The 140,181-nt window shown below is 42.7% G+C and overlaps 1 long non-coding RNA gene across 2 annotated transcripts; it reads left to right on the top strand.

The window, feature by feature from the left end:
- Positions 1-45,336: 45,336 nt before the first annotated feature.
- LOC144366334 (uncharacterized) lies at positions 45,337-137,883 on the top strand. 2 transcript variants are annotated; one of them, XR_013425367.1, is made up of 5 exons: positions 45,337-45,828; positions 125,430-125,583; positions 134,258-134,395; positions 135,141-135,288; positions 135,689-137,883. It is a non-coding gene; the product is annotated as an uncharacterized LOC144366334 (long non-coding RNA). The 2 variants fall into 2 exon arrangements; XR_013425368.1 differs by lacking the exon at positions 134,258-134,395 and having other exon boundaries at positions 45,339-45,828.
- The last annotated feature ends 2,298 nt before the right edge of the window (positions 137,884-140,181 follow it).

The following is a 140,181-nucleotide window of genomic DNA, read 5'->3' as shown; positions in this document are numbered from 1 at the left end:
GTGAGCCTGTTGGCGCTGTTGCCTCTTTGAACCTTTAAGAGGGTCAAGATTCAAAGGTGGGAGTGGAGGGTGATGGTTGGCCTGCTTCTGCCCCTACTGGGTCACAAACAAGGACATTCTTCTGTTTGTGGGTCCTTGCGGCAATCTCCTCTGAACGTTCCTCCACCAGATGTTCCTGCATCTCGCCTCCTGCCCACACAGAGATTATATTCTACTTCTTTTGGGTGGGGAGACCACATTTTTAAATTTTTAAATGGAAGCTCTCCCGAAAATAGAATCCCATTTGGTCTGCAGCGTGGACGTCACGGCTCTACCTGTGTATTCCCCAGCCGCCTCCTGATCAACGTGTGTAACCGTTTCCTTTTGCGGGATGAAAGGAAGAACACGAATTCTGGGAAGCTCAGTTTTTGTCTTTCTTGACTGCTGATCTTTTCTTGCATTCTTGAGTGTTCCGCTCAGGATGGATTAAATTATCTAAATTCAGCAATCGGTAGCTGCATCTGTAAATATTTTGATTTGCACATTTGTTACACATTGGAGGATAGGATAGACTTAACTTCTAAATAGGATGTTACAGTTTCTCAAGCAAATCCATGCCTAAATCATTCCCGTGCTGTGTGTGCACATCCCATTCTACAGCTGCTGGTCAGTCCTGCACTTTCCTACAACTTAGATTTAGTATTAAGCGCCCAAGATTTGATGTAAGGAAATACTGCCGTGCCCCTCCCGACTCACACAGTAACTGGTTGAGATTATCAGCTTCTTTTCCCACCTGCCTTTCTTCCTTTTTTCTTTCTTTCTTTCTTTTTTTTTTTTTTTGAACTCAGGGGCACTCAACCCCTGAGCCACATCCCCAGCCCTGTTTTGTATTTTATTTAGAGACAGGGTCTCACTGAGTTGCTTAGCGCCTCTCTTTTGCAGAGGTTGGCTTTGCATTCTCTATCCTCCTGCCTCAGCCTCCCGAGCCTCTGGGATCACAGCATGTGCCAGGGCGCCTGGCCCTCCAGCTGCCTTTCTTATTCCCTTTTTCTTTATTTATTTTAGAGATATTTATTCATCCCCACATGGTCATGTACTAGGTTAGTGCCAGCAATGCAATGGATATGGGCAGATAAACCTGAAAGGTGGGAACATGAGGTTAAGGGGATAATTCTATAAACGGGGGCCCTGTGCTGACCACCACGTGCTTTCACTTTTTAAAAGCAATTTACCTGCAGTCCTGTGGGACTCTCTGGAAGCTTCCCTGGCATCCCCCCCCCATCCTAGTAAAACTGGAGGGCAGGAGTGTTCTCTCTAAAAGAACTCTTTTTCCCCTTTCCTATCCCTTCTAATAAACTCATGCCGATTCTTCTGAGCAACATGTCTGGAATCTTGCTGACACAATTGCAAAGATCACAAAGACCAAAGAAGATCGTTGGTCTTCTGACTTAAGGGGCCAGGGAGAATAAATTGATGTTGATTGCAAAGATCAGAGTTTGAAGGGGAAGGTCTTTTCACTGCCTCAGTTTCCCAGAAAGCCCCAGCCCTATAACACAGTGATCAGCAAAACATGTATGGCTCATGTCCGAATGGGGCTTAGAAGCCAAAAAGTCAAGCAGGACATTAATAACAGCCCCAATGTGTCTAAGTACACCCAGACATAAGTGTGTGTTAGGGCATACAGCAGGGGTGTGGAACACCTCTTCCTGGCCAAAAATCCTCCCTGAAGCTACTCTGTGAAGGAGGCAGGAACAGCTGGTGCACAGTCCTGAGGAGGCAGGGAGCACAGGATAGTAGGAGCTCTCCGAGAGTCCTGGCGGGCAGGGAGTGAGTGAGAGGCGACCAGTGTGAGGGCGGGACGTGAGTCGCTAGGACCCAAGTCCACAGGCCTTATAGGCCCAATCAGGGATCTCGATCTCAATCCAAAAACCAAAGGGGAGACCTTGAAGACTTTTACATCAAAAAGATAGGGTCAGATGTTGAAGTGTTTTTTAAATTTTATTTTTGTTTTTGTTTTTAAATCTTATGGATGCAGAAATTAGAATGCGGAGGCAATTCTGGGTTGAGTGGGGAACAGGGGCCTGTTGGGGTAGAAATGGAGATGAGGGAGTAGTGTGTGTGTCTAACTTCCTCCTTGGTCTCAGAGCATGGGCCAGACGGTGGGACACTCACACTGGAGGACCCTGACTCAAAATTAAAAATAAAATAGGCTGGAAATGTGGCTCAGTGGTTAACCACCCCTGGGTTTAATCCCTGGTACCTCCCGTGTATATATAAACACTATGCCTAATTAGGATGATAACTTTAAGATGCTTATTAAATTTAGCAATCCGAAGGTCACTGGTGACCTTGATAGTTCAGTTCATGATTCGGAAGGAATCAGATTGGAGTGGGTCAGGGCATTTATTGGAAGTGAGAAAACAGATAGTTTTATTGTTGTTGTTGTTTTATTGGAAAACATGATACCAAACATACAAAGTAACCTGAAAAAATAAGTCTATAAAGGATATATATAATATTGTCATTATAAATTACCCTATTCAATAATGAGATCAATCAGTTTAGTTTTAAAATATTCATTAAAACACCTACTATGTGCCACGTGTTCTTTTAAGTGCTTGGGATACATCACAATAAAACAATAAAAGACACAGATTTTCTGATCTCTCTGAATCTCCATTCTAGGACTTATGAGAGCAACGGCCGAGGAAGACAATAAGCTGAATGAACTTTAGATGGAATAAAAGGTGGTGAACTCTGAGACAGGAAAGGAAAACTAGAGCAGAAATAAGAAAATTGGGAGAGCTGGGGTCAGGGGTTGGGATTTCTAATGGGATAATCAAAGTAGACCTCATGGCAAAGATTTGAAGGTGGTAAGGGAACTCGTTGCAAGGAATTTCAGGCAGGGGAAACAAGTGGATAAAGGGGAAGATGTGAGAGCAACCACTGTGTTGGGTGAGAGAGTGAGGAGAGACCTCGTGGTCAGAGCTGCCAATCGCAGCAGCCCTGTGGTCATTGGCAAGACTCTGGCTTCTACCGGTGGGAAACGGGAGGCTCGGGCAGTGTTTAGGAGTGATGTGATCTGACATGTGCTTTGAAAGGGTCAGAGTGCACAGCAGGAGAACCCACGTTAATACTATTGTATTGCACTGTACACTGGAAATCCGCTAGGAGAGTAGATTGATTTTAAGTGCACTTTCCATAGGAAAAACCCTATGGAAGATGCCGGGTATGTTCAATTGCTATGTGTAGTGACAATTCCACCATGGATCTGTACAGCAGAATATCATGCTGCACACCTTGAACTTTTATGCATATATACAACGACCACTTTTTCTGCTATGTGAAGAGTAGGGCAGAAGTAGTAGACTCGCGTGCATCGAGCTGGTGGGAGGTGGTTTGGCCGGGTCTGGAGGGACACACCTCACTTGTTATTTCAATAACGATTCAAATTGGTGATTCTAACATTCCTCCTCCATGAATTATTGATTGTGATTTTTCTATAGAGAAGAACTTTTTCTCATCAGCTATTTTTAATCCTGAAAAAGTTAGTACAGGTAAAACAGAACAGTCTGTATTCTTTTCCTTTATTGGTTAATTCTCTAGAACAATACATCAATACCTAAGTAACTATCAAAGGTATTTAACCAATGAGTTATGCAGGGTTCGTTTTTTGTATTATTTTGTTTTACTGGGGGAACATATTATTATAAACTAATGGATTTTTATATACTTGATATATTTCAATCAATTTTAGGCATTTTTAAAAAATTCAAGTTGTCTCATCTTTTTCCAGTGGGTGGGTCCTTTTTAAGTTGATGTCTGTCTTTGTATTTTATTTCTTGTTTTTTTGTTTTGGCACTGGGGATTGAACCCAGGGGGTGCTTAGACACTGAGTTCCATCCCCAGCCCATTTTTTCTTTCTATTTTGAGAGAGGGTCTCCCTGAGTCACCCAGGGCCTTGCTAATTTGTTAAGGCTGGCTTTGAACTTGCGATCCTTCTCTCTCAGCCTCCCGAGCTGCTGGGATTACCATGGTGTGCCCCTGCACCCTGCGATGTCCATGTTGTTTTGACATAATCCCAGTAGTATGATCTTTGGTTGTTTCTTTTCTTTCTGCCTCCATTTGCATATTTCTTCCCACTTTTCTAAGGAGGCTTGCCGGGGACAGTGGCACATGCCTGTAATCCCAGCGACTGGGGAGGCTGAGACAGGAGGATGGCAGCCTCAGCAATTTAGAGAGGTCCTAAACCACTTAGTGAGACCTGGTCTCAAAATAAGAAATAAAAGGAGCTGGGGGTGGAGCTCAGTGGTAAAGTGCTCCTGAGTTCAACCCCCAGTGTACGTATGTATGTGTGTGTGTATATGTAGATGATTTCTAAGGAGGTCTGATTCCTTTTGGTGGCAAAAGATGGAGACTACAATTCACAGATGGTGAGTACGGTGGTTAGAGATTGTGGAGCTTTCCAACTTGTTTTCTAGACTGCACCTGCCCCTCACGGATCATCAGAGGTAGCCTTGCCAGGTGAATCTTCCCAAAGTGCAGGTGGTAAGTGCTGGACCACGGTTAAGAAACTTCCAGTGAACTTTTGCTGTCAGCAGGATACGAGCCTGTCCTGTCAGCCTGGGAGCGAAGGTGTCCCATGCCTGGCCCTGTTCTCGCTCTCTCTGCAGCTTCACGGGAACACTCGGACACAACCCCGCAGACCTGGCTCCAGGAGAAGTTCATGTCCACCCACCTCCGTGTCGTTGTTGGGGTGGATCCAGGGGCTCAGGCCAGAGCGTGAGCAGTGGGTCACGCAGGCACCAGGGTGGGTCCCGTGTGTGCCCTTTGCTTGGCGGATGACTCAAGCACACATGTCCCCATGGCTGCAGGCTCCCAGGGTACAAAAAGGAGATGATGACGCCAACCTCACGGGGTCCTTGGGAGGATTAAGGGAGAAGACCAGAACACTGAAAGGCAGTAAATAATGCTTCCTGGCCCTTCCCCGGATCACTTACCCCCAGTTATATCATCAGATGGTTCAGAATCTAAAAATGCCCAGTTCTTCCTAAAGTACTGCGGCTATTTTTACCTGTCCTTTCTCGAAAGGTTACAGCCCTGTCCTGTTGTCGGGGAGAGGGCAGCCCTGAGTCACATCCTCCCTCCCTGGGCTGGTCCTTCTGTGCTGAGCTGGACGGGGGCCAGGCTGCTCCCGGGAGCTGTCCACGCCACTGGGGCTTGTGTTCATTGACATTCACGAGGGTTTTCGTGAAACCGCCGGCTTTGCGGGAGACTGGGCTGACCTCCCACTTCCTGAATTGATCGTGCGTCTGACTTCCCTGACATCCACCCTCTTCCTGAAATTGATCATCGTCCCTCTGAAGCCAGCGACCATTAGCAGGTGGTAGATGTTAGAACTCGGGGCCAATGTCTTTGGGGCTTCAAGTGAGATTCTTTTCTTTTCCTTCTTGAAAAGACACGAAGGAGGAGGGTATGGCTGGGATCCAGAACCCTGAGTGTATCTCATCATGACCACAAGAGCGTCAAAATACGGGGGCCAGTGACCATATTGGTGGTCTGGGGTGGGGTTTGGGCATTGGTCATTTTATAAATCCCCTGGGTTGTTCCAATGTGCAATGAAAGGTGAGGACTGATCTGAGATCAATGCTCAGGTAATTGTACTTTCTCTGTTCCCAAGCAGGGAAATAAAAGTAAAGCTGGCCATTCTTTGTCTTCTAGGACTGTCCTGTGTATGGTGGGTGCCAGTGACTGAGAGACGGGAGCACTTGCCAATCCCTGAAGGCACATGGGCCATGCCAAGGGGGTCCAGGCCTAGAGCTCGCTGTGTCTCCATGAATACGCCACAGTGAAGCTCACCACGGGTACATCCACGAGAAATTAATTTAAATAAATAAATAAAGTGAACTATGGACAAATGGCAGGAAGATCAATAGAGAGAAGGGAACAGGGAATGGGAAGGAGAGACACTGGGGTCTTAATTAGAATGAGATATCTTCCATGCCTCTGTGATCATATCAAAATGGATTCAACTGTCAGGCAGAACTGAAAAGAACCAGCAAAATTAAAATTGAAATTAAAAAAAGGAAAGGAAAACCTTATTGAAGGGTCTTTCAGCAAATTGGCAACTTGGTCAGGTTTGCATGGTAGGAAATACCTCCTGGGAGCGTCGGAACAGAGCAGGATGAGTGTGGAAGGCCAGCAAACTGTGGCGATCCCAGCGTGAATGATGAGACCTCGAAATCAGGCAGGAGTCGTGGTGAATGGCTGGGACTTGGGGACCAAGAAAGTGGGGACCATGGGTGCTGGTTCAGGACGCAGGACCTGTCTGTGCCAAGCCCAGTTGATCCGAGGACCCTTGGTTTGTTGGAGCTTTTCTCTGCAGGACTCACCATGTTACCTCTTAATCATAATAATGATTTATATTTGTTACCCTCTTGCTGTGGGCCAGGCATGTGGCTAAGAAAGTCACATTTTATCACCAAGAAAACTGAAACTCGGAGAAGTTGAGTGACTTGTCCAAGGCCACACAGCTAGCAGGCAGTGGAGCTGGAAACGTGTTCCGCTTCCTTCCCATTATGTTCCAGAGCTCCACCCCTGGCTAAGGCCATCTCCTCTCTGAGCCTCAGAACCCGCTGCACCCATGGGTTACCCCTGATTTCCATCCTGACCAGTCCTGGATAAGGCCATCTCCTCTCTGAGCCTCAGAACACGCTGCACCCATGGGTTACCCCTGATTTCCATCCTGACCAGTTCTGGACAACCTGACTTTGGAATCTCGGGGTCCACATACTAGGAGGCCCAGCTTTTGGTTACATTGGCTAGACTGACCAACCTGTTGAAAGAGTTCTGATTTCTATCCTCAGAACTAAAAACATCCTCTAGCCCCTTAAGTTTTCCACGTGCCAAAAATGTGAAGTTTCATTATTTCACCACCTTTTTTTTCCCCCAGAAAAATTTAGATAATAGCATTGGTAATGAGCCTAAACTTCACAGGAGTCAGCAGTCCCTACATTAGATTTTGAGTTCAAGTTCCCAGTACACAGAGAAATCGAGAAGGCGGGGAGCTCACGCTTCAATAAATTCCGTGTCGACATTGTTGGAAATACTGCCTGGAATGAAGCCCACACTAATCAGAAGTAACTTCTTAAGTGGGATCTGTCAGTTTCCAACAGCCACCATTTACTTAATGAACATTACATATTTTGTGGGCATGACTGACAGCGATTAGGCATTGGATGGCAAGCTATGTTGAGTAATTTACATAGATTATCACTCATTGTGAGATCCCCTTATCCAGAAGAGGAAACCGAGGCTCACAGAGGTTAGGAAATATGCCCAGCGTCCCAAGTTGACATGCCATAGAAACTGAACTTGAAACTAGACCTGACTCACCCAAAATTATCATGCTCATAATTATTACCTATATGGTTAGGACTTTGAGTAGAAAAAAAAATTATAGACCAATTTGTATATTGTGTGAGGCAATGCAAGAGTTTTCAGAGGTGAAATAAATAGATTTGAGACATATAACCTAGTTGGTGGATTAATCCACTGATGTAGACTAACTGGGTGGAAACTGTAGGCAGGTAAGGTGTGGCCAGAGGAAGCAGGTAACTGTGGGCATGCTCTGGGGTTTATAGTTTGTCCCTGGTGAGTGAAGCTCACTCTCTGCTTCCTAGTTGCCCAGTCCTGAGCTGCTTTCCTCCCACCACACCCTGCTGCCCTGATGTTCTGCCTCATCTCGTTCCAAGAACTGTGGAGTTGACCAACCGTGGACTGAACCTCAGAAACCATGAGCCAAAATAAACTTTTCCTCCTCTAAATTGTTCTTCACGGTGATAAAAAACTGACTACTGTATATATTAACGCTCACCGTTTTACACATCGCATTTCCTACAGAGAGCATTGTAGTAGTTGTATCTAATTCTGTCCTTTCTAAAATGACGGTGCTGGAGTATTTCAAGTAGATTTGCAGTTGGCAATGGTTTCTAAGCAAAGGGGCCATGGTTAGAGAGTTGCTTCTTCTAAGATCTCTGAGCACTGGCCATGCCTCTAATTGCCGTGTGGTGCAAAGGGACACAACTCTCTGGGAACCTTGTGATCTACCAAGGGTTCACTCAGCCTTCCATCAGGGTGGGACCTGGGTAGATGTCCTCACCCAAACTTGGTTTCCTGCTCTGAAAAACGAGGGTGTCTTACAGCTTTGAGCTTCTGCGGTTCGCCCCGGCCAGTTGCTGGTGACGTTTTAGTGATTTTCTAAAGGACCTCTGGCTCTATGATTTTATAGATTTATTAGTGAATATATTATCTTTTTTTTAAAATATGGAATCCCACCCATGCTTTCAAGAACTTATGTTTTCCGACCTCGGCCATTAATTAGCATCAAGCTCTTATTAATAAAAGTGAAGAAATTGTCATTCCATCAGAAGTTTCTTAAAAAAAATAAATCCGAGAATGAGAACTCAGGCATTTATGACCGGCCTCTGGAGAGTAGGAAATCTGGACGAAGGGCTCCTCTGGTGACCTGGAAAAGCCAGATGACTTGCATTCCCATTCCCTACTGGACTGCCACCACCTGACTCCCATTCACCAGATGGCTCTTCCAGGGCCACCTGCTGCCAACGGTGGTCCCCTGATGAGGTTGACTATATCTTTAAACTGGGGAGTTCCAATGTCATTGACAGTTTGAAAGATTTTTTTTTTTTTTGGTGATTCTTTTAGGAAAACGAAGAATTATTTGGTGATATGGAAAAACTCCTCCACCCATCATGGGGAAGAGAATTCTCAAAAATTATTTGAATTCAGCAGCTCCAAGATCTTGGTAACAGAAATGGAAGCGCCTCACTAGACTGAGTGCCCTTTGTGGAGTACCAGTCACTGGTACCTACGGCTCAGTGAATGAAAGAGTAAAGGAAGCAGTGATTAAATTCCAGGATCCAAAAGGGCCTGAAAGCAAATTTCTTAGCTTTTACTTTATAAAAAACACTGAAGATTCTTGGGTGCTCTCCATCTGTCACGATCTCATTTATGTTACAAACATATTCTATACATTTTTCTCCTACTGAAGAGGGTGGGATGAGAAACATTGCTTATGGCTATTGATGTTTTCCAGTAGGAGTTATGATCAGAGAATTTGGTTTTCTTTGGTGTGAAATGGTATGTAAACAAAGGCAGGAAACCACAAAGGGGTAAAATAAGCCCAAACATTTTCCCTCTGTCATTTACATGAAAATAAGATATTTTTTCCAGGTTTTAGCAGAAAGAACAGACTTGTAAAAACTTCAATGTGATATTCTGTTGGGTTTCACTGAAATAATAGTAGATATTTTTAAAATATATACTATTCAAGTAAAATAATCTCTTAATTATGAATACGACTCTTCATTTAGATCAACAAATAATTTCACGTGCCTCTTAGTTAACAAGGGCATGTTCTGAGAAATGACAACTTTCTTGTTGTATGAGCATCATGAATGCACTGTCAAACATAGACGGTCTCGCTCAGTCCCCCAACATGGCCTCTTGATGCAATCAAGAGACGCAGTAACCATAACATGAATGAGTCTGCTGCCAGGGTCACGTGTGTACTGTTTTATAGTAAACATTCTTTGTAAGTAGAAGACATGTACTCTACAATAATGATTTAAATGTATAGTGCAGCAAGTTTATAAACCAGGAACATAGTCATTTATTGTCATCATCAAGTATTATGGACTGCATGAAATAAGAGGCCCAGAATAGCCAAAGCATCCTCAGCAAGAAAAGTCAAGCAGAAGGCATCACAATACCAGACCTTAAATCATACTACAGAGCTATAGTAACAAGAATGGTGTGGTACTGGCACCAAAACAGACATGAAGACCAATGACACAGAGTAGAAGATACAGAGACAAACCCACACAAATACAAAGGCTCCATAAAGATATATTGGAATAAAAACAGCCTCTTCAACAAAGAGTGCTAGGAAAACTGGAAATCCATATGCAGCAAAATGAAGTTAAACCCCTATCTCTCACCATGCACAAAACTCAACTCAAAATGGATCAAGGGTCTAGGCATTAGACCAGAGACCTCGTGCTTACTGGAAGAAAAGGTAAGCCCAACTCTCGATCATGTCGGCTTAGGAATAGAATTCCTCAACCAGGCTCCTTAAATGCAAGAAGGAAATTAAAAAATCAATAAATGGGATGGCATCAAACCAAAGCTTCTTCACAGCAAAGGAAACCGAATATGAAAAGAGAGAGACTACAGAAAGGGAGGTTCTCTTTGCCACCTCCACCTCAGCTAGATCATTAATCTCCAGGATATATAAAGAACTCAGAAAACTTGGACTCAATCAATAAATGGGCAAAAGAACTGAACAGAAGAAGAAATATGAGTGGTCAACAAATACATGAAAAAATGTTCAACATCTCTAGTGATTAAAACTACACCGAGATTCCTTCTCACTCTAGTTCAGAATGGCAATTATCAAGAATACAAGGAACAATAAATGTTGGCAAGGATGTGGGGGGAAAGGTACACCTATACATTGCTGGTGGGACTGCAAATTGGTGCAACCACTCTGGAAAGCAGTATGGAGATTCCTTAGAAAATGGAACCACCATTTGACCCAGTTATCCTGCTCCTTGGTATATATTGGACCTACAATCAGCATTCCATAATGATGTGGCCACATCAATGTTCATAGCAGCTCAACTTACAGTAGCTAAGCTATGGAACCAACTTGGGTTCCCTTCAATAGCTGAATGGTTCGTTTATAGCAGCATCAACACAAACACATTGCTATGTGTTTTGCTATGACCTTGTGAAGGACACAGTAGCTCTAGGGGATAGGGATTTTTCAGCTCCATTATAAGCTTATGAAAGCCACCATTATCTATCTGGTCCATCATTGATGGAGATGTCATTAGGTGTCATGTGACTACATAAAAATGGATCTGGTAAATCTAAGCAAATTCTAGAGTTAACATAATTATCTGGATTTTTTTTTAAAACAGTCATTCTCTGTCTTACAGTACTTCGTGTCTCTCTCTGGGGTGGACAGGATGAGTACATTTTCATGAGCATTGATGTCAGGCAGAGATGGTATGGTAATGGTGGTGGTTGGAAGCTGAAGTGTGAGAAGAAGGTGTGATGGATTTTCTGCACTGGGTCAACCCAGCATGCCTCCTGACCCCTTCTCCATTCTATTCTGCATTGCTGGAGAAAAGTCTCCAATTTTTACCCACGGAGGATATGGCGTCAGGGTTTCCCCAATGAAAGCCCGAAGAAAAGGACCCTGTCAAACAGCTGAGATAATGTGCCGTGGCTTTTCAGGGCTCCTCCCACCACCAAAAAATACTGTGCATTGTGAGCAGCAACTGGGTTTGTTGGTAGCAGCTGCCCTGGGCTTTGGGATGCCCACCTGAGGGTCTCCTGCTTTGGTGCTCCAAGGCTGGGCTCTGGGTGGTGGTTTCTTTTTGGTTCCTGATCTTCTAGATGTTATGAAAACAGACTTCCTGACCTTGATTTCACCAGTCCTGCTCAACCACCGTGTCCTTCCTTGGGTCAAATCTGTTTCTGCTGGGAATCCTCAGGGTCTCCTTTTCCCTCTCAGCGAAACTTGAGCATTAGAGCCCCTTCACCCACATCACCTGGGCCCGGGGTGCTTGCCATCTTGGAATGGAGAGGTGGAGAGTAGTCCAGCTTCTGAGAGTAAACCCATCTCCCCCTGGGCAGCCCCAAAATATGGCACCCAAAGGAATGTGGAGGAGAGCCAAAATGGGGCTGTGGTGGAGCTAGCACAGCTCGTCATGGTATGAGAAATGTACTTCCTTGGCCTTTGAATTGGAGGTCAGGTATGTAACCTGATTTGTCCAAAGGAATGTCAGCAAGTGTTGATGCAAGAATAGGCTTAAAATGTGCTTCCATGGTTGGGATCCTTCTCTGTGCGTCTCTTATCACCCTGGGAAGAAAAGCCCATTTCTCTCCAGTCTGGGCCTTAGAATGAGGCACATGGAACAGTGATCCATAGGCATATGGTCACCATTTTCCACTGAGATTTGGGGGGGTTGTTTGTTACACAGTGAATCATGACAATAACTACCTGATACAGTTGGCATATATCGTATAATAGATATGGTTCTTTGTGAAATAAAGACTTTTCAAGTGTAGCTTTAACCATGTTTTCTTCCCCTCAATCAATGCATGTATTTTAACCTCAGATTGATGTGTAGGATGAGATTGCATCCTGCCTTCAAGGACACTTTGTTCAGTCTTGTTTCATAAATAGAAGTTTGTACCAATTCATCAAAATTGGCTATCATCCTAGCTGATTTCTATATCATTTAGGGAATTAATGAGAGGTCTAGAATTTATTTGGAAAAAAAAGTCTACAGTTACAAGAAGAGCATAGAAATTCTTTCTTCTTCTTCACAGCATCTGAAACCTGCAATTTTAGATAATTTCATAATTGTTTTCGTTTTCCATTTTGCATCCCAGCAAAATTTACACATCCGAGACATGTCCTCAAGAACGAACATACTGAAAATAAAGTCACGAGCAAACTGAGAAATACACACCCATCATTCATTTGGCACCATCTCCAAAGATTTCACACTTCAGTACTAAGCAAAATTAGTATAATTCGCTGCTTAAATTGCTTATGAACATGGCAAGACAGTACAAGAGAAAGGGAATCCTCGCTTCCTACAGGATAGCTTGTCATAACAAGGCAAGTCTCCTGAGGTCTGGCAGATGGGATGGTACTGACAGGTGTCAAACCTACTGACCCAGCACCATGGCATCTTTGCAAGAAGGCTGACCTTTCTGACCCCTGCAACTCTTTTTGCCCATAAGTGCCCAGACTCTAGAAGGGGCAGTTATATATATACTTTTTTTTAGACAGGGGTACCAGGGATTGAATTCAGGGGCACTCGACCCCTGAGCCACATCCGCAGCCCTATTTTGTATTTCATTTAGAAACAGGGTCTCACTGAGTTGCTTAGCCCCTCACTGTTGCTGAGGCTGACTTGGAACTCAGGATCCTCCTGCCTCATTCAGCCTCCTGAGCCGCTGGGATTACAGGTGTGCACCACCTCACCCAGCGAGGGGCAGTAATAATTCAGTAATCAAATTTCTTCACTGGCTTTTTGCTACCAAGTTGAATGTCAATGGTCAGTTATCCCAGAAGTTGGTTTTTTCTTTTTTGAGATAAAACTCTCTTCTTTCCATGGGCATAGAAATTAGGGTAGATCGTGGTTGCCATGGTTACATACTCCTTCCTTGATCTTAGATGGTGCCTCCTGGTGCTCCAAACCCTTAAACTGAGTGAGTGGGTTGAATTTTCCCAGCCAATTTCTCAGTGACTGGGTCCAGGGAGGAACAAAAGTCACCTCTAACATGGCTCCCACACGTGGTGTTATGTCACCTGGCCTCACTTGGCCCACCTTGTCACACTACCCCCCATTTTTTCTTCTGGTCTTACATGGGTGCAATATAAGATGGCAAAATACACAAGACAACCTGGGTCTGAGTTCCTGCCTCAACTTTGATTGATTGAATGTCTTAGTCCATCTTGGGTTACTCTAACAAAATGCCTGAGACTAAATACTTAATGAAAAAAAAATTAAAGAGGTTTATTTAGCTCTCAGTTCTGGAAGTCCCAAAACACGGTTCTGGCATGGGCTTCTAGTGAAGGGCTCATGGCAGAAGCATCATGTAGCAGGAACCCTGGAAGAAAGGGTCATGTGGTGAGAAAGAAAACAAGAGGACAGGTCAAGACAGAAGAATTCAATTTGTAACCACCTGCTCCCCTGATAAACAATTCAGTCCCTGAAGAGTGAGCACTCACCTCCCGGGGGAAAAGCATTAATCCACTTAAAGGCTCATCTCCTAACCACAGCTACACTGGCAACCAAATTTCCAGCCCATGAACCTGTGGGAGACAAATCACATTCATACTGCAGCATGAACAGGTTACTTAACTAATTTAGGCTTAATGATCTCATATATAAAAATGGAGACAACAATAGCACCTGCTCTATAATGTTATTGTGAAAATTAAGTCAGAGAATCCAATAGGGGCCCTAGCACAGCTCCTGGTCCATGCTATGTCCCCCAGCATCTGCCAGCCACTATAACATAAATGATAAGTGCTCTTGTGAAGGGAAGATACCCTGGTCACTCTCGTCCTAGGTACGGGAAGCAGAGTGACCACAAAGCAGATCTCCTTGCCCACGGTCTCACCCTTCCATCAACCCTCAGAAGCTCCAGAAGGACAGCCGAGTATTGGAATCCACGGTGCCCAACATCCTGACGGTCCTCCCCCGGGTTCTGGGTCCTTCCGTCAGGTCTGTCAGATCCCTCTGTGGGTGGACGGAGTGCAGCCGCATGACACCTGCTGGAAGGTGACTCTGGAGGAAGGGACGGTGAGGCAGCACGCCCAGCTCACGGGGGGTGGGGGCTGCTGCTGACATCTCAGGTCTGCTAAAGCTGCCCCGGGGTTCCCCCAGGCTGCTGGGTTTCGTAGCTTGACACACACATCTGTCATCGGGTACATGCCATTTGGGGCCACAGTGACAGGCAGGGCCGTGTCACTCATGAGTCACGTGGTGACACTGCCTCTGGAAAGGCCCCACGTGGTGAAGCATGAGCATGCCAGGCCACTCGTTTCTGTGGTGTGCCCTGTGCCCGCCCTGCTCCTGTCAGTGGGCTCTGGAGGAGGCACAGGTATCCATCACTCTCCAGAACGCACTGTTAGGAGAACCCGCAGTTCCTCTGACTGTGCGCTGAAAGGACTCCAGGTGCTGGGGTGCACAGACTCCCTGACTCGGGGAGACTGGCTCCTGGCTTCCTCACCCTGATCTTCACTTTGTCAAACACCTGTCAGTAGTGTTCACTGATTCCTTCCTCCCGCACAGCAGGGCTAGGTATGGTCATCCCTTGGCATCTGCAAGGGATTGGTTCTGGGACCCCCACCCACAGGTGCCCAAATCCACAGATGCTCAAGCCCCTCATACACGAAGGCACAGTATACGCACATGACCTACATGCATGCCCCTACGCACTTTGAACCACCTCTAGACGGCTTACAATACCTAACGCATTGTAATGTGATGCCCATAGTTGTGTTTTGAGGGAATAATGTCAAGGAAAAATGTCTAATGCAGAATTTTTTTCCCCCAGTATTTCCCACCTGTGGTTGGTGGACTTCAGTGATACAAAACCCACAGAAACAAAGGACTGGAGACATTGTGATGAAAGCGAAGGCACACAGCCCTGCCCTGTAGGAGCCGAGAGATCTGTCCTGTCCTGGGAACCATCAGGGGGGACTGGCCACAGTGGTGGATGGGAAGCCTCATGGAGCCACAGTGTGTGGGGGGGAGCAAGGAAGCGCCTGACTGGGGTGGGGGTCACGGAAGAGCGTCCAGGAAAATTCCCCAGGTAGAGAAAATAATGAGCAGGGAGAGGTAACAGAGGATGTTTCTCTCTTTTATTTTTTGAAACATTTATTCTTTAGTTGTAGTTGGACACAATACCTTTATTTTTATTTTTATGTTATGCTGAGGATTGAACCTAGGGCCTTCCATGGGCTAGTCGAGCGCTGTACCACTGAGGCACAACCCCAGCCCCTAGAAGGATGTTTCGACCTCAGAGAACAAAGAAAGGCAGGGATGGGAGAAGCCAGAGAGAGTCCAGGACCCAGTAGATTCTCCAGCGAGCCTGGAATAGAGGGTGTGAAAAGGATATTGAAAAGGCTTCAAGGACCTGCACATTGAAGGACTTTAGATTCTTGGAATAATGCATTGAGGGAAACTTGCGGAATTACTCCCTTATGTAGTATCCTGAAGGTGTACTTGTAAAATTAGTTGCCCCAACTTCATGTGGTATCAGGAGAAAAGGACAAGGAAAAAAATGGGGGGGAGGGAGGTATCCCTGCATTTAAGATCAACGTTTTTGATGCCTTAGAAGAAGGTCAAAGGTCAATTCGCCTAGAAATGGTCTTATTCTGATTAAAAGTTCAACTGCTTACTTTTGTGGAAGGAAAAATTGAAGTCAGAGAGGGAGGAAGCGTCTTGCCCCAGTTGACAGAGAAGCTCAGACCTGAACCCATTTCCAATGGAATCCAACGCACTCATTTGTAAAATGTTCGATACAGTCGTACACGAGTTTAGGGAGTCTCTGAGATTCCTCAAGAAGTTAGGTGAGGGCATGAAGTTGTCAAGTGGCCAACGACAAGGTCATGACCTGAACGGAGAACCTCACACCTTTAGCCCAGGTCTCATCCCATCAATGACACAAGCCATTACTCCCTATCGCAGCAGCTCCCATGCCCCTTGGGAGTGGTTGGTTGGTAGCACCATCTTGGTTTACCACGGAGCCCAGTTGTGCCAGAGGAGTGGGACAGGTTTCCAAGAAACCAAAGAAAGAGCTGGGATGTGAGAGATGTGGTTGATTGAGAAAAGTCCACAGGGAAATTCTAGTAATGACGGGCTGGACAGGTGCCTCACCAGAAAGTCCAGTGGCCATGGTGGACAGGTGTACCTCTGATCGACACCTGGCTCACTGGGTCCCAGGGTGTGACCAGCACCCCAGGGAACTTGGTGCACATACAAGAAAGCAGCTTTCTACACATAGCACCAACTTGCTTTAATTCCCAGCCTACGTGAAAGAAAGCCAGTGTCCGTGATAATATTTACCTAGACTCCCTCTCCTTGTCCCCTCAGCTTGGCTAGGTCCTTGAGAATAGAGAGGGACACTTCCGGAACATGGAACATGTGTTTTACTGCCCTCCTTTCTGCCAGGACGACACACGTCATTACCTAGACATTTGGGTGGGGAAGATGGTCCTTCCAGACTTGCTGTCTCAGGCTAACAGGACACTTCCTGAAGCACTCGCTAGGGATATGGGCCTGAGAACTATGATCACAAAGGACTCTTCCCAGCCTTCTCCCCAGGGGTCAGTGCTTTCCCGTTCACCAAGCATCTTCTGTGCTAGCCCATGGGCAGGGACCCCCTGGGAGCAGACCTCCTCCTCTGAATAGTCAGACTGACTTGGAGCCACCTTCTGCACCCCAAGCTCCCCACCTGGGGCCCGAGCTGAGACATCTTGTCCTGGGCGGGTTGGCTGTCCCCTTGGGTCACTAGGCCTTCTCACCGTGTGCCCTCAGTTACACAGGGGAGCATCTGCTTTACGGTGTCCCTAAGTGTCGTGGGAAGACCTCGTGGCCAGTGCTGAGGCGTCTCTCTTGGGCCATCTCCACAGACCCGTCAGGTGAAGGTCACCAGAAACCAGTGCTGCCCAAACCCAAAGGCCAAGACATCACAGACGAGAAGGAAGAGAGGACGGGCAAGATGGAGGCAAGCAAGGGTGAGGGGGTGAGAGGGGTGAGGGGGTGAGAGAGGTGTGTGCCCAGGGGCGCCAAGTAGCAGCCTCCCCCGCAGGAGAAAAGGGTCAGCTCAGGGGTCCCCCAGCCTGTCTTCGGCCAACACCTACCTGCAGTCCATCATGCCACGGCAGTGTGTCCCCCGACAGGCCAACTGACCTGGGAGTGCTGTCCCTGCCACCATCTCACAGACACAAGTCCTGTCATGGAGGGGAAAGAGGAGCTCAAAAGCCAAATCTCCTAAATGCTAAACCTGAGTGAATCGGGCTGGTGGTCCACATCCACCAACTGCTCCATGCAGTGAGTGGCCCCGTGGGTCTCTTCCCTTTCCTATGGGTGCCTCTGGACGCCTTGCCCCCATCTCTACAAAATGTGTGACTCATTTCATTGGATCCCTTCAAAGGGGAAGCAACTTCCAGAATTGTTCATCATCATCATCATCATTATTATTATTATTATTATTATTGATCATTATTATTTGGTACTGGGGATTGAACTCAAGGGCGCTCCACTATCAGCCCTTTTTAAAAAAATTTCATTTAGAGACAGGGTCTTACTGACTTGCTTAGGGGCTCGTGAAGTTGCTGAGGCTGACTTTGAACTCTCCATCCTCCTGTCTCAGCCTTCCAAACTCTGGGATTACAGGCATGTGCCACTGAGTCCGGCTATGTCCTTTAATATTAGCCTTAAATTTAGAAAACAACATTTTGCAACAGGGTCTAGTTATGTCTTCCAGGCTGGTCCTGCCCATTTTTTTCCTGATGTTAACATCTTATTACCATGGCATATTGATAACTATTAACTAAACGCAAGCTCTATTGCAATCCCCTAGCTCTTTTTCTTAAACAGAAGTCTTTGTTTTCTGTTCCAGGGTCTTAACCAGGATCCACATGGCATTAGGCAGAACGGGGCCCATGTGCTGGTAGAGAAAACAACAGGAAGTAAACAAGGCCATTTCTAAGTGTTTAGAATTCAGAATAATAATTCCAAAGGACCAGACCACATCTCCCCTCTGTTTTGTGTCTATACACATGGCTTAAATGATTAATTTAGCAAACAAAAATTTCTTAAAGATTTGAAGTTTTTTTTTTCAAAGAATTTGCAATATATATGTATTTTTTACTCCTGGTCCCCCTTAACCCAGAAATAGCAGTAATTAAACTAGAGGATGCAAAAAGATTTGCCCTCAGGGCCAGAATTCCTAGTGTTTGGAGTTCCATAGAAGCCCAGGGAAGCTGAGAGCAGGCTTCATGAGCACGTGGTGGAACATCCTGTCATTGAACCAATATGAGAAATGTGGGCTCCTTGAAACGGACACTGACATTGTGGGACTGAAGATAAACTAGATTTCCAGTTAAGAACTGAAATCTGTACTTCTGCAAAGTGTTGCCCAGCAGTTTTGTGACACCTCGTCTATTTTCTGTTGCTATAACAAAATATGTGAAGCTGAGTTCATTATAAAGAAAAAAGGTTTATTCAGCTTTCTGGAGGTAGGAAATTCAAGATGGGCTAACTGCATCCAGCCTGGACCTCATGCTATGTCATACCTGGTAAGGGGCTCACGTGGCAGGAGCACATGTGAGACAGGAGAACAGGCATGTGTGAGAGAGGCCAAAACACCAGGGACAGATTTGCTCTATAACAATCCACCTTCATGGTACCTCACTCCCAAGAGATTTATTCTAGTCTCTGGAGAAAGACATTAATCCATTCCATTCAGGGGCAGTGGAGGCCCCTGACACCCAACCTCTTATGAGGGTACCAGCACCTGTCAAACCATTATATAGCCAAAGCAGCCCACCTATTCAGGAAGAGGTTCGAGAAAGGGGTGGCCTTCAGGGAAGGTCCACAGTCCACAGTGTGACAGAGGGGCAGGGCACCTGCCTGACTGCTGGCTTGGAGTTGGCAGAGTTGAGAACCACATTTCACTTCCATGAACGCTGCATATCTGCTCACCCGACCCGGGTTTGCTGTGAAGATACTCGCTTCTTCGTGCCTCCACAGAGGACAGGTTTTTAAGGGTGATGATAGTGACCGTTCCCATCCTGCTGCTCAAGTATCGCGCATTTGGACACATAGCTTAAAATATTAACAAGTGGCCAGGATGAATAAAAACTTAGAAGTGCATGAAATTTAAAATAACCACTTTGGGGAGACTTTGTTTTGTTGGCTGTGAGAAGGGAAGAGACATCCAGGCAGACCAGAGAAGGGCTCCCACAGATGTCCTTAGACGCCCCCAATCTGGACTTGTCTCTGTGTGTTCCTTGGGGAGGCCCCTCTCTCTGTTTTGTTTCTGATTTCTGTTTCTGATTCACAGATTATTTTTCAGAGGAGAAAAAAGAAAAAATCAAGAAGACATCCTTAAGGAATTTTAACACCATTTGATCTTTTTGTTTTTCATAAGAAAATATGTGAAACGATTTCAAGCTAAAAAGTATCTTTGTAAATAGAGAGCACATTGTGATATTTAGCTACCATCTTTAGAACATTGTCTTTCTTCACTTAATAAGTAAACTTCTCTCCTTCCCTCTTTCATTGAGTTGCACAATTATTTCGTAAATAAACTACAAAATGATGCGTGTGATGTTTGTTTTTAGGCTGAGAGTGTACTCACATACTGTGGAGCTTATGCATTAAGGGATTAAGGTAGGCAAAATGGGTTTATTTATATGATTTTATTGTTTGTTTCCAAATGAGAAGGAAAGAGAAAGGGTTTCAGATTATCACTGATAAGTTCTTACAAATAATGTGTTGCAGGACACAAAATAGACATCTCTATAGATAAAGATGGTGTTTACAGGCTTATCTGCTAATACATTGTACAAAAACAACTGTTTTTCACCAACAACTGGTTTGGGAAATGTGACTTAAAACGTTGGCTGCATGGCATAGACCAAATTCCATTTAGACACTTAAGAAGCAGTGACAGAGGCAGATATGCTCCTTAAACAGGTCAAGTTGAAAGCAGTCATGGCCACCCATCAGAAGTGACGTGGCATATGTATCAGGATGGACTGAACAGGAGAAATAGAAAAGCAGGGGTCTTATAGATAAACCACCAAATTAAAAATTAGCAGGACAGATGCGCCCCGTTGGCAACGTTAATCTGCAGTGGGGCTCCCTCTCACCTGGGGGACTCAGGGACCCCCTTGGTAACCAGCAGCAGGGGTTTATTGATTTTATAATTAGCAATTCTCTCCTGTTCAGCATGGAAGCCCCGTCAGAACCCAGGAAGTGAAAACCCACACTGGATGAGAACTTCACTGCACGTTTCCTGCTTCCTGCATGTGCTTCTCAACGTGTTCTGAAGGATTTTGATCAGGTTGAGTTCAGTGTTAGAGCCTGTGTAGATTCTCCTGGAGCCACTCTGCGGATGGAAGACCATTTTTTTTGTTCTGCATCAGTTTGTTGTGTTTCTTCTTTACTTTCTTTTGTTGTTTTCATTTTTATTGGTTGTTTTCAGATATACAGGACAGTACAGTGTGTTTGGACATATTATACATACATAACGTATAACTTATGCTAATTAGGATTTCATTCTCGTAGTTGTACATCATGTGGAGCTTCTCATGTTTTATTTTCTCATTTACTTACTAGTTCATTTTAATTATAGAGGATAATGGTTTTCATTGTGGAATATCCATATATGCAAATAATATATATTGATTTTTTTAGCTCCCGCATAACCCTTCTTTCTTATGCTTTCGGAATAATCAGTTGTATGAATCAATGAAAAATATTTTATGAAGATTATAAACAAGTGAAATTGTACGACGATCAAAATTTAAGGGAAACTTGTGGATTATCCCAACTGTAAACTCAGTGCTGAAGTCTTGCGTAGGCTCCTCTGGATCTTGATTCCTCGCACAGGTTCACTTGAGGTGGATCCAAGTTCTTGCAGGGCTCTATCAACTATTTATTTATTGAATGAGGAACACATTTGACAAACTCAGACACTGAGACGCTGAAGGCAAACTACAGAAGGCCACATGCTTAGCACACACAAGGCCCTGGTTCAATCACATCTCACATACACACACACCCCCACACACTCACACATTGTAAAAACTTTTCTTCTCACACTATTGCCCAGTTTCTTTCCCCACAGATAACTGTTACAATTGGCTGGTGTTGTGCCAGAGAGAAATTAGTATATTATGAACATGTTAACATATATAACGTAAATTTTATTTATTTCATTTCATACATTTTGAAGAATAAGACAGATATACTAGTACAAAAAGAGATGCTTCATTTTCCTTAATGTCTAAAATCTGTTTGGATAGATGTACCTTTATTTATATAAGTTCTTCCTCTAGATAGACATTTAGGTTGTTTCCAATCTCTTATTGTTAAACAAGCAATATTTTAATGATGAATAACTCTGTACATTGGTCATTTATCACTTTTTCAAGTATATACGTTAGATAAATTCCTGGTTGCCGCAGTCCAGCTACAGCAAAATAACCGGGGGGTGACGAGCAACTTGTGTACATTGATATAGCAGGAGTGGGAGCCGTTTATTGCAGGACACGAGGGGTATATATACATTCCACACAGCTTATCTTAATTAACATAAACTAGATACAGCAGTCAACCAATCAGGAATCTCCACACTTAATGGCTTGCTGGTGCCACCTCACAAACCACTCCCTCTGGCAAAATGCCAGGCGCCATCCTGACTTGTTTACAGACTCTAATACCTGGTGTTGTCAATAAAAATCATATGATCATCTCAATAGAAAAAGCATTTGACAAAATTTAACATCTTTTCATAATAAAAACACTCAACTACTTTAGAAGAAAACTATCTTAATATTTTAAAAGTCATATAAAAAAACCCCACAGCATTTTTAATGTTCACATTTTAAATGACTAGATAAGTACCTACATAATATTCTTAATGTTATACTTTTTTCTTTCTTTTTTTTTTTTTTTGGTGCTGTGGATTGAACCCAGGGCCTTATGCATGTGAGGCAAGCACTCTACCAACTGAGCTATATCCCCAGCCCTCACAATTTTTATTCATAGTACTGAAAATACTGGAAGCCCTAGCTAGAACTAGGAGACAAGAATAATAAATAAATAAAGGCACTTAAGGCACTTGAATCAGAAAGTAAGAGGTAAAATGTTCTCAGTTTATAGAAGACATTTCTCTCTCTCTCTCTCTCTCTCTCTCTCTCTCTCTCTCTCTCTCTCTCTCTCTCTCCTTTCATTCAAACATTAGAGTTGTACATAATAGTTGGGTTCATTTTGACATAATCATACATGCATGGAATTTAATTAACTCCATTTCTGTCCCTAGTACCCCCTTTTCCTTACCCTCCTTCCTCCCCCCAACATTATCTTATACATAGAAAATTCTAAGGATTCCATAAAAAACTAAAACTAATAAATGAATTTGTAAAGTTGTAGGATAGAAAATCAACATGCAAATATCAGTTGCACTTCTATATACTAACCACAACTATCTGAAAATAAGTTAAAAAGATGGTCACTTTTACAATGAAAAATAAATAAAATACTTAGGAATAAACTTAACCCAGGGGGTGACAGATCTATACATTGAAAGTCATAAAACACAAATAAAATAAATTATAGAAAATACATATAAATGGAAAGACATCCTATGTTCATGAACTATAAACAGTAATATTAAAATGTCATACTATTCAAAAAATTTTACAGATTTCAAACAATACCTATCAAAATTCCAAAGGCATTTTTCACAGAGATAGAACAAAAATTCTAAAATTTTTTTGGAAAACAAAAACCCTAATAGCCCAAGAAATTTAGGAAAAGAACAGGGCTGAAGGCATCACACTCTTGATTTCAAACTATATTACAAAGCTTAGTAATCAAAACAACATGGCATCGCATAAAAAACAGACACATAGACCAATGAAACCGAATAGAGAGACCAGAAATGGTCCTACGTGTCTATGGTTAGCGAATATTTAACAAAGATGCTAAGAATTTGCAATGGAGAAAGCCAAGGCTTTCTTCAATAAGTGGTATTGAGAAAGCTGAACATCCATACATAAAGGAGTATAATTAGACACTTGTCTTGTACTATATAAAAAATATCCTGAGAAAAAGGCTAATAAGATCTGAGACCACAAAACTCCCAGAAAACAGGAGAAAAACTTCATGACTTTGGGGTGGACAATGTTTTCTGGGATATAATATCAAAAGTACAGGCAAAAATAAACAAATGGGATTCCATCAAGCTAAACAGATCATGCACAGTGAAGGAAACAACCAACAACATGAAAAGACAAACTTAGAGAATGAGTGAAAATGCTCACGAACCATAATACCTGACAAGGGGCTGATATAAAATATATATATATATATATATATATATATATATATATATAAGTCACGCAACTGAATGGCAAAGTGCACACACATACACACACACACACACACACACATGAACAAAAACAACCTGATTAAGAAGGGACAAAGGACCTGAATAGATCATTTTCCCAAGGAAGACATACGAGTGTCCACCAGGTGTATTCAGCATTATTTATCAAAACCACATTGAGATGCCACCTCACATCTGTTATGTTGGCTGATATTAAAAAGACAAGAGGTAACCAACACTAATGAGGGTGTGGAAAAAGAAAGCCCATGTTCACCAGTGGTAAGAATGTACACGGTACCACCATGACAAAGAACAGTGTGGAAGTGAAACTACTATGGCTCCAGCAATCCCACTTCTGTGGATACACCCAGAGGAAATGAAGTCAGAACGTTGAAGAGATGACTTCTGTGTCACTATTCTCACTAAGGATTTCTTTGGATATTCTGGGTCTCTTATTTTTCCAAATAAATTTCATAACTGCTTTTTCTATTCCTATGAAGATCATCATCAGAACCTTAACAGGAAATGCACTAAATCTGTATAATGCTTATGATAATATGGCCTTTTTGACAATATTAATTCTGCCTATCCAAGTGCATGGGAGACCTTTCCATCTTCTAAAGTCTTCTTCAATTTCTTTCTTTATTGTTCTGTATTTTTCATTGTAGAGGTCTTTCATCTGTTTTGGTAGATTGATTCCCAAGTTCTTGTTTCTGTTTTTTTTGTGGTTTTTTTTTTTGAGGCTACTGTGAATGAGATAGTTTTCCTAATTTCTCTTTCAGCTGATTCATCATTGGTGTATAGAAATACATTGATTTATGGGTGTTACTTTTATAGCCTGCTACTTTGCTGAGTTCACTTATGAGTTCTAGAAGCTATCTGGTGTAATTTTTTTTGAGGCATCACAATGCCAAACCTTAAGCTATACTACAGAGCTACAGTTAAAGAAACAGCATAGGCATGGTATTGGCATCAAAACAGAAATGAAGACCAATGGGACAGAGTAGAAGACACAGAGACAAACCCACACAAATACAGTTATCTCATGTTAGACAAAGGCGACATAAGTACACATTGGAGAAAAGATAACCTTCAACAAATGGTGCTAGGAAAACAGGAAATCCATATGCAGAAAAATGAAATTAAACCCCTATCTCACACCCTGCATAAAACTCAAAATGGACCAAGGACTTAGGCACTAGAAGAGAGACCCTTGTGCCTACTAGCAGAAAATGTAGGCCCAAATCTCCATCATGTGGTCTTAGGAACCGACTTCCTCAACAAGACCCCAAAAGTGCAAGAAGAAAAATCAAGAATCAATAAATGGGGGCTGGGGTTGAGGTTCAGTGTTGGAGTGCTTGCTTCACACAGATGAGGCCCTGGGTTCCATCCTCAGCACCACATCAAAATAAGTAAATAAAATAAAGCTATTGTGTCCATCTTAAAAAAAAATCAGTAAATGGGATGGTATCAAACTAAAAAGCTTCTTCACAGCAAAGGAAACAATCAAGAATGTGAGAGAGAGCATACAGAAAGGAAGAAAATCTTTGCTATCTTCACTTCAGAGAAGGCATTGATCTCCAGGATACTTAAAGAACTCAAAAAACTTAGCACACACACAAAAACAAAGAGCCCAATGAATAAATGGGCAAAGGAACTGAACAGACACTTCACAGAAGAAGAAATAGGAATGGTCAACAAATATATGAAAAAAATGTTCAGCATCGCTAGAGATTAGAGAAACGCAAATTAAAACTACACTGAGATTCCATCTCACTCCAGTCAGAATGACAATTATTAAGAATACAAGTAACAATAAAAGTTGGCAAGGAGGTTGCCAATATTCTACATTCCTGGTGGGACTGAAAAATGGTGCAACCACTCTGGAAAGCAGCATGGAGATTCCTCAGAAAACTTGGAATACAACCACCATTTGACCCAGTTATCCCACTTCTCAGCATATACTCAAAGGACTTAAAAATCAGTGGACTATAGAGATGGGGCCACATCAATGTTCACAGCAGGTTATTTCACAATAGCTAAGCTATGGAACCACCTAGGTACCCTTCAATAGATGAATGGATAAAGAAAATGTGGTATATATACACAATGGAATATTACTCAGCCATGAAGAGAAATGAAATTACGGCATTTGCCAGTAAATGGATGGAACTGGAAAATGTCATGCTAAGTGAAATAAGGCAATCTCAAAAAAAAAAAACCCAAAGGCCAAACATTTATCTTTGATGTGAAGATGTTAATACAATAAGGTGGGGGTGCCGAGAATAGAAGTTCATTGGATTAGACAAAGGGGATGAAGGGAAGGGGAAGGGAATGGGACTAGGAAAGATGGTAGAATGAATCAGACATAACTTCCCTATGTTCATGTATGAATACACAACCAGTGAAACTCCACATCATGGACAACCACAAGATGGGATCCTAAGTAGAATTAGTTATATTCCATGTATGTGTCCTATGTCAAAATACACTCTATTGTCATGTATGTCTAAAAAGGACAACAGTAAATTTGAGCTCCAAATTCTCTGTAGCATTATTCCCAATAGCAAAGATAGGGAACAACTTAAGTGTCCATGGGCAGATGAATGGATAAACACGCACACACACACACATTTATATGTATACAGTGGAATATTAATTACCATTCACTCACAAAAAAGAAGATTCTGCCATTAGTTGTGTATGTGTGTGTTTAAATTTTTTTTAACTTCAAATTCTGACATTTATACCTGGAATGAACCCAGAGGACATTGTGCTAAGTGAAATAAGCCAGAAACAAGAAGACCAAAGATTGCCTGACCTCCCTTCTACCTGGGATCTTAAAAATAGAACTCACAAAAACAGAGGCTGGAGGGAATAGAAAGATAAAGGTCAAGTGGCACAAATTTCAAGGTTTAAGATTAACAAGTTCTGGGGATCCAATGTAAGAACCTGGGTGGTAAAGGGAGTATTATTTGATGGTGGTAATCATTACCTAATACATACATATATCAAATTATCTTATTATAGGTCTTGAATATATAACATCTATGTCAATTAAATGTTTTAAATTTTTCTTTGATTTTAAAAAGAGTTCAGGAAGAGCTGAAATCAAATTCCATGCATGTATAAATTTGTCACAATGAATCCAACTACTATGTATAATAATAATGCCCCAATTATAAAAAAAATTCATGCATTTGGTTTTGATAAACATTCCTAAATTGCCCTCATTGAGAGAATGTATAAATGTGGACTCCAACCCACAATGCACGGTTCAATTTCAAAAGAAAGTTGCATTTAAATAATTTCATTTGTTTTATTCTCTAACAAAGTAAAGGAAACAGATGCCATCACTCCTTTGGGTTTCTAAACCCCATTGAGACAGCTCCGCTGACTGTGCAGCACAGGTCCGCCAAGCCATCCCCAGGGCTGCCACTTACTAGAGGTGAGACCTTGGGCACACCGCTTAATCTTTCTGTGCCTCCGTTTCATCTGGGAATCAATACGTTAGGAGGTTCTTGTTTTAGTCAGATATTTTTTTTTTTTTTTGCTGCTGTGACTGAAAGGACCCAACCAGCACCATTGTAGAGGAGGAAAGGTTTATTTGGTGGCTCACAGTTTCAGAGGTCTCCATCCATAGACAGCAGGCTCCATTCCTTCAGGATGGAGGAGAGGCAGGACATCCTGGCAGAGAGTGTGGCACAGGGAAGCAGCTCACATGATGATCAGGAAGCAGAGAGAGACTCCACTCTCCCAAAGCCACGCCCTAATTCCCACCTCCTCCGGCCACACCCCACCACTTCAGTTACGAGTCAGTTAATCCCTGTCGGGGGATTAATTCACTGATTGGGTTCAGACTCTCACAACCCAATCGTTTCTCCTCTGAACCTTCCTGCATTGCCTCACACATGAGCTTTTTGGGGACATCTCACATCTCAACCGTTACAGTTCTCATTCCCCTTGGCTTCAGTAGACTTCAGTCCGTGGGAGCTTATGTGACACTTAGGTGTCAGACCTAGGCTGGCAGCCAGGAGCCAGGGTCACACAAGTAGGGGTCAAGCATGGCAGATGACCAAGTTCAGGGGGGACCAAGAATAACAAATAACTGCAGCTAACATGCATGATGCATCCTCTGAGCCAGGAACACTAATCCAAGTTCTTCCTGTGGGTTAACTCATTTAATCCTCCCAACAACGTTAAGTGGTGGTCACAATGATTCCTTCCACAGATAAGGAAACTGAGGCTTAAAAAGGATGCTCAAATGGTGAGTGGCAGATCTGACCGCAGAGTCTGCCACTCTGAGAAAACCAAAGGGAACAAAAGATAAAGACCAAATGTTCTGTGTCTGGGAAACCTATTGGGCATCTGTGTCTTGGAAACCCATCTCGGGCTGTCGGCAGCTAGAAGGTAGGTACCCTTGGAAGGATGAAGAAACAAGCGGGTTGGCAGATAGCTGGGTTTGAATCTACTGTTCCTTCCAGGTGTGCACGAACCTGATCGTCCGCCTGCAGGTGAGGGCAGAACCCGGCCTCCTGGTCGGACAGAATTCTAATTATGCATGAAACAAACCACCAGAAAATCTCATTTTCACCCGCCAGTACTTGGTATCTCATTTCACCCGCCAGTACTTGGGCGACAGAGAGCCAGGCATTATTCTTTCTGCCTGGGATCTTAGGTGTTACTTAGGTGGCCACCCTCTGTTGGGCTGCCTGGACACCCTGTCCAGTGCTCACTGGTGCCCTGCAGACTAGAGAGACTGTTAGAACCAGGACCACTCTACTCCAGACCTTGGGAAAGAATGCTTGATAATGGACAAACAACCCCAAATTCTCATTCTTAGTAATTTAAACCAGGAAGGCCTTAAAAATGTGGGCTGGAAAGAAATGAGTAACTAAATTATTCTAGAATTATTTTTGTAACACAACCGGAATAAGTGTCTTACTAATGACCGAATGGTTGTTATAATAGTCTAGTTTACGCAGGAAACAAAATTTACCAGCAAACATCTTTTTAGCACAACTTACTCCTTAACCCCACTCTTTAAAAAAATGTATATATATTTGTTTTTTTTATATATATATTTGGTTTTATTTTAATCCACAGCTCCAGCAGAGTTTTTAAAATATTTGACTAAAATCATAGATGTCCCCAGCTGGGAGGGCAGCTCACTGTTGGAAAGACCCTGTCATCTGCCCTCATAGGGTTTGGATCTGCAATGTCCCCCCAGAGGCCCATCTGTCCAAGGCTTGGTGCCCAGCCCACGGTGCTGTTCAGAGGTGTTGCAGGAAGTTAGGTAACTGGGGACCCTTGAGGGGGACATTGGGGCCACAGCCATTTCTTTTCCGCTGTCTTTGCTTCCCTGCTGCCATGAGGTAAACAGCTCCCACCCCCTGCCCTCCCTGCCGTGATGCGCTGCTCATAACCGGCCCCACAGCGCAGGACCAACCAACTGTAGACAGAAAACTCCAAATCTGGGAACCAAAATAAACCTTTTCCTCCTGTTATGTTGATTATCTCGGGCTAATTTGTCATCATCATAGAAAGTGAATAACAAAGGTTCTCTGATGGGGGGAAGCCATCGAAATCAAGGGAGCGATAAGGGAGACAGCCCGGGGTGGACTCTACCAAGGAAATGCATGGTCTATGTTTCCCCTCCAGGAAACTCCCATAAATCCACACCGTACACCACAGGCACCCATCAGCACTGGATACACTAAAGCATCTCTGTCGTTGAGAAAAGGGAACTAGAATGAGATTCCAGGTTGGAATTTAATGGGGATGAAGTTCTGGTAACAACATTTGGTTAGGTGGTTGTGGAACGGACCCACTTTGCCGATATGGAGTAGGAAAGCAAACGTAAGAGGATCCCTTCCTGTTTTCACTCTTCCAGATTGAGACTGCTTCCTAAACCCACCATGGGTGTGAGAACCATGACCACAGAATGAGAAATGGGTGTGTCGTGAGAGTGGCGGCCTTGAGAAAGTGTGGCTCTTTTGTGGGTCAGAAAGTAGCTCCCCAGGGGACGAAGCATAGAGGGCATTGTTAGGGCAGAGGTGATGAGACATGTGGTCAAGGCAAGCAGGGTCCATAAGGGACCTTGCAAACCATGATGAGGAAGCTGGATATTACCTAGAAAATGGGAATCACGGAAGGGCTTTAAAGCTGGGTCGTGGGGAAAGCATGAGACTTGGAATTGGAAGGAGGCAGAATAGAAGCCATTGCACTAATCTAAGCAAGAGCTGATAATGAACTGTCCCAGCAGGACTCACAATGAAAGTGACGAGCAATAGAAAAGTGTTGGACATACATAAGAAGTAGAAAGAATAGGATATGTAGTGAATGGTTGGTAGGTAGAGGTACAGATGAAGACAAAGAATTGTTAGGGTCTGTAAACAAGTCAGGATGGCGCCTGGCATTTTGCCAGAGGGAGTGGTTTGTGAAGTAACGCCAGCAAGCCATTAAGTGTGGAGATTCCTTATTGGTTGACTGCTGTATCTAGTTTATGTTAATTAAGATAAACTGTGTGGAATGTATATATACCCCTCCTGTCCTACAATAAACGGCTCCCACTCCTGCTGTATCAATCTACACAAGTCGCTCGTCACCCCCCAGTTATTTTGCTGCAGCTGGACTGCGGCAAAGAATTAAGGAAAAAAGGCTAGCCAGTTTCTACTTTTTCTCATCTTTTTGATGTTGCAGGTAGACATTCAGTAGCCTATTTGAAAATAGACCAATTATTAATTTAGACCCTTTGAATATTATTTGTTTCTCCCAAGTCTTTAAAATATCTACTACCTACAGGCCTGAGTGGAATACTCAAGTGGAATGCCCACCCAAGCAAACCAGTTGTAGGGTCCCATTCAAGGGCCACAAACCCTAATTCATAATGAGAAGGGTTGTATCAATGAGCTATTGCTAGAAAAAGCTGAGTTAAAAAAAAAGCTTTCTGTATTAGTCAGCTTGGCATTACTATAATGAAATACTGGAGGCAGCGAACTTATAAATAGAAAAGGTTTACTCACACTTTGGGAGGTTCGAAGCCCAAAGTCAGGTGACCCCATTGGTTTGCACTCAGGTAAAGACAGTACATGGTGGCCAATCATGGCAGGAACACATGTAGGAACAAAATGCTCAAATCTTGAACTGGAGCAGAGAGTGAGAGAAGCTGTGGCCTCATAATCCCCTTCAAGGGCATGTTTCCAATGACCTAAGGACCTGTCACTCGGCCTTATATCTTAAAGGTCCAGAGGGCCTCCCACTACTGCCACTTTGGGGACAAGGCATGAACCTTAGGAGGAGTCAACACACAAATCATACCACTCCCAAAAGTCAGTTTCTTAAAAGAACATTCACTTATTCTCCATGACCTAGGAGCTGTTGGGAAGGTCATGAGTTGCTAGAATCTACCAGGCTTGGATTATGGATCTGCCTCGGTTTGGTTGGGTGGCTCTACCCCAGGTGTGTTCGTTCAGGGCGGACGAGGTAGTAGTTACTTACAGTAAGTACACCTCATAGAAATGATAGAACCAGGGAACAAGCCCAGCCATACAGGGATCCTCAAGCCTTTGACCACATTACATCATTACCAATGTACGGGCTAAAGCAGATCCCAGGACCAAGCCTAAAGTCAAGGGGCAGGGGAGTGAATTCTGTCTGTGAAGGTGCATACGTGAATATCCATGGACAATTATCTTATCCATGATGACCACGTGTTTTCTTCCCCCAGGTGATTCTACCAGGTATGTTACTATGGATTGTGGAGCTAGAGAGAGGGAATAAATGGAATTTCCAAAGCATGATTGCTGTGAAATGAAGCAATATTCAAACTCCATTGAGTGTGCAGAGAAATGCCCATCCCACTAAAATTCCCCATCGCTGTTTGAGTTAAAGGTTGCAAGGCTTTCCCTAAAAGGGCTCATTATTTCCGTCTAGATGTTATATCCAAAGTTTCCATAGCTGTTACCAGGTGAGCAATGGTACCTGATTTATGATAATGTGAACCAATGGTTAAGCATGCAAATCACAGAAAGATCAGACATAAAACATAGAATTCAGTCATTCATGAATTTTCTACCAGAGTGTAACTTCTGATTCAGATAACAGCATAAATATTTAACTTCTTGCTATGTAGAAGTGATTCTGTATTCAGCTTCAACTGTTATTAATCACTGTTTAATGTAACTCTGGCTTTAACTTCCAGACTCGAGGTTGGAAACCTTCCAGGAAGTATTCATGAGTCTCAGTGTTTGGACCCAACACCAAGGCTCTCCATAAATTTTCTTACCAATGCCCTTGCCGGTGACTTGCATTGACAATTTGATTTTGTCTTCGGTACGAATGAGACCATTCCCTTCTTCCATCACCTCTGCAAAGGCTTCTGCTTCAGTGCAGCGTGCCAATCTGAGAGTCACCCTCAGGTCGTTCTTAAAAGATTTCAGGTGTGTTGTCAACCTTTCAAAGGAGGTGAGATTTTAAATCAAAATCTGACTTTCTGGCTTTTCTTGAAATATCAGATCTCTCTGTTCCAGATCTGCGTTGGTAGATTGGGACACCTGGTTGGAGCCCAGTAGTGCTGCCCCCTGCAGGCAGGGCACAGACTCGCCCGTGCAGGCCTGGGCCTTCATTCACTCAGCTGGCTTGGCTTGGGAGGCCCCCGGAGCATTCCGTCTCGTACCGCCTTTGCATGAGGGATGGCCTCTCTGTAACCCAGGTCGTTTTTCTTTGCACACAGCTTCCTCTCTGCAAAGAGAAGTGGAATTGATCTGTCTCTCCCCTCCACATCTCCTGCGGCTCATCCCATCTATCCTCACAGGTGGGAACACTGCTCTCTGTCAGCATAAAACTCTGTGCTGGCTGCTTATCAGCCGGGGGAAAAAAATAAAAAATGAAAAACCACCTCCCTGGTCATCATCCCACCATCTAGCCACTTACCCTTCTCTGTGGCTTCTAGATCTCAGTTCGTTTCAAGTTAGACACTCAAGTCTCTGAAGAATATTCTCTATCCTCACGTCCCCGATTTATATTAAACGATTTCTTCAAGTGGCCTGTTTTGTATAGGAGACATTTGAAAATCCACAATTTAAAAAAAAAAAATTTCGATTTTTAAAAATGACACAATTATCTTCATGCCCACTTCACAAGTCATTCCCCCGCCCCGACCCCTCTGAAGAAATCTTAGGGTTCCAAAGGAAGTCCGATCCTCCTCTTGCGACCCTTTTGAGGTTTCTTCCATCTGTAACCACTTTTAAGTCTTTGGTTAATTAATTTCCTCAAATGTTCCAACTCTCTTCCCAAGGATTTCATGGTGGATTCAAGAACAATGATATCAAATTGTGAAACATGATATATTAAGAAAGATGTAATGTTTTGAAAGACCAACAATAAAAAAATTAAGAGTTAAAAAAAAAAAATAAAATAAAATAAAAAAAAAAAAAAAAAAAAGAACAATGATAAATAGAGGAACAGCACAACCCAGCCACTAACTAGGTTCTCTCTTCATCACACAAAGTGAAAGACCAAATCAATATGATTTTAAGAAAAAAATAAAACAGAGAGCAAAAAAAAGGTTAGTACTTTGTCTTGATTGGAGTGGAGGCAGTCATTTTTATTCTGTGAAAGAATGTCTATGCGTCAGTGGCCTCCGCTTGTCCATCCCCACATCATCTAAGGCAGCGCCCTGAGCACCCCGCAGGCAGCTCCGCCAACCCATGAATCATACTGCATGGAAGCCCCCAGACTCCTCCGAGGCAGGGGCACCCGTTCAGGGGAGTAGACTTCATCTAGCTGTTTAGACACATCCCGTGCTCCTCGAGAACCTATTTTTGGCTCTCGGCTTCATTATGAATGTCAGGACATGATACAGTTATGGTTAAAAAGGCACCTTCATTATAAGTCCCTCTTCCTAGACACTTGCAGTTTTTTTGAATAAATTACCCTTTGGGGATGAAATTTCTCTTTTGCATGAAATGAAGGTAAATTAATATGGAAAGCTTGACAAAATCCAGGCTGTCTTTTCTCTCGGCTGCAATGCCAACAGGAAGGCGCTGAGTGGCGGCTGACGTCAGATTCTCAGAGGCACTCATCGACCAAGTCCAGATGGGACCCCCGGGTCGGGTGGTCTCAGTATTTGTCGTCTCATGGTCAGTGGGAAAGGCTCTGAAGGAGGAGAGAGTGTCTCTCTCTGCTGTTGTGGCATACAGAGTCCCTGTCCTCTGCCAGGAGTCCTAAGGTGGCTGTCTACAGGGCAAGAGCGGGGAATGCTGTATTTTCACAGAGAGCAAGGGACACCCAGGGGTGAAGGGTTATCGAGTGATGGTACAGAGGGAGAAAATCTGGGTTCAAGCCCCAAGTCCTCCAGGAGGACAGAGAAACCTGTCAGAGTCGAATTCATAGAGAACGAAACCCAGACAGGTGAGGTACTGACCAGTGGGAGGGTTAGCTGGGGTGTCTTTGGGCCACTGCCTCAGCTTGTGCGTGGGTATAAAGTTAGAGGAGCTTTCCAAAAGGATCCCCTGCAACGGGGACAGTGTAAAAACCCTGGAGCAACGATTTCAGAGACCAGTTTCCTTTGTTAACTGGAAATGTGAATGCCTGGACATTAAGATCATTGGCAGGACCGGTGCGTCTTGTTCTGTCTGTCCCAAGAGTCCAAACTCTCAGAGGGACCTTCTCTGTCATTGCCTAGTTATGCAACTGCCCCTTCTTTTCTTGGTTTTGGATGGCAATTTCTGAATTCTCTACCAAACAGGATTCCAACAATTAGTAGCTGCTGCACATCAACCATGCTGAGTACTTTGAATTAAGTAAGATTTTTTTTTTTTTTTGGTGCAAACTTGAATGTCTGAAAATCCTGGGCTGCGTTGAGTCCTCCCCGCTGAGTGGGTGTAGAGAGAGTTTGCCGTGGCTTTCCCATCACATCACCCCAGCAGCTCCTTACTGCCAAAAGAGAAAGATTCCTCCCTTCCCCTAGAGGCTCCTATTTCTTCTACATTCCGTCTCCTGCCTTCCTTGCGCTGTGTGGGTGAACAGTAAGTGCCTTTGACACATTTGAACAGACCTGTGTTACGAAGGAATCTCCAAGGCTTTTAAAAACTACCCAGTGAATAAGTTGAAGTTGTCTTTCTCACCCTGATAGAGATTTCCCAACTTTTTAATAAGGTATCAAGTAGAAAATGGGGCATAGCTGGGGTCACCCCACTGGTAATAAACTTATTGCTGAGCCTGTGCATGTCAGCATGCCGCAGTCCGGCTGCAGCAAAATAACGGGGAGGGGGGGATTAATGAGCAACTTGTGTATGTTGATACAGCAGGAGTGGGAGCCCTTTATTGTAGGACAACAGAGGTATTTATACATTCCACACAGCTTATCTTAATTAACATAAACTAGATACAGCAGTCAACCAATAAGGAATCTCCACACTTAATGGCTCGCTGGCCTTACTTCACAAACCACTCCCTCTGGCAAAATGCCAGGCGCCACCATGACTTGTTTACAGACCTTAACATTTCCCCCTTTTGTTTAGTGGTTTTTACACAAACACCATAAATAATCTCCTACAAGCAGAAGGGGAGGATACAAAATGACACAATACCAAGCCAATTGATGGCTCCATGCAAGAAGCCCTGAAGTCTTGTCCGGTTTTCAGCAACACTGGAAATTCTTCCACCCTCGTCCTCACCGGCACTGGGACAAAGGCAGGAACTCCGGCAATGATGCTAAAGAAAATCCTGTAGTATTCCAGCAGGTGCTAAGAAAACAACCTTCTGAACAATTTAGTACATTATCTCAAGGTTTTTTACATTTGAAATAGGTCTTAATGGCACTCATTACTCATTAGCTTCCAGGTGTGGGAGAACCATTGTAGTTACTGGCCTTGGAAATGATCAAACTTCAGGGACGCTGGCCATCTTCTGCCTGCAGCGTCCTGTCCCGGACACCCCAGATGGCCCTGGGGAGAGTCTGGGGATTGTTCCAGACTCAAACTGCCACTGGGCACAGGGAGCTAGAGCCCGAGACTGTGCCTCTGGGTCAGGTTTGGATTTGGGCTCTCAAAGTGGCGTCATGCTCCCCGGGCGGGGGGCAGGGAAGAGCCGGCTGCCGCCGCTTGGAAAGTCCTTGCTGTGCCATGACCGGCTCGCACACGTGGCAGCAGCCACCGCGCCAATTCACGCACCCTCCAGTAACGAAAAGTATTTAGTTTTTTTTTTTTTAGGTATACTCATTTTATTTATTTATTTTTAATTAATTAATTTATTTATTTTTATTGGTTGTTCACAACATTACAAAGCTCTTGACATATCATATTTCATACATTAGATTGAAGTGGGTTATGAACTCCCCGAAAAGTATTTAGTAATAGCCTTTTGCTGCAACTTTTTTCCTGATAATCCTTCCTCCTCTGAACTTTCTTTCTGACTAGAGTTCCTGGGCTTCCATCAACACATGCCCTATCTATTCTTGGTTCCACTGGGGTGCCTCCTTCCCTTAGTAATTTACTTCTCACCCCTTCCATATTTTCGTCACAAAGACAATACAATACACTGAGACAAAACAAGACACAAACATACTGCATCAATCTTCTCCATTTTCTTGAAAAGGCCATATTTCCTCTCATCCTATCTAGGGACGAGCAGATTTGCTCCCGTCCTATCTAGGGACGAGCAGATTTTTTTTTCATCACTTACCCCCAAGTGTCCCGGGGCTCCCAGTACGGGCCACCATCTGCCGCAGTCCAGCTGCAGCAAAATAACCAGGGGGTGACGAGCAACTTGTGTACATTGATACAGCAGGAGTGGGAGCCGTTTATTGTAGGACAGGAGGGGTATATATACATTCCACACCGCTTATCTTAATTAGCATAAACTAGATACAGCAGTCAACCAGTAAGGAATCTCCACACTTAATGGCTCGCTGGCGTTACTTCACAAACCACTCCCTCTGGCAAAATGCCAGGTGCCATCCTGACTTGTTTACAGACCTTAACATCAGCATCCATCAGTCATTTCTATCAACCAATCCATGGAGGTGGGTAGGACATGGACAGGAAGAGGAAGGATTTAAACAGGACTAGATCATGGTGCTGGCCTGGAGCTCACACTGGGCTTGAGAAAAGCACATAAACAGCTAAGTGCAACCAAAGCTGGATTATTGTAATATTGCCATGGGTCACAGGACGGGGAGCAATCTACCCTAATTGGGAAGACTACCTGGAGGAGGTGCTATCTTAATTGGATGTTGAAAGATGAAGAAACTATCAGAAGAAGGAAGGGAAGGGAATCAGGGGAGTATAATGTAGGGTCAAGAAAGGGGAGAACATGTGCTGGGCTGGGGCTCAGCGATAGCGCACTTGCCTGGCATGTGTAAGGCACTGGGTTCGATTCTCAGCACCACATATAAATAAATAGACCACTAAAAAAAAGTTTAAAAAAAATTTAAAAAGAAAGAGGAGGACATGTAGGCATTAACAAGAAGCCTGTTATGGTTTAGATATTAGGTATCCTCCAAAAGCTTACGGGTGGGACAAAGCAAGAAGGCTTAGACGTGAAACAGTTGGGTTACACCAGCCTTAACCCTATCAGTGAATTAATCCCCTACTAGGGATAACTGAAGGCAGGTGGGGTGTGGATGGAGGAGGTTGGTCATTGGGGGGCATGCCTTTGGAGGTATATATTTGTCTTTAGCAAGTACAGTCAGTCTGTCTCTCTGTCTCTGTCTCTGAATCTCTCTCCCTGCCCTGGGTGCCACTTCCCTCAACATACCATTCTGCCATGATGTTCTGCCCCACCTCACACCCCAAGGAATGCAGCTGGCCATCTATGTACTGAGACTTCTGAAACCAAGAGTCCCCAGATAAACTTTTCCTTCTCTAAATTCGTTCTCATCAGGTCTTTTGGTCACAGCAGTGAAAAAGCTGACCAAAACACTGTCCTTGTGTCTAAAATCTTGGGCTGATAAATGAACCGAAGCCGTGAGAAACCGGCTGGGAAGAAAGCCTGGAGTCCGGAAGTGGAGACTCTTGGGGAGCCATGAACCAGCCTGCCAGTCCTCACACGAGTGCCCTTGGCCTAGGAGCACTCAGCTCCCTGCATCATCTGAGGCTTAAGTCCCGACCTTGGAACGGTCTCAAGTTTCCACTTATCTTTCTTTCTTTTTGTTTTATATTTTTTTATTGGTTGTTCAAAACATTACAAAGCTCATGATATATCTTCTTTCATGCATTGGACTCAATTGGGTTATGAACTCCCATTTTTACCCCAAAAACAAATTGCAGAATCACATCGGTTACACACTCACAATCTGCCTGTCACTGCATCTCCTGCCTTACCCCAAGAATACAGTCTTTCCCTACACCTCCAGCAACACTGTTAGACAGCTCTGTTTCAAAGCAATTAACAATAATTTAAAAATTGATTTATTTCATCTACAGCACTACTTCTTCATGTTGGCTCAAGTGTCTATCTGGTCTCATATTCCTAAGAGCTTCCTTTCACATTTTCTATAGAGCAGGTCTTCTGGCAATGATTTCTCTCGGTTTGGGTCTGTTTGAGAAAACCTTTTTTTTTTTTTTTTTTTTTTTTACCTCCTGGATTTTTAGAAGATATTTTCACTGGGTATAGAATTTGGGTGTTATTCCATTGCCTCTGGTCGACCATATCACTAATCTAATATTTGTTATTCTATAGGAAATACATCTTTTTTTTCCCTCTCCGCCCCCAAGACTTCTTCTCCTTATTTTGTTTTCGATGAGTTCAATCTGCATGAAGCTGCAATTTGTTGTTTCTGATCGATGCTGGGAAATTCCTGGTAATTATTCCCAATACCTTTAATGTTTGACATAAAGAGAAAGAAAAATGAGGACCATCTTTATTATATTGGACTATCTTTGGCTCCAGCTCAGCTAGGTAACTTGCTGCCTCACCCTTCCTCAGGCCTTGGCAAATGAGGGCAGTGTTCAGTCTGCATTGACTGGAGCCTTCCAAAGAAAAGCAGATGTGTTTTATTTTGTTGGCAATATAGGAGCCAGGTAAGATTTTTGAATAGGGGAAAAACTTTTAGTCATAATGGTACTTGGAGAAGGATAAAATTCCGAATGCAGAGAAGTAAATGAGCTAAAATTGGTAGATACTGAAAGCTGGGACAATAATTAAGATAGTGGTTTTAACGGTCTAGGTAAAAGTAAAATCATAGAATAAATGGGCAGTAGGTACATCTCGAAGACAACTTAGCAGAAGTACACTCCTAACAGAATTTTCCAAATTAGTTAGTAATGAACCAGTAATATGCAGAATACATAGAATGCTGAGAAATGTCATATGGTTAGAAAAATGTGGAAAACTCTGCCTTTGGAGAAGTTCCCAGAATTTTTAATGCACTATTGTATTCTGAAAAAAAATCTTTACAACAGGAATAACTCTATCTAGTGTTCCCCAAACTTATTTACCAAAGAATAATGTTCTTATAATGGGCCCCAATAACTTCTTCAATGTTTTGGGAAGCATCAATTCGAGAAATAGAAAACACAACTACAAACCCCTGAATACAGTATTAGAGAGATAAGAAGTGGTGGGGAGAAGAAAAGAAGGTGTTGACCGCCTTGTGAGATTTTTATCCTGCATAATGAAGTGAATGGCAATGTCAAAACTGAGATAGGAACATAACACAAGGAGCAGGCTTGAGGGTATAAATGAGAAATTCACTTTCGGGGCACAAACATACAGACACTAAAAAGAATGGTTCTTTGATATTTCCTACAAGTGCAATTCATCTCTGCATAGGAAATTTCCTGCTTATTTAATAAAAAGTGAACCTTGCATCCTCCAAGACCATGAACTAGATTGAAAAATCCATCCACAAAGCAAAAGCTGGATTCCCAAGGTTTGGTCTCAATCGCCTAAAATCCCTTTGTTCTTGGCATTCTCCATAATCATGAGGTCACCACCGAGATGTCCTTGGGGAAGATTCTGCTCACCCTTGACTTACATCTCTGACCCAGATAGGAAGCAGGACCTTCCCATGCTTCTCCAATTGTACGACTGAGATAGATCCGGAATTCCATGGAGACTTTGCCTTAACACAATGAAAGGAGTCGCAAGAAAAGGATAATCTCCCCTGAAAATTAGTGCTTCCTTTTCTTCTCTCTGGGGCCTCATCAGTTTTCCCTCCCTCTGTCTTTAGGAAGGATTTCATTTCCTCTTTCACTTAAGAGTAAGCTGGCAGACAAGTCTACGTCCAAGTCTCAAGCACGTGGTGGTTAATGTATGATAGAGTAAATGCTCAACACTAATAATATTGTTGGATTCAACCCAATTTTGCTTAGAGAGAAGCAGAGTCCTTTCCTGCTACCCTGGGCTTGTCTCTTGTTTCCATGTGACTGACGGTAGAAATGAATACTGCCCCCCGCCCGCTCAGAAGACAAGACTTACCTGATGAACCCTGGCATGACAACCACATTAAGATACAAAACACAAGGCAAATTACAAAATATAAATTCTGCTCACCCTTGACCTACATCTCCACTTCCCCTTGACTTCACCTCAGCCTTTGGTGGATACCCCCAGTGCTCCTGGGTAAGGAACCGGTGCTCCCCCAGGTCACGCCTAACTGCCGTGAGAGAGTGAACTGAACTTCAGAAACAATGTGGTAAGCACCTGAAGTTCGAGGGAGAAGTTAGCTGGCCTTCTCCAGCAATTGGTGCCAAGTGGGATGGAGCCCGGGAACACGGAGACTTGCCACTTTTCTTCTCCGTGGGTATGTCTGATCAGGTTTGGGTGCATATTCCTAACAGATGCAGGTGGCAAACGGCATCCTTGTTTAGACTGAGGGTCAGGAGAATGAGGCCTAAACAGTGTGTTCTACTCAGCTTGTCATCACTGTGATCAAAATACCCACCAAGAACCACCTGGGGGAGGAAAAGTTTATTTGGGTTCAGGATCTCACTTGGCCGACTCCATTGCTCTGGGCCCCGGGTAAGAGCATTACCCAGGGCGGAGCATTACCCAGGGCGGAGCATTACCCTCTCATGGCAGCCAGGAGCACCAAGAAAGGGAGAGAGCGGGGAGTGGCCAGAGGAAGAACAGTCCTTCCAGAGCATTCCCCCAGTGACCCACCCCCTCCAGCCGCGCCCCACTGGCCCGCAGTTACCACCCAGCCAGCCCTTCCAGACTAGGATGGACTGTTTGCTTACAGATCTCAGGATCTCCGAATAGTTCTGCATTCAGAGCTTTTGGGGGACACCACCACACAATGGGTTCTCATAGGACCGTGTGCGACTCTGAAATTCTGGGTGAGAAAACTTTCTGAAGTTTTCTCATTCGAAGCAAGGTCCCAATTTATCTGGGCCTCTTTTGAGTAGTTCAATCAGAGGCTGCCAGCTGAATCTTGTCCTCCGAGAGCTCTTATCTGGTTGGAAGGGTGTTTTTGCTTTTACTTAAATTAGTGGCAAACTTTAATATGCCAAAGAACTCATATAAAAATTTAGATTTCTAATGAAAACTCAGAAGGTATGGCAACATTGGCCTTGTGATTCATTATAGGGTTATCTAAGGGCTGGCTGCCCTTAATGGACAGGCTGGACCCTGAGTTCACCACAGCCCAACCTGGGCCCACAGTACTCGCAGTCTCCTCAACACTTCCTCCTCTTTCCCTTCATCTTCTTCTCTTTTTATTAATCCTTCTTCCTCCCTCTCTTCTCCCCCTCTCTCCTCCTCCCTCTCCTCCTCTCTCCTCTTCCTTCTTCTCTTCTCCTCCTTCTCCTCCTCTCTCCCCCTCCTCCTCTCTCTCTTCTTCTTTCTCCTCCCTCTCCTCCTCCTCCTCCTCCCTCTACTCCTCCTTCTACTCCTCCTCCTCCCTCTACTCCTCCCTCTACTCCTCCTCCTCCCTCTCTTCCTCCTCTCTCCTCTTCCTCCTTCTTCTCGTCCTCCTCTCTCCCCTTTCTCCTCCCTCTCTTCTTTTTCCTCCGTCTCCTCCTCCTCTTCCCCACTTTCCTCCTCCCTCTCCTCCTCTTCCTCCTCCCTCTCCTCCTCCTACTCCCCTTTCCTCCTCCTCCCTCTCCTCCTCCTACTCCCCAATTTCCTCCTCCCTCTCCTCCTACTCCTCCTAGGTACTAGGGATTGAACCCAGCAGCTCTCTACCATTGAGATATGCCCCCAATTCTTTTTATTTATTTACCTATTCTTTTTATTTATTTACCTATTTACCTATTCTGTTTTGAAATAGGATCTTGCCAAGTTGCCCAGGCTGATCTCGAACTTGCAATCCTCCTGCCTCAGCCTCCTGAGTGGCTAGGATTACAGGCATGCACCAGCACACCCCACTCAACAAGATTCATTTACAGCAGAAGCTGTAAATGCATGGACAAAGAAAATATCGTACCTATACACAATGAAATGCCATTCAGTCATTCAAAGTATGAAATCCTGTCATTTGCAGGGACATGGAGGTCATAATGCTAAATGATACAGGCCAGGGAGAGAACCACAAGTTCTCACTCACATAGAATTCAACAAAAGCCAATCTAATAGAAGTAGAGAATAGAATCAGAGGCTGGGAGGGCAGGGGAGAGAGGGAGTCGGGAAAGTTTGGTTAAGCAGTACAAAGACGGCTGGATAGGAGGAGTAAGTCCTGGTGTGCACAGAAGATGGTTATAGTCAACAATAGTATGTAAATCAAAATAGCTTACGTTTTAGTTAGCTTTTGGCCGCTATGACTAAGGGATCTGACCAGAACACTTTAAAGAAGCAAAAGTTTATTTGAGGGCTCACAGTGTCAGAGGTCTTAGTCCATGGAAGGCCAGCTCCATTCCTCGGGGCTGCAGGTGATGCAGAACATCATTGTGGAAGAGTGTGGCAGAGGGAAGCAGCTCACATCATGGTGACCAGGAAACAGAGACAGAGACGCCAACTCCAGATACAAAATATATACCCCCCAGCCCCGACCTCAATTAACCACTTCCTCCATGACCCCAATTAACCACACCCCACCTGCCTCCAGTCACCACTCAGCTAATCCAATCAGGGAATAATTCACTCATTGTTGGGTTAAGACCCCCACAACCCAATCATTTCTCCTCTGAACCTTCTTGCATTGTCTCACATGTGAGCTTTTGGGGGACACCTCACATCCAAACCATAGTAGCTTAGAAGAGAGAATTTTGTATGTTCTCAAAGAAAGGATGAATGTTTGAGAGGATGAATAACCTAAGTATACCTAGTTGGTTAATACACAATGTACCTATGAAATATCAGAAGGTCCCCCATAAACTTGTATAATTATTATTTGGCAATAAAGTAATAATAGTAATAATAATAGCAACAACAACAATAATAATAATGTATTTTTTAAAGTTCTAAACCAACCATCTCAGGATTGAACTTGGCCCAAAGATGTGTCTTAGTTGGCCTGCATGGTGTTTGTTTTACATTTCACTTAATAAAAAGATTGAGTAATTTTTTAAAAATCTAAATTTCTAGTTTTTCATGGAAAAAAAATAGAAGTTGTAACACTAAGCAAGCTTCCCCACACCCACACCTTGTGCACGGGGTCTCTGGCTTCAACAGCCTCACTATGTGTAGGGTGTAGGTGGATGTGCTCACACCTGGCCCCTAAGGTCATTGGCACCACCTGCCTGCTCCAATATAATGCTGCCCCTTGAGAGACTGGTGAGGGAGGGGGAAGGGCAAGTACTAAGGCGTTGGACCCCCTGGCTGTGTGAAGGGAGGCTCAGAGCCCAGCTCAGGTGTGGAGATCAAAGAGGGGTGAGCTTTTTTCCATATACATTTCTTTTTAAACTGGGAGAAACTGAATTTGCAGAACTGGCTGAGTATTTCAACAACAACAAAAAAGAGTGCCCAGCATTGAATTCTCAGTTGTTTGTGTGTAGGGAATAGATTCTCTCCAGCTCCCGGTCAGTGTCCCAGCTCTCGTGGCCTGGGCCCTGTCATGAAGCATGGGACATTCAGACACAGAATGTTTCTGGATCTTCCAAAAGGTATGAGGACAGTCTTGATCATACTCATTTATTCACTCAAACAAATAGATCTCCCTTCTCTCCCCCAGGGCCTTGTACATGCCAGGCAAATGCTCTAACACTGAGCTACATCCCCAGCCCAAATACGGCTTGAGTGATCTTTATAGTCGAGCCTCTGGGATAAGATGGAGAACATGAGAGATACAGTCCCTTTTCATACTGAACTTAAAATCTTGCAGACATTACACGGCTAATTAGACAATTCATTATTTATTAGAGCCATTACTAGTGATATAAGCAGCTACTGAGATATCAGAGAGCCCATAAAACAATGGCCCGTCCTCATTTGGAGTGTCAGCAAAGGCTGCTCCTAGGAACGACTGTTTCATTAAGTCTAAGATGTCACCAGTTGCAACACACACCGCTCTTGTGTGTACCATGATGTGCTTCCAATTAACGTGACACAAGACTTTCTCGGGACTCGGAGTTTTCAGTTCATTTTTAATTGGACGTAGACTTTTTATTAAATAGAATTTTGTGCCTAACAAAGAGAGAAAGTATAAACACAATAGATAGGTTCTTAAGGAATCCTGAGACTTTCTTTATATTGAGTCATCTGCTAATCGCTTTAAACACAGGCTGATGGTTACACTTCTCGGCACAATAGCATCCTCCGTGCCATTAAGAGTGTGGGTGATATATTTCTTAACGGACTCCATAAAGGAACTGAAAGCTCTTGCTACTGTGCTCTTAAGCCAAATGTGCAATTATGCAGAGCTAATCTCTTTCTGACTCCTTCGGGGGAATGTTGCTCAAGGATCTGCTCTCCCCACCTCCCGCACTCCCACACCGAAACTATTTGCCGCCTAGGGATTACAAGAGTGCATCTCGATGTTCCAGGCCTAGCTGCCAAACCACGAACCCCATCTTGCAAGTTTTGACACTGGCGCTGTCAACGTGTGTGCAGACACAGATGAACAGCTGGCAGCCAAGAGCCCGTGTCAACAGGTTCATCCAGACTTGAGGCACTCCAACCTCAGAGATGTTAAAATGAAGAAGGTGTGTTTGAAAACAATAGAACATTGACATTTCTGAGATGAGAACTTATGAAGAAGCAAGAACTAGATTTTTTTTAAAAAATGTGTTTTCAAGAGAAGGAAATCCTCCCAAAGACTCAGAGGAGGAGAGATGCATGTGGTCTCCAAGTAGATGAAAAATATTAGTACTAGAAGAGAGGATTTTGAATGTTTTCAACAAAAAGAAATGATAAACGTTCGGGTTGACCGCTGTGATAAATGCCTTGGTTTGATCGCTATGTGACATATGCATGTATGTAAACATCACACACAAGTATTATGCATCAATGAACAACAACAGCAACAGAATCAACAGATGTCAGTGTGTCAGTCACCAAGGAACAGGGGATGAAGTTAGCTGGTCGGGAGGGCTCAGCTCCTGCAAGTCCTTGTAAGTCATGTCATGAGTGTGGGATTTCATTCCGAAAGCAATGGGAAGCCTTTGAAAGTTTTCAGCAGGAAGTGACGAGAGGTGAAAGTTAAATGCATTTGATGAAAGAGTATGGAGAACAGACTGGACGTGGCTCAAGTGAGTGGTGGAAGGTCAGGTGTAGGCCACGGCAGTCCGGTGAGTGAGCCTGATGTCTCTGCAATGGGAATTTGTTGCTGGATTCATGATTGCTGGATGGAGGGTGATGAGAGGGGAGTCAAGGACAAGTCCAAGGCAAGCTCTTGCAGGCAAGCGCCAGGCACCGAGTCAGCAAACGTGGCAGAAACCAGGTTGGGCGGCTCATTTCAGCCAAGTTATATATAGAGCACTCCTGAGACGTCCAAAGGGAGATGTCATGTGAAAGGAAGGAAGCGTGAGTCTAGGGCTCAGAGCAGAAGCGAATTTAAAACCGCCTGAGCATCGCTGGTAACTAACGTGTTGAGCCTAGATGCTGTTGCTCAGGGAGAGAATCCAGAGTGAGACTTGCAGAGGCCCCAAGGCTGCATCTTGAAAAACTGCAGCATTTGAGGCTGGAGGGAGGTCAGTAAGCTGACCAAGGAGCTGAAAGAAGAAAGCAGGGGCAGTAAGAAGAAAAACCAGGAGAGCCCGCCCGTCAAGGAGCCTGAGGACGGTGAGTGGCTGAGAGACCTCGTTCCCCCAGAGGGTGGCTTCTTTCATGTTTCCACGGTACCTTTTTCCTTCTCTTTCAGATATTTTGCTTCTAACATGATACATTTAATTTTTTGTTTTTTTGCATAGTCCACACACCTACCCGTAACCTCTGGAGCATTGGCTCTGAAACATTTCTCATGCTTGTCTATACCATGAAATACGGTGCCAGGGGGGTTACCGTCCCCGGGTTCATAGACATTAAATAATTTGGGCAAAGTCACACAGACAGTTTACCCTGCGTACAGTAATGCCTCCAATTACATCTATCTTCTTGGAAAATGCTGTCTCTTACAGGAAGCTCACATGGGCCTGTGAAATGCAAGCACATTACCAATGAGGCAAAGTGGCTCTGCCAGGGGAAGATCCTGGGGTAACAAGAAGCAGTAACGGTTGACAACGGAAGTCTAAACATGACCCTGACTCATGACCCCCTCGAATAATTTTTTCCTTTTTCCTTCATTGTTTATACTGTTGGGTAGGACTTCAGTGGAAATATCTGTAATGGGATAGATGTGCCATTGCAAATGACAAGTCAGAAGTCTCCTCTGATGGACGGGTCCTTTTAATGGGCCCCACTCAGCAGAGTTAATGAGGACAGGCCCATTTATTTCTCCGCCTCCCTTGTTAGCATCTCTCAGCTCAGTAGGAAACTGCTGTGTCGTGTGGCCCAGCTTCCTCTCAGGATGACCAAGGTCTTCACAGTTCTCAGTGAGGGTCCTCTGGGTGGAGTATCGGACACTGACTGAGGGGTCCAGGGAGCTGAAACTATTCATCTCTGCTGCCTGGAGCCGTGCTGGTTTGCACTGAAAAGTCTAGAAATTTAATGAATAGCAACTGTTTCTAAAAGTCGGGTGCCAATTCCAGTCTATCAGGCTCACCACCGGGCAGTATGGTGGAGAGTAGAGAGAAGGAATGTGATCCATGAGGCTGCTTCCAACATGGGGCAAGCCATGGCTATGGCCACTTGTGCAGGGCAGAGGGGAATGGCAGGTGGTGGTTCCGTTCCCAGGTTGCTTTTGCATTAAGAGAGTCATTGATTGAGAGAGTCACCTTGACTCTCAAAGATAGAACATTGGTGGTGTGGAAGTTCCGTTCTGTAGGAACACAGTGGGCAAGCGTGCTGTCAACCTGTCAACGTCCAGAACGTGGTTTTGGATGGTGGTACCTTTGTCGCCACATAATGAAAGGGGGGTTTTCATCATCTTTTTGTCACTGTGACAACATACCTGAGAAAAGCAACTTAAAGGAGGAAAGGTTTATTTTCACTCACGGTCTCAGTTCATCGTTGGCTGGCTCCGTTGCTTTTAGGTCTGTGGCAAGGCTGAGCATCACGGTGCGGAGAACACGGGAGAGCAGAGCTGATCACCTCATGGCAGCCAGGAAACAGAAAGGGTCTGGGACAAAATGTACCCTTCAAAGGTCCCTGTGACTCTGGTTAGGCCTCATCTCCTGAAATTTTCCACCATCTCCCAAGAGTGCCACCAGCTGGGGGCCAAGTCTTCAACACATGAGCTTTGGGGGGCATTTCAAATCCAAACTATAACGGGGTAACATGACAAACTGTGACATATTCAGAATTTTTTGGTTCATGTTCAATACAGTCCCCTTTGGGTGACACTCTCCATGGAGGAGTGAGGGTGTAGAATAATCCCAAGTTAGGTATCCCCTGGAATGCATCTGATACCGGCCTGGGGGACTCCAAGGGGACTCTCTTCTTCTTTTCTAAATAGTCTAGGAATTACTGAAAGTAGCCTGCCGTGCCGATTCCAGTCTCTCTGGCTCACCTGGCAGTGTGGCAAGAGTGAGTAGAGAAAGTGGCTGTGGTCTATGAGGGTTTAGGAAGCACAACAAATAGGAGAAGCTGCTGTCCCAGTGGCCAGAGTTGCAGTCCAAAGATCATGATTGTGTTTCCTATTTGCCACTTTGCTAATCTAGGGAGGGTGCAAAATTACGACTGAGTAGATGGTTACTAAACTGGTTTCTCTTCCTGAGTGCACAATGACATTACATGTCCCACCCGGCTAAGAGTTAGGTGGAATGATTTGATGTATTCTTACCAGTGGAAAGCAAGCAGATGTGTGTCTCTGCCAGTCTAAGACAGTTAGGAGTAGTGGTGCCAGCTCAGTCTCTCTTAGCCCTGACCTTGTCTATTGTCCAGTCAAGGTCATGGTTTCTACAAGGCCAGGCTTTGGAAATGGCCGTGTCTCCTTGTGGAGGAAGCTTGGGTCTCTGAATGACTATGTGGAACTGAGACCACTGACCACATCATACTGAGACAAAATCAAGTAAGACACTTCTATTAGGCCATTTCTGTTTCTTCCGTCAGCATTAATTCCGCTAACCAATATGGATGCACAGACAGCATCACGGTCTTTGCAGTTAGTCTCTTTTTTTTTCTCATGCCCTGAAGTCTTTAATCACTCTATAAAGATCAGGGTTGGTATGTTGTTGTTGTTGTTCCTCTTCTTCTTTCATTTTTTATTTTTAATGAATTCATCGGGAACAAAGCACTTGTCAAAATATTTATTAATAATTATGTTGGCTTTCTGTTGCTCTGACAAAATACCTGCAGAAAATCAACTTAAAAGAGTTGAGAGGTTCCAGTCCATGACTGGCTGACTCCACTGCTTTTGGGCCTGTGGTGAGGAAGAATATTGTGGTGAGGAGCAAGAGATGGAGCAGAGCCGCTCACATCATGATGGCCCAGAAGCAGAGAAAGAGAGAGAGACAGAGAGAGACAGAGAGAGAGACAGAGAGAGACAGAGAGAGACAGAGAGAGAGAGACAGAGAGAGAGAGAGAGAGAGAGAGAGAGAGCCCCTCCCCCAATGCCCCCAACAGCCATCCATGGATGATCCATAGAAGAGGTCTGAGCCCTTATAATCCAGTCACCTCTTAAAAACCCCACCTCTGAACACTGTTGCTTTGGGGATTGGGCCTTCAATACATGAGCTTTGTGGGGACATTTCAGATCTAAACCATAACAATGGTCAATCAATTTAAAAAAAAAAAAAGCTAAACTTGGTAATTAATCATTCAAAATAAAAAACCAGAAATTCCAGACCTGATGTGCAATCCAGTAAAACCACAGAGATTTGTTTCAAAATACCATCTATAATTATAATTTTTAAAAAAGAAAAAGTAAGATGCAGAAAGAAAGAAAGAAAGAAAGAAAGAAAGAAAGAAAGAAAGAAAGAAAGAAAGAAAAAGAAAAAAACAGCATCTAACATTTTAGAATCATAAAAAGTGTCCCTTGTTCTCTGGTGTTTCCTGTTTTCACTCTGGAGCTGCCCAACATTCTGTATCAACTCTTTGGAATGTGTGTCCTCGTGTGTCCCCACTTGTTTCTGATGAAATGTCACCAGCTGCCCTTGACATTCAGCGTTTCCCGAACTTGGCACCACGGCCTTGCCTTTGCTCAGGGTAGCACGGGCATCCTCTTCATAAAGCCAGATTTCTGCTTCTTTTCCCCTGGGCCCAGAAAATAACGTTCCCTCTTCACTTTCACCTTGGCTTTGAGTTTGTGAGCTTGAAAATCGTCTCGGGAACCCACAAAAGAACCAGAAATCAGAAGAGGTGAAAATATAGAAACGAGTCTCCAACCCACTCCTGCCTCCGTGGAGGTTATTTCGCTTTTCCTCCTGTTCCTGAAATATCCTCTTTCTTCTTCTCAACTTTCTAAAGCTTCCTCCTCCTCCAAGGCTGGGTTCACTAATTTGCTCACAAGGCTTTATCACATAGACCCTCCTTCACTGGGTTCCAATCTCCAAGAACACAAGGAACACACTGGGTGTGTTCTCTCTGTTTCTCCCAGCCTCTAGCATCGTGTCTGACATTTTGCTGGGCTGGGTGTGGTGGAGCACACCTGTAATCCCAGCAACTGTGGAGGCTGAGGCAGGAGGATTGCCAGTTAGAGAGCAGTCTCGGTGATTTAGCAAGGCCCTAAGCAAATAATGAGACTCTGACTCAAAATAAAAATAAACCAAGGGCTAGGGATATGGCTCAGTGGTAAAGCACCTCTGGGTTCAATTTCTGGTACCAAAACCAAAATTATATATCTCTATCTATCTATATGGATTGATTACTGAAAGAATAGATGCCTTTCGGGTCCCTGGCCCATCTCAGGTAAATGTGAGTCATCAGAAAGAGTAGAAAGGAAGAGAAATTCATTTGTTTTCTTCTCAAAACACACATCATCTATAACATGCAATGTATAATTTAGCAATTAATTACATCTGATGCTCATTTTGACAGTATAAAGAATCTGCTCCATTTACTGCTGTGTCACTGGGATAACATTTCCGACTCCACTGACTGATTTAGGGGGATCATAATTACAAATGACAGTGCCCAGGACAGTCACCCTTTAAACACAGGAAGCAGATAATCGGCTTCTGCATTAGTGAACATGGAGATGTGCTAAGGTTCGCATTTTCTTTCTCTTGCCTTATTTTTTAAAATAGCAAAAATCCACTGGACCATAGGACATTTGTTCTACATGCTAGTCTGTGAAAAGTAACCGTGCTAAGTATGATAGGTAGAATAATGTCCTCCCTGAGTCACCAAAGGTGTACCATGTCCTACTGCCCAGAACCTGTGAATAGGCTCTGTACATGGTCAAGGGGAATTAAGGTTGCAGATGGAATTAATGCTGCTCAGAAGCTGACCTCAGGTAAGGAGATGAACCTGGATGATCTGGGTGGCCCTGAGGTCGTCACAAGCGTCCTTAAGTCTGGAAGAGGAGGCAGCGTCCCATGATGTTCTATGAGACACTCCATGGCCTGCTGGCTTTGACAGTAGAAGAAGGACCACAAGTCAAAAATGTGGGCAGCCTGTGGAAAAGGTATGAAACAGATTCTTCCCTTGAATCTCCAGAGGAAATGCAGCCCTGCTGACACTTGGATTTGCACCCACTGAGACTCCCTTTGGACTTTTGACCTCTGAAACTTCAAGGTTATAAATCCATGCTGTTTTAACCCATTCTGTTCCATCATCCCGGTTGTGGGAAGGGGAGGACATTAGTCTACCTACACAGTCTTAAGTTGAACAATAAATACACCACTTGTGGTAGCTTTGAAATACTATTGGAGGATTTATTATGTTTGCAGAATTGGGAACTTGGGACTTAATGGGTTAAGGCACTAAGTTTATGGTAATTTGTTATAGCAGCTCTAGGAAGCCCATACACTAGGGATCTAAATAAAACAGAGAACAAGGAGTGCAGATGCATTTTACAGCTTAGCCCCAAAATATAGAATAAAATCATTTATTGGTAATTGTCCAGTTGTCTTTTTTTTTTTGTTTGTTTTTCTTTTCTGTCCACAAGTCCTCCCTGGCAGAGATTGGGACTTAGGCTTTTTTAGTATTTAACACACAACAATACCACACAATAGCAAGTGGCCAGTAAATAATGATAGGTTAAAAATACATAATGGATGGCAACGAATATGCCCTATTACTCAAACGACACTAAATTGGTGCTTTTCCAGGAACTTCGTGGTGATAAATTGAAGGAAAAGCCCACAATTGGAAATAAAATGATCATATAAACAATGCTCTCTTGTAGCCCAGTGATCTGGGGTACTCTGTATCTCAAAGGCAGCTTCCAGGCCTCCTTGGCAAGAGGGACAAGACAGGTACAGAAAATGCTCTCGACAAGACTTCACATCCGTTCCCAGCCTTCGCCCACCTGGTCCGCAGCAGAGCTGGTAATGGGTGACCATGTCTGACAGATTTCAGTTTCTGCTCGTCTCCTCCTCTGTTTGCAAGGGGAACTGTCTGTGAACAGAGGAACACCAGAGGGTGAGCAGGAGAGGGGGCAGAGAGACAATGAACCTGAGCTATTTTAAACCACTGGTAATTGGTCCTGGAATGGTCAAGAGCAGGCACACAGTTAATAAAATACCCACGTCTAAAAGAGATCATTTTCCACAGGGAAAAAGAATGATTAGCAAATGCAAGGTGTCACAGATACCTCAAGAAAGAACCTGGTGAGACTGCAAATTGGTGCAGCCAATATGGAAAGCAGTATGGAGATTCCTTGGAAATCTGGGAATGGAACCACCATTTGACCCAGCTATCCCACTCCTCGGTCTATACCCAAAGGACTTAAAAACAGCATACTACAGGGACACAGCCACATCAATGTTTATAGCAGCACAATTCACAATAGCTAAACTGTGGAAAAAACCTAGATGCCCTTCAGTGGATGAATAGATGAAAAAAATGTGGCATTTATACACAATGGAATGTTACTCAGCAATAAAAGAGAATAAAATCATGGCATTTGCGGGTAAATGGATGGCGTTGGAGAAGATAATGCTAAGTGAAGTTAGCCAGTCCCCAAAAAACAAATGCCGAATGTTTTCTCTGATATAAGGAGGCTGATTCATAGTGGGGTAGGGAGGGGGAGCATGGGGGGAATAGAGGAACTCTAGATAGGGCAGAGGGGTAGGAGGGGAAGGGAGGGGCAGGGGATTAGCAAGGATGGTGGAATGTGATGGTCATCATTATCCAAAGTACATGTGTGAAGACACGAATTGGTGTCAACATACTTTATATACAGCCAGAGACATGAAAAATTGTGCTGTATATGTGAATAAGAATTGTAATGCATTCCGCTGTCATTTATTTTTTTTAATCATTTTTTAAAAGGATAACAGAAAAAAACAATTATAATATAAAAAAAAAGAACCACTTGTCTTTTTGTATAAAGAATCTTTTTGTATAAAGCATAAGTCCACAAGCCCTGGCCCTTCTGGTGACAGGCTATAGACACTTGTGAGTGAGCATTCATCTGTGGATGACTGTAACACTGGCAATCAAATAGGATCTTTGTAAGGACTCAGTAAGGATCAACTGAACTAGAGTTTGTAAAGTGTCCAGACTGGTGCCAGGGCCAGAGAAAGCAGCGTGAAGGTGGCACCGCCATCATGGTAACTCCAAGTAAGCCATCTTCCTTGGAACTCTGACAACAGTTCTATCTTTCCATCTATGCAATGACGCACCAAAGCTTAAGGAAGGATTTGGTGGGTCCAAGGTGGGTTTCTGCCGTGTCCCCACTGAGAGGAGCTAAGTGTGCCTCCCACTGAAGCCACCGGTGATGTCACATCTGTGGGTGATCCTCTATGCATCTGTCAGCACATTTTATAAAGAGGATGGATCCAGTCCTAATAAATACCTGTTGACTGAATGAGTAAATTAGCTGGGCGAATCACACACACACACACACACACACACACACACACACACACACACCCCACTCCATTTCCCATTCTGTAAAATAAAAGGAATGAAACTTGATCATCTCTAGAGCTATCTCAGTGCCTTTTTGCTAATTTTTTAAAAGGCACCTCTGGAAGTTTATTGGAAAACAACAGGGGAATCTTTTTGTATAAAGCAAATAAAAATCTGCATTTATGAAGCAAACTACAACATGGCCGTGGCCTCCCTTTCTCAGTGGCCTTTGCATTTAGACTTTCAGATTCAGGGGACACCACATGACAATAAGTGATGTAGTACAGAAAACAGTTACGACCGCTCTAGGTCAGTTTCCCTGGGAACAGATCCGATGCAGAGACTGGCCTGTAGGTGTTAGGGTGTGGATCGGTGTCAGGATAAACACGCCAAGGGAAGAGGAAAGCAGGGTTCGGGGAGGAGCAGCATCTGGGCTGCCTGCCAGTCACAAAAAGTCACAGCCATCCCACAGAGAGGTCTCATGTGGCCTCCAGGGTTCCTGCAAGCAGGGCGTGCCTGCCCATCCCACCCCTCCCACTGACCATGCTGACCAGCCATTGACCAGTCATGGGCTCTGACTGCCCCTGATAATGAGGGAGGATGGCCTTAGGGGAGGTGGCTATATTTGTTTTTATTTTTGATTCTTCTTGAACATTAATAAATAAATAAATAAATTTATTTATTTATTTTAATTAGGTATACACGACCGCAGAATGCATTTTGACTCATTGCACACAACTGTAGCACAACTTTACATTTCTATGGTTGTACACCATGTAGTGTTGCACCACACGTGCAGCAGTACATGTACCCAGGATCATGATGTCCCTCTCATTCCGCCATCTTTTCTGCCCCCATGCCCCCTCCCTCCCCTTTGCCCAAAGTTCCTCCATTTTTCCCATGTTCCCCCTCCCCCCATTATGGATCAGCATTCACTTATCAAAGAGTACATTCACCCTTTGGTTTTTTGAGTTTGGCTTACCTAGCTTAGAATAATATTCTCCAACTCCATCCATTTATCTGAAAATGCCATAATTTTATTCTCTTTTAATGCTGAGTAATATTCTATTGTGTATATATACTGTAGTATATATACCACAGTTTCTTTATCCATTCGTCTATTGAAGAAAACATCTAGGTTTCTTCCACAGTTTAGCTATTATGAATTGAGCTGGTGTAGACATTGATGTGGCTGTGTTATTATAGTATACTTATTTTTAAGCCCTTTGGGTATAGGTGGACCAGGGGATAGCTGGGTCAAATGGTGGTTCCATTCCAAGTTTTCTAAGGAATCTCCATACTGCTCTTCAGATTAGTTGCAACAATTTTCAGTCCCACCAGCAATGTATGAGTGTGACTCCCCCCTCCCACATCCTTGCCAACATTTATTATTGTCTGCATTCTTTTTTTAAGTATTTATTTTTTAGTTTTTTTAGGTGGACACACAATATCTTTATTTTTATGTGGTGCTGAGGATCGAACCCAGTGCCTCTCGCACGTCAGGCAAGCATGCTACCACTTGAGCCACCTCCCCAACCATGTCTGCATTCTTGATAGCCGCCATCCTGACTGGTGTGAGATGAAGTCTTAGTTTTGATTTGCATTTCTCTAATTACTAGAGATGTAGAACATTTTTTTCATATATTTGTTGATGGAATGTATACCTGCTTCTGAGAAGGGTCTGTTCGGCTCCTTGGCCCATTTATTGATTGGGTTGTTTGCTTGTTTTTTTTTTTTTTTTTAAGAGAGAGTGAGAGGAGAGAGAGAGAGAGAGAGAGAGAGAGAGAGAGAGAGAAAGAATTTTTAATATTTATTTTTTAGTTCTTGGCGGACACAACATCTTTGTTGGTATGTGGTGCTGAGGATCGAACCCGGGCCGCACGCATGCCAGGCGAGCGCGCTACCGCTTGAGCCACATCCCCAGCCCCTGTTTGCTTGTTTTGGTGTTAAGTTTTTTGAGTTCTTTATATAGCCTGGAGATTAGTGCTCTATCTTTTGTGTGTGGCAAAAATTGGCTCCCCAAATCTAGGCTCTCTGTTCAGTGGATTAAGGACCTAGGAGTTAGTCCAGAGACCCTGCACCTAATAGAGGTGGCTATATTTGACTGCGGAGAGGTTCCAAAGAGGGACCCAGTCACCTACACCACAGGAGTTGGGGGATGACAGTGGTAGTCCTTGTGAGAGCTATCCCTCGCTGAGTGGCAAATCACCACAATTTTGGTAGCTTTACAAGACACGCATTTATCATCTCATGGAGTCCGGGTTAGCAGTCTGGACCTAGCCCATATGGTTTCTCTGCTCAGTGTCCTGTGGGGCTGCAATTAAATGTCAGTGGGTAGCGTGTAAATCAGGAGCTAACTGGTGAGGAATCCACTTCCAAACCATTCTGGTTGGGTGGCAGGACTCAATCCCTTATGTCTGCATGATCAAAAGCCAGGATTTTTGCTGGCTTTCACCTGGAGGCCACACTCAGTTCCAATGGGCCACCCAGGGTCCCCCGAGGACAGCCAAAGTTCCTTGTCACTTGGGCTTCTCAACACAGCCGTTTAGTTCATAAGCCAGCAGGGAGAGCCTCTCATTTCAACAGGACTGGATGTCTCCCAAGGGAGGTTGCCTGGTTAATTCAGTCTCACCCTTTTGGTGGACCCCAAATCAAAGAATTTGGAGACTAAACAACATCTACAAAACCCCTTTACCTTTGCCATATTCTACTTGACTTGCTGACATTTTCAAAGCCAGTAGAGGTAAAACCGGGGGCCTCCGAGGCAGTAGAGGCCAATACTATCTAAATCTGTGCTAGTAACAAGAAAGAACAACCAGGTGGGAGTTAGTACAGACACTGAAATATGGGAGTCATAAACACCTGCTGAATAAAGTAGGTTGAGACCAAGAGCTGCATGGGAGAACACTGGTGTCTCCAATCAGAATCTTCAGCTGAGTGTCCAACTACTCTTAGGCAACTGGACTGTCATGGCCAAGTTCAACTACCTGTTAAACTCAGCAGGAAAGCACCTCCATTCTCAAGTAAAAATTGCAAGAGAACCCAGAAAAAAAACAAACAAACAACTCTTCCCTAGACGATATTAATTCACTTTTATATTTAAAAAGTTTGCATTTACAAGCTTTTATTTTTAAACAGAAATCGAGTAGAAGGAAATATCAAAATGGATCAGAAGATGCAGGACTGAACCCACAGGAACCTCAAACTTTTAGTGAGAGTTATTGTCCCTGGCATTTCAGCGTGGGGGCTGATCCCACGGGGCTCGTTGATAGACCAAACATAGAGAAAATGGTTTCCAGGGATGAAGGCAGCGATCGGCTTATTTCTTTACATATTTCGTGGAAGTCAGTGAATGCTTCAATGTAAAGCATTGAATACAGATTTGTATAACATTCTAGAAATGACAAAATCATAGAGATGGGGAACCGATTAGTGGCTACTATAGATTAAAGAGGGGGCGTGGGTGGGAAGAGAATGGCTGTAGCCATAAAAGGGCTATGCGAGGGATCTCTGTGGTGGTACAAAAGCCCTGTTTGTTGACTGCCAATGCTAACACCCTGGTCGTGATCTTGTGCCATGGTCTTGCAAGATGATGTCACTGTTTAGGTCCCTCCTGTTTATCTGTATTTGAATTGAACCTGCCCATTTTCCCTTAGAGCAACAGCGCATGGCACAGCCATAGCTTCTCTTTGACTGTCTCCCGTTTTTAGACTCTGCACCTTGTGAAGGCAAAGACTGTACCCTCTTTTATGAAATGGAGATGGGTATGTAAGACTCAGAGTAGGTAACTTTTGTGATTGACATTTTTTTCCCCCACCCAGCATCATTCTCTAGAGCTTCGTGCAAGTTGTTGTGTGTACCAGTTGTTTTGCAGTAGTCCACGGAATGGATGCACCGACCACATTTTATTTAACTATGTATATCTGTTTCCAGTTTGGGCTCTCTACAACAAAACTGCCAAAGCATTTGTGTAGAGGTTTCTATGTAGATATGTCTTCATTTTTGAACAATCAATACTCAGGAGTACAATTGCTGGGTTATGTAGCAGTGGCATGTTTGATTTTAAAGGTGATTTCCAAACTGTTTTCCAGAATAATCTCTACTTACTTATTACTAAAATCTATTGTCAAGCCTGGTGGGGTTTGCTCTGAAATCATAAAGTATTTTGTGTGCTCTTGTGGGCTTATACTTATGCATCTTGGGACTTGGACCCCCATGCAACATACAATATTTAACCCCCCTAAGAACTATTTTGTGAATTTCATTCAATATTCAAAGTTGTAAGATCTTTAATATCTAATTTCTCTCATCCAACATACTATGTTCCTTGACTTCATTTTATCTATATGGTTTGCAAACCTGTTAAGTAAAGCTTCCCTCATTCAAAGCCTGAGGAAAAAAAAATTTGAACAGGAAAAAAATCCAAAGCATATCATTTGGAAACAAGCTCAGCAGCTATAATAGCTGACATATATTTTCCTTCCTGTCCATAAGGATAGTGTCAGCAACATTTCCAAGAGATTTGAGAAATTCAGTTTCTCATTTACATAAAATTGCCACTCTTATCAATCGAAGCGGAGAAATTTAAGTCTTGAAGTCATTCTATTTCACTGTGAGCACACTTTAGTTCTTAATGATAGACATTTTGTTTTCTCAATTAATAGAGATTGAACACATTCCTAACTTCAACATGGTAACTTGTAACAATTTATGACACCAAGATTTGGAAACATGGTGGTGGTGGTGGTGGCTGTAGTGATGGTCTTGAAGGTGATGGTGATGATGGTAGTGAAGGTGGTGGTGGTGGTAACAATGATGATGGTGATGATGGTGGTGGTGTTAATAGTGGCAATGATGGCATCGGTGGTATGATAATGGTGATGGTGATGATGGTGGGTGATGGTGATGGTGGTAATTACAGTTAACACTGGTAGCTTGCTTACTGTGTGTCAAATATTGCTATGAGATTCTGCTCCATTTTTTTAACAGTATCTGTTTTTTTCCAATGTTCATATCACTCAAAGGTATTGGTAATATGAGTCTTATTTTTAGACTCATTGAATAGCTATCAGAGACTTTAATTTCAATCTGTATTTGGCATAGTATCTGAACTCTTAGTAGGAAGGAAAATCCAGTACTACAAAATCAAAGCCAAAGAAAATTTTGTTTAATCATGTAATTCTATTAGGCTTCAGAAGTCTGATTATTTCTATCACTATGTATTATGTCCTTACATCACTTTCTGTCTTTTTTTGTATTTTTTTTTAGCTTACAAAATATCCTGATTTTAAACAATCATAATTCAAATCCAGAGCTAAATCAACATAATACATTTTATTTCATGGAGTTATTAGTTTTATTCTGATTCTCAAGAAAAATATGGGTTGATGCCTTGTGTGGTATAAGAAATAAATATGCAATTTATTCTCTCTTTAAAAATTGTAGAATGCCAAGAAAAAAAAATAGGACATAATTTTATTTATAGTTTTAAGAAGACAGGGAAAAACACAGGCTATATCATACTTCATAGTAATAATTGTCCTAATTGAATTGTTCTATGGGTAATCCCCCCCAAAAAAGTAATAAAAGCTCTACAGATGTTGAAAATTAGCCTGACTTAATAGTCTTCTGGTACCAATGTGAGCATCCAGGGAAGGTGAAAGGCTGCACTGTATGAGAAGAAAGGGGCAAATACAAAGCAAGACATTCTACTCACGAGGAGACACGTAACCTTAGTTCCAAGAAAGAGCTCATCCTGCCTCGCACTATAATGATATTCCAAAATCAGATCAAGGTGTCAGTCCCCAAATGGGATTTCTGAAGAAGCAAATCAGATCTTGAAGAAAGTCTTGGCTGAAACATCCATTTACTTCATTCAATCCAAAGTGTCTTTGGTTGCAGCTCTAAAGTCTACACCCGGTGTTACCCAGGAAGCACTGAGCTAGTTTTTGATTGAAGCCAGGAAGTCCGTTGGAGCATAAAACGGTGAGCTCCGGAGAAGTAAGGGGTACTTACTAGTGGTGGAGAGTGCAAGGGCTGGTAAGATGACGAGGCTCTCCTCGTTGATTTATTATCACCCTGAAGAGCAGTTATTGCCGTGAGACCTTGGATGAGTTTCACTTAGCCTCTCTGAGACTGAGTTACCTGGAAAAATCGCTGTAAAAAAAGCTGCCGTGGAGGTGGTGGATAAATCTCCTATTCCAGTTCAGCAGGCAGAGCACAAATGGTGGAGTGGGGTTTTTTTTGCTTTTTTGTTTTTGTTTTTTTTTTTTGGTCACTTCTATCATTATCATTATAATGATGACTATTATTTACTGAGCATTTACCATATGCTAAAGATAACTGTTATTATTCTATCAGTATTGGTCAGCTTTCTGTTGCTATGACAAAATACCTAAGAGAATAAAGGCAAGAGGAAGAAAGGCTATTTTGGCTCATGGATCAGAGGTTTCAGTCCATGGTGACTGGCCTGTGGGGACAGGAAGAGAGGCATTTTCACCCCCTGGTGCCCAGGAAGCAAGGAGAGAGGAAGAGGAGAGGCCAGGGTCCCATTAGCCCCTTCAGGGACACCCCCCCCCCATCCTTGACCTAACATTCTTCTCCCAGGTCCCACCTGCTAAAGGTTCCATCACCTCCCAACAGTGCCACCCAGAGGACCAAGCCTTTAGCACATGGGCCCTGGGGGAACATTCCAGAACCCAACTGTAGCTCTGTCAAACCCTCACCATCTCACGGCCTTATGAGGATATGCACTGTTCTCGTTTTTTGCATTTTTCCAAAAAGAAAACTGAGGCACGGAGGTGAGTGGGGACTGGCCCCCAATTTGAAGTTGGCAGTGAGAAGGTAGAAATCGAGGACTTGACCGTCACACCACGTCGTTAGTACAATTAAACATCCTGAGTAGAAAACGAGGGCCCGCCTGACTCAGGCACCAGATTCTCCAGTTTCATTCTAAATGATCTTGGGCTTTCCTAAAGTCACATTCTTTTTCTTGGTTTGAGTAAGAAATATTTATTGATATCTATTTTATAAGCCCATGGTCGATGTCTGAGGAACCATAATTAAAAGCATTTGATGTCGTGTCTGATCTAAACCCATCATTCCACACAGCCCCACACTCTGCTGGGCGCTGTTCCGAGCTCTGAGGAGACATCAGACAAAAATCTCTGCTCTCGTGGTACTTCCTTTTAGAAAATAAAACAAGCTGGGCTTTCACAGAGGTGCACACCCGTAATCCAAACTCAGGAGGCTGAGGCAGGAGGATCCCCAGTCAGAGGCTAGCCTGAGCAACTTAGAAAGACCTTGAATAGACACTTCGCAGAAGATTTCATCTCACTCCAGTCAGATGGCAGCTCTTATGAAGACAAACAACAATAAATGTTGGCGAGGATGTGAGGAAAAGGCACACTCATACACTGCTGGTGGGACTGCAAGTTGGTGCAGCCAATATGGAAAACCTGGAATGGAACCACCATTTGACCCAGCTGTCCCACTCCTTGATTTATACCCAAAGGACTTAACAACAGCATACTACAGGGACACAGCCACATCAATGTTTATTGCTGCACAATTCACAATAGCTAAACTGTGGAACCAACCTGGATGCCCTTCAGTAGATGAATGGATAAAGAAACTGTGGCCTATATACACAATGGAATATTACTCAGCAATAAATGAGAATAAAATCATGACATTTGCAGGTAAATGGATGGAGTTAGAGAAGATAATGCAAAGTGAAGTTAGCCAATCCCAAAAAACCAAATGCTGAATGTTTTCTCTGATAATAAGGAGGCTGATTCATAGTGGGGTAGGGAGGGGGAGCATGGGAGGAATAGACAAACTTTAGATAGGACAAGGGGAGGGAAGGGAATTGGTGGGGTAAAGGATATAAAAATTATGGTGGAATGAGATGGACATCATTTCCCTAAGTACATGTATGAAGACACGAATGGTGTGCATATACTTTGTAAACCACCAGAGATGTGAAAAAATATGCTCTATACATATATTATGAATTGTGATGAATTCTGCTGTCATTTATAACAAATTAGAATAAAAAATAAAATTAAAAAGGGGGGGTCTACACCTGGGTGCAGTGGCCCACACCTGTAATCCCAGAGGCTTGGGAGGCTGAAGCAAGAGGATCATGAGTTCAAAGCCAGCCTCAGCAACAGCGAGGCACTAAGCAACTCCGTGAGACCCTGTCTCTAAATAAAATACAAAATAGGGCTGGGGGTGTGGCTCTGTGGTTGAGTGCCCCTGAGTTCAACCCCCCTCAAAAGGTGGGGGTGCGCTAGGGATTTAGTTCAGGGGTAGAGTTCCTGCCTAGCAAGGGCAAGGCCCTGGGTTCAATTACCATATTGAAAAAGAAAAGCAGAGAAGCAAAACAAAAACCCCAGCTCTGTCCAGGTACAATCTACATATCATAAACACATGTTTCAATGCATTTAAATCATGTTGATGGGCCGGGGTTGGGGCTCAGTGGCAGATCGCTCGCCTAGCAGGTGCGAGGCCCTGGGTTCGATCCTCAGCACCACACAAAAATAAATAAATAAAGATATTGTGCCCAACTACAACTAAAAAATAAATAAATATTTTTTTTAAAAAAAAATAAATCATGTCGACATCACCCTAACCTGTGTTTAAAACATTCCCATCTCCACACACAGTGACCTCATATTCCTTGACAGCGACTCCTCATTCACTGCCCCCATCCCTGTACACCCACTGGTCTTCCTGCCTCTGTGCCTTTGCTACTATGAAAGCTCCCTAGAGAGGAATCATACAGTCGGTGGTCTCTTGTGCCTGGCTCCTTTCACAGGGCAGGAAGTTTTCCAGGCTCATCCAGGTGGACGCGTGTATCAACAATTCATCAGTCGATGGATCTTCAGGTTCCGGCCATCTGGGGCTCTCATGTATACTGCAGGCGTACGCTTATACACATGCCAAGGAAGAAAATAAAAATGGAGTCGCGTTGGCTCATGGCACTGAAAAGAGAGACACAGTGAAATCTGTCCACTGTGGGACTTTTAAGCACTTTTAACTTGAAGAACACCCAATCCCAGATGCAAGATGACCTTCATACTAGGCCAGACCACAGATTCCTGAAATACTCTTAACACAGACTGAGATCCCCCCCAATCCCTTTCCTACAGGACACCTTAGTTTTTTCCAACGGCAATCACGAAACTGACTAACCAGTGACACCGTCTCCAACGCCTCTGATGGGTTAAAGTGATAAATACAGTTCCCATTTTGCAAAGCCTTCGAGCACTTGTTCTGGATTCCTGTCTCTTGGGTAGCCATCCTCACATCATCTCAAGTCATCCCTTTGTTCTCACGTTCGGTGTGTGGCTGACATGCATCTGTGTACAAGTCTTTGGTGGTCGCACGTCTTCGTATTTTTGGAACGGAATTTCTAAAAGTGGAATTACTGAGTCATATGGCAACTCTCTGTTTAACATTTTGAGGAGCTGCCAAAATGGTTTCCAAAGTGGCTGCTCCATTTTACAATTCCACTAGCCCATTTCTCGACATCCTCACCAATCCCTGTTATTGTCTGTCTTTTTAAAATCACAGCCACCCTAGCGATGAAACACAGTGTTCACCGTGGTTTTGATTTGCACAGACCTGATGACTGTGGATGTTGGGCAACTTTTTCATGCACCTATTTGCCATTGGTTTATCTTCTTTGGGGAAGTATCTACTCAAATCACATTTTCTGTCTTTTTTTAACATTGGATCTTCTTATTGAATTGTAAATACTCTTTATGTATTTTGGATTTGAGGCCTTTGTCAGATAAATGATTTACAAATGTTTTCTCTGGTTCTGGGGGTGGATATCTTTTTCATTTTCTTGAGTTTTTGATTTTTTTTTAAAAGCGTTTTACTCATTTATTTATTTACTTATAAACTATGGTAAAAACAATCTGCAATATATTACTTTAACCATTTAAAATGTGTAGCTGAGTGACATTAAGTTCATTCACTTGGTTGGGCAACCATCCATCATCCCATCTCCAAAACATTTTCACATTCCAAAAATGAAACTATGAATAAGCACTAAATAATAAACTCCTCCATCTCCCCTCGACCCAGTCCTTGAATATCACCTTTCTGCTTTCTGTTCCTATGGGTTTCATTTCTGTAAGTACTTCGTAGGATCACAACTACACATAACTATGTCTTTTTGTGACTGGCTTACTTTCCTCCTTTTCACCAGGTGTGGCAGCACAGGTCTATAAATCCAGTGACTCAGGAGGCTGAGGCAGGAGGACCGCAAGTTTGAGGCCAGCCTCCACAACTGAGTGAGGCCCTAAGCAACTTAGAGAGACCTGAGTGAGGGTCTCAAAATACAAAAATAAAAAATAAATCTGGAATGATAAAGTGTCCCTGGGTTCAATCCCTAATACCAAAAAGAAAAAAAAATAGACTTTTCTTCCTTTTTTAATACTGAGCAATGTTTCATCAAATGGATACACCAAGCTTTGTTTACCAGTTCAACCAGTAATGGAGCAATGTTTAATTTTGAATAAAGACCAGTTTATCTTTTATTCTTACATCATCAACGCTTTCAGTATTACATTTAATAAATCATTGCCTAATTCAAAGTCACGAAGATTTATGCCAAACCTTTTCCCAAGAGTTTTATAGTTAATTAATTAATTGGTGCTAGGGATTCATTCCAGGGCCTCTCACCCAGTTTTATAGTTTTAACTCTTATATTTAAGTCTAGGATCCATTTCAAATTAACATTTTATATGGTGGCTCGCCTGTTATCCCTGCACCATTTGTTGAAAAGCATGGGTCTTTCCCCCACTGAATCGTCTTGGCCTCTTTGTTGAAAATCAGTTAACCATGAATGCAGGGTTTCATTTCTACAACTCTCAATTTTATTTCCTTATCTGCTTTTCATTTTTGTCCAACACAAAATATCCAAAATTCTATTATTTCAACATGTAATAAATATAAAAAACATTATTAATGAAATAATTTTCCATTCTTTTTTTCTCTTACGCGGCCTTCAATCTGTGTATTTTAGATTTGAAGCATATCTCAACTCGGATTCTATTTTTTAATTTTTGAAATTTTTGATTGACGCAATCTGTGTACCTATTTACCAGGTACAATGTGGTCTTCCGGTTCATTCATCCGTTCATCACCTTAAGTTTCTATCACTTCTTGATGGTGAGTCCATTCAAATTCCTATCTTCTAATTACTTTGAGACGCCTAATGTCTTACTGCTCATCAGATTCACCTGCTGTACCTTGAAAACACAGAATTTATTTTTAAATGAACAAATGGACCCAGATCACAGTCACTTCAATTTTCTTGATCAGAAACATGTTTGGTGCTTTTAAAAAAACACAGAATCCCAGTTATCTGTCCTGGTGATTCTGATCCGGTGGGTCTGGGGCCAGGCTGGAGTCTTCCTCCAATTCTCTCCAACCCTGTGGACAGACACACATTTCTCCCAGTTGCTCAGGCCCCGTAGGAGGAGCAGCAGGGCCAGTTCAGAGTTCCCTCCCACCCCGAGTCCTCCCTCCACTCTGCTCTGTTTGCGGTTGGGCCTCTGCCAACCATACTTCTCCTGTCCCGGCTGCTAGGCCTCAGGTTCTTCCCATAGAAGGAGTGAGAAAAAGGCTGGAAACCAGGGGAAGAAGTACCTCCCTCTTGGCCCTGGTCTCCTGTGCACTCCCGCCTCGCTATACTTCTTCACCCTGGCGCCAGAACTTCCTTACCGTTACCAGCATCCAAATCCAGTTTTCAGTTTTAAAAATATCATCAACCACAGGTTCATTAAATTTCCAAGGTAGACAGGCACCTCCACAGCCAGACCCTCTCCTCATCCACCCAGGTTCCAAACACCAGGGGACCCCTCCAAGGTCAGAGAGGTCAGCACCCCAAACCAGCTGGAGGCAAGTTCTTAGAAGTCCCAGTATGGGCTCCAGGGAGATCCTCCCTGAATTTTCTGAATTTTAATAATCCCAGTCTCTTCCCTTTGTTCTTTCAGCCCTTGGGATTGGTAGCTGCTTCCTGCAATTGCTTCTTTTTATCATACTTAAGAATTTTATTTTCATCCTTCCGGTTATATATAATATTGCATATTAAATTCTCTTTTATCACATCCACTATGTGATAGAAGGGCTTGTTTGGGAATTGCTCATTGGACAAGAAGCAACCACAGGAATGTGCTTCCTGAATGAAGAAAACCCATGCGGAGCGCTCTATAATCGTCACAGATGTCAGTCTACAGGGGATTTCTACTCCACGGCACAGAGGACTCAAGAAGAATCCAGTGGTCTAGCTGAGTTCAGACTCGGAGATCCTAATGCAACTGGAGTTGGCCAAGAACACAAAATAGGAGATAGCTGCTTAGAGAAAGAATCTGTAAACACCTAATAATCCCCTTTAGTCCCTATTCTATTCCAAGCCTGCATACGTGAAATTCCTCATGAATCCAGGAATGAATCCAGGAAAAGGACCCGTGACGGGAGGCTATAAAACAGACAGCTCTCAGGGGAAGCAGATGTTGAATTCTAATCAGTCCACAGAGATTGGAGAGAAATAATTGGGTACCTGGGGCATTTAGTAAAGACCCCAGAAGGGTCACATTTTAATGGTAGGGTTAAACCATCCTTCGAATAAAGACTCCTCCGGATACACCCTCACAAAGCTTGAAAACAAAACTTGGAAGACTCAGACTGGCCAGCGAGTAACTAACCTGCTTGCTTAAACACATTCTAGTGGTCTTGAAAGACTACACTATCAGGAGCAAATTAGTCAATAGAAACAACATGAATCCAGATTCTCCAAGAAGCTGACACCGAAATAAGATCAAGTGTGGAACGTTAAGCGTGCAAGTGTTTTATTTGTACAAATACTTGAATGCAAGGAGATGTGGAAAGAGCTAAATAAGTCTGTGAGAGTGATCAGCCCACCATGTAAGCCCAGTGTGGAGAAGACAGGAAAGGAAGGGAGGAGAGGGGAAGGGAGGGGAGATGAGGGGAGAGGGCGCCTCAGCTACCTGCGAAGCAACATCAGTGGTCCAACACAGGTATAATTGGACTCCCAGAAGGAGAAGTCCACAAGAAGAGCCAGAACAGGTATCTGAAGACTTAATGGTTAACTGTTCTCTAAATTTAATGCAAGTTGTTAACTTACAGATCCAAGAAGTTCAACTGCAGTCGGAACCATTAAAAAAAAAAAAAAAACCTACATCCAAAACACGAGAACAGAGTGAAAAAGAGACAAGTTTAAAATCAACCAAAGGGAAAGGGTGTAAGAAAACAAAGATAAGGATTCCAACAGGCTTTTTGTCAGAGACCACACAAACCGGAAGACAAGGGGGGTGTCATGTTGAATTCTGAAAGAAGAAGCTACCCAACTAGAACTCTGTATCTCATGAAAGTATTTTTCAAAAATAAAACAATAAATATTTTTTCCAGAAAAACAAAACTTTTTTTAAAAAAATGCCCTGAGAGACTTTCCCCAGAAGACCTCTGCTATAGTCTGAAAAGTGGACAGAAAATATTCAAGGATGTTTCACTGCAAGAAAAGGAAGCTCTTTCAAGGTGAAGAAAAATGATACCAGATAAGCACTTGGAGCGACACAAAGCAAAGAATGACCGAAATGAGGGTAAACAAGACAAACTGTTTGACTTGCTCTTAAGTTTTTTTAAACCCTCTCTGTTGGACTAATTGGTTTCTGTCTCCTAAATGAAGTCAGACAAAGCACTCTTCTTTTTCTTCTCTCATTTACCCCATCAGCCCCGTGGGCCTTGGGAACCACATCATACCACTCCCTCGGGATGGCATCCCTGGATTCTTTTTAAACGCTACAGAACGAAAATAAACCACTTTTCACCAACTGTCTACTATAACCAAGGTACTGCTTTTCTCTGAGAATCATCCTTCAAATCCAGCCTCCTTACCTTCTCTGATCTGACCCCTGCCAGCTCCTCCGGCCTCAGCTACTAGTACTACCACTGTCTGGTACGTCATGTCATCCTTTTGGGTTCATCCAGTGCCTCAAGTCTGTTTCCACCTTGGGATCCTTTAACCCTCACCGGCCTTTTCAGGGTCTTCTCCCAGATATGGGTCTCGCTCACTTTTTTTTTTTTTTTTTAATAAATGGGACCTCTGCTTGGATATCACTCTTAGGAGAGGTGTTCTCAACTTTCCTACTGAAACCAGCCGCCTCCTTGTTTCTCTTCCTCCTCACTCCTAACACCACCACTGTTCACCTTCCATTCGGATGACCCACCCCCTTCCTTGTCTTCGGAGCGTCACCATCGGACATTAGAATGTTCCTCTGTTTTCCCATTGGTCCTTTGGTTTTTCTGGTAGGCGGAAGAGTGGTTCCTCCAAGATGTCCGCACCTTAATCCTTACCTCCTGTGGCAAAAGAGCTTTGCAGATTAAATTCAGGATCTTGATATGAAGCAAGTATCGTGGATTATTTCGGGGGCCTGATGTAATCACCAGTTCCTTATGAGAGGGATCGGGAGGGTCACATTCGCAGGGGGAGGTGTGACCATGGAACAGAGGGACACAAAAGAGGTGTCAAGCTGGAGTGACGCACCTTGAAGACAAGGCAAGGTGCCATGAGCCAAGGAACACAGGTGGCTTCTGGAAGCTGGAAATATCAGGAAAACGATTGTCTCCTGGAACCTTCAAAAGAAATCAGCATAGCTGTAACTTGGCTTTAGACAGTGACACTCGTTTGGGACTTCTGAACTCCAGCACCCTAACTACTACCAAACAGAACTATAAGATAGCGATTACGTGTGTTTAAAACCTGTATGTTTGGGATAATTTGTCATAGCAGCAACACGAATGGGTTTCCTACCCTAGAGCATAAGCTTCATGGTGGGTGTCACATCGTCTTTCTTGATCTGATACAGTACATCTAATACCATCAAGTCAATCACATCAGTGCTTCCTTTGTAATATATGTCAATTCAATCACTTCTCAAGGCCTCTGGCACTAAGAACAAAGTCCAAGTTACCATTTTGTTTTGCTGGGAATATTGCAAGTCCTCCTAATTCATCTCCTTGGATCTACTCTTGACTCCTAAAGTCTGCAGTCCACAGAGCAACCAGAGGAATCATCTTCAAATGCAAGTCACACCATTGGAATTCCAGTGACTCTTCTTATCATTCCAAGGAGAATATAAAGTCCTTAGTGGACCCCCAAGGCCATATGCCACCTGGTCCCAGGACGCCTCTCTGCCCTCCCTGTTCATTCAATCTCTTGCTCTCCTAGTAAGGATTTTCAGGAATGTTTGATGGATACCTGAGAGAATGGATTCAGAGGTGAGGGAGATCAATGACCAATGAGGATTGAAAGAAGCCGGGGAAGAATTCATGGAGGACGTGGGATCAGAAGAGTGTCATGAGACTATGGAAAGAAAAAAGGAAAGAGATGTCTCCATACAGGCATAGAGTGTACACTGATCAGATCACCCTACCCCCACCACACACACTTCCCAATCTCTAGTAATCGCCATAATACTTTCATATTAACTTCAATATATGAGAGAACATGTGATATTTGTCTATGTCTGTTTTATATTAGTTACAAAATCTCCTCCCGTTCCATCCATGTGCCTGCAAATAACAGGATATTTTCTTCTTTATGGCTAAATAATACTACCTTATGCATAGATATATCACATTTTCTTTATCCATTCGTCAGTCGATGTCCATCTAGGCCAATTCCATATCTTAGCTGTTGGGAATAGTGCTGCAATAAACATGGACACGCAGGTATCTCTTTGGGTATTCAAATAGTAAACCTTTATTAATAGTATATTTCATATGTAAATAAGTATCAAATGTTTTCACTAAAACCAGGCTTAATTATTCTCTCTTGCCCAGTAATATTAAAGTTGGTTGTATAGATGTGCTTCCTCTTCTAGGTGCCAAGACCACTGTACAATATTCATCTAGATATATTCACAATATAGCAGAATGTAATCTACAGAGCTGAACAATTTGGGGTTTAAAGAATGAATGCCTAGCTTTTGTTTTTTTGGAATCTCTCCATATTTTTCAGTCATGTTATAAAAAACACAGAAGGCATAAAGTGTCACACTAAAGTTTGTGTTGTGACAAAGTATTAATAGGACAAAAAATATGGACTAGCTGTATCAGGAATCATGGCCTTTCTTTTATAACAAACGATCTGCAACAACAATATTGTAGTGCATGCTAAATGCTTTAGATATCTCTTACCATTTAATCCACAATAACTTTATCATAAGGATAGTATTGTTAATTCCATTCTATATATAAGAAAAGATTTGAACCTAGGATTATTGCGTTCTAACGTGACCTCAGCTGGTTCAGGTATGATCAGGCATCTAACCAGGTGCCTGTGAGGGTCTCTCTGACCCAGCATTCCACTGGGCTATAAGGATTCATGCTCATTAAAATGCAGACCACTGGGCCACTCACACAGAGACACTGATTCAACAGAGCTGACCAGGGGCAAGGAATCCGCCTTGAAGATTCAGATACATATCATAGTCTGGGATCCATACATGGTGTAATGAATAAAGTGGGGATTTCTTCTTTTTTAATTCAACTGCACAGGTAGAAGCAGCATGTTGTAAGTGGGCATGAATGAGCTTGATTTGGAAAAACCTAAGACCAGATAGATTAATTAGTACCTCCCTTTTCAGTCTCAGCTGAGTGGCTCTGTGGGTAGCTGGCTTCATTATTATAGGAAAAGTCCAATAGTCAGAGAAAAATATCATGATATCCTGCTTACTAGAAAGGCACTACAGGACATCTTGGTTTTCCTAACCCCCTCAAAGTGGAGGCTGGGGCTGGGGCTAATGACAAACACACGAATCCGTTAAAGTCAGGATATGCAACAGGGATGATCAATGGGTGTGAACGATTTTCTTGGATGACCTCAGCCAATCTGCCAGGACAGGTGTCTCTTGGTGTCCATGGGGGATTGGTTCCAGGTCACCCCTCAGACACCAGAACTTATAGGTGCTCCGTTTCCTGGCCTAAAATGGCATAATATTTGCAGATAACCTGCACACATCTCCCCAGACACTTTAAAACTCTACATGACTTACAATACCAAAAACAATGTCAACGCCGCCTCAATCCTTGTACTGTATTGTTTAGGGAGAGAACATGCAGAGATGCATATTCAGTATAGATGTGATTTCTTTAACTATTTTCCATCTTTGGTTGAACCCCTGGGTATTGAACCCACAGATGCAGAAAGCTGATGGTATGTGGGGGTCCATTGGCTGTGGAGTCTGACTGACCCTCTGGCTTCATGGTGGACCAGTGGTTGTCCTCTCAGCCTCTGTTTCCCCATTTATAGGATGAGGATGCTAACAGGGCCTGATTGGGGTTGTGGTTAGGAGAAGTAAACCTGAGAATGTCTGCAAGCATTGGCTCCTAGTACGTAGGAAACACTCCACAGTCAGTTTGGGCACCATAGTTATCATCTTGATTTTCTTTTTGCCTTAATGACCTACTCTTCTTGTGTAAAGTCAGCATTAGAACTGCCTTTTTTTTTTCCGTTGGGGTTTCTCATAACCCACACAGGATTTTCCCCAGAGTACACCCTGTGTTCCACTGTGTGGCATCCCTGAGAGGTAACGTCCAAACCTGAGCCAGGAAGCTGACATTTCAACCCTCCACACTTCTGAGTGCCTACCCAGCACCGAGGGCCATGGGCTGCTGGCATCACCAGAGACACCCCCCCCCCTCCATTGTTTGTTACACTGAGTGTGCAGAGCAGAGTATATGCTCAAGGAAACTTGTTGAATGAATTCACAGGTAGAACCCTGAACTTCTGCAATGGTGTGATCCTGTGTGCCGGCTAGGATTCCAACAGAGGCCCGTCAGCCTCAGTAACTGAAGCTACGTAAACAAGCAGGTTTCATGGGGACTTTACTGTTATCACTCTATAATGAGGACAGTAATTTTTGATATAAAATAGGAGTCAGTTTTGTCAATGCAAAGCCTGATAGAGATTAGGTCTTGGGTACAATTTTTCAATAAATATTAAAAACATATTTCCTGAATGTCAGGTCGCTTACTCAGGCATCAACGGGAGAAATGAGAGGAAGGTTTTGTTGGTCTGGCTCTTACACTGGTGCTGTACTATGCCTGGAGCTTAAGACTCTGGACAGTGAATTATTAGCTGCCAAGTGTCTCATAAAAATTGAAAATGAGGCTATGAAGAAACCCAAGATCTCATCAGCCTTTAAGCCAAAGCCATCTTTATAAGGGAGAACCCCACAAGATGTGACCTTCTGGGTAGTCCCAGTGTATGGGGGAGGGAGGGCGGAGAAAGGATGGTTGGTGGGTACAGGGGTGCACTTGGATAAAAGGAATAACTTCTAACATTCTGTAGCACAGTAGAAAAACTGTGTTGGAAAATAATTAATTGAACACTGCAAAATAGCCAGTAGAGAGCATTTTTGGATGTTCCCAGCACAAGAAAATGATAGATTTCTGAGTCAATGGATATGGCGATTACCCTGATCTGGTCATTACACATTATACACATGTATTTAAATGCCACACCATGCTTCATAAATATGTATAATTATATGTATTAATAAAAATATTAATAAAATGAAATAAAATAATCTAGGGCCAGACACAGTGGCACTCACCTGTATTCCCAGTGGCTCTGGAGATGGAGACAGGAGGATTTCAGGTTCAAAGCCAGCCTCAGCAAAATCGAGACGATAAGCAACTCAGTGAGACCCTGTCTCTAAATAAAATACAAAATAGGGCTGGGGATGGGGCTCAGGGGTCAAAGTGAGTTCAGTCCCCAGTATCCCCCAGCAAATAAGTAAATAAAATAAAAAAATCTAATTAAATTTCTATTGTCTGTAAGTTAAAAACAAAAAGAGTATGGGCCCTGAAATCTAGCTCTGCTTTCCATGACCTGTGTGAATTCACAGCCATGGAATTCACAAGTGTAGTCATGCACTTAATTTCTCAGCATCTCAGTTTCCTCACCTGGAGAATTAGATCAATGAACACGACGTGCGTACGTGCGACTCACTGATGTTTGCCGTTATTGCCACCAGGGGTGATACCTGTCTACATCAGTCCCAGTCTAGTTCCAGGATCAGTGTGAGGAAATTACTGTTGATATTTTTAAGGGAAGGTAGTGGAATACACTCACTCCTCAGTATCCATCGGGAATTGGTTCTAGAACCCCTCTTGACACCCAAACCCAGAGATGTGCAAGTCCCTCGTGTAAATTACACAGTGTTTGCCATATAACCCACACACATCCTCCCATGTGCTTTAAGTCTCTCTAGGTTACTTAGATCATTTAATGTAATGCAAATAATATGCAAATCGTTACACTGCTTAGGGAATCACGGCGAGAAAAGATGCTGTACATGTTCAGTACAGATGAAAAGTTTTAAAAATTCATTTTTCATTGACTTGGTTGAATCCACATACACAGAACCAATGGAAGGAGAGCCAAAGGTACAGTCCTTAGTGCCTCTCCAGGAAACGGGGGCGTCTGGAATTGCCGAGTTCAAGAGCACACAGGCTGGGCTGAGAGGTAGAGATCAGGGAGCGCTGTCACCAACAGGAAGCTGGGGACTGGAACAGTGCTGAACGTGCCCTTCACAGCCTCTAGAATGCCTCTTGACACCCACGGAGATAGGCCAGCCGTGCTGCATGCAGCCAACCCCTCCTATCCCAGCTTATTCGCCAAAGACATGACCCCAAAGAGATGCCTCCTGGTACCCGTGCCACCAGCGATGGCCTGTGGGAGCAACAGAATACAAAACTCTGAGTCGCCTGGAAGATTGGGTTCTCGAAGACCCTATCACTTCTACCTCAGTCCTGCACTTTCCTCTCTCTCTGGGAGAAGGGGAATCTAAGGCAAAGAAGACCTTGCCTTGGGGACATTCAGGTGGCCCTGTGGAGAAGCCTCCATGGTGGGCTTCCTGTTGACAGGCCTCCTGCTCACAACACCCGAGTGAGGCTGACTGATGAGTTCCTCCAACTAGCAGCTGGTGGCAGCCTCTAGAGAGACCCCAGCCAGACCCACCAGCCAAGTAGCCCTTCAGAACCGGGAGGGAGAATCAATGTTAGCTGCACTAAGCTGCCCGGTGTGGAGGGCTTTGTTACTCAGCAACAGAGAAACAATCCAGCATCTAACTGGGAGCTTCTTTTACCCTCCAGCCCCTAGCAGCAGGCACAGCCTTCAGTCCCCCAGGCTCTGCCGTGCAGAGGACGTGGGAGGAGCCGCTGGGTGTTGAGTGGCCCCCACAGAATGTGCCACACCGTTTACACCAGGAGGCCAAGGCCATGGTGCTCTTAAGGGACACAGGATCTGATAATCAGCACATCCCAGAGAGCTCCATCTTTCCAGAATCTTGCTCACCTTTACTCACCATCACAAATCAACACTTTTTATTGTGATTATCGTCATCCACCAATAGTAATTCCTTCTCCTTTGATAGAGAACAAAATTCTTCCGACATCCCATGGAGCTTTGACCAACAGTGGTTCAGGACTCTCCCCAAAGCAGAACCCATTCCCCCAGGGGCTCACAAAGAAGTACCATGGTGACGTAAATAACCCGTGGATGACACCAGGGGAGAAGCCCTGGGTGGAGAAGTGCAGCAGTGTCTGAGCCCACCCACCTTGCCCGTTGTTCATGAGCAGATGGGCGGTGTGAGCCACCCTCTGCCAACACTGGCTGTCTCCTGCCTGGTGTGAGATGGAAGCTTGAGGAGATCCAGATTGTTTGCTTTGGTGGTTCGTAACAACGTGTGAAAGAGGAAATTTGATGCTTTCTAAAAGTTACTGTATTGTCCTTGAAGGGTTCTGCACTAAGGAGGGACGCAGGAGCTACTTGTAGCAAAAGAGACATTCGTGTCTTTGTTTTCCAGAAGCCATAGAGGAATGGTGCCTAAGAACCAGGTCTTTTGCTGGAAAGGCCAAAGAAGGATTCTGTGCACATATATACCACATAGATGACTTATAACATAATACAATGCAAATGCTCTGTCAATACTTGTTATACTATATTGTTTTTAAAAAATGACCAGGAAAAAAATCTGTACATGTTCAGTACAAAGGCAAAATTTCCCCCGATATTCTTTTTAAAGTCTTTATTTTATTTTTATGTGGTTCGAGGGTCTAACCCAGTGCCTCATGAATGCTAGGTGAGCGCACTACCACTTGAGCCACGTCTCTCTAATCATGGTTTGGTCAAATATGTGAATGTGGAGAGGAGAGAGAGAGAGAGAGAGAGAGAGAGAGAGAGAGAGAGAGAGAGAGACTGTAATAGCTTCCTTCCGAGATGTCGTAAAGAAGTTTGAACAGATGAGGAAGAGACTATGAAAATGTCCCCAAGTAGATGCTGATCACGAGTGAGACTCTTGAACAACAAATGATTTACTAAGCGGTCTTTGTAAGAGTCCAACAAGCACTTAATTTATAGTTAGGACTTGCATTTTTTTAAAACATGGAGGGTAGTGAGAGGAATTTATTATTATTTTTTTAATACAAAGAACTGTTGGTCAGCTTTGCCTTGCTGTGATCAAGATACCTGACAAGAACAACTTAGAGGAGAAAAAGGTTATCTGGGCTCACCATTTCAGAGAGTTCAGTCCAAGGTCAGCTGATTCCATTGCTCTGGCCCCAAATTAGGCAGAACATCATGGCAGAAGGGTACAGAGAGGAATGGCTCTGCTCTTGGCAGCCCGAAAGTGCAGAGAGAGAGAAAGGGGCCGCAGGGATGTGAAGTCCTTCCAGGGCACACCCTAGTGACCAGCCTCCTCCAGCCACACCCCACCTGCCTACAGTTACCACCTGGATAGCCCATTCAAACTAGGATGGACTAATTAGGTCACAGCTCCCGGAATTGAATCATTTCCCCTCTGAATGGTCCTGTGTTAACACAGGAGCTTTTAGGAGATACCCTCTATCCAAACCATAAATAGAACCACATATCTTTTGGAAAGCAAAAGTGAACTTTTATTAATCGAATTATTCTGCTAATTTTCTGTGCCTCTTAGATTTTTTTACTGCCTTACCAAAAACTAATGTTATGAGGAGCCGCTTCAGAAAACATTCTAAGTCCAAATTCAAATCAAAGAGAGCTTTATTTACCTGGCCAGGGACTGTCACCCACCCGTAGGGACTGAAGCTCTGTGGGAGAACAGCAATTTCCGGGCCGGTGTCTTGGGAATTCAAGGATGAAAACCATAGCTCAGGGACTTTCCTTAGTGTCGTGCAAGCAAGCCAGTCACAGAAGCTAAGGCAGCAGTTAGCAGCGCAACTCAGCAATCGCATCTTGGGTTTGAGCAGGTGTTAGACAACTGTATCCCGAGTTGAAGCAGGTGGTCAGCGGGGGCAAGCATCTACTTCAAAGTCTTGGGTCACCTAGACTACCATATCCTGGGTTGAGTACATTTTGTGGGGTACAAAGTACAGAAAACAATATATTATAAGAAAACAGCTCTCATTTCAGTTTCTCAGAAACAGCTCTTGTAATAGTTGGGTTTTGTTTTTGTTTTTAAGAAGGCAGCAAAATGGAGTCTTGGGCCTGCCTAGGATACTTCTTGCTTTATAATTGTCTTATCTCACTTACCAAAATCTTATATCTATGACCTATATTTTTTACTAATCTATAACCTATAACTTACACTCTTATTGATCGTATTTATCAGTTCACACCACAACACTAACTAAACACAGGCATCCATTTATCAAACAGCCATTGCTGTCTTCCCTAAGCGTGTTCTAATTTCATGTAGTACACACACACACACACACACACACACACACACACACACACACACGCGTGCGCGTGCACACTCACACACACAAATCAACATACTGACTAGATCATGGAACTCAGAGTTTTGAATTTTGTGCATCACTTAACAAAAAAATTCATGGACCTTCTATGCTGTGCTCTCTCTGCTGTTTCCATTCATGTAGTCTTCCCAGCTTTGGGTAGTGGTGACCTTTATTGTGTTTGGACCCTATTATGTTCTAAACCTGGTGGATCACAGAAAAATTATAATAGTGAGCATCATAACCTTGATATGTTTAAGGCAAAGGCAAAATTGTTGCATGACACAATATAGTAGTAGATCCTAATCTTCAATCAGATACCTACTGGACTTAAGTCTGATTAATTCAATTCTCTGCTCAATTGGAAGTCAAAGAATAGTTCTGGAAAATATTAAAAGACTGTGTGTGCAAAGCAAGTGTGGCTGGAGAATTTGTAATCTTTTGATTTCTGGGAAAGGAACATAATTTACAAAGTATAGCATTGTTAGACTGTCAGAGAACAATAGGATTGTGCTGAATACAAATACCACAGACTGACATGCACTTGACTTCCCTAGGGCAGCTTGTTCATGACCATGGCACAAATCTCACTGCCCTGATCCTTTCCAGAGATGTGAAATTTCACTGAGATTAATAATAATAAGTTACAAAAATTCCCAAAAGACCCCAATCCCCCCACACCCCCATTACCTTTTAAAAATATGAAACTTCCATTTATTTAATAGCATTCATACTTGCAGATATAATGTCCAGGTATACATGGACATTTTCTTAGTCTACTTTCTGTAGCTATAACAAAATACCTGAGGCTGGATACTTTATAAAGAAAGGTATTTATTTGGCCCATGATTTGAGCAGCTAGAGAGTCCAGGCAGCATAGTTCTGGCATCCTGGTGAGGGTCCCTGGCAGAATCACAACATGGCAAAGAAGCAGAAGTAGGACTGATTATGTGCAGAAGGGACAACGTATGTGGGACAGACTTGCTTTATAGCAAACCATTCTCACAGTACTAATCTAGTTCCATGAGAGCTAAACTTCCCTCAAGGCAACTTTAATCCATTCATGAGATGGGTGCCTCCGTGGCCAAGTTACTTCCCACCATCTCTTAAAGATCCACAACCATTCTGCATTGCCACACTGGAAACTAAACTTCCAGAACATGAACATTTTGGGGACAAACTGCATCCAAACCATAGCCAACATAGACATAGACACACACACACACACACACACACACACACACACACACACACGCACACATGCACACGCACATGCATGTATACACATACAAATATAGTAAAGTCTCTTCCATTCCAGGCAGGGAACTTGTTTAATTGTTAAAATTTTACAAATTGTTGATTATAAGAAACTGTAGCTTCTGAATTTGGATAAGAAAATCATATACTGCAAGCCCAGTCCAGAACAATGCTTGTGTCTAAGATGGGATTCCTTCTTTTCGTCACTGTGACAAAATACCTGAGAAAATCAAGGGAAAATGAGGAAAGGCATTTATCTATTGGGTCTGTTGGGCCTATGGCTTTTGGGCTTGTGGTGGCCTAAAACATCCAGGCAGGAGCTTGTGGCAGAAGAAGCAATTCACCTCATAGCTGCAAGAAGACAAAGAGAGAAACAGGAAGGGGCTAGAATCCCAGTGTGCCTCTCAAGGGCACCCCCACCCCCGTGACCTAACTTCCTTCCACTGGGCCCCACCTCCTAAAAGTCCCACCACCTCCCAGTGGCACCAAAGGCTGAGGACAAAGCCTTCAGCACACGGACTTTGGGGAAACATTTAAGATCCCAACTTTAGTATTCATCCTGCTCCCAAAGCTGATGTCCATCTCACAATGCAAAATTTAGCCTATCTCCAAGGGTCCTGCAAATCTTAACAGTTTCCGCATTTCCCAAAAGTCCAAGTCCAAAGTCTGCTCTGAGACTCGAGGCAATCTCTTAACTGAGAGCCTCTGTAAAAATCAACAGAACAAGTTACATGCTTCCAAGATGCCACGGCACAAGGAAAACACCTCCTTTCTTGGCCCAGTAGGGGTAGAATTGGCAAGTGTGAGATCTGTGAATTATATGGGGGAGAACTCAAGAAAACAGATCTCTGGGAATTCAGGAGGCCTTAGAGACTTACGTGGTCGGCCTTCTCCCAATCTCCTGTTGGCTCTTGTATTAATGATAGAAGAAATTCAGGGTTTTTGCCCTGGATTGCAGAATTCTGTCCACTGCTAATCTTGATTTAAAGAAGGATGTTACACACACACACACACATGATCTAGTGCACAAAGATGTTCCTCTTGGCCTCATTTACAACGGTCAACAATGATAACAGTAAATAAAATAAATCATCTTCAATAAATGATTTTTGGTGACTCATTCATGTTCTTTTACCTCCTTTAAGATCTGAGATAAGCTCAAGTTGGTGGGGATAGAACAGTAATATTAAAATGTCTTTGGATAACATCAGTGAAGTGACAGCAGAAGAACAGGACCTGAGTTTTGAACAGTCCCCAAAAGAATAAGTACTGTGTCCAAGGCAGTCCTGGGAAATTGGGGGATATGAGGTCAAGAATCTTCACCGTACTCTTTGGCCATTAACGAGTTTCCGTGAGTCCCCGCTGCTTCCATTCCATTGCCAACTTGCTGAGCAAGACCAATACCCTCATCTCCCAATGGAATCCCTTCTCTCTACCTAACACTTCGGCTTTTTCTCAGTTTTAACTCATTTGGGTTGAGCACAGTTTTTGTCTCCTTAGGACTTTCATTTACTGTGACCCATCATTTAAACTTTGACTCTCATGGGTAAATGACAGCGTTTAGGTTTCCAGTTAATATCCAAGAAAGGGAAGTTGACCAGGCCAGCAAACAGTAGTGACGACAGTTAGGGCTGACCCTCCAGGGGCCAGGCCTCCGTATCATTCGTGCTGAGCCTGGGCATTGCTTGCCCTTGTTGAGCATGGACAGGCACCATAGTGCAAACTTGACACAATCGTCCCTCAGTATCCATGGAGTATTGGTTCCAGGATCCCCTCAGATACCAAGATCTTCGGATGCTCAAGTCCCTTACATAAAGTGGTGCAGTATTTGCATATTACCTACACACATCCTCCATGTACCCTATATGCCTTAGGATGCCTAATACAATGTGAATGCTATGTTAATCACTGTTATACTCTATCCTTTGGGAAATAACAAGGAAAAACTTCATACATGTTGATTACAGACACAACTCTTTGATATGTTTTCAATTCAGGATCAGCAGAATCTGCAGATGTGGAACCCACAGATGAGGAGCATCAACTGTGTGGTACTAGGACAGCGTGTGACAATTGCCCACATTGTGTCTGCCTGTATACAGTTCTGAATTCATACAACTTATTAGAAGGGTGATTTAGCAACATGTATCAAATAACTTGAATGTCCATAGACTTTGCCTAATAACTCTATTTCTAAGAATGTATTCCCCCCCAAAACGACCATAGATGAACACACACACACACACAAAATGAAAGAAACTTCACCAGAGAATTATGTATATTAGAAAATATAAGCAAAAAGGAGACTGAGGTATGATATGTATGCAATAGAATATTATGTAGGCATTAAAATGATGGCATATAATATAAAATACATAATATCTCAAAGGGATAGTCAGGATGAGATGTGAGAAGATCAAACCAAAATCATAACATATAGAAAACGTCCTTGAATTTTTTTTATTTCTTTTATTTTTTATTTTTCCCTTTCTATTTATTTATTTATTTTGCATTACAATTCTTAATTTACCATTTAATTTATAAACACACACCTGCATATAAACATAGAAACTGGAGGGCTAGGCAACAAAATTTTAGTTGTGGTTGTTTCTAAACAAAGAGGTGATGGGTGATCTATCTTACATAATCTCTTGCGTCTAGCTATTAATTTTATAACCAGAAACAATCTACCTTTAAAATTAATGCTTACAAAGAGTTTTTGATAATGCTCATTTCACAACGTTAAGTAAAAATGAGAACACAACAAATGAATATTGTTCATGGTTACAATATTATTAAGATGCAACAAAAATACAGGAAAATTTCAGAGCAGAGATGCCTGTCTCTGGATGGTGAGCCTGCAGGTGACTTTCTGATTTCCAGTTTACTGTAGGTTCCAAATACTGTATGTTCCTAAAATGGACATAAACCTTGTTTCCCTTGACTTAAGAAAAATGGAGGACAAGGAAGATTAAGAGATTTGTCCAAGGTCACAATTTGTAGATGGACTGGCATTGGAAGACAGGTAACCTGATCTGGGTGTAGTGGATATTGCAGGGTGTTGCCCAGAACCCATTCAGGAATGAAAGACTCAGTCCCCAAGACGCTAGAAGGGCTGCCAGGAACCAGCCTTCTAAGGTCAAAGTGCTTAGGTTGAAAAGAATCCCTTTGCCCAAGGCCCAACACCATTTCCCAATGGCTCACATATAATGATGGAAGATCACAAAGGATTGCAGTTGGGACTGCTCTAAAGGCCCTTCCCAGCCTTATTGTTCTCTAAGAGATCACCTAAGACCTTGGTAAAAGCTATATCACAGCTGGAGCTCTTCCTCTTCCCAGCCCGGTTCCTTCCTCTCCTCTGCATGGGTGTGGTTTCCCAGAGCTGTCCCCCATCAGCACCCTGCACAGTCATAGCCATCTCAGAGTCTGCTTCCCAAGGAACCCAACATGTGGCCGTTGGTGCCAGGCATGGTATAGGAAAGCAAGCACTAAGCTGTGACACTGGATCCAGACCCCCTGCCACCATACCGATGATAAGAACCCCACTTCTGGTGGGAAATGACTTTCAATGGTACCAGGGTAAGATGACGTATCGTTGGTAGAGGGTGCATTAGCTGGTGCGATGCATCAGGCATTTGAGAAGAGAAATCGTCACTATGAGGACAACAGAATTGAGTGACTACTGTTGACTTCGGAAGGAAAGAGAATGAAGAGCTAAATGTGATGAACCAGCAATTAAAATCTAGGCCCAAAATCCAGGAAGCCTTCTTGGAAGTCAATAAAAGGCCCATAATTCCAAGCATGGAACTTTACTTTAGCAGCAGCCAATTTTCAGAGATGGTTACACTTTTAGCCCATCAGACCTGCTACACCAAAACCAAGACCCTGCCTGGGAAAGTGTAGAACTGGGACACATGTAATGGCACCATCTGGGTGGACACTGCTAAAAATCTCAAGCCCAGAGTCTTCCGGCCTCTCTAAGCCTATGGAAGTGGACCCTTGCCTGATCCCTTCTTGAAGAGGTACAGAGGCCTCTCCTCCACAAAGCATGTGCCCACCTCCCCTTCTGACCATAACTCATATAACCAGGGTTAAGTCACAACATAAACCATCCTGGGACATGCTGGGCCTGGCCAGGAGGAAAAGGGCTGAATCCTAATGCGGATTATGGAATCCAACCAACTGGAGCCACACATAGATGGAAAGAGAATGCAGGGGACCGGACCCCATTGCTATATTGGAGAAAAGACTGTAATTATTTTTTAAAGTGTTTTCAGTTGTAGATTGACACAATACCTTTATTTTTTCTGTTTATTTATTTATTTTTAATGTGGTGCTGGGGATCAAACCCAGTGCCTCATGCACGCTAGGCAAGCACTCCACCACTGAGCCACAACCCCAGCCCAAGACTGTGAGATTTGATAAAGGAAATATTATCCATGTGGGTGCACTGTCCCTAGTCCAGGATGGAACACCCAGGTAAGGGCTCCAGGAGATGGAGGCAAGCTATTGTCCTCAAATAACATGGGGAAATTGGTAGCTGCCCTGAGTGGTGTAGAGATGCCAGAATTTTAGTGACGTCTGGTGGGATAAGGGATAGAAATTTTGGAGGGATGTGCCTGCTCAAGTAGGTATGCTCCAGGAGGCTGGAAACCCCAGCAGAGGAATGTGGTCCCCGGGAAGGTCCAAGTGTTGAAGAGTGTTTTGGTGAGAGGGCCTCCAACACCACTTAGGACTTCAGTGGCACCGCTGCAGGGGATGCTCCCAACGTGCTAGGCTCACCAGGACAAGAGGACCCCAGAGTGACAGGGCTTCCAGAAATCCTCAGAAACTTGGTGAAGGCAATTATCACATTGAGAATCAAGGTCAGTGGGGCAGCCAGGGAGCCTGAACCACAGGAATGCAGGAAAGAATTCATCAAACATGATGCCTGTGGGAGGGGGGAATAGACGGTCAGCCAATAAGGATATCATCCCGAATGGGTCAGAAATCAAGTATGGGGATCTGGAGTCCCAGTCAGCAGTGCTTTGCTTGGTTTCCAGAGCTGGTACATAGTTTGGAGGGAGGAGAAGTGAGGAAAGAGGGTAGGGGGTCCTACAGCACCAAGGCAGGTTTATAAAGTAATGATCCCCCCCCCCGGCCCCGTTCTTCCCCTAAGGGACATTTCCTTGGGTAACTAAACAGTGAGGGAAAACAAACAGCCTAACGTTTTGGGGACTATTGGACACAGGGTTCAATTTGGTATTTGGAGCTACAAAGCAATGTCATGTTCCTGCCTTACAATAGGAACACACACGGGTGCCGGATACTGCATTGGGTTTCTGCCTAGGCCCAGCTCACAGTGAATGCACTGACCCCTGATCATTTTCCTGGTCCCTGAGTACAGACTTGGGATAGACATTCTTGGCAGCTGGTACAGCACCACACTGGGTCCCCGTAAGATAGGGGTTATCACAGTGAGAAAGCCAAGAGGGAACCCCTGGAATCATCATCCCACCCCCGGCCACATGAGTACAAAAAGGCTGCCAAAACGTCTTCTGAACAAGGCCAGAGAGCCTTTCTGCCAAGGAGCGATGTCCTCAACTCCTTGAGCAACCATTGCCCAGAAAAGCTAACCATATTTTTTACACTTAAAAATGTAGAAGTCACTCTTACTTCACAGGCTATGCAAATTCAAGCAGCTGAGTACAGACACATGGTGTGGTCTCTGTCAAGTTCACCGTCTTTGGAGCTGGACTGAAATGCCCACAGGGACTGTGAGGAGCTCCTGGAGGCACTAGTGAAAAGATCATTTTCCCTTGGTCCTTTGGCTCAGGCAGACCTCAGGACAGAGGATTGTTAAATCTCAGACGCATCTGAAGTTTCATTACCATTTTTTTTTTCTCAAAACCAAGAAACTTGTTCCAAGCAGAATTAACATAGATCAAAGGTACTTAGGCTGGAAGTCTAGTTCACCAATTAAGTAGCATACAACATTCTGCATGTGTGCATGGTTTTCTGTGGGAGGGCCCGTGTGTAGCTTTCTTTACTTGTTCAAAGACCTGTAAGAATCACCAGCATGGGGAGCCATGTCTGGACACAGCCCTGGCCCCAGGCCCTGCAGGCTGGAGAATTAATGCTGCCTGGCTGCCCCAGTGAGCACTCACGATCAACAAAGGACCTTCTGGGCTGCCACCGGCTCCACGGGGGCTTCAAGCGTCCGAGAGATGGAGGGGGAAAAGCTGCCCCAATCGATAGACTGAATGGTTCAATAACTCATTCTGCTGCTGAGGCAGTGAAATAAATAAATAAGTACCTGGCTGGAAGTTGAAACTGTCCGTGTTCAGTGCTTCTCGGAGGCCAAGTTGATGGGCTTTAATAGCTTCGGTCTGCACAGAACACAGGCTGTCTGTCCCAGCAGTGTGCCCTCTGTTTCCTAGGTAACCGAACTTGAAACCCGATGATGGCTGGAACTAGGTACCAGATCTATGTGTTGGAAGTACAAATGCAGGCAAGGCGAACTTCACATAAAACCACAGACCGCAGCACCCACCTTTGCTATCATTCCGGCTCATGTGTGTCTACTGCTCATTTACCTCCTACCCCACTCCCCCACCCGGGACCACCAGCCCCTTCTTCTTGACCCCAGAGCCCAAAAGAAATTCACGAGTTTCAATTGTGCTGTCAGGATCAATAGGAGGCTTCTTACCGGGCTGCCCGTCCCAGGAGGATCAGATGAAAAGAACCTGAGGAAGATGTGCCTTGGCAAAGCTCTTTTGTGTGTTCCAAGTCTAAGCAGCAAGGCTCTGCCTAAAGCCAAGATACAGGACCTGCTGAGGGAAGAGAATGTTCCAGGACTCTCTCCTTAGGGACGAAACTTCCCAATCACTCCAGCAGGTCAGTCAGGAATTCTCAGCTTGTACCTGGCTCCAAGGTCAGAGAATGACCCTAGTTAGCACCTTGACTCCATCAAGGGGAGGGGAGGCATAGGAAAGAATTTTCCCTGGTATCTTGCACCGCTCCAGTCCTAATCATTATCATGCTACAGTGGCCTGAGTATTTTTCTGGGTTATCTGGCTTAGGGACATAATGAATGGCTGCAACTCACCCCATGAATGAGTTTTCCTGGAGACAGTTGCAGGAAACCCCTTAGCTCGTGCAGAATGCTCCTTCAGAGCCTCCTCCCCACATTGAATCTTGACTTCCAAACTTACAAAGAACAGGAGCAGCTGCTTCATCCTGAACTCCAAAGGTCCCAAGGCAAAAAGGCATTCCTAAGTCTGACACATAACTGGCCCTCGGTCAATGCTTACCAGTTGAGCAGCACTGATTACCGTGCAAAATAACTGCACGTTGTTTTAGAATCAGCTTCGGGTTTTCACCTTCTATATTGTCAAGTTAGGAATTCAAAACCCTTCCGCTGAGTGTACCAGTCAGGTTAGGCAGACATCGGCACAACTTCCCGCTACAGGGCCAAATGATCATGTTCTGCTTTCCAGGCTGTGTGGTGCCTGTCACCATTTGTTGCTGTCCCTGAAGTGTGAAAGCAGCTGCAGACAGTATGTCAGTGATTGGACATGGCTGTGTTCCAGGAAAAACTTTATTTACAGAGACAAGTGGAGGGCCATATCTGGCTCATGGGCCACCGTTGGCCACCCTATAAGTTAGATGAAGCAAGAGTTTAAAGTGTCAACCACCTCAGAGTCTCAACCCACCGGAAGGTCATTTCTCCCTTACTCTACATGCCCAACATGCATCAGTGGTGGGGAGGGTGTCTTTGCTCCACAAAGTTACTTGACCTCATCTTATGACTGTACCATTTGTACATGAGGCTCTGGTGTGTGGGGGAGAAGAGGACCCACGAGTCCAGTCCTTAACCCCGAAGGGACACATATCACTTCTACTCTCATGTCATGTCTGGAACTCAGCCGGCCACACCTAAATTCAAGGCTATGAAGAATTATAAGCTGAAATAGGAAGACAACTAAATACTGGTGAGTCATTGTGATCTCACCACAGTAAGCATTAGTCAAAGCCAAGAAGATGGTTAAAAGGAGGCCCCTTGCCCAGTCTACTGGATGAGACAGATGCCCTCAGAAAAAGCTCGTGGAAAATAACTGGGATAGGGTTGAGGCTAGACATTCCTCTTGGCTCTAAACCAAGCATGATAATAAAGACAGGAACACAACACAAGACAGTGATGGTGGATGTGTTCCTTTTCTGTCACAGTGACAACATACCTTTAGGAAAATCAACTTAAAGGTGAAAAGATTTATTGGGGCTCACTGTTTCAGAAGTCTTAGTTTATGGTCATTGCTTTGGGCTCATGACAAGACTCACCATCATGGCAGAGAGTCCACTGTGAAGTAAAGCTGCTCACGTCACAATGGCTAGGAAGCAGAGAGAGAGAAAGAGAGGATCCAGGAAAACCACATCCTCCAAAGGCGGACTCCCAATGACCTACTTCCTCCAACTAGGCCCCAATCTGGGAGACTTCAGATCTAAACCATATGGAGGTCAAGAAATTCTGTTCTTCCCTCGGTGGATGAGCAGTGCCAACTCAGATGCCTCGTGCTGGGGCAAAGGATTCTCTACACCCCATCTGTTTCTCCAGGCTTGTTCTAGTTAGATCAGTGTGGGGCCTCTTGTAGGAAGGATGGGCAGGAGCAGAGAGGAGAAAGCTAAGACCGTCTTCCAGCAGGCAGAAGTAATCATGCAACAATTTTTTAAAATAATCAAATAATACCCTGGAAAAGGTCAAGGTTATCCAGGACACACACACATTCAACTCAAGCAAATCCTATAGGACATCAGCAACCGAGTTCCTCATTTTGAGTAGCCCCATGTAACTTTGAGAGGAAACGTCTAGAAAGATGCATTTGATGAGTAGGGCAAACCTGGAAGTTGAGAAGCCTGGAGTGAAGCCGGCAGAACAGTTTAAAAAGGACAAACGTGCATGGTATACTGTGCCCTCATTAAGCTGGGTGTGGTGGGAGGGAGGCCAGCCCTGGGCCAAAAGAACCCCTGGGGCTGAAGTGGTCCCGGGCCTAGGGGAACGGTTACCTGATTAATGAGACAATCCATTTTGTCAGTTCCCAAGAATACTTACCTTCTCCCCAGGGAGGTCTAAGAATTAATTAATACTAAATGCTTGTTAGGCCCTTTGCCAATGTTAAGGATTTGTTTATTCCGAAAGGCCCGAGTAAGCACAAATACAAACCTTTGGCTTCAGTTTATAAATACCCCACTTGACAACAAGCGGAATGACCTGCCGTGTGGCGTGGAAATGACACGGGATGCAGGTGTCACCCTCGCACACACAGGTCCAGTGATGTCCTGTGTCTGTGATCGACGTTATGATACTGTGTGAACTCTTAGGTGTTCAGTTGAAGATAAGGAATCTTCCTTCCTCCAAGAAACATCTTTCATATCTGCAGCAAACCGTGACGTCGTGTAGCTCTTTCTTGGGATGACCGTGGAATACGTGAAATGAAGAACTTTGCTGTCCAGGGGAGGCACAGAGGCAGAGGGGGCTCCAAATGGAGTTAGTCAATTTCAAGGTTGAGGAAACAGACCCAAGGCTTCCCTTGCTTCTGATACTACCTTCAGGTTGGGGGGGGGTATGTTTCCAAAACCACCTCCAGTTGTGGCAGTTCACTGGAAAGACTCATGGAATTCACAGGGAGCTGCTATGCTCACAGCCACCATTTATTACTTGGAAGGGAATGAACTCAGCCAAAGGAAGACAGACATCGGGCAGGCTCTAGGAAGACTCTGTGCATGAAGCTTCCGTTACCTTTAGGATATATCACCCTCCCGGCATCCATGTTTAGCAGTATGCACAGAATATTGTCAACCATGCAAGCTCAAGAAAACTTCAGCGTCCAGAGTTTTTCCTGGATTAGCCAAGTGGATGAACTTCACCTCCAGCACTGACCCTCTCCTGGAGCCCACCAAGGGGTCACCCAATCAGCATAAACTGCCAAGTGTGGTCCAAGGCACTCACCCTACATAAAGAAGACACAGCTGACACTCAGAAAATCCCAAGGGAAAAGAAATTACCTCCAGGTGCAAGACAAAGATCACTCCTCTCTTTGGATGAGGCCAAATTCCTAACTACATAGGTCCCAAAGAAGAAGAAAGAAACTCCAAAAGTTGTTCTTGGGAAGTAGGATCTGAGCCGTGGTCAGGAGGCTCCGAGCCGTGGTGCCTGAGCTAATCCTGATGATATCCCCAGAAGGCAAGTCGGTGGATTATCTCTTTACCACTCCTCATGCCTAAGTCCTTTGTGGACTGCACAGTTTCTCAGAATGATTCCAGACCTAGAATCCCTTCTCCCTTCTCCCTTTTTCTTTCTACTTATGAACTCACTTATCTATTGTCTAAGAACACTTTGGGCATCACATTCTTTGTGAAATATGGCAGATTTTAAAATAATACAAGCAAGCAGAGTTTTCATTCAATGCTGGTGGGAAAGCAAAACAGTATGAACACTTTGGAAGAGAGTTTGGCAGCTTTTTTTTTTAATTTAACACTCTCTTATCATACAGTCCATCAATCATGTTCCTTATTATTTACCCAAAGGAGCTGAAAACTCATGTCTACACACAAAAAAGAAATCTATCCATGGATGCTTACATCAGCTTTATTCACAATTGCCAAAGCTTTGAAATAAACGTAAGTTAGCAGTAAGATAGTAGTTCAAAAAACTTTCAGTAAGTTATCAGTTAAAAAACTCTTCCTTCTGAATAATGGGTCATTATATGGTACGAAAGAAAAATGGGCTTTTAAGTTTTGAAAAGATAGGAAGGAAACGTATATGCAGATTATTAAGTAAAAGAAGCCAATATGAAAAAAGGCTGTGGGATAAACAAAATGATATTATGGAAAAGAAAAAAACAATGGAGACTGTGGTTTCAAGAGGCTCACAGGAGTGGGGGTTGAATAGGTGCAGAATAAAGGCTTTTAGGGCAGTGAAACCACTCTGTATGATACTGTAATGGTGACTATGTGTCATTCCACATTTGTACAAACCCACAGAATGCACAACACCATGAGTGCAAACCTTGGAATTTGGGTAATAAAAATGCATCAGCGGCTGTGTGTCAGGTAGCAATGGACCACTGTGGTGTAGGAGTTGATAATGAGGGAGGCTGTGCATGGGTAGGGTCAGGGGATATGTGGGAAATTTCTATTCCTTCTGTTTGATTTTGCTATGAACCTAAAACTGTGCTAAAAAATAAAGTCTGTCATAAAAAAAAAATGGCTGTGAATTCTTTGGCATTCTTCCCACTAAGATGTGAGGCTGTCTCTCTCCCCTCCTGTGAAAGCTGGGTGAGCTCCAACCTGCACAACTTCCAGGGCTAGGTCAGGAAGGAGACCCTGCAGCTGCCTTCTTTGGTGGGAAGCTTGCTGCTTGCCTCTGAAGACCAAAGCCACCAAGTTAAGAAATCCCCCTGGCTCTTATTGAGAGGGAGAGAAGATGATGGATTAGAAGAAGGGAGTTCGTCAAAGCAGTTTCTCAGCTCAAGATTCACAAAGCAGGAAGCCTGCTCCTCAGCAAGGTGGACAACTCAGGGAACTCACGGAAATTCAACACTGGACAGTAAAAGAAACCACAGAGACAGAAAAAAAATGGCGTGGGAGAACCTATGGAATAGAGAGAGAGGCGGATCTTCATGGACCCAGAGATGGCGGGGGAAGTTGTTGGTTGAAAAGCAACCAAAATCTCTGCAGAGAGTCCAGCAGGAACCGGGGTCACCAGCAGTAAAAACCATTTGTAAATGGCCATGAGCCGTGGCAGAAGACGAGGAATTCATAAAGGAAGTTGCCAACCTGGGCCAGCAGCCAGCCACCTGTCCTGGAGCCCAGAGTGTGCCTGGACCTGTGTGGCTGAAACAGGTACAGGGAGAATTGTGCCCAGGGCCATCCAGGCTCAGATACTAAGGAGAGGGAGCCCCCTGTATTGCTGACATTTCATAAGAGCTGCTGGGAAGACAGGAGCATCTATACTCCCCATCTGACCCTGAAGAATTCACCTCCACAGCCGTGAATGTGAGCCCTATGGAGATTTAGACTCCTCCCCCTAAAAATACCATTTACAGAAGGCCCCCCTCCGCAGGGATCCAAACATCCAGCAAAGATCTGCACCTCCCCAGCAACAGGGAGTGTGGATCAAATCTCAGATATTCACTGACAGAGCTCCAAGCTCACCTAAGACCAAATTCCAATGATTGGAAATTACAATTTAGAATTCTGCACCAGCCTTCCATGGAAATACACCACGTGTCAGCCTCTCCTCCCCCAGGCTATCTCATCCTGTCCTGGGAGATAGGAAGCTGAGAGCTACTACCACCAGCTTAGGTTCCTGGCCACAATGTCTGGGCTGAGTGAGGAACACAAAGACATTGTGCCACCTAACAACCCCCAGTCCTTGACCCAGGATTAGAGAGCCCTCCAAAAATAAAGAGTGGCACAACAGCATAAGCAGTGAGCATCTGTTTTGGCCAAAAGTTTTGACCAAATCAAAGGAAAAAGACTTTTTAAAAAAAATTCTCCCCTCATATTTTACATTTTTAATATTTATTTTTATTTATTTTTTCTAATTTTTTAATTCGTGATTTGAAGGGGTTCTCACTGCACAGACAGATTTAGAAATAGATACATACATATTTATATTATATTTATATAATTTCATTTTAATTGCTTTCTTTTTCACATGTTTATTATTTAGCTTTGGTTCAACATAGGTAGGGTAAAACAACTCATATTTGAGTTGTTTTGTTTGTTTGTTCATACCTTGGTATTTGTTTGACATTACCCTTTCTTCTCTTCTCCTCCCTCAGTAAAAGCCAAATTTTCCAGTTCCTTCTTCCTCTATTTTGTTATTTTCTTATGTATAGTTATTTCTCACTTCTCCTTCATGAGAGCCATCATCTACTACCTATCACCTTCTTCTCCTCTGTTCACTTGTTAAATATTTCAAGCTTTCTCTTGCCTTCCCAACCTATTTTATCTTCACTTAAGAAACTGTAAACCCACTATCTGATAAAGTTCTATAGTTTATGTCATTCCTACCCCGTTCATATTGTTATAATTATCAATACAGTAGACAACAAAGTAGACACCTGCTGTCCAATGCCGGATCTATTTATGGTGTATCCTATCATTGGTGCTGATGTTAAAGGTTGGCCCACCATTTATATACAGGCAGTAAATTAGTGTTATACTTGTCAAAATGGACACCAGACATTTATTTTAAGACTGTACATATATTAGTAACACCATTGCTATAGTTGCCTCCCTGCCTCATCTAAGAGGAGCTAGAAAGTGATTGGGATACTTCAAGTTCACAGAAGGGAAATCCTGCTGCTGAGAAATACTCACAATTCAGCCAAGTAACAGCAAACCTCTCTGCAAACACAAATTAGCCCCACTCAAACCCCATAAATACTTCAACACATAGAACAGGGGAGAGAAAAACCCCAAACCAAAAAAAGGAGGCCCCAAGTAGGAACAGCTATAGGGGGGCCCCAGAACCCACTCCTGGACATTCATCAACAATGGAGAAAAGTCCCAGAACAAAAAAAGGCAACTACAAACAACAGGACATGTGTATAAAAGAGAAAGGAAACTTCATCATATCTGATGTACAAGTCCAAGACCTCTGAAAACATGAGGAAAGATGCTAACAAATGTCCCCTCAAATTCATGATCACCCAACAAAGGAACCCACAAATATGGAAGTAGATGGAATTTCAGAGAAAGACTATTAAAAACTGTTTATTAAAATGTTAAATGAACTAAAAGAAGATCTAAGAAATGAATCAAGAGAGCAAATACAGAAGATGAAAGACCATTTCAAAAAAGAGAGCTATTGAAAAGAAACCAAGCAGAACTCCCGAAAATGAAAGACACAGTGAATCAAATTAAAAATTCACTTGAAGCATTACTAAGAGTTTTTGCTAAGAATAAAATAGAACTTAAGGCCTTGAAGACAGAACTTCAGGTCTTAAAGACAGGGTATATGAATTTGAATACTCAGTATGCATTAAAAAATAAAAAATCATTATCAGAATATACAGGAACTCTGAGACAACATCAGGAGACCAAACCTGAGAGTTAAGACAGAAGAGAACATGGAGGAACAGGCTAAAGGCATTAAGAATATCTTCAGTGAGATAATGGCAGAAAAGTTTTTCTCACCTTAGAAAATACATAGATCTCCAATTATAGGAGGCCTGGAACTCCACATAGACAAGGTCAAAAAAGAACCTCTTCAAAACACATCAGAATCAATGTCTAACTGATTAGAATCACTTAATTAATTAATTTAAAAACATATTCAAAATGCCTAACATGGAAAATAAAGAAAGAGTATTAAAAGCTGTAAGAGAAAAATATCATGTCACCTTTTAAGGCAAACCAATAAGGCTCACTTCTTACTTCTTAAATCAGACCCTAAAATAAAAGATATTCCAACCTCTAAAAGAAAATTGTCAGCCAAGACTGTTATATCCAGCAAAGCTATCTTTCAGAGTCAACTGGAAAATAAAAACTTTCCATGACAAGAATAAACTAAAGGAATTTATGACCAATAAGCCAGCTCTGTAAAGAATAATAAAAAATATACTGCACACAGAGGAACCCAGAAAACAAACCCAAAGTTCCCAAATAGATGATCACTAGAGAAGCAACTAACTAAATGAAAATCAAGACCAAAATGAGTATAGCCAACAAACAAAAATGGCAGGAAACTATAAACACATATTCATAATAACACTAGATATAAATGGTCTCAATACCCCCAATCAAAAGACATAAATTGGAAGAACAGATTTAAAAAGAAGGTCCAATTTTATGCTGCTGGCAGAAGACTCATCTCATAGGCAAAGATACCCATAGTCTGAAATTAAAGGATTGGGGGAAAAAAAGTATTTCATGTAAATGGAGTCCCGAAACAAGCAGGAGTAGCTATTCTCATATCTGACACAGAAAATTTCAAGCAAAAGTTAATCAGAAGAGACAAAGAAAGCTACTACATATGGGTAAATGGAACAATACAACAAGAAGATGCAAAGATATAAATATACATGCACCTAATGTCAGTGTACCTAGTTACCTAAAAAAAAAAATACTTCCTGATATTAAATCCCAAATAGACCCCAATAAAAGAATACTGGGTGATATTAGCACACTGTAATCACCAATGGACAGGTCATCCAAACATAAATCAATGCATTTATGATTTAAATAATACTCTAAATCAAATGGACCTAACAAACATCTACAGAATATTTCAACTTAAAACAGTTGAGTTCACTTTCTTCTCAGAAGCTCAAGGAACTTTTCTAAAATAGATCATATTCTAGGTCACAATGTAAATCTTAACAAGTGAAAAAATGATATAATCTCAGGTGTACTATCCTTTATAATGGATTGAAACTAGAAATCAACAGCAAGAAAAATAAACAGAAACCACACTAAACACATGGAGATTGAACATTACCCTCATAATGAGAAATGGATCATAGAAGAAATTAAGAAATTCTTAGAAACAAATTAGAACAGAGATACAGCCTATTAAAAACTCTGGAATAGTATAAAGGCAGTTATAAGGGGAAATTTTTTATCATTGAATGCCTACAGAAAAAAACCAAAGATTCCAAATAAATATTTCAATGCTACACCTGAAGATGTTACAAAAGGAAGAACAAACCAATTTCAAAATCAGTAGAAGACAGGAAATAATTAAATTCAGTGCCTAAGTTAATGAAATTGAGAATAAAAAATACAAAGAATCAGTCCAACAAAGAACTGATTCTTCAGAAAGATAAATAAAATTGATAAAACTTTAGCCAAACTAATCAAAATACAGAGAAGGACAACATAAACAAAATTAGACATGAAAAAAGGAGATATCATCAGAGATACTTCTGAAAAAAAAAACAGGGGATCTTAACAAACTATTTTGAAAATTTATACTCCCATAAACTGGAAGATTTGGAAGACTGAAAAATTTCTAGACACATGACCTGCCCAAGCTGAATCAGGAAGATACAGAAACCCTAAATAGACCAATATCAAGCAATGAAATTGACACAGTAATTAAAAGCCTCCAATGAAGATAAACCCAGGACCAGGTGGATAATCAACTCAGGTCTACTGGTCCTTTAAAGAAGAACACTCACCAGTCTTTCTCAAATTGTTCCATGCAATTGAAAGGGAAGGAACACTCTCAAATAAGTTTTATAAAACCAATATAATCCTGATACAAAACACAGACAAAGACATACAAGGAGAGAAAAGTATAGAGTGATATCCCTGAGAAACATTCATGCAAAAATTCGTAATAAATTATTAGCAAACCACATTCAAAAATACATCATGATACAGTGGGTTTCATTCCAGGGATACAAGGTTGGTTCAACATATGCAAATCAATAAATGTACTTCTTCACATAAATAGAATTAAGGACAAAAACTAAATGATCATCTCAATAGATTCAGAAAATGTGTTTGATAAAATTCAGCATCCTCCTTCATGTTAAAAATGCTAGAGAGCCAGGCATGGTAGTTCATGCCTGTAACCCCAGTGACTTGGAGGCTAAGACAGGAGAATTGCAAGTTCAAGGCCAGCCTTAGCAACTCAGCAAAACCCTAAGCAACTTAGCAAGACTCTGTCTCAAAATAGAAAATAAAAAGGGCTGGGAATATATCTCAATATAAAGTGCCTGAGATTCAATCCCTGATACAAAAAAAATATATCTGGAAGCATTTCTCTAAGATCACAAACAAAACAATTCTCAACAGCCAAAGCAATTGGGCAAGATATGAAAATTAAAGAGATACAAATAGAAAAAGAAGAAACTGAAAAACAACTCTACCAAGAAGTCTTCTAAAGCTGACAAATGAATTCAGCAAAGTGTCAGGATACATGATCAACATTCGTAAATCAATTGCTTTCCTATACTCCAACAGTGATTCTGCTGAGAAAAAAAAAACAAGATAATAATCCCATTCACAATATCCTCAAAAAATTAATTAACCAATTTATTAAAATACTTAGAAATTAATCTAAGGAGGTAAAACAGCTCCACATAATTTTATAATGAAAATTATAAAACACACACACAAAAAAAGAAAAAAAATTGAAGAAGGTCTTAGAAGATGGAAAGGTCCTACGTTCTTGAATAGGCAGAATTAATATTTCATGTCAATTTTACAAAAGCACTATATACATTCATTGCAATTCCCCCAAAATATCAATGAAATTCTTCACAGAACTACGAAAAAATGTTCTCAAATTCACTTGGAAGAATAAGAGACCCAGAATAGCCAAAGCAATCCTGGGTGAGAAGAGCAATGCAGGAGGCATCTCAATACCCAATCTCAAATTATACTACAAAGTTACAGTAACAAAAACAGCATGCTATTGGCATGAAAATAGATATGAAGACCACTAGAACAGAAGAGAAAAACTCACATGCTTTCAGTCATCTGATACTTGACAAAGGTGCCAAAAATATATGTTGGAGAAAAGAGAGTCTGTTTAACAAATGGTGGTAGGGAAAACTGGATATTCATATACCTAGCTCTCAACCTGCACAAAAGTTGGCTCCAAGTGTTGGGTCAAGGACCTTAGAATTAGACCAGAAACTTTTCAACTGCAAAGAAAACATATTGGCACAGGCAACAACTTCCTTAACAAGACCCCTAAAGCTTAAGAAATAAAACCGAGAATCAATAAGAGGAAGTGCATGAAATTTAAAAACTTTTGCACAGCAAAGTTAACAACTAAAAGTATGAAAAGAGAGTGTAGAGAATGGGAGAAAAATTCTAACCAGAGCAATTAGACAGAAGAAAGAAATTAAAGGGATACAACTAGGAAAAGAAGAACTCAAATTATCCCTTTTTGCTGATTACATTATTCTATATTCAGAAGATCCAAAAATTCCACCAGAAAACTTCTAGAACTCATAAACAAATTCATAAATTTGCAGGATATAAAATTAATACCCATAAATCAATTGCATTCCTATACATCAGTGATGGATCAACTGAAAGAGAAATTGGGAAAACTATCCCATTCACAATAGTCTCAAAGAGAATAAAATATTTGGTAGTCAACCTAACAAAAGAGGTGAAAGTCCTCTGCAATGAAAACTACAGAACATTAAAGAAAGAAATTAAAGATTTTAGAAGATGAAAGATCTCCCGATTTATTGGATAGGAAGAATTAATATTGTCAAAATGACTGTACTATCAAACGCAAATTTAAATCAATGCTCCAATGATGTTCTTCATAGAAATAGAAAAATCAGTATTTTACATTGGCTTAAAATAGGCATACTTTGATTCAAAAATTCATTCTAGAGAACAAGTATATAAAAGCAAATTTTTAACAATATTTGTGAAAAAAAATATAAGGGATTTTACATTATTATAAATAATGTGATATGAAAGCTGGAAGATTCAAGACAATCACTGGCTGATTAATGAATGTGTAGTTTTCAGATCATGAGATTGTTAGTAATTGTGCCATTACTGCTATTTGGATTACTTATATTTCAGTTACTAAATCCTTTATGTATATTATCTGCTTTTCGCCTGATGATAATGATCATTCCTTTAATTCTCAGTTTTCTCTTCCCCTTTAGAAAACAGTAGTGCTTTTGTATGACTTTCTTGGTACTTGCCACTTTGTACCTTCAATGACAGTTTATTGAGTGGCAATATTATTCATCTTTGTAACTCATGATACTTGTTGAATAAATAAATGACTTATTAAAAAAAAGAAATAGAAAAATTAGTCATGAAATTCATTTGGAATAATGAGAGACCCAGAATAGCCAAAGCAATCCTCAGCAAGAAAAGTGAAGCAGGAGGCATCACAATATCAGAGCTTAAATTATACTACAGAGCTATAGTAACAAAATGGCATGGTATTGGCATCAAAACAGACATGAAGACCAATGGTACAGAATAGAGGACACAGATATAAACCCACATAAATACAATTATCTCATACAAAGGTGCCAAAAACACATTGGAGAAAAGATAGTCTGTTCAACAAATGGTGCTGGGAAAACTGGAAATCCATTTGTAGCAAAATGAAATTAAACCCTTGTCTCTCATCCTACACAAAACTCAGCTCAAAGTGGATCAAGGACTTAGGCACTAGAACAGACACCCTGCACCTAATAGAAGAAAAAGTAGGTTCAAGTCTCCATCATGTCAGCTTGGAGCCAACTTCCTTAACAAGACACCTAAAGCTCAAGAAGTAATATCAAGAATCAATAGATGTGATGGAATCAAACTAAAAAGGCTTCTTCACAGCAAAGGAAACTATCAAGAACATGAAGAAAGAGGCTGGGGTTGTGGCTCAGTGATAGAGCCCTTGGCTAGCATGTGTGAGGCCCTGGGTTCGATCCTCAGTATCACATAAAAAACAAACATAAAATAAAAGTTTGTGTCCAACTACAACTAAAAAACAAATATTTTTAAAAAAAGAACATAAAGAGAGAGCCTAGAGAATGGGAGAAGATCTTTATCACCTGCACCTCAGGTAGAGCATTAATCTCCAGGATATATAAAGAAATCAAAAACTTAACACCAAAAAAACAGTTAATCCAATCAAAAATGGGCAAAGGAACTGAGCAGACACTTCACAGAAGAAGAAATATGAATAGTCAACAAATAAATGAAAAAATATTCAACATCACTAGCAATTAGAGAAATGCAGATCAAAACTACACTGAGATTCCATCTCACTCCAGTCAGAATGGCAATCATCAAGACTACAAGTAAAAATAAGTGTTGGTGAGGATGTGGGGAAAAAGACACACTCATACTTTGCTGGTGGGACTGCAAATTTGTGCAACCATTCTGAAAAATAGTATGGATATTTCTCAGAAAACTTGGACAGGAGCCACCATTTAACCCAGTTATCCCTCTCCGTGCCATATACCCAAAGAACTTAAAATCAGCATACTATAGTGATGCAGCCACATCAATATTCATAGCAGTTCAATTCACAATAGCTAAATTATCAACCTAGGTGCCCTTCAACAGATGAATGGATAAAGAAAATGTGTGTGTGTGTGTGTGTGTGTGTGTGTGTGTATGTATTACATACACACACAATGGAATATTACTCAGCCATAAAGAAGAATTAAATGATGGCATTTGCTGGCAAATGAATGGAACTGGAGGCTATCCTGCTAAGAGAAATAAGCCAATCTCCAAAACATCAAAGACCAAATGTTCTCTCTAATATATGGATGCTAACACAGTGGTGGGGCAGGGGCGAGGGAGGAATGGATGTTCGAAGAATTGAACAAGGGAAATGTGGGGAAGAGCAGGAGATGGGAATGGAAAAGATAGAATGAATGGGTCATAACTTTCCTGTGTTCACATATGATTATGATTACACGACCAGTGTAACTCCACATCACATACAGCCACAACAATGGGAAGTTATACTCCATGTATGACACGTCAAAATATATTCTACTGTCATGTGTAACTAAAAAGAGCAAATAAAAAGAATGGGAGAAAACCATTGTTAGCTACTCCTCTGACATGGGATTGATAATCCAGAATATATGAAGAACTCTAATAACTTAACACCAAAATAGTAAATAAATAACCCAGTCAACAAATGGGCAAAAGAACTAAAGAGACATTTATCAAAAGAAGAAACACAAATACCCAAAAATCTATGATAAATGTTCCACATCTTTAGCAGTTATGGAAACACAATCAAAACTACACTAGGATTTCATCTTACTCAGGTCAGAATGGCAATTATCAAGAATACTAAAAACAACACATGTTGGTGAGGGTATGGGGCAAAGTGTACACTTATATCTTGCTAGTGGGACTGCAAATTAGTTCAACCACTTTGAAAAGCAGTATAGACACTCCTAAGAACACGAGGAATGGAACCATCATATGATCCAGCTCTCACACTCCTCCCTATTTATCCAAAAGAACTAAAATCAACATAATATAGTGATATAGTCACATCAATATTTGCACAGAACAATTCACACTAGCCAAATTGTGAAACCAGCCCAGATGCACATTAATTGATGAATAAGTTAAGAAAATGTGGTATATATATGCACAATGGAGTTTTACTAAGCCATGAAGAATGAAATTATGTCATCTGCTAGTAAATGGATAGAAATGAAGAACATCATGCTAAGTGAAATAATCCAGACTCAGGAAGTCAAGGACCAGATTTTTTCTTTCATATGCAGAAACTAAAACAAAATAAGGAGGGAAAGGTGGGGGGTCAAATGTCATAAAGATAAAGGGGAGATCCATGAGGTAGAAGAAGGAGATTAAGAGAGAGGGAAGAGAGATGGGATAGGGGAAGAATTGCGAATGTATTTCACAAAATTATGCAATGTGAATGTATAAACATACTATGGTGAATTCCACCTTTATGCATATCTAGAAAGCACCAATCAAAAATAAAGACATAAAAGGAAGACCAGTCATAGAGAAAGGAGACTAGGAGAGATGGAGGAGGGGAGGGAAGGGGAAGGTACCAGGGACTGAAATGGAGTCAATCAAATTCCATGTACAAATTATTTTGTCAAAATGAACCCAACTATTAGGTATAACTATAATGTACTAATAAAATAAACTTAAAAGAAAGAAATCTCCCTGCTCTGGGAGCACCAGGCTGCTCAGAAGCCCAGGCCACACCAACAGGAGAAATGTGATTATGGCAGCCTCAGGCCCAGATGACGTCCCAGATGGCAGCCAGCACCACCCACTGGACATGGGACCAGAGATGTCTCCAGATAACCCCAGACATCTCCAGTCAAACCGTGGTGCAGCAGAGGCAGACCATCCCTGCCGTGTCCACTGCAAACTCCTGAGCCACAGAATTCACAGGCATAATATATAGCTTGCCACTCATTACACCGTGAAATATCTTACGCATGAAGGTTACACAGAGGGGTAATTAATAGGATGTTCCAGAACCCATTTCCCAACCCCACCCACTTATGACCTCTGTGACCTTGTGCAAGCAGCTTCATCTCCTTGTGCCTCATTTTGCATATTTGTAAAGTGTACCTATCAACATCTACCTCGTTAGAGCATCAAGGGGCTCAGAAAGCACATAGAACACTCCCTGGTACCCAGTAAACCCCCTGTACAGGCTGGCTGGTTCCACTCTGAAGACTTCCCTGAACACATCAGTCTCTCCACTGATTTGATACCTCATCCATCTTTACTTCTCTCTCCCTAGAGATGACTCCTGAGTTGTTGAAGCATGACTTCTCACCTTGTCTGGTCTCTGGTGTCTTCAGGGCAGAGAACAGCATGCATCTAGGGTCCTAATAGCACTGAACATAAAACCTTGCACTAAAGAAGCAACCTGAGTGTCTATTGAATAATAATAATAATTTTAAAAAGACAAGTATTTGAATGATTCTTTGGCTCAGTTCCCAAGGATGAATGGGGAGGGATGGCCATGCTTTATCCTTAGTGGGGTCTGCCCAAGACCCATCCCTCTCCTTCATCTTCTCTTCTTCTGATGCTCCTCATTTACTCTGTGCCGTTTCAGTCTCTATGGACGAGCTGGGCTCCATGGGTTCCTTTCAGTATCAAGAGTATTTAAACCTCTTATTGTATTTCCTGATGAACAGCTGTTTGGACAGGGTATCCATACATGCAGAAATTCTCAGTATTACTCAGAGTTGTCACAGGTGTGGGGAAATCTTCCAGGCTACATACTGCTGCTGTGAGAATTTGGGGAAAAATAGGAAATATGTATTCAAAGCCTTAAAAACTGTATGCACTAACTTTCCTATGTTCACATATGTATACACAAAACCCGTGAAACTCCACATCATGTACAACCACAATAATGGCATGCTAATTAGGATAAATTATACTCCACATATGTCTAATCTGACAGAATATACTGTCATCTATATCTAAAGAGAACAAGTAAAAAAGAAAGAAAACTGTGTGCACTATCTTAAAATTACATTGTATGAGCAAAGGTAGTGATTAGATGGGAGTTCACTACAGTATGATCTAGAATAGTAAAGTACTCTTTTGCTATTCTCTTCTGTAAACCTTGCCACTGCTTTAGGTGGCTGGAGGTGGGAGTTAGGAGAAGCCATCTCGGAGCTATGTTAAAGGTGGTCAGGTCCATGTTTTGACAAAATCAACCAGAAAGAGAAACTTCCAGAAGTAAAAAGCAGTAAAAGGCTGACAAACTCCCAGAGACCAAAGGAAGTACCAGAGTTTCTCTGTTTCTTGTAACTCTTTCTTGGAAATATGTGTAGAGCGCATTGCAACTGGAACTAGAACTTCAGCCCAGTGGACCAGAAAACTGCCTGACCTAGAATATTCTATACTGGGAATGCTCTAGCTCCTAAAGCTGTTCTGGTGACTCTGGACATTTATATGATATACAGTGCTGTTGCTGCAAAATGTTGAGCAGAAGGAACAGGGGAGACATTCAAGCCAAAGGGAGCAGATGGGAGACTTGCAAAGACTTCGACAAACTGCTATGACTCAGCACTAAACGATCCTGCTGAAACAACTGGTCGGCCCTTCTGAAACTGCGGATGTTAATGCCAACTGAGCCTTCATAGGCAGTGGCCACAGGATTGAAACGGGAATTGGGAGAGACAGTCAGGACCCACCCGTTGCATTGGTCACCCAGCAAAGGGAACGAACTGTCGCCATTTGCATGGGATACCACCATGGCAGAGAACTGACGTCACCAGAATGCAGCAAAGGAAATAACTTCATTGAAACCAGCGGCGACAGTGACTTCTTCCCTTCCCTTCTAATACCTTTCCTCCCAAGCATCAAATAAATTTATAGGAGTAAAGAATAACTCAGCAGTCAAACAGAACAAGAAGTAACATGAGCAGCATTAAAAAGCAAGGAAGAAAAGGAGTACAAACAATGCAGGACAGCCTAAATATTCAGGAGGACCTAGAGGCATCAGAAAAATGGTCAAATAAAGAACTCAAGGAATACCTTAGACAGATGGAATGGAACCTTAAAGAGGATATGAGACAGCAAATTCAAACAGTGAAAGAAAACATTGAAAATGAATTACATAAACAAATAAAAGAAGAAGTTAAGCATCTTTATCAGGAGATAGAGATTATTTTAAAAAATCAAACAATAATTCCAGAAATGAAGGAAACTATAAACCAAATTAAAAACTCAAATGAGAGTATCACTAACAGAGTGGAGCAAGTAGAAGCCAGAACGTCAGATAATGAAGACAAATATATCATCTTGAAAAGAGTCTAGCCAACTCATAAAGGCTGGTAAAAAATCACAAGAAAAACATCCAAGAAATATGGGATAACATAAAAAACCAAACTTAAGAGTCATCGGGATAGAGGAAGGTATAGAGGTTCAAACCAAGGGAATGAACAACCTGCTGAATGAAATAATTATAGAAAACTTTCCAGAAATAAAAAAGGAAACGGATATACAAATTGTAGATGCATACAGGACACCGAGCATACAAAATCACAGTAGACCAACGCTAAGACACATTGTTATGAAGATATCCAATATACAGAACAAAGAGAAAATATTAAAAGCTACAAGAGAAAGGAGACAGATTACATTCAGAGGTAAACCAATAAGGTTAACAACAGATTTTTCATCATAGACGCTGAAAGCGAGAAGATCCTGGAAAAATGTATTTCAAACACTGAAAGACAATGGATGCCAACCAAAAATTTTGGATCCAGCAAAATTAAGCTTCAGATAGGACAACAAAATAAAAATCTTTCATGATAAACAAAAGTTAAAAGAATTTGCAGCCAGAAAACCAGCATTGCAAAGCATCTTAAGCAAAACACTAAACGAGGAAGAAATGAAAAACAATAACCAAAACCAACAGTGGGAAGTGCCTCAGTAAAGACAGAGGGTGGGGGGAAGCTAATCATAGAGAAACAAACTAAATTAAAAGAAAGATAAATAATCAAACATGGCAGGAAGTACAAACCATATATCAATAGTAACTCTAACATTAATGGCTTAAACTCTCCAATAAAGTGACACAGGCTGGTAACATGGATTAAAAAAACAAATCCAACAATATGCTGCCTTCAGGAGACACATCTGATTGGAAAAGACATACACAGGCTGAAGGTGAAAGATTGGGGAAAAATATACCACGCACACGGTCCTCGTAAGCAAGCAGGGGTGGCCATCATCATATCGAATAAAATCGACTTCAAGACTAAGTTAATCAAAAGAGATAAGGAAGGACATTATATACTGTTAAAAGGAACCATTCACCAACAAGACAGAACAATTATCAATATTTATGCACCAAATAATTCATAAAACAAATTCTCCTCAAGTTCAAGAATCAAATAGACCACAACATAATTATGGGTGACTTCAACACACCTCTCTCACCATTGGACAGATCCTCCAAACAAAAGTTGAATAAAGAGACTATAGAACTCAATATCACAATCAATAACCTAGACTTAACTGACATATATACAATATATCAACCATCATCAAGTGGATATACTTTTTTCTCAGCAACACATGGATCCTTCTCAAAAATAGACCATATATTATGCCATAGGGCAACCCTCAGTAAGTATAAAGGGGTGGAGATAATATCATGCATTTTATCTGATCATAATGGAATGAAACTGGAAATCAATGATAAAAGAAGGAAGAAAAAATCCTACATCACATGGAAAATGAACAATATGTTACTGAATGATCAATGGGTTACAGAAGGCATAAAGGGGGAAATCAAAAAATTCTTAGAGATAAATGAAAATATAGACACAACATATCGGAATCTATGGGACACAATGAAAGCAGTTCTAAGAGGGAAATTCATCGCCTGGAGGTCATTCCTCAAATAAAGGAAAAACCAACAAATAAATGAGCTCACACTTCATCTCAAAGCCCTAGAAAAGGAAGAGCAAAACAACAGCAAATGTAGCAGAAGGAAAGAAATAATTAAAATCAGAGCAGAAATCAATGAAATGGAAACAAAAGAAACTATTGAAAAAATTGACAAAACTAAAAGTTAGTTCTTTGAAAAAATAAATAAGATCAACAGACCCTTAGCCATGCTAAAGAAAAGAAGAAGAGAGAGAACTTAAAATACTAACATACAGGATGAAAAAGGTAACATCACAACAGATACTACAGAAATACAAAAGATAATTAGGAATTATTTTGAAAACCTATATTCCAATAAAATAGAAGATAGTGAAGACATCGATAAATTTCTTAAGTCATATAATTTGCCCAGACTGCGTCAGGAGGATAATCACAATTTGAACAGACCAATATCAATGGATGAAATAGAAGAAGCAATCAAAAGACTACCAACCAAGAAAAACCCAGGACCGGATGGGTATACAGCGGAGTTTTACAAAACCTTTAAAGAAGAATTAATACCAATACTTTTCAAGTTATTTCAGGAAATAGAAAAAGAGGGAGCTCTTCCAAATTCATTCGATGAGGCTAACATCACCTTGATTCCGAAACCAGACAAAGACACCTCAAAGAAAGAAAACTACAGACCAATATCTCTAATGAATCTAGATGCAAAAAATCCTCAATAAAATTCTGGCGAATTGGATACAAAAACACATCAAAAAAATTGTGCACAATGATCAAGTAGGATTCATCCCTGGGATGCAAGGATGGTTCAATATACAGAAATCAATAAATGTTATTCACCACATCAATAGATTTAAAGATAAGAACCATATGATCATCTCGATACACGCAGAGAAAGCATTCGACAAAGTACAGCATCCCTTTATGTTCAAAACATTAGAAAAACTACGGATAACAGGAACTTACCTCAACATTGTAAAAGCTATCTATGCTAAGCCCCAGGCTAGCATCATTCTGAATGGAGAAAAATTGAAGGCATTCCCTCTAAAATCTGGAACAAGACAGGGATGGCCTCTCTCACCACTTCTATTCAATATAGTTCTCGAAATACTGGCCAGAGCAACTAGACAGACGAAAGAAATTAAAGGCATAAAAATAGGAAAAGAAGAACTTAAATTATCACTATTTGCGGAAGACATGATTCTATACCTAGAAGACCCAAGAGGGTCTACAAAAAAACTACTAGAACTAATCAATGAATTCAGCAAAGTGGCAGGATATAAAATCAACACGCACAAATCAAAGGCATTTCTGTATATCAGCGACAAAACTTCTGAAACGGAAATGAGGAAAAACACTCCATTCACAATATCCTCAAAAAAAATAAAATACTTGGGAATCAACCTAACAAAATAGGGAAAGATTTATACAATGAAAACTACAGAACCCTAAAAAGAGAAATAGAAGAAGATCTTAGAAGATGGAAAAATATACCTTGTTCATGGATAGGCAGAACTAACATCATCAAAATGGCGATATTACCAAAAGTTCTCTATAGGTTTAAAGCAATGCCAATCAAAATCCCAACTGAATTTCTTGTAGAAATAGATAAAGCAATCATAAAATTCATATGGAAAAACAAAAGACCCAGAATAGCAAAAGCAACTCTAAGCAGGAAGTGTGAATCAGGCGGCATAGTGACACCAGATTTCAAACTATACTACAGAGTAATGTAACAAAAACAGCATGGTAATGGTACCAAAACAGGCGAGTGGACCAATGGTACAGAATAGAGGACACAGAGACTAATCCACAAAGTTACAACCATCTTATATTTGATAAAGGGGCTAAAAGCATGCAATGGAGGAAGGATAGCATCTTCAACAAATGGTGCTGGGAAAACTGGAAATCCATATGCAACAAAATGAAACTGAATCCCCTCCTCTCACCATGCACAAAAGTTAACTCTAAATGGATCAAGGAGCTTGATATCAAATCAGAGACTCTGCGTCTGATAGAAGAAAAAGTTGGCTCCGATCTACATATTGTGGGGTCGGGCTCCAAATTTCTTAATAGGACGCCCATAGCACAAGAGTTAATAACAAGAATCAACAAATGGGACTTAACTTAAACTAAAAAGTTTTTTCTCAGCAAGATAAACAATAAGAGAGGTAAATAGGGAGCCTACATCATGGGAACAAATTTTTACTCCTCACACTTCAGATAGAGCCCTAATATCCAGAGTATACAAAGAACTCAAAAAATTAAACAATAAGATAACAAATAACCCAATCAACAATTGGGCCAAGGACCTGAAAAGACACTTCTCAGAGGAGGACATACAATCAATCAACAAGTACATGAAAAATGCTCACAATCTCTAGCAGTCAGAGAAATGCAAATCAAAACCACCCTAAGATACCATCTCACTCCAGTAAGATTGGCAGCCACTATGAAGTCAAACAACAACAAATGCTGGTGAGGATGTGGGGAAAAGGGTACACTTGTACATTGCTGGTGGGACTGCAAATTGGTGTGGCCAATTTGGAAAGCAGTATGGAGCTTCCTGGGAAAGCTGGGAATGGAACCACCATTTGACCCAGCTATTGCCCTTCTCGGACTATTCCCTGAAGACCTTAAAAGAGCATGCTACAGGGATACTGCCATATCGATGTTCATAGCAGCACAATTCACAATAGCTAGACTGTGGAACCAACCCAGATGCCCTTCAATAGATGAATGGGTTAAAAAATGTGGCATTTATACACAATGGAGTATTACGCAACACTAAAAAATGACAAAATCATGGAATTTGCAGGGAAATGGATAGCACTAGAGCAGATTATGCTAAGTGAAGCTAGCCAATCCCTAAAAAACAAATGCCAAATGTCTTCTTTGATATAATAAGAGCAACTAAGAACAGAGCAGGGAGGAAGAGCAGGAGGGAAAGATTAACATTAAACAGAGACATGAGGTGGGAGGGAAAGGGAGAGAAATGGGAAATTGCATGGAAATGGAAGGAGACCCTCATTGTTATACAAAATTACATGTAAGAGGACGTGAGGGGAAAGGGAAAAGAAAACAAGGAGAGAAATGAATTACAGTATATGCAGTAGAGAGAGAAGATGGGAAGGGAGGGGAGGGGGCATAGTAGAGGATAGGAAAGGTAGCAGAACACAAGAGTTACTAATATGGCATTATGCAAAAATGTGGATGTGTAACCGATGTGATTCTGCAATCTGTATTTGGGGTAAAAATGGGAGTTCATGACCCACTTGAATCTAATGTATGAAATATGATATGTCAAGAGCTTTGTAATGTTTTGAACAACCAATAAAAAAAGAAATATTAAAAAAAATAGAATAGTAAAGTAAAAATCAGATACAACTAGATGTCCTATAATAGAGGCTAGTTAAATATACCATAATCTATGCAGATGAAGCATACAATTCATTCACCAATGTTCACCAAGGGCCAGCTCTGTGCACATCTGTGTGAGAGCTAAAAGCAGTGCATGGACCAGACAGAAATCCCAGTCTTGTGGAAGGCCATCATTGTGAAGGGTAACAGCGCCAAATGCAACACATTTTTTTTTATAAAAGTACACTATTGGAGGATGATATTGGCCTGTGGAGAAAAATTAAGCAGGAAAGGAGGATGGAGAATGTGGGGGTGGGATTAGAAGAGGAGCAGAAAAATATTAAATAGGGTAGTTGGGGAAGATCTCATAGAGAAGTGTTCAACCAAAGTAAGTCTGTCCTAAACCTGTCTTTGAACGTCGGTGACAGTTTGTCACAAAGCAGCCCCCCTATACAGTACCTGTACCCTACCTTGATGGGTGAACAAATTGTAACCCAACCTAACCAGCAACAGAGTCTCAGCCAATCACAGTCTGCCTGTTGATCAGACCTTATCCATATAAGGCAAATGTGGACTGCAGCCCATCCACTTGTTTCTCTAGGTCGCCTCCTTTTTCTTTCCCTAGCAATATCTCCTGAAGGAGGTGGACCATTGTAAACCACCTTACCTCCCAAGTGCTGCCCAGTTCTAAAACCTTCTTCTTGCTCAAGTCAACTTTGTCCGCTTTAACTGGTCTCAGTTTAATAGAAGGTGAAATTTAAACAAAAGCCTGAAGGAAGGGGGCGCTGGCCTATAGTCCCCTCGGCTCAGGAGGCTGAGGCAGGAGGATCACGAGTTCAAAGCCAGCCTCAGCAAAAGCAAGGTGCTAAGCAATTCAGTGAGACCCTGTCTCTGAATAAAATACAAAAAGGGGCTGGGGATGTGGCTCAGTGGTCGAATGTCCCTGAGTTCAATCCCTGGTACCAAAAAAAAAAAAAACCTATCTTTGAATGTGGGCAACCAGACCCCAAGGGCCTTGTGAGCCACAGTGGAGACCCAGAGTGTATTTTGAGCGAGAAGAAACTGGTGCAGTCATGAGAGGCGAAGGATTGACAGGATCTGCCTCAGGTCCCCAAAGCTCACTGGCTACCAGGCTGGGGACAGACTTAAAGGAACTAGGGCAGAAAAAAGGACGTGCTCACAATAGCCCAAGCATGGACCCCAGGTGAGCAGGGTGAACTGCCGGCTGCACCGTGAGAGCAGGTGGAACAGGACTTGCCGCCACACTGGGTACAAGGTGCGCTGAAAAGGGAAGTCCAGAAGGATCAGCCTGTGAGCGACCTGCAGGAGAAAAGGCAATTCCTGAGAACGTGTTCAGAGTACGTCCCTAAGGGGCAGCGGGTGGGGAGCATTGTGAAGCAGTGTTCTCAAACGATTCTAATTTTGGAAAGGAAAATACATTGTATCAATATACAAAACATCCTGAAGGGTAGCAATGAGCTGTGAATAGGGGTCACTTCTGAAATAAACCTACTAGTGGTTTTTATTTTCTTCTTTTGCCTCTATAGTCATGCCCCGCAGAATGACGTTTTGGTTGACAACAGACCACATACATGACAGTGACCCCAGAAGATGATACTACCTAGTGATGTGGTAGCTCTCTTTGTGGAAGTATATATGCTGCAGTATTTGCACAACAATGAAATTGCCCAACGAGGCATTTCTCAGAAAATAGCCCTCTCGTTGGTAATGCTTGACTGTATTTAATTTCTGTTTTCCCAACATGAACGTGCATTACTCTTCTTTGTGGGGAGAGGAGGTAGCTCAACTATGCTGCCCAACTTCACCTTGAGCTTCTGGGCTCAAATGAACCTCCCACGTTGCTGGGACTCCAGGAAGATGCCACTGTTCCCAGCTGCAGTGCGATTTTTCAAAATTAGTCATAATTATACATAATAGATGGAATCATTATGCTGCACTTTGCTTTTTAACTAAGAAAAATTATCTGTTTTTAAACATTTAAGCTTGATTCTCCTTCCCATCTTCCTGACCCTGGATCTGCTAATATGGGACCTTCTTCTAGGTTTTCCTTCTTCATGATTTTCTCTGTTTTCCTGATGTTAATTACAGCTACTTAACACCTTGTATCTCCAGAAGTTAGACAGTAAACATTTAGAAACCCTCATTTTATTTCCCAGAGGCAATTCGAGGTGAAGGAGGGTGGGGTGTGCCTTACAAACTCAAGGTGAGTTGCATATGATAGTCTTGGTAGAAAAAAACAGTGTAGGGTCATACTCGAGTTTTTGATGCACGTAAATTATTAAACATAAAATTCAAGATGTAGCCTGGAATCCAGAATGGTTGTGGAGACTAACTGGAAGTACAACTCTATCTTGCTGTTGAGAACCTGTCATTTGCCTTGTTCCAAAAGGCAAGATACTCCTATGTGGGAAAATGAGGATGCATACAATCAGTCTAATAGGTGGGTGGACAAAAATGGAAGAGTATGTTGGAATAATTCAGGGACGGCCATCTGTAAACTGTGACAGCTGACCATAACCCTAAAGAAAGAGAAAGCAAAGGTGAGGATCCCCATAGGGAAATGAGGCCATTTCAGTTCTACATAATGACTACTTGTTCTCTGAAGAAATCCTCTTAGGAACATTCAAACTTTCTTTTTTTGTGTTAGGCTCCAGTAGTTCTGGTACATAGACGTTATTCACCCTGTTCTCTTTGTCCTTGGAAATTCTCCTGGTCTATCCAAAATGCAAGTTAGGATTAACTAATCCTTCTGCTTTTAAATGAAAAATTTAAAAATGAAACATTGAAATGATGTGCATGATGATATTTATGTGTTTAAGAAATGGATTTCTTTGGCGCAATAATTCTAGCATCGCCACTCTCACAGTTAATGACTAAATAAATGACTCCTACCTTTTGGTTTCGTAAACATTTCTCTCTCCATTATCATTTATTTTCTTATGGGAGCCATATAGACTGCATCATAAACTCAACCCAGAGAATTGTTTTAAGTTTATTTTATGCAATATTTAGTAGAAACTTCCTATAACATCCATTAGGGGAGATAATGGATCTCTTTCTTTTTCTAGAAAGTCTGTACTCCTACAACAGACATAAAATGAACATTTTATACACTCTGGACCTAGGCCTACCCAAGTTCTCAAATTGTGCAGATTTAGAAATAAGCACAAGGACAATTTCCTGCTGTTCTGTAAATGTGCGGCCTGCCAGTAGGAGAAAAATATCTGCTATGAAGACTGTACAGCTGGTACCTCTGCACATGCATGAATGCTCATGTTTGGAAGTCAGTCCCATAAACTGGATATGTGACCAGTGACCTGGCAGGTGTCAGACAGGCTCAGAGGGGCACTGAGTCCAGATGCTTCTTCCTCAGTGACAACAGCATCAACAGCAGTATTCACAATCCATGGAGTGCCAAGCAGTGCCTGCTGCATACAGGAGAAGCAGACTGAATTGCATGTCCCCTGAGGGTACAAAGGGACTTGGTCGCCCACATTGAGATGCTTACGGTGATAAGATGGAGACCTCTCTCTCCTGCCACACACATACACTTTTTCCAGCCTCTTCCCTCTCCTGAATTTTCTCTAAAGCACATCCCACCCTCTGTATTGATCTGGGTTCTCCAGGGAAATAGAACCAATACAATATAGAGAGGCATAGAGAGGAAAGAGAGAAATTATTATGGAAATTGGTTCTCGCAATTATAGAGACCAGGAAGTTCCATGATGTGCCACCTGCAAGCCAGGGACACAGAAAACCTCATCTTGAGAGCTGAGCACCAGGCAAGTCAATGGGGTTAGTCCCCATCTGAGGCCAAAGTCCCAGCAGTGGGGAGGGACTCTGATATAGGTCCCAGGTTTGAAAACCTAAAAACCAGAAACTCCACTGTCCAAGGCTAGGAGAAGATGGGTATCCCAACTCCAAAACAGGAAGAATTCACCATTCTCCAACTTCTTTTTCTACTCAGCTCTTCAGTGGATTGAGTGATATTCATCTGCTGCAGTCTGGCTGGGCACAATTCAGGAGCCACTTGTCAAAAGAAACGAACTTTATTTTTAGAACCACACAGGCCAAACGAAACAGCTCCTCAGGAAAAAAACCCTCAGAGCCCAACTGCCACCACCGGCTTCCACAAGCCTCTCACCCACACACCAGCCTCTCCACCTCCCACAATCCTCCTGCTCTTGAGGCTGATTGGCTGGGTCGCGTGGGCGGAGCCAAAGAAGTCCCCCAATGAGCAGCTCCGTGGTCTGAAAGGGCAGGGAAACAGCCCAATGAGCATCACCGCAGAGGAGCCAATCAGCTAGATGTTGCTGGGGCCGCTGTGAGCCAATCATCAGCCGGCAGCTGGAAGTTTGCTGGCAGCTGGAAGTTTGCTGGCAGCTGGAAGTTTGCTGGGGCCCCTTTGGCTGTGGCTCTCAACATCCATCCACAGACCTTCTTAACTCAGTTAACCAGTTGAGTGCTTATGCTAATCCCTTCCTGAAACATCCCACGGCACAAACAGAAATGATGTTTTATCACTGGGAGCTCCTTCGCCCAGTCGGGTCGACACATAAAATCTCTCCACACCTCTTCATTTTCTTAATGTTTACTTTTTTATCTTGCTTAATGTCTGTCTCCCTCCTCTAACATGCGAGTTCTGTAGGGGCAGGGGTTTTGGTTATTTTATGAAGTCCTCTCCATCACCAGCACTCTATCACTCAATAAATAGTTAAGAATAAATGAAGTTTTCCCCAGGGCCTAAGACAGCACCTACAACACTGTGGAACTCAATAAGTCATCCCTGAATGAATTAGGGAGTGCACATTTATCTCGTTTAATCCTTCCTAATCCTCATACCTAAAATAGGTATTATTGCCCCAAATTTATAGGCCAGGAAACAAAGACTCAAAGGGGTTCAGTAGCTTGTTCAGGGTCATGTGAGCACATAACGGCAGAGAGAAGAGGCAAAGCTAGTTCTGTCTGATTCAAAGCTCTTGTAATTAGGCATAAATTGAACCAGAATGGTTTAACATGGAACTTGGAGAGAGATCCATTGGGAATGCATAGATTTATTGATATCTACATGTACATTTAATTACCATTTTTAAACACTAATGACCTGGAGAACAAAAGTCTGGTTCAGGTTCTCTTTTATAGTTACCTGCTTATCCTCAGATTGATTCTGCATCATGAAAATGTATTAAGTATTTATTGAGCATCTATTATGGGTCAAGCTCCATACATCAGGGAATCTGAGTTAACAAGAGCTATTCTCTCATGGAGTTTGCAATTTTGCACAGGAGAGAGATAACAAGCAATAAATACATCAAGCACATTGTATAATGTGTTAGAAATTGCCAACTACTATGGGAGTTGGGGGTAGCTGAGCAAGGTGGGGGGAATCCAGAGTGCCAGGAAGAGTGGCTGGAGATTCCAGATCAAGGCTTGAAGGAGGAAGAAGAGTGAATTATACAGGATGAGAGTTCAAGGTGGAAGGAATGCCCAGAGCAAAACGTCTAATGCAGAAGTGTCCCTAGCATGTTCAAGAATGGCAGGAGCCCAGTATGGCTGCAATGGGGTGCCTGAGGGGGACAGAAGTACGAGACAGGATCTAATACTGGTTTGGGTAAGGATCTTCCAAAAGCCCATGTAGTAAAGGCTTGATCTCCAGCCTGTGGTGTTGGGAGGTGGTAAACCTTTAAGAGGTTCACCCAGTTGGAGGGAGTCAGGTCACTAGATATTGAGATTCCAGCCCTTTCCTCCTTCTCTATCATTTCCCAAATTCCGTAGGGTGATCAGCCTCCTCTCCTGTGTGAACCTGCCATCACATACTGCCCAGCCACATGCCTAAAAGTAATGGAGACCATCAACCACAGACTGGAATCTCCAAAATCGTGAGCAAAAATAGACCTTTCCTCCTGGTAACGTTGATTTTCTCCTGTATCTTGTCACAGTGACACAAAGCTGACTAATATAATCAGGAAGTTAAGAGGGCCAATCCTGCAAGGCAGTTTTAACCGTGTAAGGACTTTGGCTTTTATCTTGAGACCAAAGGAAAGCCACTGGAGGGTGTTAAGCAGAGCAGTGTCAAAATCAATCTCAAAAGTTGGAAAGAGACTTCACAGAACAAAGATGGGAGCAGGGAGACCAGATAGGAGGCTCTGCAGAAACCTAGACAAAAAAAGAAAAGATGGTGGTGACCCAAACTAAAAGGGTGATAATAAAGGTGGTAAAAAGACATCCAGGTTCTATTTTCTGACATACCCATTAATTCTCCCCTCAATATTGCTGCCACTACAGCTACTTCTGTCCCTCTTGCTGTTTAACTTTCATTTAAAAGAACATACATCCTAAGGGCACAGCCTGAAGAATGTTCATAAAGTGAACACACTTAACCATCCAGGTAGGAACTTAGAAGGCTCATTTGTGCCTCCACCTAGTAGTCACCATTCCCATTGTCCCCAAAGGTAACTGGTCTCTAACAGAGGTGATTTGTTTGAAACTAATGTAAAATGGGACTCTACATGCTCTTTTGTGTGTGGCTCTTTCCTTTTCACAATGACATCACAGCGTATAGCCCTGGTTTATTCATTTCTTCCTATTTTATCCACCATTTATTTTCTTTATAGTCAATTTTTCTAAAAATCCGTGTGGGACAAACTCCAATATCTATGGACTATGGGTCTTTTTCTATTGTCTGTTTTTCCTCTTTGAGTTGAATGCTAGCGTTGTGTATGAAAATGCGTGAAGGCTCTGGATAATGTTTCTTCCTCCTGAAAGGATTTATTTGTCCTCACTAGAGGACAGAATTGGATAGAGCACCCTAATCTGATCCGCAACTGGTTGCTTGGAGTGAATATGGTTTCGGCCTCAGAGAGCTGGTCTCTTAGCGTTTCCACCACTTCCTGGAAGCATCCAGCTGCAGACCAAGGCTTTAACGTATGGGCCTTTGGGTAATACTCCAGATCCAAACTCTCGGCCGCTGTCCATGGTGGGGGACACTGTGGAAGAAAGTTATGACCTATGTGTAGCCACTGTGGACACCAAACACTCCAGCGGTGGTTAAGTATCTTCACTTCTGCTGAGTCTGAGACATCTGAACCCTCAGATCTTGATCCTTCTGTGGCAACAGGAGCAGACGCTTTCTCAATGCCACCGTCCCTCACCTGGACACCATAGAAAGTATTCGGGGGGGGGGCACTTACAAGATCCTTGTCCTTCACAAGATCCACCCACCCCTCCCCTCATTGTCTCCAGACCACTAACCAGGGTAAATTCCCAGTGCAGTCCCAGGGAGGGAAACACAATCCAATTGCAATTGAAGTTGGTTGGCAAAAGCATTCACCAAAACTGTTGAGGAGATTAACATGCATTTGAAGAAACACATAGGGAACTCTGTTGGGCCAGCAAGTACCTCCTAAAAGCAAATAAGGGAAAGTTTATTGATACTCACCAATAATTCAGTATCCTCAAAAGGACAATTGTGTCTGTCCTAACATGCTGGTCAGAGGGTCCTTGAAGCTTGGATACATTGATAGCACAGGGTAAAATGTGAGAAAGATATCAAATCTGCCTTGGCATGGTACTGAGGGCGGAGCCAGAAGGTCCAGAGAGAATTTATTATGCAGCAACAGAGGCCCTGAGCTTGTTCCCTGCAGGCCCAGAGAACATGCCCTTTATACAGAAGAAACTCACTGGTGAGATATGTCACAACAAATCCCACTATTACGTTTAATTACAACGCACCAGTAAAATATTAAAGTGAAATACAAAAAAATTCCCTCACTGTTTGAGGGGTCCCTGGTGTTATTGGGAATTGCATGTTGTTCATGGTTCATGGTTCATCCTAGGAAATGCTGTCATGAAAGGGAGCTCCCTAATATTAGTGAAGATGAAAATATTTTGGAGTAACAAAGGCCAGACTGAGCATTCAGCCATCAGAAGTCAGGTGAGTAATATCACTCCCATGGGCAGCAAGGCCAGGGTCACCACAGGGAACGGTGGCACAGGCAGTAATAAACCACAGTGTTCCTGAGAGAAGATAGACGAGAAACTAATGAAGATACTTCTTTACTTGCATAAGCAAAAATAAATAAATAAGAAGGGACAGTAAACAGAAATCTGTTGTCAAGTGACCAAAAGAAAAACGGTCATTTCCTGACCTTGTTCCCAGATTGGAGCCAGTTCTCAGACCCCAGGGTTCAATGATCAGAGGAGAAACTGAGTTCCCTTGAGAACAGACCCTACCATTCTGAGGCGAACCTTCCAAAGAAGCTCTGTAACTTCACACCAGGAAAAGGGAAATGAGGAGGATCTTGAGGTTTGCTAGTCTAAACACCGATGCCAGTCAAAGGTGACATTGTGTGATGGCTGTGTTTAGGATGGGGGCTTAAGAGGTCAGGTAATAGATGGAGTCCTTGTCAAGGCAAGCTGGACAGTGGTTCTTTTTTTTTTAACAGAGAGAGAGAGAGAGAGAGAGAGAGAGAGAGAGAGAGAGAGAGAGAATTTTTTTAATATTTATTTTTCAGTTTTCGGCGGACACAACATCTTTGTTTGTATGTGTGCTGAGGATCGAACCCGGGCCGCACGCATGCCAGGCGAGTGCGCTACCGCTTGAGCCACATCCCCAGCCCTGGACAGTGGTTCTAAGGGTCACTTATGTGGGTAAAGATGCATAACTGGAGTGGATAGCCTCAGCAGGTGGTAGAACCTTCCCATTGTTCATTGACATGTGGAGTAAGAACCTAGAGGGCAGGAAGGAGAAAATGGGTAATCCAGAGAGTTCCTCTCCCCAGCTAAGATAGCAAATCGAGGCCATGCTCCATTCCAGGTGGAGTGGCTGAGATCGGCTCTACTCCCAGGAACTTAACAAAAGCAGGGGATGGATCTCCCATTCCATTGACCTAAATATGGCCTCTGCAAAATGATAATAATAATAATAATACAATGGAGTTTCATAAATAATGGTAGACTATCAAGACCTTATCAAAGCTGTAGTCCCAGTTGAATATGGCCCCTGAGTTGGATGTGATAGCTTTGTGGGACAGATCAGCACAGCCTTTGGTACCTGGGTTGTGGCTATCCATTTGGCAAACCAGTCATCTGCCCAGTAAAGAGGGTCAAAAGCAATTCTGTTTAACAGAGGAGGCATATAAGCGCATATCCACTGTCTTTCCCATAGACTGTATTCACTTATTCTCTTCCTGTCACTTCGACTGTCCCCAGAACATCATGCTTGTCCACTATATTAATGACATTATGCTACTCAGACATGGTAAATAAGAAGTGGCCAGTACTCTGTTGCCAAATTAACACACGTATGCCAGAGGGTGGAACATAAACCCTGAAAAGTATCAAAGTCCTGCCACATCAGGACTTTGATTTTCAGAGTTCCATGATTTAGAATATGTCCTCTATGGTTAAAAAAAAATACTCCCTCAAAAAAGTCCATTGTTGGGTGAAACACTCTGGATATCTGGGGGCAGCCTATACTGAACTTGAGATTGCTTCGCCAACCTGTTTCAGGGGTGATTCGCAGTATGCGACTTTTGATTGAGGCCCAGGGAATAAAGAGGGTGCTGCAGAAATTCTTGATTTCAGTACAACCTACTCCACTACTGAGGTTATACAGTTCATCAGATCCAATATCATCAGGGGTATTCGTGTCAGAAAAGGAAGCTGTGGGGATTTTTTGACAAGACCCGATAGTAAATTTGCAGGCAGAATGCATAGGGTTTGAGAGCAAGGTCTTGTTCACTCCATTCAAGTATTTTTAACTACAAGGGATGATCGTCCAATTGCTCACCATTCAGAAGTCCCTTTCTGATGTGATAATGGGTCAATAGAGACCAATAACCTGGAAACGGGACATTGACGGATGAGGGGAGCTAGCCACCATGAGCTAGACATGGTCAGCCCCACCACGTTGGTCAGGTGTGATTACCGCACATTTAATGAGGTCAGAGCAAGTCCAGAGAGAGTAAGGTATCCCAGGTCTCCATGCCACCTGCCTCTGTTGGCCTGACACCTCTCTCAGTTGACGTACATAACCACGGGAGCCTCTGCGACTCACCGGTGAAGAAGGACCACAGCTCATTCTCAGTTCATGGATGGATTGTTTTAAGTCATTGGTGCTGGACAGCAGTGGACAGTTGTCAACCACACAGCTCCACTGGAGGGTGTCACTCCCAGAAGGAGGGCCTGGGTGTGCTTGCTTGTCCACTCTGTATGGCAGGAGCAGGGGCGTGCCCTCCTGGCAGGGAGAACAGCGTGGCCGCAGGGCAGGGGCTTAAGGACAAGTCTGAAAGATGGGAGACAAAGGGTCCTGGGAAGAATGATGTGGAAGGACCCCTGGAAGTAGCCACAACACGTGCAGATTTGTGTGCCTCACAGCAGGGTCACCAGGGAAGATTCAGGACAGAGGGAGCACCTACGAAGCAGGTAGACAGGAGGAATTGACTGGCAGGTGTCCGTCATGCCTGGTCCTCAGCCACCTCAGAGCTTGTACAGTGGCCCAGAATGGATGGCCATGGTGGCAGGGGTGGTGGCTCTGCGAGGGCTCATTACTGCAAACTCTTCACCAAGACAGACTTGTCTGCCTATTGCTGCTGCTGAATGTCCTACTGATTAGCAGCAAATTCTGGTGCAGAACACTCGATATGGTTTCATCCCTCAAGACCAATTAGTGGCTCGGAGATGGATTTATCCCATCAGGCCCCTTCCACCTAGAGGGGGCACAGATTCAACTTGACCAGAATGGAACTATTCTGAGTGTCATTTGCCTTCCCTTTTGTGGTGGAGAGACTCTAAGAGCACCACTCTCCACGGACATACAGAGCACCCAAGGAACTGACGTGGGGACCTATGGGATGTGGAACTGGAAGGAGGCAGAACAGCGAATGCAGAACCGTGGGATCCTCTGTCCTAGCACACTGCACACCACCTGGAAGAGGCTGCCTCACGGAGGCAAGGCTCAGCTGGGCTGAGACAACGCCCTGTGGGGTCAGGGTCCTGGCCTCTGCCATGCAGGATGTGTGTTGAGCTGCTGATCATCACCTGAAGCCCTGTCCTCAATGATACAGTGAACCAAGGGGCACAACCCAAGGGCAGAAGTAGGATTAACTGCTGTCAACAGGAGTTACCCACTTTGGGAACTGGAACTTCTCTTCCTTGCAGCTTCTGACTCCATGAGATTAGAAGTCTCCCCGCGAGGACAAGGTCAGAGCCACACTCTCACTAGCGAACCGTCCAGATTTAGAACAGATTTACGTTTCACTAAACCCAAAGCTGCAACTGCCACCAGGTCACTCTGGACTCACTTTCACAGACCAGCAGGCAAAGGAGGGAATTATGACACCGGCAAGGACCATCACCCTTGATTGACATGAGGAGTCAGAGCTGCTGCCACATCATGCGGGGAGGGGGCGTGTGTGGGAACACAGGGCATCCACTGGAGCCTCTCTTGATCTCTTGAGGCCCATAATCATGGTAAAAATGCACAACGATGGACCAAAAATGGCATCACATCAAAGGATGCAAACCTGTATCACTTTAGGTGCCACTAAGAATAGGGAAAATCTAGAGTGGGTAATGGAGAGGGGAGATGTGGGAGAGTAGTTACAACCTCAGAACCAGCGGCAGCCGTGGGTACTTCAGTATACAACATGTGTTGGAAAGTGTCTAACCTGGCTTGACCTTGGAGACTTGCTGACAGAGTGGGCTTAATGTAGGGCATAGCCATATCTGAGCAGCTCAGGATGCAGAAGATGTCCCCCATCACATCTGCTACCCATCGTGGACTTCAGCCATAACTGCCATGGGTGGATCCAAGCAAACTCCCATCCAAGCTGACCCTGCTTTCTGGGGCTTTGCAGAGACCTGTGAATCCATTTGGCCCATGCCCCACACAGCCCAGAGGTTCCGGGTCATCCCCACACCAGAGGCAACCTGGAGATAAGAGACTGTGGATAAATGCTCCCACCTCCCATCCCTCAGATGAACAGAACCAGGAAGCACCCTTTATACTTCTCAGAGGTCCCAGCAGGACCAGACCAGACCGCTCTGCTCACAAGAGCAATCTCGGTAACGGAGCATTCCGTCAGCACCTCTCCTGTCTCCCACACTCATGACCTCTGCATTTAACTCCCAAATAAGGCAACGGTGCCCAAGCCTGCATCTCAGGCTCTGCTGCCGGGTTCCAAAACCAAGGCAATAGCTATACCTGCAGAAGGGACTATTTGTTAATACTTGAAATCTTCCAGAGAAGCAAGATTCCATCCAAAGTCAGAGAATAATTAGAAGAATAAGGTGAGACGGGTTTATATATAAGACAGAGGGCTATTTCATAAGTTCAACCCTACCAGGTGCAGTTCATTTAATAAATTAGTAATATAGGCTTTTAGAGCTGAAATAATGTGACCTATATTATTCAAAAGCTTAAAGAGGCAGAGGAAAGCATGTAACCCATGACTCCCTTTTCTTTGAAAACATGTACTTTCATTGCCTGGGCATAAACACACACACACACACACACACACACACACACACACACATATTGAAAACATTCTCAGGGCATCACTAGTGAGTGATATATTGTTTACAAGTCAAAGACTCAAGAGGAGAAAGCCTCTTGGTGAATAAATAGCCTGATACACCTACATGTAAGTGGAAACTGCAGAAATAAACAGAATTAGTCCTGCTTCGTTTTTAGAGGAAGGTAATTTACACATTAATCATGTTTTCCACTAGCTACGCTTTCAAGAACCACATATTGTAGTTCCCCTTGCTCTGCAGTTTCAATTTCTACAGCTTTTGTTAACCCATGGTCAACTGTGGTCAAAAATATGAAATGAAAAGTTCCAGAAATAAACAACTCAAAAGTTTTAAATTACATGTTGGTCTGAGTAGCATGACGAATCTGAGTAGCTAGAGAGATGACTCATTCATTCCTTGGTCCAGTGTATCCAAGTTGTATATGCTACCTGCCTGTGAGTTACTTAGTACCTGTCTTGTTATTAGACTGACTGTCATGGGGTTGCAGCACTTGTGTTCAAGAAACCTGTTAGAGTCTGTAAACAAGTCAGGATGGCACCTGGCATTTTGCCAGAGAAATGTTAAAAGAGTTCGTAAACAAGTCTGGATGGTGCCTGGCAAAATGCCAGAGGGAGTGGTTTGAGAAGTAACAAAAGCGAGCCATTAAGTGTGGAGATTTCTTATTGGTTGACTGATGTATCTAGTTTATACTAATTAAGATAAGCTGTGTAAAATGTATAAATACCTCTGTTGTCCTACAATAAACGGCTCCTACTCCTGCTGTATCAACGTAGACAAGTTATTCGTCACCCCCCCCCGCCCCGGGGCAGAAACCCTTATGTAACAAGTCTAATATTCTGTCACAATGCCTTCATCCTTCATCTCACTTCATCTCATCATATGGACATTTTATCATCTGACTTCATCACAAGAAGAAGGGCAAATGCAAGATGGTATGATACTTTGAAAGAGAGAAACTATATTAATATAACTTTGATTAAAGTATTTTGTTATAATCATTTTATGTTTTCTTTAGCTATTACTGTTAATCTCTTTTTATGCCTAATTAAGTTTTATCATAGGTATGTATGCATTGGGAAAAAACATAGTGCACATAGGGTTCAGTACTGTTCTTGGTTTCAAGCATTCATGGGGAGTCATGGAACATAACCACCATGACAAAGGGGTGCCACTATACAGACTTCAAGGGTTCTTTGGACCACAGTTCAAATACCTGAACCAACCCATATATTTTCCTTCTAGAAATTTCTGCACCCAGTGGCCCATAGCATTGAGGATTCCTCCACTTTGCTAAAAGAACTCACAGATACCAGAACAGCAGATCCTGTTAGGATATTGCAATGCTGTTCCACGTTGACCCAAATAAATACAGCCTTCACACTTCTCAAATACAGCTCAACCTGCATCCTTCTTTTCCTAATTTCAGTGGAAGCAGGAAGAAGTTGCCATCGCTTTGCGCCATCCTTTGACTTCGCTGAAGGTAGTTAGTAGTTTTTATATTGGGCCAGGTCCATGATTTATAGGGATGGAAGGAAACTGAGAATATATAAAGATTTGCAGGGAATGGTGTGATAATTAGTGTTTGCCTCCTGAGTAATTGTGCCATGAAGATTTTTCCTTAGCATCAGGGGCTGAACTCTGTCTATCCTTCTTTCCTGCAAAAAGACATTGGAAGTCTTAACCCCCGGTAACTCATAATTTAACTCATTTTTTGAAATAGAATTGATGCAAATGTCTAGTTACATTAAGAAGAGGTCCTACCGGAGCAGGGTGGGCCCGAATCCAATATGACAGCTGTCCTTAGAAGAAGACAACTGTGTGAAGTCAGAGACACACATAGGGATGACATTAAGTGACCACAAAGGTGGAGGCTGGAGTCACGCAGCTACAAGCCAAGAATTTCCAGGTTGCCAACAAGGCAGCAGAAGTTGGGAGACTCGAGGAAGGAACCCTGCAGCTTTCAGAGGATGCATGACCCTGCCGATGCCTTGTTCTTGGACTTTTAGCCTCCAGAGCTATGAGACAATGGATTTCTCACAGTTCCCGGCTTGTGGTATACTTGTTACAGGAGCCTAAGAAACTAATACATTTACATAAATGGTTTACCTTTGACCAAGTGCCTAAGATATATGGACAAGGGGGAAAGTGTGTTCCATTTTGCACCCATTTCTTCTTGTTTAAAGGGACTTCAGAAGTTTCTGAAGTAAGAGGTTATTTTCAGGAATAATAATGCAAATTTCCATTTTGGATGCATTTAATTGTAATTTTGGATGTATTTAATTGTAATGTATAACCGAGAAGCACTTCTTACAAAATGATCCATACCAAATCCACCTGGGATTTGAAGCAGTACCGAACTCAACTCACTACCTCTGCAGGCCTTAAGAGATACACAAGTCTAAGAATAGCAGAGTATTATTCTAAAATTAAAATAATCACTACAGCACTGTGACAAAACGCCTTTAGGTGGGGCCTCCATAAGCCTGGCTGTGCCCGATTTAATTAAGGAGCTTTATCTGCATCAATAAATTATTATCCAAGGCAAAATAAAAGTTATTCGATTTGTTCACACTCAATTTCATTTAGGTGTACAATTAGGGGTTTAAGTCTACTGCAAAAATAATTCAGCCAAGAAATCAATTTTAGCACCTACAAAAAAGAAAAGCCCAACCAGGCTATAATTATAATCTTCCAAATGCTAATTGCATACAGTTTTGGATGGGAGATGTATGTATGTATACATATGCAATCTCCGTGTTTACCACCAAAAAAGATTCTACTTGTGTAAAACGCAGGGAAGTTATTTACATTATTTATGACTCTCAGCAAATCAGGACGCTCCTTTCAGAATCCCTTTTGAATTAGCCTGTGTTCGTCATTAATTGTCTTTCTTGCCTCTATCCGTATCTTTCGTTTTTCTTGTGCAGCCAGAAGGTAATAGGTTGAAGCCGAGAACTCCATCGTAGAAGGGAGCAGAGACAGGAGATCAAACGAGGCTCCGAGCTGAGTTTCAGGGGACGTCTGCTGTCTTTAGGGTGAGCTTTCTCGTCTGAGCAGACACTTCTCAGTGTTCTCACACAGGAGACCCGAGGCTGGAACTATGGATTGTCTCCCTCAGAACTGAATTTGGAGGCTGAGGATGCAGTCCAGTGGTGCAGTGTTTCCCCAGTGTGCGTCAGGTCCTGGGTTCAATACCCAGTAGGAACTGCACAGAAAGAAAGAATTGAAGGAAGGAAGGAAGGAAGGAAAACATAACAAAACTCATGTTGAAATTTGATTGCTATTGCCCAGGTATTGGGGGGACTTTTAAGAAATGATTAGGATAAGAGGAAGTATTGTGGGTTTTTTTTTTTTTTGTGTGTGTGTGTGTGTGTGAAACTGGGTTAAATCAATAGCAAGTGAATTCTCTCTTATATAGGACTGATCTAGTTACCACAGAGTAGTTGCTATAAAGTAAGGCAGCCCTCAATCATTGCCTTTTCCACCTGCACCTGCTTGCCCTTCTACTTTTCTGCAATGTTATGATGCATTTTGAGGCTCTCACCAGAAGCCAGGCAGATGTGGCAGTCAGTATTTGGACTTACACCCTCTGGAACCATGAATTAAATAAAACTTCTTTCTTTATAAACGACCCAGTCTCTGGTATTCTGTTATAGCAACAGAAGACAAACTAAGATGAGGGTTGAGTGAGTAATGGAGTAATTGGTAAAAACAATGTTTGTTTCCAAAGAGGTAATGACATATATGCTTCAGTCAGACCATAGTGTGACTATATCTGATGAAGAAGAGTGAGAAGTCAGATCACATTCAACAGGCTGTTCTGAGAGTCTATGGTTTCTAGAGCACTCTGGTCTAAAAACTCCAGGTCAATCATTTGGAGTAATTTCAGAATCCAAATTAAGTACACATTGATTTGGATTTTGTTATTTTGACCGTGTTTGTTTGTTCTGCTAAAACCACATTCACTGTGACAATGATGCCCTGCGTGGGTATAACAGGTCACAGTTTACAACAGTCTAATATGCTTATTTCTTCCCAGGAGACAGATTTGCAAGTGATTGTTTCTGTCTTGCCCTTTTCAGCACTGAAGAGGACACTGGGTGAATTGAGGAAAAAACTAAGGGTTGGAGAAGTTAAGTAATTCACCCAAGTTCCTACATTATGACCTTATGCATATTTGAATTTGCATTTCACAAGCAACAGTGAATGTTGCAACAAATAGAAAGGAGTTATTTTATTGACTGTAAAGAGTTACTTTGTATACTGTGTCTTCTTTCCTGGACTATGGTGAGAACCTCTTAATGTCTGAGCTCCAAGTAGAACTGCCATCCCTAGCATAGATTGGGGTGGTTGCCTATCCTCACAGCCCTTTATCCTGCTAGGGAAACAGATGTGCATCTTCCAGCCTACCTTTTCTGTAATGACAGCTACGTGTCTCTCCAAGGTGCCCAGGTTTTAAAAATTATTTTATTTTATTTATTCTAATTAGTTATACATGAAAGCAGAATGCATCACAATTCATATTACACAAATAGAGCACAATTTTTCATGTCTCTGGTTGAACACAAAGTAGACTCACATCCTTCGTGTTTTCATACCTGTACTTTGGGTAATGATGTCCATCTCATTCCACCGTCTTTCCTACCCCCATTCCCCCCTTCCCCTCCTTCCCATTTACCCTATCTAAAGTTCATCTATTCCTCCCATTCTCCTCCCCCATCCTCATTATGAATCAGCTTCCATATACCAGAGAAGAAATTCAGCATTTGGTTTTTGGGGACTGGCTAACTTCACTTAGCATTATATTCTCCAATCCATCCATTTACCTGCAAATGCCATAATTTATTCTCTTTTAATGCTGAGTAATATTCCATTGTATGTATGAATATGTATATATAGACACATATATATGTGTGTATATATATATATATATATATCAGTTTCTTTATCCATTCATCTACTAAATATATATATATATATCAGTTTCTTTATCCATTCATCTACTAAAGGGCATCTAGGTTGGATGTAGTATGCTGATTTTAAGTCCTTTAGGTATAATCCAAGGAGTAGAATAGCTGGGACAAATGGTGATTCCATTCCCAGTTTTCCAAGGAATCTCCATACTGCTTTCCATATTGGTTGCACCAATTTGCAGTCCCACTAGCAGTGTATGAGTGTGCCTTTTCTCCCACATCCTCGTCAACACTTATTGTTGTTTGTATTCATAGTAGCTGCCATTCTGACTGGAGTAAGATGAAATATTAGAGTAGTTTTGATTTACATTTCTCTAATTGCTAGAGATGTTGAACATTTTTTCATATATTTGTTGATTGATGTATATCATCTTCTGAGAAGTGTCTGTTCAGGTCCTTGGCCCATTTATTGATTGGATCATTTGTTTATTTGGTGTTAAGATTTTTGAGTGCTTTATTTATCCTAGAGATAAGTGCTCTATCTGATGTGCATGTGGTAAAAATGTGTTCCCATCCCATAGGCTCTCTATTCACCTCACTGATTGTTGCTTTTGCTGAGAAAAAGCTTCTCAGTTTGAATCCATCCCATTTATCGATTCTTGATTTTAATTCTTGTGCCACAGGAGTCTTATTAAGGAAGTCGGGGTCTAATTCCACATGATGGAGATTAGGGCCTACTTTAGGTGAAGGGTCTCTGGTTTAATTCCTAGGTCTTTGATCCACTTTGAGTTGAGTTTTGTGCATGATGAGAGACAGGAGTCTAATTTCATTTTGTTGCATATGGATTTCCAGTTTTCCCAGCACCATTTGTTGAAGAGGCTATCTTTTCTCCAATGCATGTTTTTTTTTGGGGGGGGGGGGTGCCCAGGTTTTAAAAGAGGAAAATGAGTAGAGCTTCCAACAATGACATTGGGAAAGGTGGGGAGACTGGGAGACAGTGAGGACAGGCAGATGCCGGCTTCCCTGGACACTGACCACTGACTGATTCACTCGTGGAAATCCCATGACTTCAGCACTAACTTGGGAAAGGAAGGTGATGAGTGCAGTGTGCCCAGAAGAAAGTGGGTGAGCGATTGAGAAAGAATTCCCAGGAAGGGCCCTTGAAGGAACTGGGGAGGTTCAGTCTGGATGGGCGCCGTCTCAGGAGGACGCATCCTTGCATCCTCTAAGGTGGACAGCAGCTCTGCAGAGGCAGGAGACGTTCTCCAGTGAGTGCACAGGGCATCGTGAGATCACAGGGTAAAGACCCTTAGGGGGAAAATTCACCTCCATTTCAGAAAAGGCATTCTAATGATCAGAGCAAAGAGAGGCTCAGGTGCTCTGGGAACTTTCCATTCTGGGTGGAATTATGTAATCAACAGCTGTATGTCTGTCAAAAGGTCACCATCTAAGTTTCAGCTCAACGGGCCGATCTCTTCTGGTGGATTCTAAATTCTGCTTGGCTCCCTGGATTCATTATTGCTTGGTGTTTTCTAGAGACCTCCATATAGGACGGTGATCCTTTCCACCTACCGGGATCTCGGGGTCATTTGATGGTATCATGGCTTTGGCTGGTTCCTGCTGCACTGGCTTCTTCCTCTGAAGACACCCAACCCTGCAGGAATCCTGAAGTGCTGTTGGGAAATCTCAGGTATCGGCTGAGGTTTTACTTATATCAGTAGACCTTTGTGTTCTCTGAGCACCTTGCAGTGTGCAGCCATTTAATGAAGTTCTGATGAGTGAAAGAGTAAGTGACTGTAGGCATGAATGTGAATACCAGCTTAACCGTTAATCACGAAAACAACATTCCAGGCTTCAGAGAGGGGAAAAAGAAGAAAAATAATCCAGAATTTTTTGTGATTCTTCAAGGTAGATGTGAAGGTAGAAATTAATTATCAAGTAATTGTTCATGATTCTTAAAAAAATATTCATAGCATGATAAAAATAGAAAATTTCTTATACTTATTTTTAAATATATAAAATCGATAGCATAAATCATTAAATGATGACACTAAAAACTATTCCTTCAAAATAAAATAAAAGAAAGATATTTGCCACCACTTCCAGTAACATGTTACTGAAGTTTGGACATTACGCAATAAGACAATAAAAGAAATCAAAGGCTGAAGGACTATACATTTTAAAAAGCTGGCACTATTTCCAGGTAATACACTTGTCTGCCCCTAGAAAATCCAAATGAGTCTTATTTTAATAAGATTCCTAGATTTTTAAAAAGTCAATATGCAAAATTCAGTTGTACATCCATACACTGGAAATTAAAAATGCATAATCCAAAATTATAATATTTTAAAACAATGCATATATAAAGTAATGAAAAATAAATATGACAGAAGATTAAAAGACATTCAGGTAAACATTTTTAAACTTTCTAAGTAACTTCTGGGGGTTGTGTAAATTGTTTTAAAAAAACACTACAGGAACATAATATTTACTTAATAAGATTAAACATATGCTCAATGTGTAGCCCAGCAGTTCCATTCTCAGGAATATAGTATATTCCTGAGAATAGTGTGTACACCAAATTCTGGGACTGACGAGAGGCATACATATAACACACACATAACATTCAGAGTGGCATTGGAATGTCAAAACTTAAAATCAATGTTCATCAACAACAAATGTTCACCAATATAAAATGCCCATCTATAAAAAAATGGACAAGTATATTGTGACATATGATAATAGTAGTGATAATAAAACAGGAGGTTAAAGAGAAACTTTGGGACATGATGGCTTTGATGGCGGGGATGGTTTCAGAGCTGTACACTTATCCTCAAATCATCAAGGTGTGTACATGAGATGTGTACAACTTTTTTAATGTGTTAATCATATCTTAACAAAGTGGTTAAAACAGATATACCTAGGTCACATTTATTTCATGAAATACTCTATAGCCATGAAAATATATGAGACACAGTCACACATACTAGAATGGATTCATCTTAAAAGTAAACCATGAAATAAAAGAAAGAGACTAAAGAATATATACAATGCGCAATGAAAGCAAAGCTACAATATTTGCTATTTGAAGATACATATGTATGTGATGAAAACTATAATTAAAAGCATAAAATGCTTGTAGTCAGCTTTGAGATCCTGAGAATTTTTGTGAGGAGAGAGAACCACAGGGAAGGAACACCTAGGGAGCTGGGTTTGAAAACTAGACATGATTGACAGAAGCTCCTCTCCGCCGTCAGCCAGCTTGGATTTGTCCTCTATGGCCACTTCTGTCACGGCAGCAGTAAACTCTGAGCCACACCCCTGACTGCCAAGTCCTCCTCCTGGTGTCCAGATACCAGGTCTTTGGTTCAAGCATCCAGTGACCACATTTAGGTCACATAGCTGCTAGGATTCAGGACAGGCAAACATCCCATATATCTGACTTCTGGATTCCATAAATGTAGGAACAGAATTCAAGGAATAGACACTGCAGATGGGTGGGTAGATGGATACCGGCATGGATGATGGACAGGTGGACGGGCAAAGGAATGGATAAAGAAATATATATATAAAATGATCATGAAGAATTCTGGCTGCTGTACCTTCAAACTTACTCCACAGCTGTAGAAATGTAGCCTGGGATTGTCATTAAAACAGACCCGGAGACCACAGAGCAGAACCAAAAGCCTGGAAGCCAACCCACGTGTCCAGAGACAACTGATCTTTACCAAGTTGCTGAGAGCCTCCATTGGAAGGAGGAATACCTGTGCAATACACAGAGCTGGGGAAACTGGGTGCCATCTACAGAACAAGCAAACTCGACCCCATCTCTCATCAGTCCCAGAATTAGCTCAAGTGGATCAGAGATTGAAATGCAGTACCTGGCACTATGAACCCTCTAGAAGTCAACCCCAGGGAAACAGGTCAGGACACGGAAATCGACCAGGACTCGTTGGACAAGGCCCCAAAAGTACAGAAAGGAAAAGAAAAACTGGACAAATGGGATTTCATCAAACTGAAACCCTTCTGCACAGCACGGCAGACAACAGCATGAAAGACAACCTACAGAGGAGGAAAATATTTGTAAACTCTACACTGGACACGGGGCTCGTATTTAGAGCATATAAGGCACTCAAACAACTCAGTAGTAAAATGTCCATAAATAAAACAATTTTAACATGCTCCTGTTTTAGTTGATCAAAACTTGTTAATAGATCTAAATAGACGATCTTCCAAGGAAGAAAACAATGACCAAAAAACAAAAAGGAAAATGTCCAACCCCATTAATCATCAAGGAAACGCAAATCAGACGAAATGAGATATCATCTCATGTAGCAAGAATGACTAGGATCAAAAAGACAAACAAAAAGCTCCGACAAGGATATGGGAGAAAAAGGAACCATGCACGCTCTGGGAAAAAGTATAGAGCTTCTTCAAAAAACTAAAAGTAGACCGACTACATGATCCCACCTATACCAGTCCTGGGAATAAATCCTAAAGAAATGGAGTCAGCATGTCCAAGAGCATATGCACTCCCATATTCATTCCCACACGGCCAACGATAGTCATGGAAACAACTGAAGTTTCCATCAACTGATGAACAGATAAAGAAAATGTGGTGCATATACACAGTGGAATACTATGCAACCATAAAAAGGAAAAAATCTTGTATCTGAAGTGAAATAAACCAGGTACAAAGAGACAAATACCACATGTTCTCACTCATATATAGACTCTTTCTTAAAAAGATGAAATCTCATGGAAGGTGAGAGTAGAATGGTGGTTACCAGAGTCTAGGAAGACAAGAAGGGAGGAAGAAATATGTAAAGGTTGGCTGAGGGGTAATAGGTAAGAAGTTCTGTCATTCTATTGTACAGCGGGGTGACCACAGACTGCATATGTTCTTACAGGCTAGAAGATAGAATTCTGAATGTTTTTATCATAAAGAAATGATAAATGTTTGAGGAGGTAGGTAAATTTATCCTGATTTGAACATCATCATGTATACATGTATAAAACATTCTATGGTACCTTACAAATAGGTATGATTTTTATGCATCAGTTAAAAGTTAAAAAAAAACACAAATTTCTGGCCTCTGAACTCCTCTTGACTCCTGAATCTAAATCTCTGAAGTTTGTGGGGAGGGGAAGAAGAAGAGAAATCTTTCATTTATTTAACTTGTACCTGTGATGGTTTGAAACTGGGAATTAGCCAGGCAGGGTGGTGCAGGTCAGTAATCCCAGGGGCTTGGGAGGCTGAGGCAGGAGGATCACAAGTTCAAGGCTAGCCTCAGCAATTTAGTGAGGCCCTAAAGAACTTAGCAAGACTCTGGTCTCTAAACAAAAAAAAATTTAAAAGGGCTGGGGATGTGTCTCAGTGGTTAAATGCCCCCCTGGGTTCAATCCCTGGTATCAAAATAAAATTGGGAATTACCGGCATCAATAACGAAGATCCCCAAATCAGAAAGTGCCATTCTTTCTGTGACCCTCAGTGAAAAATTGTTTACCTTTGCTATTTGAATGTTTGGGAAACATCCCCAAAGATTCCAAATTTTCTTCTAAATGGACATTTTGTTTGTTTGGTTGGTTGTTGTTTTACTGTTGTGGGTTAATTTGTCTCTGTGTCTTTTTCTTTTTTCTTTCTAAATTGTCTTATTGTGGTTCTTAACACATATGACTGGTACAAATTAATGGGACTCACTGGGATAGTCTCATTCCTAGATTATGCGTGGGTCACATCCACCCACCCCTTCCTTCTCTCTCCTCTGCTTACCTCCCTCTCTCCAGTCCCGTGCTGTTCCTAAGAGTCTCTCTTCTATTTTCAGGTCATCTTTTACTTCTTTTTTTTTTGGTTTTAGTTTCCATATAGGAAAAAAAGAATCATGTTCTGCTTGTCTCTCTGCTTGTCTCGTTCTGCTTTCCCACGGTGTATCCTCCAGTGCCACCCATTTGTCTGCAAGGGGCAGGATTCCGTTCTTCTTTATGGCTGAAGAATACTCCATTCTGTGCACCTGCCATATTCTCCTTATCCCTGCACCTGGTGCAGGCACCTAGGCTGATTCCACACCTCAGCGCTTGTGGACAGTGCTCTGAGAAACACGGGGTGCAGGGGTGTCTTCTCTGTGCGGACTTCATTTCCTCTGGATATATATCCAAGAGTGGGGCAGTTGGATCATGGGTGGTTCCATTTTTAAAACATCCTTGTTTTGTACCTGATCTTAGAGGAAATGCTTTCAGTTTTTCCTCATTCAGCATGAGGTCGACTTTGGGTTTGCCATATCGAGCCTTTATCCTGTTGAGGTGTGATCCTTCTATACCTAATTCATTCAGGGTTTCGATCATGAAGGAATGTTGAATCTCACCAAATGCTTTCTCTGAATACATAGAGGTGATGACGTGATTTTTATCCTGGATTCTACGTTATGGGCAGATTTTCTTAAAGTTACCTAGCAGCCGTTTCAATTTAAAAATGAACAAGTTCAGGATCTATATACTTAGAGGCCCCCCCCAAAAAATATAACCTGAGGATTTAAACTAAACCGCAGTTGTTACTTAACTAGCAATGCATTCTGCAAGTCTCCTCTGATTTAACCCTTCCAACCAACCCACAAAACCTCCACATGGTAGAGGATGAAACTACAGCACCGAGATGTTCAGTGACTGCCCAAGCTGGTGAAGGGAGGAGTGGGGATCTGAATGTAGGTCTCCTGGTCCAGAATCCCAGGTACTATTTAATACTGCCTCAGTCAGGATCGATTTGATCACCCAAAACATCAATTTAAAAATTCACTTAACTGATCATAAATACGTCAAGCAATACACACACATCAAAATAAACAAGATTTATAACCACCAAAGTGATCTTGTCTTTAATTCAGCCCTCATAAATCTACTTTGTCCCCGCTCTCAGGGGCTAAAAAAAACACATAACAAAAGTTTGCTACCAAGTTCCTGTGAACTCGCCAAGTCCACCTGTCCGATTGCTCCTTTTTCCTTTTTAAAAGCAGCTTCATGGGGGAACAGTGGTTATGCCATACACTGCATGTTTGGTGTGTACATCTGATGAGTTTGGAATACGCACACACCAACAAGACATCACCACCGTAAGACAATGGAGGTGTCCATCATGTGCAAAAGTGTCCTTTGCCCCTGATTCGTTTTGTTTTTGTTTTCTTTGGTTGTGTTTGTGGCTAGAACATCTAGAATGAGATTTATTTTCTTAAAATTTTAAGTGCATCAGTACAACTAGCTGTTCATTGTAGGATCCGGCAGGTCCCTAAAACTCGTTCTTACATTTCTCAAACTTCAGACCAGTTGAACAGCATCTCTCCATCTTCACCTGCCACCAGCCCCCAGCAGCCAGGTTCTGGTCTCTGCTTCTCTGACTTTGCCTGTCTGTTCTAGGCAAAGTGGAACCACACAGGATTTGCTCTTCTGTGTCTGGCTTATTTCATGCAGCACGGTGAAATAAACTGGGTTCTTCCAACGTGTCTCAAGAGCAAAATCTCCTTCTTTTTAAAGGCTGAATAATACTCCATTTTATGGATGGAGTATCCTTGGAAAGAGTGTCGCGTTTCCTTCATCCACTCCCCTGGTGGACACTCAGGTTGTTTCCAGGTCTGGGCTGTCGTGACCAGTGCTACAGTGAGCAGGACAGGGCAGATGTCTCTTCAGCATGGTCATTGCCGTTTTGGGATACATCCCCAGGAGTGGTCTGCTGGATCTTCTGAGGAACCTGTGTAACTATTCTCCAGACTGGCAACACCACTCCACAGCCCACCACTGGTGTCGAACGATTTCATTCTTCCACACCCGAACCCCCTGATCTTTTTCTTATTTCTCGGCACAGCCTGCTTCCCTTCAGCACCAGCCCATCCTCAGTGAGCAAGTTCACTTTCTGAAGCTGCATCTCATCACCCATTTGCATAGCACCCCTCCCTTTTGAGGGAGCCTAAGGGGAAACTTTTCCTACCCACCCTTCCCTACCTTGCATGATTTTCTATAATCCAACTATTAAGGATTCAACCTGGGTTGAACATAATTGATTCACTTAAAACAGGAATGTAAAGAATTTAGATCAAATCCACTTCCCCACATACTCTACATGTTAGGTAAGTGTGCACAGCAACATGATGTAGGGTGGGAGCAGGGATAAGTAAGAAGGCAGGTGTGTTGACTGAGTGGTGTGGCTGACCAAAGTCACCCAGAAGTTCAGGGAGTTCCTCCCACGCTTTCAACCTAAAGGTCAACTACAGAAATCCAGGGTGGCCTGTGCCCACAGTGGTACCTCACACCAAGGCAGCAACCAAGACCAGCGATTGCAACAGAGCAACGGTAGATACCGTATGTTAAGGGAATATTCCCACAAACAGATGGAAAAAACTGTGGGCTGGGTGCTGGCTGATTCCCCCGTAACTGGCTGAACTTACATACCAGCATGGCCTATTAGGGAACAAATGTCACGTATATTGAGACCTCTATCGGCTCTAACCTCACTGTGGTCTTCTTCAGTATTTTTGATAAATTATTTAGATAAGAATAGGGGAAGTAAATTGATAAAATCTGGGATATCATGAAACTGGGAATGATAGTACATCATTGAATAATGGGATCTGAATCCTAGAAGCATGCAGCGTGGGTCCTGTTGGCCAGGGTGGTCCGTGGAATGGAGAAAGGGAGGAGATGAGATCGACTTGCCCAGTGCTGTGCTTACCACACCTGTGGTGAGGGAATCCTGTGCAACCCAGCACAGGGAAGGTAGTCTCTGCACTCATGATAGTCACTTCCATACATTTAAAGGACAGATATTCAATGGGACTTCAGTTTATCTCATGTCACTCCACAAGGCTGAGCCAAGACAAGGCACAGATTTTTGACTGGATAGTATAAGTCATCCAAAGGGAAATAAAAGGAATACGGAATGCCAGAAGCTGGGCTTAGCATTTCATGTCATCCTCCCAAATGTCAAATAAGATATGAGTCAGTATTCCATTTTACCTACTGTTTCATTTGTCTGTTGCTGAATAACATTCCTACAAAACTTCGTAGCTTAAAACAACTTATTATTCGTATATCTCATCATTTTGTGGGCTGGCCATGTGAACCAGGCAGAGGGGGAAACAGCTTGTTCTGTTGTTCCTGGTGCCTCAGCTTGAATATCTCAAATGTCTGGAAGATTTTCAGACAACTCTCATTTTCCCCATCCTCCACTCACACAAGTGGGCTTCCTCACAATATGGCGGCTTCAGGAGAAAACTTCTTAGGCAGTGATTCACAGCTCCAAGGGAGGGAGGTAGAAGCTGCCATTCCTCTTAGTTTAAGGCCTGGAGCCAGCGGAGCATCACTTCCTCTGTACTCCTTTGCTTGAGGTGTTCACAGGATGGGCACACATTCAGGCTGAATGAATGGGAAGATCTCACAGGATCATCTTCCATCGATTACCCAGGTAAGCAAGTACAGGAAGGTAGGAAGTGTCAGGACTCAGACTTGATCAAAATCATCATTTCCTTCCATCTTTCATTATTCTCAGGGTAACATCTAAGATGACTTTTAACTCTGTGTTTTTAGCGCCAGCTTTGCTTGTAAGATCCAGAACTTTATTTCCAAATGTGGATTGCACATCCCTGTTCCACAGGGTGATCTCCTGCCGCAGTCTGGCTGGGCACAATTCAGGAGCCACTTGTCAAAAGAAAGTAACTTTATTTTTAGAACTACACACGACAAACAAAACAGCTCCTCAGGAAAAAACCCTCAGAGCCCAACTGCCACCACCGGCTTCCACAAGCCTCTCACAGTCTGCAGGGCTGCCCAAGGATCTGGTCTGCCTGCCTCTCCAGCCCTCCTCAGCCACCTTCTCCTGCTCACCTGCCCCAGCCACACTTCCTCAGCTGCTCCTCCAAAGTCTCCGCACAGATCTCACCTTCTCAGACACCATCCTATCAATTATTGTGTGATATTTTGCCATATCTGTTCATTTGCTTATTAACTTTTGTCGACATCTCCCACTAGAACAGTGCTATTCAATAGAAACAAAATTGGAGCCATGTAAGTAATTTTACATTTTATAGTAGCCACATTTGAAAAGGCCAAAAGAAACAGGTCAAATCAATTTCAAGAACTTATTTTATTTAGCCCAAAGCACCCCAAATACTATCATTTTAATATGCATCAATATTTTAAAAAATCATTCATAAAATGCTCTATATTTTTAATGTTTTTATCAGTGCATTATGGTTATACATGATACTGGAGTTCATTTTGGATATAGTCATACAAGCACAGAATATAATTTGCTGCACTTCAGACCCCATTACTTTACAATTTTGCTCTCAGTTCTGAAACCAGTTGTGCCTTTTGCATTTAAGGCACTTCTCAGCCAGACATGGGCTGGCATCTACCATCTAGGACAGTGTGACTCTGAAGCACAAGTTCATGGGGGCACGGAACAAAGCCGAGCTCTTGAAAGACACCTGCTGATGGCATGCACACACCCACACAACGAGGTACGGCAGCCCTGGCTTTAGCTTCTCCCCCACCCACACCTGCCCCTTTCTCCACACCTCACATACAGCAGGAGCCTCCTACCTGTCAAGTGTCTACAGGTGTGGCAAGGAGCCGCCCCTCTATGCCTGGGACTCTCTTGGCTCGTCCCCAGTTCCTGCTGCAGCAGAACGAGGCTCAGAGGGAGCAGCGCTGGGTACTTCCCCTGCCCACTCTCCTGGGTCTGCAGGATGAGGCTGCAGGAGGGTTAGAGGAGGCCTCGTCCGGAGGCCCCATCCAGTGGGCACCTGCTCTTCCCTCCTCAGCAAGAGTGTCTGTGACTCTGGCCTCCCCCCCTTCCCCCCTCCCTGCTCCCCAACCTTAACTCTGATGTCCAGGGTGGAGTCTCCCACAGCTCAGTCTTTGGTGTGACTTGGGTGGGGGGACGCTGATCCCTGACCTCATGCTTTGTGAATGAGGAATGAGGATCAACGTCCTGCCTGCCTTGAACCTGTGCCTGGCCCGACTGTGAGGCTGGCTCTGGGGTCTGTCCTCTCTATGGCGGCCTGGTGCCAGCCGGCTTCCCTGGCCCCTGATCCTCTCATCCCTGGATGTCACATTTTGGGGTAACACCAAGAAGTCTGTTGGCTTGAAGCATCTACCTGACTTTTCTTTTTTTTTTTTGACAACTTCATTAGGACATGATTCAATGGCCACACTATTCACCCTTTGATGTGTACAACTAAATGGATTTTACTCTATTTACAGATAGGAGCAACCGTCTTCACTGTCCATTTGGGAACAGCTTCTCACCACCTCAAAAAGAAATGCTTCAGCTGTCACTCTTCCAGGCCCCTCTCTCAGCCCCTCGCAAACCCCGATCCACTTCCCACTCCCGTGAATCTGCCTATCCCAGGTATTTTATGTGAATGAAATCACACGGTACGTGTTCTTTTGCGACTAGCTCATTTCACTCAGCACCCTGTCCTCGGGGCTCTGTGTTTGTAGTGAGGGTCAGAACTTCACCCATTTTCTGGGTAATAGTGCATGGTGTGGTGGTTGGAATCTAATGTCCCTTGAAGTCTTGGTCCCCAGTGCAGCGGTGTTCAGAAGTGGGCCTTTGAGTAGTGATTGAACCAAGAGGGCTCGACCCTCACCAGTGGATTAATCCACTGATGGAGTCAGACCTCAGTGAGCCAATAGGACTGTTGGGAGGTGCAGGAAATCGTCTGAGGGGAGCTAGTTAGAGGGTCCTTGGGGGTGTGCACTTGGGAACTGTGTCTTGTTTCAAGCCCCTTCCTCCTCCCTGCTTCCAGCCAGCAGGAGCGAAGCGTCTCTGCCTGGCCTGGTGCTCCCCACCATAACGCCAACCAAAGGGGCCAGGCCACCCTGGACGGAAGTCCCTGAAACCACGAGCCAAATCTCTGCTGTGACTTGCTGCCAGGAGGATCTTCAGCAAACACGGGAAGGAAGGTCCGTCCATTGCTCCAAAATGTCTGAGGTTTTGGTCTTGGCACTGAAAAGCCTCCACTCCCGGGACTTCCTCTACTCTACCAGCCTGGCTACGGAGAAGCAGGGGAGGGTTGGGAGCAGGTGAGGGCTTTGGAAGCAGAGGCCACACTTCCCAGTTGTTGGTGAGCCCAGCCAGACACAAAGCCAACCCCGGGGTCAAGATCTAGGGAAAGTGATGGTGTCTCTTTCACTCTGGTTTATACCCACGCAGCAAGGACACGGGGAGGTATGGCCCAGAGCTGCCCTCGGCTTCCTGTGGAGACACAGCCCGGGCTCAGTAGGGCAGCCCGCTGAGAGTCCTGTGGAGCTCACCCCTGCTGCTCCTGTACTCTGGACTGCTCTCTGGTCTGCACGTCACACACCCTGTCCTCCACCCTTCCTCACCAGGTACCACTGTCATGACTTTGGACAACTTATTGCATCCCAGTCTTTTCACCTGTAGATGGGGATAATAAGAGTCCCAATTCAGAGGATTCTGGAAAAGTCATGCCTAAGTGCTTAAATTAGGCCAGAACAAGGAGAGCCCTCATCCTGTGTTGGTGATTATTTCTCCCCAAAGTAAGTTCTTTCTTCTAGGGAGATGTATCTCTTAGGTGTGTGCATCCCTACTCACTTTGGATCATGATTTTCCAATAATCCAATTTCTAACTGATGGTGTTAGTTTCCTATTGCTGCTCTAACAAATTACCACAGACTTGAACGTAGGTGGCTTAAAACAACACAGATTCCTTATCTTACCATTGTAGAAGTCGTAAGTCCAAAACGGGACTCGCTGGGGCAAAGTCAAGGTGTTAGGAGAGCCATGTTCCTTTCTTGAGACTCTAGAAGACAGTCTGGTTTCTTGTCTTTTGTAGCTTCCAGAAGCTGCTTGTGTCTCTAACTCAAAGATTCCCTCTAGCAAGGGCCCTCTGAAGCCTCTTCTGGACTAGTCCTTAGCCTTGGTCTAGAAAGACTGGAACAAACACTAACATAGTTGCTAACAGCTCAAAGCCACATTTCTAAGACGACCCAGACCCACTTTCAGTGCCTGCCTGTGCATAAGACCTCTATAAAACTCAGACAAAAGTCATTGCTTGTTCTAGCCAACACCTGAGGTCAGAGCCTGTGTCTCCTCATCTCCGTGGGAGGGTAGAACCCTAACTGCAGTGACCACCAGCTCACAGACACAGCCGGCTCTTACACAAACCAACCTTCCGACGTTCTTCCCTTCCCTGGTTCTGCTGAGCTCCCGCCATTTTCCTTCACTCTACCCTCCATGGCCCAATCCCCTCCAACAAACCAAAGTTGAGTCCAGTTCACGACAGACTCCTTTTCCCTCTCGCAACAGCTACTACTGATTTAAGTACCTCCAACTCCTTTGATTCACGTCCAGCTTTATCCTTTTATCTCCCTCCACATTCTGAGGCTCAGTGACCAGTCAGGTCTTTCTATATCTGATCAGTCTGACTCTCTGAGCCCGTGGTCACTTTTCTGACTCTTCTACCTGCCTCTTCCACTTACTAGAATTCTAGGGGTCGGGAGGGGTGGTACACACCCATAATCCCAGCAGCTCGGGAGGCTGAGGCAGGAGAATCATGAGTTCAAAACCAGACTCAGAAATTTATCAAGGCCCTGAACAACTCAGCAAGACCCTGTCTCTAAATAAAATACAAGAAAGGGCTGGGAATGTGGCTCAATAGTTGAGGACCCCTGGGTTCAATCCCCAGAACCCCCCCCTCCAAAAAAAGAATTATTGGGGACTTCACTGGGCCCCCTATATAATCCAGGACTATCTCTCCATCTCTGAGCCAGCTGATTAACAACCTAAATCCATACGCAACCTAATTCCCCCTGCTGAGTATAAGCTATTCACAGATCCAGGGATTAGAATGTGCACCTCTTTGAGGACTGTTTTTCTTCCTATCATATTATCCTTTCTTCTTTTAATTTTATTGAGGCATCGTTGACAGTGATAATTGTATTTGTTCAAAATATACAACCAGGTGATTGGATGAATGTATACACTGTGAAATGTTCATACTGCAGCCGATGCACATATCCGTCATACATTTTAGTTACCATATTGTACCGTGTTTTATGGTGTATGGAGAACCCTTAAAATGTTCCTTTTCAGCAAGTTTCAAGTCTACAATACGATATTATCAGAGAGCCACAGAACTGAAACTTTTGTACTCCTTGCTCAAAATCTCCCTAGATCCTCTCCCAACAGCCTCTGGTAACCAGCCTTCTACTCTCTTTTTCTGAGTGTGACACTTTAAAATTCTACAAATAAGTGAGGTCACGCAATGTTTGTCTTTCTGTGTCTGGCCTAATTCACTTCACATAGGTCCCTCGGTGTCTGCCGTTGCAACCGGCAGGATTTCCTTCTTTTGAAAGGCTGTGTAATACTCCATTGTCCATTCGACTGTCAATGGACACAGGTTGGTTTTATGTCTCAGCTACTATCAATAAGGCTGTCATGAACATGGGAGGACACATAGACCTCCAGGGTACTGATCTCATTTCTTTTAGATACATACCCAGCCATGAGATTGCCAGATGAAGGAGTCGAATTTTTAATTTTTTTAAGGAATCTCCACCTTTCTTTCCATAATGGCTGCACCAATTTACATTCTTACATGTTTAAGGGTCCCTTTTCTCCACTATTTTAGTCAGATTTTTCACTGCTGTGACTAAAAGACCTGACCAGAACAACTCTAGAGCAGATAAAGGTTACTTGAGAGCTCATGGTTCAGAGCCTCACAGCTCCAGGTGAGGCTGCACGTCATGGGGAAAGAGTGTGGCAGAGGAAGCAGCTCACATGGTGATCAGGGGGAGAAAGGGTCTCCAGCCTCCAGATACAAAATACAGACCCCGAAGCCACGCCCTCAATGGACCCCTTTCTCCAGCCACACCCCACCTGCCTCCAGCCACCACTCAGTTAATCCCATCAGGGGTTCACTCATTAGGTTAAGGTAGGGCCCAATATTTCTTCCCCAAACTTCTTGCACTGTCTCACATGTGAACTGTCTGGGGACACCCCATCTAAACCATAACATTCACATCCTTGTCTTTCTTATAATAGCCACGGTAACAGGTGTGAGGTGACGCACCTTGTTGGTTTTGATTCCTAGTTCCCTCGACCTTAGTAACTTTGGACACCTTTTCATACGCCTGTTGTCCATTTGTATGAATTCTTTGAAAAAAAAAAACTTATTCAGGCCCTCTGTCTTTTTTTCCTTTTTAATCAGATTTTTTTATTGTGTTGCATGAGTTCTTATATATTTTGGATATTAAGCTCTTACTGTATATATGGGTTTGCAGATATTTTCTCCAAAATATTGACTTTTTTTTCTTTTCTGTTTTTTTCTTTTTTCTTTTCTTTTTTTGATTGTCTCCTTTGCTGCACAAGAAGTTCTTAGTTGGAAATCACCCCACTCTTGTTTCTTTGGGCTTTTTTTGCCTGTGATTTTTGAGGGCATATCAAAAATATCATCCCCAAGACCAATGTCATGGAGATTTCCCTGTTTTGTTCTACAAGTTAGTTATATGGTTTCAGGTCTTATGCTTAAGTCTTTATTCTATTTTTAGTTGATCTGTGTGTGTGGTGTAAGATAAGAATCCACTTATGCTTAAGTCTTTATTCTATTTTTAGTTGATCTGTGTGTGTGGTGTAAGATAAGAATCCACTTGCACTTTTTTTCTGCCTGTGAATATCCAGTGTTTTTTTTTTAATACCATTTATTTAAGAGAATGTCTTTCCTTTCCATGTGTGTTCTTAGCATCTTTGTTGAAGGTTAGTTGTTGTATGTGTATGAACTTATCTGGGGGCTCTGTACCCTGTTCTATTGCTCTGTGTGTCTGATTTTACACACATACCACCCTGTTTAGATTATATCTTTGTAAATTTTTAATATCAAAATCTTGAATATTAATAAATTTGAAATCAAGGAATGTGATGCTTAGAGCTCCATTCTTCTTACTCAAGATTGCTTTCACTATTTGGAGTCTTTTGTGGCTCTATCTGCATTTTAGGATTTATTATTTTCTATTTCTTCAAAGAATGATATTGCAAGTCTAACAGGGATTGAAACCTGTAGACCACTCAGAGTAGTCCAGACATTATAATGACATTAATTCTTCCAGTTAATGTGGATATCTTTCTATTTGTCTTATTTAGCATCAATGCTTTATAATTTTCAGTACTGAAGGCCTTCCTCTCTTTGGTTAAATTTATTGCAAAGTAATTTATTCTTTCTTGTTGCAATTGTGGATGAAATGATTTTCTTAATGTCCTTTTCATAATAGTTCACTATGT

The sequence above is a fragment of the Ictidomys tridecemlineatus genome, chromosome 8, assembly GCF_052094955.1.
Source record: "Ictidomys tridecemlineatus isolate mIctTri1 chromosome 8, mIctTri1.hap1, whole genome shotgun sequence".
In the NCBI taxonomy this organism is placed as follows: domain Eukaryota; kingdom Metazoa; phylum Chordata; class Mammalia; order Rodentia; family Sciuridae; genus Ictidomys; species Ictidomys tridecemlineatus.
Note: the sequence above shows the minus strand (reverse complement) of the source record. Positions and strands in the feature narration are given on the sequence as shown.